This window comes from Grampus griseus (genome assembly GCF_964374135.1).
Source record: "Grampus griseus genome assembly, chromosome: 9".
Classification (NCBI taxonomy): Eukaryota; Metazoa; Chordata; class Mammalia; order Artiodactyla; family Delphinidae; genus Grampus; species Grampus griseus.
This window is the reverse complement of record NC_139003.1, coordinates 92,169,899-92,314,077: the sequence shown is the minus strand read 5'-3', so window position 1 is coordinate 92,314,077 and position 144,179 is coordinate 92,169,899. Positions and strand designations below refer to the sequence as shown.

Sequence of the window (144,179 nt, the reverse complement as noted above, 5' to 3'; positions counted from 1 at the left end):
ATGACTGGGCTATTGTAAACAGTGCTGCTATGAACATTGGGGGGCATGTATCTTTTTGAATTATAGTTTTTTTCTGGATATATGCCCAGGAGGGGGATTGCTGGATCATATGGCCCAATTTTTAGTTTTTTGAGGAACCTCCATACTGGAGGTTTCCATAGTGGCTGCACCAATTTACATTCCACCAACAGTGTAGGAGGGTTCCCTTTTCCCCACACCCTCTCCAGGGTTTATTATTTGTAGACTTTTTAGTGATGGCCATTCTGACCAGTGTGAGGTGGTACCTCATTGTAGTTTTGATTTGCATTTCTCTAATAATTAGCAATGTTGAACATCTTTTCATGTGCCTATTGGCCATCTGTATGTCTTCTTTGGAGAAATGTCTATTTAGATCTTCTGCCCATTTTTGGATTGGGTTGTTTGTTTTTCTGTTATTGGGTTGTGTAAGCTATTTGCAACCCTTGTTGGTCACATCACTGGCAAATATTTTCTCCCTGTCCGTAGGTTGTCTTTTCATTTTGTTTATGGTTTCCTTTGCTGTGCAAAAGCTTATAAGTTTGATTAGGTCCCATTTGTTTGTTTTTGCTTTTAATTCTATTGCCTTGGGAGACTGACCTAAGTAAACATTGGTACGATTTATGTCAGAGACTGTTTTGCGTATGTTCTCTTCTAGGAGTTTTATGGTGTTATGTCTTACATTTAAGTCTTTAAGTCATTTTGAGTTTATTTTTGTGTATGGTGTGAGGGTGTGTTCTAACTTCATTGATTTGCTTGCGGCTGTCCAACTTTCCCAACAACACTTGCTGAAGAGACTGTCTTTTCTCCATTGTATATTCTTGCCTCCTTTGTCAAAGATTAATTGACCATAGGTGTGTGGGTTTACTTCTGGGCTCTCTGTTCTGTTCCATTGATCCATATGTCTATTTTTGTTCCAATACCATGCTGTTTTGATTACTATAGTTTTGTAGTATTGTCTGAAGTCTGAGAGGGTTATGAGGCAGGTAGTATTTTTATCACCATTTTATAGATGAGGAAACTGAGATTGACAACTGCACAGACCTGGGTAGCACAAGCCTGCCTACTCCACTTGGTCCTCATCCAGCTCCTTCAGCTGCTTTTGTTGTCTGGCTTAAGATCAGTCTCCCTGTCTGGGCCTCTTGGTGATGAGATCAGACCTGGCTTCCTGCCACCAGTCGAGATTGGTGATGCTGGGTTATCTGTAGTTGTCTAGAGCTGTCTTCACTGAGATTGCTGGCATCACTGCCAGTCAGATTGCCAGTCCCAGTGATGTGCCATCCAAGTGTGCCATCCATTGTCCCACCAAGGATGCTCCCACCAGTCTGCCAGGAGGGAACACTGATGATGCTCTGCTTCGATCTAACAGTGATTCTCAATTTTGGCTGCACACTGGAATCACTTGAGGAACTTTCAAGAATCTGTTGCCCAGGCCACACACTGGATCAACTGCATCCGAATTTCTGGGGCTGGGGCCCAGGCAACAGTATTTTTTAAGACTCCCAGGTGAGCTAAGATTGAGAACCACTGTTAGCTGTCTGTCACTGGAAAAGGGGAGGCCAGATCTCTATGGAAACAGTCTTCAAACTGAACTGTCAGCAAACCCAACACAAGGCTGTGATCTGGCTGCCCTTCTTTTCAATTTGTTTATTAAAAGTATAAAATTTCTAAATGGCCTGGGTTCCATTTTCTTGTTACAGAGAACAGAAAGATAAGCATTCTGCAATAAACATTTGGTGTGCATTATTCCCTCAAACTAGGAGGGCCAGAATACAATATTACACTGTCCGGTAGATAGTCATTACCAGAAAGAACAGTCACAGATTGACCATTTTTATATTAATGTAATTAATTAATTAATTTTATTTATTTTTGGCCATGCTTCATGGCTTTTGGGATCTTGGTTCCCCAAACCAAGGATCAAATCCGGGCCCACAGCAGTGAAAGTGCTGAGTCCGTCACTGGACATTGAAGGAATTCCCCATTTTTATCATGCTGGATACTGGGGAAGACAGACAAGCAGTTACAGTTCAGCATGACATGTATGATGGAGAAGAATTCTATGGAAACCATAGAAGGGACTCCTGTCAAAGACAGTGTGGACAAATAAGGAGACTGATTTTATTCAGTCCATTTCCTCAGGGAGAGCCCCACAGTTACAAAGATCAGAGTGTCTAGGCAGGGTGGTTTTGATTCAGACTTTTATAGGGAGGAATAGATAGGTTACAGGTGTGAGGAATTTACAGTTGGGATTGTTCTGCATCAGGGGAAGTCTCAGTCAGCTTAACAGAAAATGTTTATCTCTGTGTCTAGCTGGTTTCAAGGGGATGAGAGTTCTCATCTTAGTTAATCACTCATGAGACAAAGAACAGGACATTGGCCAGAGACACAAAAGTCGAAGGGTCTGTGTCTGACCTTGTCACTTCTAGCCAAGATTTTGTGTATGTGTATATGTGCTTTTCCTCTTTTTTTTTAAATGTTTTTATTTTATTTTATTTATTTTTATTTTTGGCTGTGCTGCACGGCATGTGAGATCTTAGTTCCCAGACCAGGGATCAAATCCATGCCCCCTGCAGTGGAAGTGTGGAGTCTCAACCACTGGACCACCAAGGAAGTCCCTCCTCTTCTGTTTTTTAACTGGTAAAATTTCAAGTATATGCAAAGGTAGAGAGAATAGTATAATGAATCCTCATATAACAGTTCTCCAACTTCAATAAATATAAAAATTTGGCCACCCTTGATAACCAACCTTCCTTCCTTCCTTTCTCTTTCTTTTTCTTTCTTTCTTTCTTTTTCTTTCTTTCATTCGTTCTTTCTCTCTTCCCTCCTTCCTCCCCTCCTTCCTTTCTTCCTTCCTTCCCTTCTTTCTTTCTTCTTTCCTTCCTTCCCTCCTTCCTTCCTTCCTCTCTTTTTTCTCTCTTTCTTTCTTGTATTTTAAACAAATCTTACACATTTTGTCACTGCATTCCTATATCCTTTGATATGCACCTGTGAATAATATTCAACCAATTTTTGAGGTTCAGGAAGCCTTCCTAGAGGATGTGACGTCTAAGCTGAGGTCAGAAAGATGGGTAGCAGCAAATAGCCTGGTGAAAATTCAGGTGGCAGTGCTGGAACAAGGAGCAGGGCAAGTTCGAGGCAGGAGGAAGCTCTCGTGCAAAGACTTCAAGGTACATTTTGAGGAGAAAGGGATCCATGAGAGATGAGTGTGATGACATAAACTGTGGCCCTTTCATGAAAGGTTTTGTGAGCCTTGGGTTCCAGAAGGCCTAAATTAACTAGAGGAGTGAGAAAGGAGAAAACAGCATATGGAAAGATTTCTGTGTTCTACATGGACCACTCTTGGACCAAGCCTTCACTGCTCTGGGGTCTACTTTCAGTTCTTCCCTGGGGTGGGGAACAGAGTCTAGTGGGTCTCAATTCATCATCAGAACAAGCAAAATGGGGCTTCGCTGGTGGCACAGTGGTTGAGAATCCGCCTGCCAATGCAGGGGACACGGACGGGTTCGAGCCCTGGTCCAGGAAGATCCCACATGCCACGGAGCAACCACGGAGCGAGCCACTACTACTGAAGCCTGTGCACCTAGAGCCCGTGCTCCGCAACAAGAGAAGCCACTGCAATGAGAAGCCCGTGCACTGCAACGAAGAGTAGCCCCCGCTCACTGCAACTAGAGAAAGCCTGCGTGCAGCAACGAAGACCCAATGCAGCCAAAAATAAATATATTAAAAAAAAGAACAAGCAAAATGTGTATTTCAGGGGACTTGGTTCTCTCACAGGGCATGGCCTCATTCCTGTTGGCAGAGGTAGGCTGGTTCCTGTCTGGTCCATCCCTCTGCAGGCTGTTAGATCAGAAGTGGGGACAGGTCTTTCACTGGCCTATTCCTCTGGAGACCTACCCAGAGAAGTGGAGAGATCCATGTTCTTGAATGAAAGAATGAGGACGTTATACAATGCACAGCTGAGTCCATAGGTCAGGAGAATCTGAGCTGGCAACAGAGATTTGGGGACTATTTGCAGAGATGGCACTTGAGGTGAGAAGTGAGCTTGGGTCAGTACCCAGAGGGATGCTACTATTTAAGTACCTGGCAGAGGAGTCATGTTACATCTTGGTATCATTTCCCTGAGCTTCATAATTGCCCCTGGTTCCTTACTTTTCCTGTCCCCAACTGTGTTCCTATAGTAAAAACTACATAATCCCTAATTATAGCAAAGTTGTGTGGCCTTGCCTTTGGGCATAGTGAGGACAGGAAGAGATAGGGTTTTATTCGACTCTACAGCAGGTTGGAGTACAGATCTCAAGGAGGGGATTGTAAAGTGACCAGGATGAGAGAGAAGCAAGCTGAGTCCCTGGGAATTACAGAAATGGGGGCGGGGGTGGGGGAGGACAAGAGCGGGAGAAGCCAGACTAGCCAAAGGGGAAAAGAGATTTAACAGAATAAATGTGGGAACGCAACAGTGAATACATATTTAATGAGACTGCATTTTCGTTATTAAAAATTAATTAAATCCATTATAATGAGCTTTTATTAAGTACCTTGTGCTTGGCACTTACTCTACGTATTTTTCACATAATTATAGGGACACCCCAGGGAAGAGGGGTTCACAGTCCTCAGTCTACAAATGAGGAAACTGAGGCTCTGAAAGATCACTCAGTGTCTTGCTGTTTAGAAGAGCTGGAAATGACTCAGTCACTTCATAACTGTGGGACCTGGGCCAGGTGCCTTCATCTTGAACCCCTCCAAGACACCTGGCCATTGAGAGCGATCCCAGGCTTACAGCCACAGTCCTGAAAGGGCTCTAGTACCCCTCCACCCCCTCTCCCATGTTCCAAATCGCAACATTCATATTTTACAGATGAGAAAACTGAGGCCAGAGGCAAGGCCGGGTTAGGAATGCAGGCTCCTGGTTAAGAACCTCTCATTTTGACGCGGAGCTGCTCGCGGATCAGGGCGGACAGTGCCTTTTCTCCGATTCTACATAAGAAACACATGCCCAGAGGAGAGACTAATCCAAGGCCATGATGCGAAAAACAAATCTAGAGGCCACCAGACTCTAGTGCTGCTGGAGGCTGGGCGCTCGCCTCACTCGACGCGCCTCCTTTCAGCGCTGTGCTAGGGGTCCCGTCGGGAGGAGGGCGAATCCGGTTTCCGGTTTCCAGGCACAGCGGATGTAGCAGCCTCTGCCCTGGGGGAATCTCGTCCAGTAGAGCGGATTGGGGGAGGCCCACGTGGGCGCTTCGTATGGAGCCAGTTTGCAATCACCACGGAACCCCCCCCCCCCGCCACTTCCCTGACCCCCAGGGACCATGGCTCGCCCTCCTTCCCACGCACGGGCGGGGAGAGGAAATGTCGACCAATGAGATAGCGGAACCCCGTGACGTCAACGGTATCTGGGCAGGAGTGGAGGAGTTGGAGGTGAGCGGACCCGGACGCTGGGGTAGCTAGCCAGGGGTTGAGAAGAACGGTGCCGGGCGAGGAGTAAGATAGCGTCTGAGAGACGCAGCTTGCTCTCCGCCTGGGTGTCCCACAGGCACCTACTCTCGCGTGGTCCCCCAATTCACCTCTTCTTTACCCCCAGATGCTCCGCCTTCTGAATTCAGTTTTCAGTGCCGGCACCGCCGCTGTTCCAGGAGTCGTGGCCGTGGGTGGGGCAGGATGGAGGAGAAGGCCTCGCTGAGGAATCCATCTCTGACTTGATTCTGCCTGGGAAGGCTGAGGGAGGTTCAGGCAGCGATGGGAGGGCGGAGGCGGGAAATACCACCCTGGGAATCGAATGTCAGCTCCACAAACTGAGGTGTACATGGCGGGGGGTGGGGGTGGGGGAGTTGGCTAGAGCCAAGCTGTAGGGGGCCGGGATGCCAGCTGTGTCCCCTTGGTCCTGCTCCACGAGTTCATCAGATAGTGAAAAATGTGGGTCTGTAGCCACGGAGGCCAGGCTGGATATTCCTGGAGTGCAGGCATCTACTCGCTGGTATTTGCATGTGTGGGTGGGGTGAGGGATGGTATCTTTTGGACCCAAAAGGCCAGGGGGCTATTCCTCACATGGCCATAGAACCTGGTTCAGCCCAGCTTGGGGAGTGTCCCTGGAAGGAGGTCAGTCCTCCTCCTTTCCTTTGTTCAGTGTGTATTAAGGGCCATCTTTGAGCCAAGCCCTGTTCCAAGGACTGGGGATACAGTAATGAATAAGACAAGGTTCCAACCCTCCAGGAGTTTGGATTCTCAGATGCGTTAGAACCTCAGTTCTAGACTCTATACCTCAGCCTCTGCTCTGAAGGTGATCATTTGTGCTGAACTCAGTGAATGTCCAGATGTAGCCCTATACCTCAGTTTTATTGAGGTATAATTGACATAAAGTTGTAAGCTTTTTAAAAGTGTACATCATGGTGACTTGCTACATGTGAAATTATATGTTTGCATTGTGAAATGATTCCCCCCATTGGGTTAATTAAAACATCCATCACTTTAAACATTTGTCTTTTTTGGTGAGAACATTTCAGTTCTATTCTCTTAGCAAATTTCAGTTATACAATTGTGTTTTCAACTATAGTAACCAAGTTTTAAGTTAGATCCTCAGACTGTAATAGGGAAGAACCTTTGTATTCTATATATTACAAGTTAATCACTGAAAGGATGTTGCCTATAAGCTTAAAGTATAGGCCCATCTCTGGGACCCCTGCCTCCCAGGTAATGAACATTAAGCCAAAATAGCCTTGATTAGTTCGCAGTAAACATCCTGATCAGGCCCACCTGCGAATGGCTGCAGGCAGGAAGAAATTAACACAGCCCCTACGGAGGCTGACGGGAACCAGGAAGTGTTCGACGTTACTCCCTCCCCTTTTAGTATAAGAGAAGCCTGCATTCTGACTTGGAAAGTGAGTTCACCGTCTTCTCAGTCTGCTGGCTTTCCAGGTAAGGTTACTGTTCTTTGTCCCAACAACTTGCCTCTCAATTTATTGGCCTGTTGTGCGGCAAGCAATATGAGCTTGAGGTAGGTAACAAATTTTGGGGATCCAGCCAAGAGCCTCGATGGTCGTGGCTAGCTAGCCCAGTTGGGGAATTTTCAGTTAAGGCCCTAGCAGCTGCCAGGACCACTTGTCCTGAGGATCTTCCCTTCAGAATTCCCCGAAGTGGCACTTGCTGGCCCAGCGCTTGGCAGTTGGAGCAAGAAACATTTGGAAGCTGGTGGGCTCCATGCAGTAGGGTAAGTCACTTTGCTTTGTACAGCCAGGAACTTTATTTCCTCTCTGTTCGGGGCTTTTTCTCTGGAGTAAGCCAATTTGTTTGGGGTACCCTGTTGGAGAGAGGAAATAGTTGTTGGTCTTTTATCCGATTTGGGAACCAGTTAGTTTGTTTCTTTGGATGCTAGCATTTGTGTGTGAAGTTTGTGTTTTGTTTGTCTTGAATTTCTGTCTTTAAAAGTGGGAAATGTTTCAACTATCCCTAAAGAAAGTCCTCTGAGGCTCAATTTGGATATGGGACCTGATTACAGCTATGAACCATGGGTGAGAGGAAGATGGTATTTTATTGTAACAATGTGTGGCCACAGTACCTGTTAGGATCTCCACAAGGGCTTTATGCAGGGTTATCTTGGGATCCTGTGCGCCACGGACTGCTACCCTTAACTGTGTTAATTATGCAATTTATGGTCTCCTGTGTTGTTGGTATATGTAAAACCCCAAGACCAAACTTGAGCGTTTATTTAGGATTTTCTGTTTGTCCTTTGGGTTTTTCATTTCATTTTGTTTGGTACTGTTTGTCCATTTACAGCCAAAAGCAGTTTTGTGATTTTAAAACTTTTACTGATATCAAATGGAGGAAAGGAACAGGAAAACAGACAAACAAAAACAAAAAAAGTGTCTGCTCTTGTCTAAGAGTGGGACATTCTCAGGAAGAAAAGGTTGCACTTTGTTCCTAAAATCACCAAAAGCTACAAATAGAAGTGTCTTTTCCATAAATGTTAGTAAAAAGTGTTTAGTCATCCCGACAGGTGATCTTGATTTGTCCCATCTGCCAGAAACCCAATTTGAATCCAATCTCTTTTGTAACTAATGGGTTTTACCTTGTACCTGATTCATGGCTGAAATTTTGGAATGGGAACTGTGAGGTCCCTGTGTTTGTATTTGTACTTGTGTTATAGATGTGTGGCATTGCCGAAATTAATTTGTAGAAGAGCTCTATTTAACTGGCTTAAAGGAAATTAAGTGCTTATATAAATACTTAAATATAAAAACAACTGGCCAGAATGGATTTCGGGTTCAGGAAATATTCAGTATTGAATTAATATCTGGTATTAAAGTTACATTAAGCTTGTTGGTTTGATTAATACTTTAAAGTCATCAACATTAAGTATAATACTTTTATTGTACCAAGGTTTACTAGAAATCAAATAAGACCTTATTCCTGTTAACAAAGTTTGTCAGCAAGAAAAATAACAATATGACAAAGCTTTTAATTAAATAAAATAGGCAAATGAGGTAAGAGTTTTAGGTGAACTCTATAGGAATAATTATGTTTTGGGAACAACTATCTAAAATAACCTCTAGATTTTCGTAACTGGAAGCTAAGTTATAAAGGAAGAGAATTCATTAACTATCTGGGTCATTTCAAATAGGATAAAATATTAGAATATTAATTGCTGGGCAGGTCTAAGTTTACTTACCTTTGCCTTCTTAGGAGAGGAAGACTAAAGCATACGTTTGTCAATCAAAAAATGCTAGTATGGGGCTTCCCTGGTGGCTCAGTGGTTGAGAGTCCGCCTGCCGATGCACGGGACGCGGGTTCGTGCCCCAATCTGGGAGGATCCCGCGTGCCGCGGAGCGGCTGGGCCCGTGAGCCATGGCCGCTGGGCCTGCGCGTCCGGAGCCTGTGCTCTGCAACGGGAGAGACCACAGCAGTGAGAGGCCTGCGTACCGCAAAAAAAAAAAAAAAAATGCTAGTATGCCAGTGAATTACTTTGCTTATTGGTTTTCACTAGAGATTAAGGTTTTAAGTTTAAAAATTAAAAGTGAAAGATTTCAGTATGCAAAGATGTAAGATGTGTGTTTTCAGCAAAGAAAGTATGAGAAATGAAAATGCATTTTGTTAAAGGGAAAAAGGTGGTTTTGTCCTATAGCTGATTGTTTCTGAATGGAAAAGATAGTGAGAGACTGATATGGATACAAAAAGTTGTGGAAGGTTTGTGGAGGAGGAACGCTGAAAGAGTTTTGTGCATGGTCAGGATTGGCTAAGGTAAGATGGAACTTATTTAAGAAAATGAATGTTAAAGGTAAAAGGGTACAAAACCTGAATTTGATTCTCTAAGAGGGCAAAGTTTTCTTCAAATACTGACCTGATTTTGGTAATTGTGAGTTTCTTTGTTTAAATGAACTGTATTTGCCCTTGAGATCTTTTATTATCACTGATTAAAACTTTTTGGTATGTTTGACAAAATTCCAAAGATCAAATACTAACTGAATTCATTTCACCTCTAGCTAACTTTGAGGTTTTCTAAAGGGTCCCTGGAACACCTCAAATTATTTGTTTTCTCTCCATCTCAGAGGAATATTTAACTAATTAGGTTTATTTGGTATGTTAAATTACATGGGAAACATTGTCAAATAAGTGACAATAAAACTTCTTAGATTGTATCATATAAGTAAATGTTACTAATATACATGTTCTAGAAATTATATGGAACTCCTAAAATTCTGGTATATTCTGGTAAATGATATCAGTCACAATTTTAATCTTAATTGTATGTCACAGCAGTAACCAATTTCTTCTCAATTGCATTGTAATCCCGATCGGTTGACGCTAAAACAAAAAGGCAACCTTAACGGTTAGAGATGATCAATTGCTATTTACGGTTTTACAGTGGCTTTTGAATGACTCTGTAGCTATTTTGTGAAGAAGTGGGAAAGACTGATGGAATCCTTTATGTGCAAGCATTTGTGTTATTACATCAGGGAAAATAAAAGGAAGGGAATCAGAATGAGGATATGTTGCTTCAAACCTTAACTCCTCCAGCTGAGCTAGCTGCCCCAGCCACTCTGGCTGTTATGCCAATATATCCACCCCTTCCACCACCTTCCTTTCCTTTCCAACCCCAATTCCTGACACTGGGGCTCAGGACTTCCCCTCCTTCTAGGGATCAATTAGAAAATCCTGTGTTAGTTTCTGGGGCACAGGGACTTGGTCTGGTATCACCATCTAAGGCCCAACAGGGCAGCCATTTTGAGTCAAGAGCCACTCCCAGGGCAGGGCAATTGCCACTGCTGTTATTGTATATAGGGGGCTAAATGCAAATGACCAGCCAGCTGGATTTCTCAGACTTGTTTAAGTGCAACGATCGATCACAACCCTCCTTTATAGCGAGGATCCTTTACACCTGAAGCCCACTTGGCAGGACCCACAGCTGGACCAAATTGGGACCCCAGAGAGGGAGGAATGCCCTTGTTAGAGCACTACTTATTAGTGCATCTTGGCAGGGCTTTGAAAAGGGGAACCAAAGTAGCAAAAACAAATGAAGACCTCTCAATTTTTGGGAAGGATTTATCAGGCCTACAGACATCATCTTTTTTTTTTTTTTTTTTTTTTTTTGCGGTACGCGGGCCTCTCCCGTTGCGGAGCACAGGCTACGGTCGCGCAGGCTCAGCGGCCATGGCTCACGGGCCCAGCCGCTCCGCGGCATGCTGGATCCTCCCGGACCGGGGCACAAACCTGTGTCCCCTGCATCGGCAGGCGGACTCTCAACCACTGCGCCACCAGGAAAGCCCTAGACATCATCTTAATGCAGATCTTGAGGCCCCTGAGAATATTAGAATGGTAAATTTGACCTTTTTGAGGGGGCAAAGTGCCTCAGATATCAGGAGAAAGTTGCAAAAATTAGATGGTACATTTGGAATAAACCCTTCTTGATTGGTAGATGTTGCTTTTAAAGTGTTCGACAGGGAACAACAACAGAAGAAAGAAGCTGCAAAAATGAAACGAAATGCCACTTGTTGGCAGTGGCATTGGATCCCCAGAAGGTGCATAACCCGAAGAGAGGTAAGCCACCATTGGGGAAGAACAATGTGCTTACTGTAATGAGGAAGAACGTTGGAAACCAGGTGGCCGTAGGCGAGAACAGAAGAAAAACAAGATGAGAGCCTCTCCTATGGCACACTCTGATGAATGAGGAGGCCCAGGGGCTCCCTTGGACTTGAGGTGCTTAATTCCCCACAAGAGCCCCAGGTAAAACTGGTAGTGGGGAATGAGCTGATTAACTTGCTGAGAGACCTCACCCTGAAGATTTTCACCAGGACAGCTTGACATCGGAGTCGCTCCAGAACATGCTTTAAGCCTACAGATGGCACCCCAGGGAAGGCCTAAAACACATGGCCAGTACGAATCCCATTAAAAAGGGATGATGGAGGGCTTCCCTGGTGGCGCAGTGGTTGAGAGTCCGCCTGCCGATGCAGGGGACACGGGTTCGTGCCCCGGTCCGGGAAGATCCCACATGCCGCGGAGCGGCTGGGCCCGTGAGCCATGGCCGCTGAGCCTGCGTGTCCGGAGCCTGTGCTCCGCAATGGGAGAGGCCACGACAGTGAGAGGCCCGCATACCGCAAAAAAAAAAGTCGTGAAGAACCTAGGGGTAAGACAGGAATAAAGACACAGACCTACTAGAGAATGGACTTGAGGATATGGGGAGGGGGAAGGGGAAGCTGTGACAAAGCGAGAGAGAGGCATGGACATATATACACTACCAAAGGTAAGGTAGATCGCTAGTGGGAAGCAGCCGCATAGCACAGGGAGATCAGCTCAGTGCTTTGTGACCGCCTGGAGGGTTGGGATAGGGAGGTTGGGAGGGAGGGAGACGTAAGAGGGAAGAGATATGGGAACGTATGTATATGTATAACTGATTTACTTTGTTATAAAGCAGAAACTAACAAAAAAACAAACAAAAAAAAGGGGATGATGGGACACCTAATCTAAAACAATATTCTCTGAGGCAAGAGCATCACTTCTCCCATAGATTGACCTGTCAGAATACAAGCCAGTGTATTCAGAAAAGGACAGAGTGGGGTTTCACTTGGATCACACCTAACCTGGCTGGAAATGCAGTGCACAGTTGTTTCGATCCCTGAGGTACTCTGGACCCTGTGTTGCAGCACATTCACGATAGTACCCATTACAGGAGATTTGCCACCTTACAAGGGATTCAAAAATATATATAGGGGGGCCTAACCTACAAAAAGCCATCCAGCAAGTCACTCAGAATTGCATGATTTGTGCTAAAAGTAACCCAAAGACTGCTGTCAGACCTTCCCAGATGGGGACTCAACACAGGAACCTACCCCATCGAGGACCGGAAAACAGACTTTACTCAAATGCCTTGAGCTGCAAGAAATTTCAGATAACCTGCTAGTGTCTGGACACTTTTTCAGGATGGGTGGAAGCATATCCCACCTGCACAGAAAGTCTCAGAAATGGTTAAAGCCCTCCTTAGGGAAATGATACCCTGATTTGGATTAAGCCATTGAAACTACATTCCTCCTAGAGACCACAATCAACAGGGTAAACCAAGAAAATGAGTCGTACATTAAAAAGAACATTGTTTATGTGAAGAGGTTAATTTAACTTGGGATGAGGCCTTGCCAGTTGCCCTGCTACCGATCGGTGGCTCCTAGAAGCAGGCTCAAATTTAGCCCCATTGAGAATATTGTATGGTACGCCATTCCAGGTGTCTGCTCAGGCAGGAGGATCTGTAAATGCTCTAAGACCTAACAGTTGCCAATGATGTTAAAAGTTTGGGCTCTGTACTAACTTCTGTTCATGACTTTGCCTCCAGCAAGTCTGCCTCTGCAACTGAAGGAGATGGGAATTTCGTTGCAGCTGGAGAAGGGTCAGCCAATTTGTTTCCAAGTAAATAGCACAGGAATTGAGTATATGTATTGGGACCTGGAACCAAAACCCCAAGTTCAGTTACAAATTGGACCACACAGTGCTAAGGGGTTCCATCAGGTTCAAGTAGTTGCAGATAAAACAGGACTGACTAAAGGTTTTAAGGATACTTGTCTCCAGAAGTAGCCAGAGCGGTCTTCCTCCCTTTTCCCATAAGACTGTGGAATGGACCTTGACAGTGGGGAACTGTAATAGGGAAGAACCTTTGTATTCTATTACAAGTTAGTCACTGAAGGGGTGTTGCCCGTAAGCTTAAATTACACATAATGGCCTGTCTTTGGGAACCTTGCCTCCCAGGTAATGAGCATTAAGCTGAAATACCTTCATTTAGCTCACAGGAAAAATCCTAAGCAAGCCCACCTGTGAATGACCGCAGGCAGGAAGCAATGAATGATCCCCTGTGGGGGATGACCGGAACCAGGAAATGTCTGACTTTCCTCCCTCCCATTTTAGTATAAGAGAAGCCTGAGTCCTAACTTGGGACATGAATCCACCACCTTCTCTCTCTGCTGGTTTTCCAAATGAAGTAGCTACTCCTTGCCCCAACACCTCCTCTCTCGATTTATCGGCCTCTCATGCAGCGAGCAGTACAAGCCTGGACTTGGCAACAAGACTTTATTCACCTTACAGCTGGAAGTTTGTTCCCTTTTACCAGCCCCGCCCTCTTTCCCCCACACCCCAGCCCCTAGCAACCACTTTTCTACACTGTTTCTATGAGTTTGACTTTTTAAAAGATTCCACATAAAAGTGATTCATTGATTCCATGTGGTATTAGTCTTTCTCTGTCTGGCTTATTTCACGAAGAAGGTATCCTTTGTTGATGCATCCTGAAAACAGCCCCTCGGGGCTGTGCAGGGGCTGCCTTTCCAGGCCCCTGGGTGGTATCCATCCCATACCCTCTCCTCAGTATGTTCTGTTCCCTCTGGTCTCAGACCAAAGGATTCATCCAGGAAGACTGGGTTCAAGGAGCCGTCCTAAGCCGCAGTCCCTGGAAGCAGTCAGTGGGGCAAGGCCCTGGGACACGATGATGAGATTCAAGGGACTTGGGGGCTGATCAAGGGAAAAAAATAGGACCACGAGGGAAGCAGTTGTGCTGGAACAGGTGTGCACATGTGGAGAAGTTCATTACAATATAGACCATGAGAGGCTTTTGGTGAGTGGGCCACCCTCCAGAAGTGGAAGAGAACAAGGGAAGTCCCAGGGATTTGGGACTGGGAGAGAGGGGTCGTACGTGGCTCAGAGCATGGTGAGGAGTGTCCGGGTCAGAGAACTCCAAAGGTCACTTGGGGGCTTATAACTACCAGGTTCTATCTTATCTACAGCTGGCAGTCGTGAAGGAGCCACGTCTCGCAGGGTATGCAAAGTAGGCAGCCTCTAAATGGCTAGACATCTGCTGGTTTGGGATCTGTTTAAAATAACTGGACTTGTAAAAGTTTGAGTTTCTCCCTGGTAGGCTTTGGGCAGTTCTCAGTCTGCAGTGAAGAAATATACCTCGCGACCCAATACACAGGCTGTCTTTGGCCCATTTATGTAACACATGAACTGAAGGAGGAGAGAAAGGTTTTTCCTGATGGCCTTGCCTTCAGGCACAACCTTGACACAGACTCCTCTCAGATAGTAAATGAGGGCATCTCATTAGGTAATTTCCACCCTCGGAGGACTACTAAGCCTGCCGTTCAAGGTCCTTCATGGTCTGGCCTCTGCTGGCTCTTAAACGGGCTGCTGAGTGTTTAACGGCTCACTGGGTAGACAGTCCCCTTAAAATACAAATTTCCTCCTGCTGTTATCCCACTTGAAAACCTTAATGCCCCCTATTGCCCACTTTGTCCTACAAACTGGGTGGCTTAAAACAACAGAAATGTATCGTCTTACAGTTCTGTAGGCTAGAAGTCCAAAATCAAGGTGTCACAAGACTGCTCTCTGTCTGCGGACTCAGGGAGGAATCCTTCCTTGCCTCTTCTGCCTTCTGATTTTTGCCGACAATCCTTGGGTTCCTTGGCTTGTGTAGGCATCACTTCAGTCTCTGCCTCTCTCACCACATGGCTGACCTCTCCCTGTGTGTGTCTGGGTCTCTTCCCTTCGTACAGGGCACCAGTCACATCAGATCAGGGTCCACCCTTACTGACTTCGTCTTAACCTGATTACATCCGCAAAGGAAGTCACATTCACAGGTACGGCGGGGGTTAGGACTTCCACCTATACTTTTGAGGAGCTCAACTCAACCCATAATACCAAGTGGCTAACTTCTGGTTAAACATATGTGGTAGAAATATACAGGAGCTTCCGTAGACCTTTCTTAGGAAAGAGCAGGTGGGTTCCTTTGCTCTTTCTCTGTCCCCTCCTCCATCCTGCTGCCCAGGACTTGGACTCGGATGTTGAGGCCACACAAGGCGAAGCAACAACACAGAGGGGCTTGGGTTTTTCATGGTGTGGAGCATGTTTCTGGCCCTAGACAGTCAACCCGGACTTTAAAGAGAAATCAGGGATTTCCCTGGCGGTTCAGTGGTTAGGACTCCGAGCTTCCACTGCTGGGGGCCCGGGTTCGGTCCCTGGTTGGGGAACTAAGATCCCATGAGCCATGGGGCATGGCCAAAAAGAAAGAGAAATCAATGCCTCAGTCTATTGAGGGTTTCTATCCCTTGCGGCGAACACAGTTCTGATCAACACACTTGGTGCTGTCCTGGACTTGTGGCTTCTCCATGAGGTTTGGTTTCCCCTTGGAGTTACCAAGGGGAAGTGAGCAGGGGTCCTTCTGCTTTTACATCTTCAAACTAACTTGGGGATTCTATCACATGCTACCTTTCTCAGGGACACTCACCTGCACCTGATCTCTCTCTCTCTCCTTTTTTTTCTCCTTTCCTCAATCAGAGGGTCTTAATCTCTCCTACGTCAGGAAAAAAGTATTCTCTTACATTCATCCAAATCTATGATTTCTGCCAGAAACTGCCTGCACTGAGTCCCCTGGGGCTTTGACTTTTGAGATTCAAAACCGTTATTTCATTATGTTGTCTCAAAGATGTAGCTTAAAAGTCAGAAATCTAAAAGACACTTTTGTGTTGCTGTAGCCCTCAGTTTCTGGGGCTGTGAGCCCAGAATGCTGAAGCTGAGGCCCCATTAGGGGAAGGATCACAAGGGACCAGGGATGTCCAGGAATGAAGACACGTTTTCGAATTTATCAGCTATGACCCAGCCATGTGAGCATTTACCTAGATAAGGTGCCAATACTGGAAAAAGTCTTAAAAGAATCTCCCCCCAAAGAAGAGTTCTATGTTCAAAAAGTTTGAGAAATACTCAGAACTTTTTTTTCAATTGAAGTATAGTTAATTTACAATGTTGTGTTAGTTTCAAGTGTACAGCAAAGTGATCGAGCTGTGTGTGTGTATATATATTCTTATATTTTCCATTATAGGTTATTACAAGATATTGAGTATAGTTCCCTGTGCTATACAGTAGGTCCTTGTTGTTTATCTATTTTACATATAGTAGTCTGTATGTGTTAATCCCAAACTCCTAATTGTCCCTCCCCCTTTCCCCTTTGGTAACCATAAGTTTGTTATCTATGTCTGTGCATCTGTTTCTGTTTTGTAAATAAGTTCATTTGTATTATTTTTTTAGATTCTACATATAAGTGATGTCATATGGTATTTGCCTTTCTCTGTTTGACTTCACTTAGGATGCCAATCTCTAGGTCCATCCATGTTGCTGCAAATATCATTTTTCATTCTTTTTAATGGCTGAGTAATATGCCACTGTGTATTTATATACCACGTCTTCCATCTGTTGATGGACATTTAGGTTGCTTCCATGTTTTGGCTAATGTAAATAGTGCTGCTGTGAACATTAGGGTATATATATCTTTTCAAATTAGGGTTTTCATCTTTTCTGGATATGTGCCTAGGAGTGGGATTGCTGGATCATATGACAACTCTAGCTTTAGTTTTTTAAGGAACCTCCATACTGTTCTCCATAGTGGCTGTACCAATTTACATTCCTGCCAACAGAGTAGGAGGGTTCCTTTTTCTCCACACCCTCTCCAGCATTTATTGTTTGTAGAGTTTTTGATGACGGCCATTCTGACCAGTGTGAGGTGATACCTCATTGTGGTTTTGATTTCCATTTCTCTAATGATTAGTGATGTTGAGCATCTTTTCATGTGCTTTTTGGCCATCTGTATGTCTTCTTTGGAGAAATGTCTATTTAGATCTTCTGCCCATTTTTTTGAGTGGGTTGTTTGGTTTTTTGATATTGAGCTGCATAAGCTGCTTGTATACTTTGGAGATTAATCCCTTGTCGGTTGCTCCGTTTGCAAATATTTTCTCCCATCCTGAGGGTTGTCTTTTCATTTTGTGTATGGTTTCCTTTGCTGTGCAAAAGCTTTGAAGTTTCATTAGGTCCCATTTGTTTATTTTTGTTTTTATTTTCATTACTCAAGGAGGTGGGTCAGAAAAGATCTTGCTGCGATTTATGCCAAAGAGTGTTCTGTGTTTTCCTCTAAGAGTTTGATAGTGTCTGGCCCTACATTTAGGTCTTTAATCCATTTTGAGTTTATTTTTGTGTGTGGTGCTTTTACATGTAGCTGTCCAGTTTTCGCAGCACCGCTTATTGATGGCCATTCTGACCAGTGTGAGGTGGTACCTCATTGTAGTTTTGATTTGCGTTTCTGTAATAATTAGTGATATTGAGCCTCTTTTCATGTGCCTATCGGCCATCTGTACATCTTCTTTGGAGAAATGTCTGTTTAGGTCTTCTGCCCATTTTTTGATTGGGTTATTTGGTTTTTTGATGTTGAGCTGCATGAGCTGTTTGTATGTTTTGGACATTAATCCCATGTCAGTTGCTTCATTTGCAAATATTTTCTCCCATTCTGAGGGTTGGCTTTTCATTTTGTTTATGGTTTTCTTTTCTGTGCAAAAGCTTTTAAGTTTGATTAAGTCCAGTTTGTTTATTTTTTTTTTTATTTCCATTACTCTAGGAGACAGATGCAAAAAAATATTGCTGTGTACCCCCAGAACCTTTAATATGCACTGTGCAGTAGATAGGGTGCAGTATCTGCTAAACGAATCTTGTACCTTTCTCCCCAGAACCCTTTACAAACACATTGAAGCACACGAGGGTCTGTCTTCTAAAACGCATCTCTACATGAGTATATGCGTGTGTGTTGCCGCAGAGTGTTCAGGAGGAAACATCAGCTGATACAAATGGTGGCCTCTGGGGAGCCAGGGTGGGAATTAGACTTTCTTTTCACGGGACAGCTTTTGGTGTTCTAGGCTTATGTTTACTATGTGCTTGTGTTAAGATAGATACAATAAATTTGTGGAGGCTTAGATGAGCCCAAAGCTGGATGTGCAGTTGACATCATATTTAACTGAATCTTTCTTAGGAATGACAGCTGCCACCCTCCCCTTGAGAGCCAGAGTAGGAAATAGCCCTCAGAAACTCATCATCCAGCCTGACATAAGAGTAACATTGAGGACGCTATAAAATAGAAAAGCAAAAGCAAAAACGAACACCCAAAACTGATTTAACTGCTCTAGTGTGGAACTGGATCTGCCACATTTTTAAAAGCTCTGATGTGCACCCAGAGTTGAGACCCACGGGGACTGAGTGATATTTTTATTTTTATTTATTTATTTATTTTTTTACGCGGGCCTGTCACTGTTGTGGCCTCTCCCGTTGCGGAGCACAGGCTCCGGACGCGCAGGCTCAGCGGCCATGACTCACGGGCCCAGCCGCTCCTTGGCATGTGGGATCTTCCCGGACCAGGGCACGAACCCATGTCCCCTGCATCGGCAGGCGGACTCTCAACCACTGCGCCACCAGGGAAGCCCTGAGTGATATTTAAGACGTGCTCCTTTGCGAACCATTCCCCTGCGTTGGGCAAGGCACTTGACACGGGGAATCCAAAAGTGAGTGAGACTCTGTCTCTAACTTCAAGTGGCTCCTGGAGCTGGAAGTTGCTTTTGATCTTAGGGAAGAATTTTCCAGAAACAGCCTCCTCCCAATCCCCTTAGCTTCACTGCTTGTACTGGGGCTGGGTTTGCCCAGAGAGAGCTGAGCTGAGTGTATCAAGTCAGCATCGGAAGATAAAGAGCCTTGGGTCACCTGGAACCCTGAGGGCAGCCGGGCCTGTCCAGGCACTTCTGAGAGCCTCTGCATTCTAGATCCCATTCTCAGGCCTAAGAACTAAAGGGGACGCCCTGGCTTGTATAGCAGTCAGATCCAGATTTGGCTGTAGAAAAAAGTCTTTCCAATTGCCACCCCTCTACAGTTTTTAGCATCCCAGATGCAGATTCACCCAGTCCTTTTAAATTTTTAAAATTAATTTAATGTAATTTAATTTTTTTATTGAAGTACAGTTGATTTACAATGTTGTGTTAGTTTCTGATGTACAGCAAAGAATCTATGTATTCTTTTTTGTATTCTTTTTCATTATGGTTTATTACAGGGTATTGAATATAGTTCCCTGTGCTATACAGTAGGACCTTGTTTTTATCTATTTTATATGTAGTGGTCTGTATCTGTGAATCCCAAATTCCTAATTTATCCCTCCCCCAGCCCCTTTCCCATTTGGTAACCATAAGTTTCTTTTCTATGTCTATAAGTCTGTTTTTCTTTTGTAAATAACTTCATTTGTATCATATTTTAGATTCTTCATTATAAGTGGTATCACATGGTGTTTATTTTTCTCTAACTGACTTACTTCACTTAGTATGATAATCTCTAGGTCCATCCATATTGCTGCAAATGGCATTATTTCATTCTTTTATTTTACATCTTTATTGGAGTATAATCGCCCCACAATGGTGTGTTAGTTTCCGCTCTACAACAAAGGGAATCAGCCATACACATACACATGTTCCCACATCTCCTCCCTCCCGTGTCTCCCTCCCTCCCACCCTCCCTATCCCACCCCTCCAGGCGGCCACAAAGCACCAAGCCGACCTCCCTGCGCCACGCGGCCGCCTCCCATCAAGTATCCACTTCACTCCTGGTAGTATATATATATGTCCATACCACCCTCCCACCCCGTCACAGCCTACCCCTCCCCCTCCCCACATCCCCAAGTCCATCCTCTAGTAGGTCTGCATCCCTATTCCTGTCTTACCCCTAGGTTCTTCATGACATTTTTTTCCCTTAAATTCCATATATATGTGTTAGCATACGGTATTTGTCTTTCTCTTTCTGACTTACTTCACTCTGTATGACAGACTCTAGGTCCATCCACCTCATTACAAATAGCTCAATTTCATTCTTTTTTATGGCTGAGTAGTATTCCATTGTAGCAATATACCACATCCTCTTTATCCATTCATCTGTCAATGGATAATTTAGGTTGTTTCCGTGTCTTGGCTATTGTTAATAGTGCTTCTGTGAATATTAAGGTGCATGTATGTTTTTGAATTATGGTTTTGTCCAGATATATGCCCAAGAGTAGGATTGCTAGATCATATGACAACTCTATTTTTTGTTTTTTAGGGAATCTCCATACTGTTCTCCATAATGGTTGTACCAATTCTCATACCCACCAACAGTGTAGGAGGGTTCCCTTTTCTCCATACCCTCTCTAGCATATTTTAATTGTAAATTTTTAAATACTACCCAGTCTTTTTTTAAACTCTGGCAATGGAAAAATCATTTCATGGGTGAGATCATTCCAGTTTTGGACAACTCTAATTCTATCTTAAGATGTTTATCTTGCAATAATTGCAGGCTTGTAGGAAACTGCAAAACTAGTCCAAAGAGCCTCCTGTACCCTTCACCTATCTTCCCCCCGTAGTGACATCTTATATGGGTGTAGTATAGTATCAAAGCCAGGTTACCATTCTGGACTACAGGTCTTATTCAGTTTTTATCACTTAAAACACAAAACCAAACCAAACACTGCATTCATTTGTGTGTGTGTATTTTCTCTGCAGCTTGATCACCTGTAGAAACTCCCATCACCATCACCACAATTAAGATACAAAACTGTTCCGTTGCTGAAAAAAACTCCCTCCTGCTGCCTTTTTGTATTCACGCCCATCCCTCCCCCTCCCCTTCCTGGAAACCACTAATCCATTCTCCATCTCTAGATGGAGAATGTTATATAAATGGAATCATACAGTATGCAATCTTTATTTTAAAGATAACACGTTTATTGACATATAATTCACATACCATGCAACTCATCCATTTACAGTGTTCAGTTCAATGGTTTTTAATACATTAAAAGAGTTGCACAGCCATCACCACAGGTCAAGTTTAGAAACTTTTCATCACACCCAAAAGAAACCTTATACACATTAGCAGTCACTCCCTATTTTTCCCAACCCCCCAGCCCCCCCCAACCACTAATCTACTTTCTGTCTCTATAGATTTGCTTATTTGGGACATTTCATATAAATGGAATCATATAACGTGTGGTCTTTTGCGACTGACTTCTTAGCATAATAGTTTCAAGGTTCATCCATGTTGTAGCCACTGCAGGACAAGCTTAAACTGGTCCCACTCTGTCAGTAACAAGATACTGAGTTGTCTTTCAGACCACAGAGCAAAACCATAAATCACGCAAAGCATGCACAGAAAAAATTTTGACCTCAACACCTGGAACCAAAGTCCTCCCCCCCACCCCCCAGAACTCAACTGTGGGGACATGATTGGAACTTGAACACTGGAACCCCTTCGGAAATGAAGGGTCCATTGCCCAAGAAGGTCCAGTGCCAAAGCCTCCTACCATATCTTCCCATAAATGCCAAGTTCCAAAGCCCTCCAGTCGAAACCTGCCCTGCCAGCGTTTCTGCTTACCAATCCATCCTCCCCTAACTTATAAGAGTTTGACTGAATCCCAGATTGAGGAGATAAATTTGAACCATGGCTCCTGTCTCCTTGCAGGTTGATGTTGCAATAAAGCCTTTTCTTTCCTCAAAAGCCACTGCCACACTATGGGCCTCTATGCACATCCCACAGCAAGCCTTTGGCTCAGTAACACTGTAGCATGTACTTCATTCCTTTTTATTGCTGAATAATATTCCCTGTATGGATATAGCACTTTGTTTATCCATCACTTGATGGACATTGGGTTGTTCCCACTTTTTGGCTGTGATGAATAATGCTGCTGTGAACATTTAGGTACAAGTTTTTGCATGGATATATGTTTCCAGTACTCTTGGGTATACACCTAAGAGTGAAATTGTTGGATCATATGATCGCTGCATGTTTGACCTTTTCAAGAACTGCCAAACTGTCTTCCAAAGCAGCTATACTATTTTACATTTTCACTAGCAGTGTCTGAAGATTCTAATTTTTCCACATCCTCACCAATACTTATTATCTGTCGTTTGGATTATAGCCATCCTAGTGGGTGTGAAGTAGAATCTCACTGTAGTTTTGATTTGAATTTCCCTAATGACTAAATATATTGAGCATTCTTTCTTGTTTTTTTGGCTTTTATAAAGTCTTTAATTTTATTTCCATCAGAAGTATATGAGACTTGTAGATTTGATATAACCTTGCCAAGCCTGCATATTATATATGCATATATATGTATATGTATATATATATATATTTTAGTATAGTTGATTTACAGTGTTGTTAGTTTCTGGTGTACAGCAAAGTGATCCAGTTATATAATTTTATTCCAGGATATTGAATATATTTCCCTGTGCTATACAATAGGACCCTGTTGTTCATCCATACTATATATATAATAGTTTGCATCTGCTAATCCCAAACTCCCAATCCATCCCTACCCCACCTGACCTGTTGGCAACCACAAGTGTGTTGTCTACGTCTGTGAGTCTGTTTCTGTTTCGTAGATGTTTATTTATTTATTTATTTGCTTGCTTGCTCCTTGCTGCACTGGTGGCTTGTAGGATCTTAGTTCCCTGACCAGGGATCGAACCTCAGCCCATGGCAGTGGAAGCGTGGAGTCTTAACCACTGGACCACCAGGAAGTTTTGTATCATATTTTATTTATTTATTTATTTTTTTTTGGGGGGTTTGAGAGTTTAATATACCTTTGGGTTCACACAGTGCAATGGGGTGTAGACATGATGCACAGGGCTCCCGGGCCGCCGCCCAGCAGAAAAGGGAGGTGTTGCTGGCTGCTGCACCTGCCGCGTGTTCCTGGTGTGGGTGACATATTTTATTTTTTAATTTAATTTTATTTTCTAATGATTATTTTCTGATAAGTCATCCATTTTTTCATCTTTATTGGAGTATAATGACTTTACAATGGTGTGTTAGTTTCTGCTTTATAACAAAGTGAATCAGTTATACATACATATATGTCCCCATATCTCTTCCTTCTTGTGTCTCCCTCCCTCCCACCCTCCCTATCCCACCCTTCCAGGCGGTCACAAAGCACCGAGCTGATCTCCCTGTGCTGTGCGGCTGCTTCCCACTAGCTGTCTACCTTACGTTTGGTAGTGTATATATGTCCATGCCTCTGTCTCGCTTTGTCACAGCTTCCCCTTCCCCCTCCCCATATCCTCAAGTCCGTTCTCTAGTAGGTCTGTGTCTTTATTCCTGTCTTACCCCTAGGTTCTTCATGACATTTTTTTTCTTAAATTCCATATATATGTGTTGGCATAAGGTGTTTGTCTTTCTCTTTCTGACTTACTTCACTCTGTATGACAGACTCTAGGTCTATCCACCTCATTACAAATAGCTCCATTTCGTTTCTTTTTATGGCTGAGTAATATTCCATTGTATGTATGTGCCACATCTTCTTTATCCATTCATCTGGTGATGGACACTTAGGTTGTTTCCATCTCTGGGCTATTGTAAATAGAGCTGCAATGAACATTTTGGTACATGACCCTTTTTTTTTTTTTAACATCTTTATTGGAGTATATTTGCTTTACAATATTGTGTTAGTTTCTGCTATATAACAAAGTGAATCAGCTATATGTATACATATATCCCATATCCCCTCCCTCTTGCATCTCCCTCCCACCCTCTTTAGCCCACCCCTCTAGGTGGTCACAAAGCACTGAACTGATCACCTTGTGCTATGCGGCTGCTTCCCACTAGCTAGCTATTTTACATTTGGTAGTGTATATATGTCAATGACACTCTCTCACTTTGTCCCATCTTACCTATCACCCTCCCCATCTCCTCAAGTCCATTCTGTACGTCTACATCTTTATTCCTGTCTTGCCCCTAGGTTCGTCAGAACCTTTTTTTTTTTTTTTTTTTTAAGATTCCGTATATATGTGTTAGCATATGGTATTTGTTTTTCTCCTTCTGACTTACTTCACTCTGAATGACAGACTCTAGGTCCATCCACCTCACTGCAAATAACTCAATTTCATTTCTTTTTATGGCTAATATTCCATGGTATATATGTGCCACATCTTCTCTATCCATTCATCTGTCAATGGACACTTAGGTTGCTTCCATGTCCTAGCTATTGTAAATAGTGCTGCAATGAATATTGTGGTACATGACTCTTTGAATTACGGTTTTCTCAGGGTATATGCCCAATAGTGGGATTGCTGGGGCATATGGTAGTTCTATTTTTAGTTTTTAAAGGAACCTCCATACTGTTCTCCATAGTGGCTGTATCAGTTTACATTCCCACCAACAGTGCAACAGGGTTCCCTTTTCTCCACACCCTCTCAAGCATTTATTGTTTGTAGATTTTTTAATAAGGGCCTTTCTGAATGGTGTGAGGTGATACCTCATTGCAGTTTTGATTTGCATTTCCCTAATGATTTGTGATGCTGAGCATCCTTTCATGTTTGTGGGCAATCTGTATATGTTCTTTGGAGAAATGTCTATTTAGGTTCTCTGCCCATTTTTGGATTGGGTTTTTTGGTTTTTTGATATTGAGCTGCATGAGCTGCTTATATATTTTGGAGATTAATCCTTTGTCAGTTGCTTCATTTGCAAATATTTTCTCCCATTCTGAGGGTTGTCTTTTCATCTTGTTTATGGTTTCCTTTGCTTTGCAAAAGCTTTTAAGTTTCATTAGGTCCCATTTGTTTATTCTTGTTTTTATTTCCATTTCTGTAAGAGGTGGGTCAAAAAGGATCTTGCTGTGATTTATGTCATAGTGTTCTGCCTATGTTTTCCTTGAAGAGTTTTATGGTGTCTTGCCTTACATTTAGGTTTTTAATCCATTTTGAGTTTATTTTTGTGTATGGTGTTAGGGAGTGTTCTAATTTTATTCTTTTACATGGAGCTGTCCAGTTTTCCCAGCACCACTTATTGAAGAGGCTGTCTTTTCTCCATTGTATATTCTCGCCTCCTTTATCAAAAATAAGGTGGTCATATGGTGCATGGGTTTATCTCTGGGCATTCTATCCTGTACCATTGATCTATATTTCTGTTTTTGTGCAAGTACCATACTCTTTTGATTACTGTAGCTGTGTAATATAGTCTGAAGTCAGCGAGCCTGATTCCTCCAGCTCCATTTTACTTTCTCAAGATTGCTTTGGCTATTTGGGGTCCTTTGTGTTTCGATACAAATTATGAAACTTTTTGTTCTAATTCTGTGAAAAATGCCATTGGTAGTTTGATAGGGATTACATTGAATTTGTAGATTGCTTTGAGTAGTATAGTGATTTTCACAATGTTGATTCTTCCAATCCAAGAACATGGTATATCTCTCCATCTGTTTGTATTGTCTTAATTTCTTTCATCAGTGTCTTATAGTTTTCTACAAGTCTTTTGTCTCCTTTGGTAGGTTTATTCCTAAGTATTTTATTCTTTTTGTTGCAGTGGTAAATGGGAGTGTTTCCTTAATTCCTCTTTCAGGTATTTCATCTTTAGTGTATAGGAATGCAAGAGATTTCTGTGCATTAATATTGTATCCTGCTACATTACCAAATTCATTGATTAGCTCTACAAATTTTCTGGCAGCATCTTTAGGACTCTCTATGGATAGTATCAGGTCATCTGCAAACAGTGACTGTTTTACGTCCTCTTTTCCAATTTGGATTCTTTGTTTTTCTTTTTCTTCTCTGATTTCAGTGGCTAAAACTTCCAAAACTATGTTGAATAAGCGTGGTGAGAGTGGGCAACCTAGTCTTGTTCCTGATCTTAGAGAAATTGTTTCAGTTTTTCACCACTGAGAACGATGTTCTCTGTGGGTTTGTCATATATGGCCTTTATTATGTTGAGGTAGGTTCCCTCTATGCCTACTTTCTGGAGGGTTTTTCTCATAAATAGGTGTTGAATTCTGTCAAAAGCTTTTTCTGCATCTATTGAGATTATCATATGATTTTTATTCTTCAATTTGTTAATATGGTGTATCACATTGATTGATTTGCCTATATTGAAGAATCCTTGCATACCTGGGATAAACCCCACTTGATCATGGTGTATGATCCTTTTAATGTGCTGTTGGATTCTCTTTGCTAGTATTTTGTTGAGGATTTTTGCATCTATGTTCATCAGTGATACTGGCCTGTAGTTTTCTTTCTTTGTGACATCCTTGTCTGGTTTTGGTATCAGGGTGATGGTGGCCTCGTAAAACGAGTTTGGGAGTGTTCCTCCCTCTGCTATATTTTGGAAGAGTTTGAGAAGGATCGGTGATAGCTCTTCTCTAAATGTTTGATACAATTCGCCTGTGAAGCCATCTGGTCCTGGGCTCTTGCTTGTTGGAAGATTTTTAATCACAGTTTCAATTTCAGTGCTTGTGATTGGTCTGTTCATATTTTCTATTTCTTCCTGATTCAGTCTTGGCAGGTTGTGCCTTTCTAAGAATTTGTCCATTTATTCCAGGTTGTCCATTTTATTGGCATAGAGTTGCTTGTAGTAATCTCTCATGATCATTTGTATTTCTGCAGTGTCAGTTGTTACTTCTCCTTTTTCATTTCTAATTCTATTGAGTGTTCTCCCTTTTTTTCTTGATGAGTCTGGCTAATGGTTTATCAATTTTGTTTATCTTCTCAAAGAACCAGCTTTTAGTTTTATTGATCTTTGCTATTGTTTCCTTCATTTCTTTTTCATTTATTTCTGATCTGATTTTTATGATTTCTTTCCTTCTGCTAACTTTGGGTTTTTTTTGTTTTTCTTTCTCTAATTGCTTTAGGTGCAAGGTTAGGTTGTTTATTCGAGATGTTTCCTGTTTCTTAAGGAAGGATTGTATTGCTGTAAACTTCCCTCTTAGAACTGCTTTTGCTGCATCCCGTAGATTTTGAATTGTCGTGTCTCCATTGTCATTTGTTTCTAGGTATTTTTTGATTTCCTCTTTGGTTTCTTCAGTGATCACTTCGTTATTAAGTAGTGTATTGTTTAGCCTCCATGTGTTTGTATTTTTTACAGATCTTTTCCTGTAATTGATGTCTGGTCTCATAGCATTGTGGTCGGAAAAGATACTTGATACAATTTCAATTTTCTTAAATTTACCAAGGCTTGATTTGTGACCCAAGATATGATCTATCCTGGAGAATGTTCCATGAGCACTTGAGAAAAATGTGTATTCTGTTGTTTTTGGATGGAATGTCCTATAAATGTCAATTAAGTCCGTCTTGTTTAATGTATCATTTAAAGCTTGTGTTTCCTTATTTATTTTCATTTTAGATGATCTGTCCATTGGTGAAAGTGGGGTGTCAAAGTCCCCTACTATGAATGTGTTACTGTCGATTTCCCCTTTTATGGCTGTTAGTATTTGACTTATGTATTGAGGTGCTCCTGTGTTGGGTGCATAAATATTTACAATTGTTATATCTTCTTCTTGGATCGATCCCTTGATCATTATGTAGTGTCCTTCTTTGTCTCTTCTAATAGTCTTTATTTTAAAGTCTATTTTGTCTGATATGAGAATTGCTACTCCAGCTTTCTTTTGGTTTCCGTTTGCATGGAATATCTTTTTCCATCCCCTTACTTTCAGTCTGTATGTGTCTCTAGGTCTGAAGTGGGTCTCTTGTAGACAGCAAATATATGGGTCTTGTTTTTGTATCCATTCAGCCACTCTGTGTCTTTTGGTGGGAGCATTTAGTCCACTTACATTTTGGGTTCGTTATTGTAGGTCTTTTCCTTCTTTTGTGTTTCTTGCCTAGAGAAGTTCCTTTAGCAGTTGTTGTAGAGCTGGTTTGGTGGTGCTGAACTCTCTCAGCTTTTGCTTGTCTGTAAAGGTTTTAATTTCTCCATCAAATCTGAATTAGATCCTTGCTGGGTAGAGTAATCTTGGTTGCAGGTTTTTCTCCTTCAACACTGTCAATATGTCCTGCCAGTCCCTTCTGGCTTGCAGAGTTTCTGCTGAAAGATCAGCTGTTAACCTTATGGGGATTCCCTTGTGTGTTATTTGTTGTTTTTCCCTTGCTGCTTTTAATATGTTTTCTTTGTATTTAATTTTTGACAGTTTGATTAATATGTGTCTTGGCGTATTTCTCCTTGGATTTATCCTGTATGGGACTCTCTGTGCTTCCTGGACTTGATTAACTATTTCCTTTCCCATATTAGGGAAGTTTTCAACTATAATCTCTTCAGATATTTTCTCAGTCCCTTTCTTTTTCTCTTCTTCTTCTGGAACCCCTATAATTTGAATGTTGGTGCGTTTAATGTTGTCCCAGAGGTCTCTGAGACTGTCCTCTGTTCTTTTCATTCTTTCTTCTTTATTCTGCTCTGCAGTAGTTATTTCCACTATTTTATCTTCCAGGTCACTTATCCATTCTTCTGCCTCAGTTATTCTGCTATTGATCCCATCTAGAGTATTTTTCATTTCATTTATTGTGGTGTTCATCATTGTTTGTTTCATCTTTAGTTCTTCTAGGTCCTTGTTAACTGATTCTTGCATTTTGTCTATTCTATTTCCAAGATTTTGGATCATCTTTACTATCATTATTCTGAATTCTTTTTCAGGTAGACTGGCTATTTCCTCTTCTTTGTTAGGTCTGGTGGGTTTTTTATCTTGCTCCTTCATCTGCTGTGTGTTTTTCTGTCTTTTCATTTTGCTTATCTTACTGTGTTTGGGGTCTCCTTTTTGCAGGCTGAAGGTTCGTAGTTCCCGTTGTTTTTGGTGTCTGTCCCCAGTGGCTAAGGTTTGTTCGGTGGGTTGTGTAGGCTTCCTGGTGGAGGGGACTAGTGCCTGTGTTCTGGTGGATGAGGCTGGAGCTTGTCTTTCTGGTGGGCAGGTCCACGTGTGGTGGTGTGTTTTGGGGTGTCTGTAGACTTATTATGATTTGGGGCAGCCTCTCTGCTAATGGGTGGGGTTGTGTTCCTGTCTTGCTAGTTGTTTGACATAGGATGTCCAGCACTGTAGCTTGCTGGTCGTTGAGTGAAGCTGGGTGCTGGTGTTGAGATGGAGATCTCTGGGAGATTTTCGCCGTTTGATATTATGTGGAGCTGGGAGGTCTCTTGTGGACCAGTGTCTTGAAGTTCGCTCTCCCACCTCAGAGGCACAGCACTAACTCCTGGCTGCAGCACCAAGAGCCTTTCATTCACACGGCTCCTTAATTTGGGATGATTCGTTGTCTATTCATGTATTCCACAGATGCAGGGTACATCAAGTTGATTGTGGAGCTTTAATCCGCTGCTTCTGAGGCTGCTGGGAGAGATTTCCCTTTCTCTTCTTTGTTCTCACAGCTCCCAGGGGCTCAGCTTTGGATTTGGCCCCGCCTGTGCGTGTAGGTCGCCGGAGGGCGTCTGTTCTTTGCTCAGACAGGACGGGGTTAAAGGAGCCGCTGATTCGGAGGCTCTGGCTCACTCAGGCCGGGGGCGTAGGGAGGGTCACGGAGTGCGGGGCGGGCCTGTGGCCGCGCCGTGCGTTCTTCCGGGGGAGTTGTCCCTGGATCCTGGGACCCTGGCAGTGGCGGGCTGCACAGGCTCCCCGGAAGGGGGTGTGGATAGTGACCTGTGTTCACACACAGGCTTCTTGGTGGCGGCAGCAGCGGCCTTAGCGTCTCATGTCTGTCTCTGGGGTCCGCATTTTTAGCCGCGGCTCACGCCCTGGAGCTCCTTTGAGAGGTGCTCTTAATCCCCTCTCCTTGCGCACCAGGAAACAAAGAGGGAAGAAAAAGTCTCTTGCCTCTTCAGCAGGTCCAGACTTTTCCCCAGACTCCCTCTCGGCTAGCCGCGGTGCACTAACACCCTGCAGGCTGTGTTCACGCCGCCAACCCCAGTCCTCTCCAAGCGCTCCGACAGAAGCCGGAGCCTCGGCTCCCAGCCCCGCCCGCCCCGGTGGGTGAGCAGACAAGCCTCTCGGCTGGTGAGTGCCGGTCGGCCCCGATCCTCTGTGCGGGAGTCTCTCCGCTTTGCCCTCCGCACCCCTGTTGCTGTGCTCTCCTCCGCGGCTCCAAAGCTCCCCCCTCCGCCACCCGCAGTCTCTGCCCGCGAAGGGGCTTCTGGTGTGTGGACACTTTTCCTCCTTCACAGCTCCCTTCCGCTGATGCAGGACCCGTCCCTATCCTTTTGTCTCTGTTTATTTTTTTCTTTTGCCCTAACCAGGTACGTGGGGAGTTCCTTGCCTTTTGGGAGGTCTGAGGTTTTCTGCCAGCCTTCAGTAGGTGTTCTGTAGGAGTTGTTCCACGTGTAGATGTATTTCTGGTGTATCTGTGGGGAGGAAGGTGATCTCCGCGTCTTACTCTTCCGCCATCTTCCCGGAAGTCCCCCATGACCCTTTTTGAATTATGGTTTTCTCAGGGTATATGCCCAGTAGTGGGATTGCTGGGTCATATGGTATTTCTCTTTGTAGTTTTTTAAGGAACCTCCATACTGTTCTCCATAGTGGCTGTGTCAATTCACATTCCCACCAGCAGTGCAAGAGTGTTCCCTTTTCTCCACACCCTCTCCAGCATTTATTGTTTCTAGATTTTTTGATAATGGCCATTCTGACTGGTGTGAGATGATATCTCATTGTAGTTTTGATTTGCATTTCTCTAATTATTAATGATGTTGAGCATTCTATCATGTGTTTGTTGGCAGTCTGTATATCTTCTTTGGAGAAATGTCTGTTTAGGTCTTCTGCCCATTTCTGGATTGGGTTGTTTGTTTTTTTGTTATTGAGCTGCATGAGCTGCTTATAAATTTTGGAGATTAATCCTTTGTCAGTTGCTTAATTTGCAAATATTTTCTCCCATTCTGAGGGTTGTCTTTTGGTCTTGTTTATGGTTTCTTTTGCTGTGCAGAAGCTTTTAAGTTTCATTAGGTCCCATGTGTTTATTTTTGTTTTTATTTCCATTTCTCTAGGGGGTGGGTCAAAAAGGATCTTGCTGTGATTTATGTCATAGAGTGTTCTGCCTATGTTTTCCTCTAAGGGTTTGATAGTTTCTGGCCTTACATTTAGGTCTTTAACCCATTTTAAGCGTATTTTTGTGTTTGGTGTTAGGGAATGATCTAATGTCATACTTTTACATGTAGCTGTCCAGTTTTCCCAGCACCACTTATTGAAGAGGCTGTCCTTTTCTCCACTGTACATTCCTGCCTCCTTTATCAAAGATAAGGTGACCATATGTGCGTGGGTTCATCTCTGGGCTTTCTATCCTGTTCCATTGATCTGTCTTTCTGTTTTTTTGCCAGTACCATACTGTCTTGATTACTGTAGCTTTGTAGTATAGTATGAAGACAGGGAACCTGATTCCTCCAGCTCCGTTTTTCGTTCTCAAGATGGCTTTGACTGTTCGGGGTCTTTTGTGTTTCCATACAAATTGTGAAATTTTTTGTTCTAGTTCGGTGAAAAATGCCAGTGGTAGTTTGATAGGGATTGCATTGAATCTGTAGATTGCTTTGGGTAGTAGTAGTCATTTTCACAATGTTGATTCTTCCAATCCAAGAACATGGTATATATCTCTCCATCTCTTTGTATCATCTTTAATTTCTTTCATCAGTGTCTTATAATTTTCTGCATACAGGTCTTTTGTCTCCTTAGGTAGGTTTATTCCTAGATATTTTATTCTTTTTGTTGCAGTGGTAAATGGGAGTATTTTCTTGATTTCCCTTTCAGATTTTTCATCATTAGTGTATAGGAATGCCAGAGATTTCTGTGCATTAATTTTGTATCCTGCTACTTTACCAAATTCATTGATTAGCTCTAGTAGTTTTCTGGTAGCATCTTTAGGATTCTCTATGTGTAGTATCATGTCATCTGCAAACAGTGACAGCTTTACTTCTTTTCCGATTTGGATTCCTTTTATTTCCTTTTCTCCTCTGATTGCTGTGGCTGCAACTTCCAAGACTATGTTGAATAAGAGGGTGAGAGTGGGCAACCTTGTCTTGTTCCTGATCTTAGTGGAAATGCTTTCAGTGTTTCACCATTGAGGATGATGTTGACTGTGGGTTTGTCGTATATGGCCTTTATTATGGTGAGGAAAGTTCCCTCTATGCCTACTCTCTGGAGGGTTTTTATCATAAATGGGTGTTGAATTTTGTCAAAAGCTTTCTCTGCATCTATTGAGATGATCATATGGTTTTTCTCCTTCAATTTGTTAATATGGTGTATCACATTGATTTGCGTATATTGAAGAATCGTTGCATTCCTGGAATAAACCCCACTTGATCACGGTGTATGATCCTTTTAATGTGTTGTTGGGGTCTGTTTGCTAGTATTTTGTTGAGGATTTTTGCATCTATATTCATCAGTGATAGTGGTGTGTAATTTTCTTTTTTTGTAGTGTCTTTGGTTTTGGTATCAAGGTGATGGTGGCCTCATAGAATGAATTTGGGAGTGTTCTTTCCTCTGCAGTTTGTTGGAAGAGTTTGAGAAGGATGGGTGTAAGCTTTTCTCTAAATGTTTCATAGAATTCACCTGTGAAGCCATCTGATTCTGGACTTCTGTTTGTTGGAAGATTTTTAATCACAGTTTCAATTTCAGTGCTTGTGATTGGTCTGTTCATATTTTCTATTTCTTCCTGGTTTAGTCTTGGAAGGTTATACCTTTTAAGAATTTGTCCATTTCTTCCAGGTTTTCCATTTTATTGGCATAGAGTTGCTTGTAGTAGTCTCTCAGGATGCTTTGTATTTCTTCGGTGTCTGTTGTAACTTCTCCTTTTTGTTTCTAATTTTATTGCTTTGACTCCTCTCCCTCTTTCTCTTGATGAGTCTGGCTAATGGTTTATCAATTTTGTTTATCTTCTCAAAGATCCAGATTTTAGTTTTATTGATCTTTGCTGTTGTTTTCTTTGTTTCTATTTCTCCTCTGATATTTATGATTTCTTTCCTTCTGCTGCCTTTGGGTTTTGTTTGTTCTTCTTTCTCTAGTTCCTTTAGGTGTATGTTTCGAATGTTTATTTGAGATGTTTCTTGTTTCTTGAGGTAGGCTTGTATAGCTATAAACGTTCCTCTTAGAACTGCTTTTGATGTATCCTATACGTTTTAGATCGTCGTGTTTTCATTGTCATTTGTCTCTAGGTATTTTTTGATTTCCTCTTTGATTTCTTTAGTGATCTCTTGGTTATTTAGTAACGTATTGTGTAGCCACCATGTGTTTGTGTTTTTTACGTTTATTTCCCTGTAATTGATTTCCAATCTCATAGCATTGTGGTCAGAAAAGATGCTTGATACGATTTCAGTTTTCTTAAATTTACGGAGGCTTGATTTGTGACCCAAGATGTGATGTATCCTGGAGAATGTTCCGTGCGCGCTTGAGAGGAAAGTGTAATCTGCTTTTTTTTGGATGGAATGTCCTATAAATATCAATTAAATCTATCTGGTGTATTGTGTCATTTAAAGCTTGTGTTTCTTTATTAATTTTCTGTTTGGATGATCTGTACATTGGTTTAAATAAGGTGTTAATGTCCCCCACTATTATTTTGTTCCTGTTGATTTCCTCTTTTAGGGCTGTTAGCAGTTCCCTTATGTATTGAGGTGCTCCTATGTTGGGTGCATATGTATTTATAATTGTTATATCTTCTTCTTGGATTGATCCCTTTATCATTACTTAGTGTCCTTCCTTGTCTCTTGTAACATTCTTTATTTTAAAGTCTATTGTATCTAAGTATTGCTACTCCAGCTTTCTTTTGATTTCTGTTTGCATGGAATATCTTTTTCCATCCCCTTACTTTCAGTCTCTATGTGTCCCAAGGTCTGAAGTGGGTTTCTTGTAGACAGCGTATATATGGGTCTTGTCTTATATCCATGCAGCAAGCCTGTATTTTTTGGTTGGAGCATTTAATCCATTCACATTTAAGGTAATTATTGATATGTATGTTCCTGTTACCATTTTCTTAATTGTCTTGGGTTTGTTTTTGTAGGTCCCTTTCTTCTCTTGTGTTTCACAGAGAAGTTGCTTTGTTGTAGAGCTGGTTTGGTGGTGCTGAATTCTCTTAGCTTTTGTTTGTCTGTAAAGCTTTTGATTTCTCCATGGAATCTGAATGAGATCCTTGCTGGGTAGGGTAATGTTGGTTGTAGGTTCTTCCCTTTCGTGACTTTAAGTATATCATGCCACTCCCTCTGGCTTTTGAATTTCTGCTGAGAAATCAGCTGTTAACCTTATGGGAGTTCCCTTGTATGTTATTTGTCGTTTTTCCCTTGCTGCTTTCAATACTTTTTCATTGTTTTAGATTTTTACCAATTTGATTACTTTGTGTCTCGGCATGTTTCTCGTTGGGTTTATCCTGTATGGGACTCGCTGTGCTTCCTGGTCTCGGGTGGCTATTTCCTTTCTCATGTTAGGGAAGTTTTTAAGTATAATCTCTTCAAATATTTTCTCTCTTCTTTTTCTGGGACCCCTGTAATGCAAATGTTGTTGCGTTTAATGTTTACCCAGAGGTCTCTTAGGCTGTCTTCATTTCTTTTAATTATTTTTTCTTTATTCTGTTCTGTGGCAGTGAATTCCTCCATTCTGTCTTCCAGGTCACTTATCCATTCTTCTGCCTCAGTTAATCTGCTATTGATTCCTTCTAGTGTATCTTTCATTTCAGTTATTGTATTGTTCATCTGTTTGTTTCTTCTTTAATTCTTCTAGGTCTTTGTTAAACATTTTTTGCATCTTCTTGATCTTTGTCTGCATTCTTTTTCCGAGGTCCTGGATCATCTTCACTATCATTATTCTGGATTCTTTTTCTGGAAGGTTGCCTATCTCCACTTCATGTAGTTGTTTTTCAGGGGATTTATCTTCTTCTTTCATCTGGTACATAGTCCTCTGCCTTTTCATCTTGTCTGTCTTTCTGTGAATGTGTGGTTTGTTCCACAGGCTGCAGGATTGTAGTTCTTCTTGCTTCTGCTGTCTGCCGTCTGGTAGATGAGGCTATCTAAGAGGCTTGTGGAAGTTTCCTGATGGGAGGGACTGGTGGAGGGTAGAGCTGGCTGTTGCTCTGGTGGGCAGAGCTCAGTAAAACTTTAATCCAGTTGTCTGCTGATGGGTGGGGCTGGGTTCCCTCCCTGTTGGTTGTTTGGCCTGAGGCAACCCAACACTGGAGCCTACCTGGGCTCTTTGGTGGGGCTAATGGCGGACTCTGGGAGGGCTCACGCTCAGGAGTACTTCCCAGAACTTCTGCTGCCACAGAACTTCCTTGTCCCTTGGTGAGCCACAGCTTCCCCTGACCTCTGCAGGAGACCCTCCAACCCTAACAGGTAGGTCTGGTTCAGTCTCCTTTGGGGTCACTGCTCCTTCCCCTGGTTCCTGATGAGCACACTACTTTGAGCATGCCCTCCAAGAGTGGAGTCTCTGTTTCCCCCAGTGCTGCTGAAGTCCTGCAATCAATTCCCACTAGGCTTCAAAATCTGATTTTCTAGGAATTCATCCTCCCGTTGGCCGGACCCGCAGGTTGGGAAGCCTGACGTGGGGCTCAGAACCTTCACTCCAGTGGGTGGACTTCTGTGGTATAAGTGTTCTCCAGTTTGTGAGTCACCCACCCAGCAGTTATGGGATTTGATTTTATTGTGATAGCGCCCCTCCTACCGTCTCACTGCGGCTTCTCCTTTGTCTTTGCGTGTGGGGTATCTTTTTTTGGTGAGTTCCGGTGTCTTCCTGTCGATGATCAGCTGTTAGTTGTGATTCCGGTGTTCTTCAAAGAGGGAGTGAGAGCATGTCCTTCTACTCCGCTATCTTGAACCAATCTCTGTGTGTGTCATATTTTCGATTGCACATATGAGTGATATCACATGTATTTGTCTTTCTCATTCTGACTTCACTTAGTATGATAATCTTCAGGTCCATCCATGTTGCTTCAAATGGCATTATTTCATTCTTTTTTCTGGCTGAGTAATACTCCATTGTATATACATATACCACATCTTCTTTACCATTCATCTGTCCAGGGACATTTAGGTTGTTTCCATGTCTTGGCTATTGTAAATAGTGCTGCTATGAACGTTGGGGGGCATGTATCTTTTTGAATTATAGTTTTGTCTGGAGATATGCTCAGGGGTGGGATTGCTGGATCATATGGCAACTCTATTTTTAGTTTTCTTGAGGACCCTCTGTCCTGTTTTCCACAGTGGCTGCACCGATTTACATTCCCACCAACAGTGTAGGAGGGTTCCCTTTTCTCCACACCCTCTCCAGCATTTGTTGTTTGTAGACTTTTTAATGATGGGCATTCTGACTGTTGTGAAGTGGTACCTCATTGTAGTTTTGATTTGCATTTCTCTGTTAATTTGTGATGTTGAACATCTTTTCATGTGACTATTAGGCCATCTGTTGTCGTCTTCGGAGAAATGTCTGTTTAGGTCTTCTGCCTTTTGTTTTGTTTGTTTTTTTGATTGGGTTAGTTGTTTTTTTAGTATTGAGCTGCATGAGCTATTTGTATATTTTGGAGATTAATCCCCTGTTGGTTGCTTCATTTGCAAATATTTTCTCCCTGTCTGTAGGCTGTCTTTTCATTTTCTTTATGGTTTCCTTTGGTGTGCAAAAGCTTATAAGTTTAAGTCCCATTTGTTTATTTTTGCTTTTTAAAAAAATCTTTATTTTATATTGGAGTATAGTTGATTTATAATGTGTTAGTTTCAGATGCACAGCAAATTGATTCAGCCGTACATATACATATGTATACATATACATATACACTTAGATTGAAAGAGAGGAGATGGAAAAAGGTATTTCATGCAGATGGAAATGACAAAGTGGGGGTAGCAATACTCATATCAGACAAAATAGACTTTAAAACATAGACCACTAAGAAAGATAAAGAAGGACAATGAAACAGAGAAGGAGTCCCTTATAGGCAGCATACTGTAGGCTCTTGTTTTTCATCCAATCTGCCACTCTGTCTTTTGACTGGAGCATGTAGTCCATTGACATTTAAGGTAATTATTGATAGATACGTATTTATTGCCATTTTAAACCTGTTTTCCAGTTGATTTTGTATTTCTTCTTCTTTTTCATTTTGTTTCTCCTGTTGCGGCTTGATAGTTTTCTTTTGTATTATGCTTGTGTTCTTTTTGATTTTTGTGAATCTATTGTATGTTTTTGAGTTGTGGTTACCGTGTTTCTCAAGTATGTTAATCCCTTCCTATGGCTACTTGCTTTAGACTGATTGTCATATAGGCTCAAACACATTCTAAAAAAACAAAATCTACATTTTCTTACTCTCCTCCCCAGTGTTTTATGATTTTGATGTCCTCTTTTACATCTTCATGTTTATCCTTTTGCTGTTCATTGTGGTTATCATTGCTTTCACAAAAATATTTTTATTTTTATTTTTATTTTTTCAATTTGTGTACTGTCTTATTTGAGTGATTTAGTTTCCAATTGTGATTTTCTCTTTCCCATAGATTCTTGCTTCTTTTCTATTTAGAGAAGACCTTTCAATATTTCTTTTAGGGTAGGTTTAGTACTGCTGTATTTCTTTAGTTTTTGCTTGTCTGAGAAATTCTTTCTCTCTCCTATTCTAAATTATATTCTTGCTGTGTAGAGTATCCTAGGTTGCATATTTTTCCCTTTTAGGACTTTGAATATGTCTTACCACTCCCTTCTGGCCTGCGACGTTTCTGTAAAGAAATCAGCTCATGTCCTTATGAGGGTTCCCTTGTAATTAACTCTTCTTCTCTTGCTGCCTTTAGAATCCTCTCTTAAACTTTTGCCATTTTAATTACAGTGTGCCTTGGTGTAGGTCTGTTTGGGTTCATCTTGTTTGGAACCCTCTGTCCTTCCTGTGCTTGGACATCTGTTTCTTTCTTTAGGTTAGGGAAGTTTTCAGCCATAATTTCTTCAAATACCTTTTTGATCCCCTTTTCTCTTCTCCTTCTGGGCCCCCTATTATACGTAGATTGACATGCTTTATATTATCCCATAGGACTCCTATTGCTTTCATTTTTATTCATCTTTCTTTCTGCTGTTCTGATTGGTTTATTTCCATTATTTTATCTTCCAGATCACTTATTTATTCTGCATTATTCAGTCTTCTGTTCATTGCCTTTAGCATAGCTTTTGTCTTGGCAAACGAGTTCTCTAATTTTTCTTCGCTGTTCTTTATATTTTCTAGTTCCTACAGTAATCTGCATTTCTACTGGGAACCTTTCTTAATTCAGTATTTTCATTATCTCCTTTTTGAACTCAGTATGTATTAGACTGAATAGTTCTGTTTCATTGTTCTTTCAGGAGAATTCTCTTGATCTTTTAGTTGGGAGTGGTTCCTCTGCTTCTTCATTTTACTTATATTTCTCTTACTCTATGAATTTAGGAGAAACAGTGATCTACTGTGGTCTTAAAGTGCTGCTTATATGTGGGAGTGTCCCTGTGTGGCCTCTGTGCATCTAATATTTTTGTTGTGAGGGCTGTTTTTAGTAGGGGTGTCTGCTGCATCTTTCCTCAGTGTGTGCTAGCCATTATCCCCTTGATAGGGATTTGACTGGTGTTCTGATGACCACAGCCTGCACTGGCTGTTGAGCAAGGCCGCCTCTTTGCTCTGTGGTTGTCACAGCCCTGTCAGGGGCAGGATCTGCTTCCCAGCTGTTGGAGTAGAAGCCTCCACATCTGTTTCTGAGCTTTGGTTTGAGGCAGGAAGGACTGGAGTGGTCCTGCTGGGACAGGAGCCCCAAGGATTCCTCCGCTGGAGATTTGCACACAGGAGTATTTTCTGTGCTGTCACCTGACACCTGTTGTGTGGACTTACACAGGACACTGTTGTTCGCACTGCCCTCGGCCTCACCTCTACTGTGGGGATGCAGGCAGTTGGCCTGGGTGTCCCTCGGGTGCTGTGTTCCCAAAGCCACCAGCGCTGATCTGTAGGCGCAGATCCACTGAAGTCCGGTATCGGGACCACAGGAGTCACGCACCTGGATTTGCTGTGGGAGCTGTGGAAACAGCCCAGCCCCCAGCCCAGCCTCCAAGTGTGTGTACCCACAGAGCCCACAGCTGCTAAGGCCAGACCCGTCCCAGCCGAGGGAGCACCTGTAGTCCACTTGAATGCCCCACAGGCACTGAGCTTACAAAGCTGCTGGTGGTGGCATAAATCCATGGATGGCATGCTGTGGGGAGAGGGCTCAGATTTCAGCCCTGCTTCCTAAGTCATGCGGCCCCTCAGCTCTGATTTCAGCCCCACCTCCACGTGTGGGCCAGCCCCTGGTGCTTGAGTGATCCCAAAGCTCATAGAGGTGGCACCACGCCAGCTGAGAGCACGCTGAGACATAGGCTGCTGTGGAGGGCCCTGCCCCTCCCTTCGTGTGCCCCTTAGCAACGGTGCTTCGCTTCTGCCGTGGGCCTGGTCGTCTTCCACCTAAACCACCAGTTGCGGCCTGTGCCATGCTCTGGCCCCTTCAGGCTGCTTCCATGCAGTCAACCCTGTCCTCTCCCTGGGTCTGTCCTCTGAAGCCAGAGTTTCAGCATCCTGCCCCTGTATGCACCAGCTGATGTGAGTCTCAGGCTGGGGAGTGCAGAGAGGTGTCACGGGCCCTCTGTGCAGGTCTTGCTCTCCTCTGCCTGCCTCAAACCGGCTGTTGCACTCTCTTCCCAGCCTCAGAAGCTCCCTTTCTGTCCTGGCTGATTTCCCTTCCAGTGAAGGGCCTTCCCAGGGTGCAGGAGCATTTCCTCTTTCACACTTCCTCCCAAGGGTGCAGATCCTGTCCTGATTCCTTTTCTTTTCTTTTTCTTTCATTCCACCCCTTATTGTGGAGATTGCTTGCACTTTTGGGTGTCTGAGATATGTTGCCAGTGTTAAACAGCTGTTCTATGAGAATTGTTCCACATGTAGATGTGTTGGTTTTTTTCTAATTTTTTTAACTTTTAAAAATATTTTTATTTTTGGCTGCATTGGGTCTTCATTGCTGCACACGGGCTTTTCTGTAGTTGCAGTGAGCAGGGGCTACTCTTCGTAGCCCTTCTCATTGCAGTGGCTTCTCTGGTTGTGGAGCACAGGCTCTAGGTGCACAGGCTTCAGTAGTTGTGGCTCGTGGGCTCTAGAGACAGTAGTTGTGGCTCATGGGCTCTAGAGAGCAGGGTCAGTAGTTGTGGTGCACGGGCTTAGTTGCTTCATGGCATGTGGGGTCATCCCGGACCAGGGCTCGAACCTGTGTCCCCTGCACTGGCAGCTGGATTCTTAACCACTGCGCCATCTACAGGGAAGTCCCTGTAGATGTGTTTTTGATGTATTTGTGGGAGGAGGTGAGCTCCACGTCCTTCTAGTCCACCATCTTGATTCTGTCTGTGAGCATCTTTTCATGTGCTTATTGGCTATTTACATTTTTTTTTTAGGAAAAAAATGTTTTTGGATCTTCTGTCCATTTTAAATTGGGTTATTTGCCTTTTATTGTTGAGTTTTTAAATATATAGCCTAGATGCAAGTTCCTTATCAGATATATTATTTGCAAATATTTTCTTCCATTCTGTGGGTTGTATTTATGTTTTCTTGGTGGTATTCTTTGAAGCACAAAAGTTTTAAATTTTGATGGTTCAATTTTGTTTTTTTTGGTGTGTGTGTTATAGTGTAGAAGGCTTTGCCTAATCTAAGGTTAAAGATTTACTTCTTTTATTCTAAGAATTTTGTAGTTTAGTTCTCACATTTTAGGTCAGTGATCCATTTTGGGTTAATTTTTGTGTATGGTATGAAGAAGGAATACAATTTCTTTCTCTTATTTGTGGCTGTCCTGTTGTCCCAGAACCATTTTGTTGAAAAACTATTCTTTCCCATTGAATTGTCTTGGCACCCTTGTTCAAGAGGGATTGACTATAATGTGAGGATTTGTTTTTGGACTCTCAATTCTATTGTTATCTATTTGTCTGTTCTTATGCCAGTACCACAGACTTGATTACTCTAGCTTTGTAGTAAGTTTTGAAATCAGGACTTTTTTTTTCAAGACTGTTTTGGCTATTCTGAATCCCTTGAATTTATATATAAATTGTTAAATTTTTCTTTATTTTTTTGGCTGCGTCAGGTCTTCGTTGCTGTGCACAACCTCCTCTCTATTGGTGGTGTGTGGGCTCTCTCTCTAGTTGTGGTGCACAGGCTCCAGGGCACGTGGGCTCTGTAGTTGCAGCGCACGGGCTCCAGGGCACGTGGGCTCTATAGTTGTGGTGCACGGGCTCCAGGGCACGTGGGCTCTGTAGTTGTGGCGCACGGGCTCCAGGGCACGTGGGCTCTGTAGTTGCGGCGTACGGGCTCCAGGGCACGTGGGCTCTGTAGTTTGCGGCACATGGGCTCTCTCATTGAGGCATGCGAGTTCAGTAGTTGTGGCGCGCCAGCTTAGTTGCCCTGCGGCATGTGGGATCTTATTTCTCCGACCAGGGATCGAACCTGCGTCCCCTGCATTGGAAGGCGGATTGTTTACCACTGGACCACCAGAGAAGTCCCTGTCATCTGTTAATCTTTTTTCGTGAAGTGTCTGTTAGGGTCTTTGGCCCAGTTTTAAAATTGGCTTATTTTCTTATTGTTGAGATTGCAGAGTTCTCTGCATATTTTGGATAACAGTCCTCTAACAGGTGTGTCTTTTGCAAATATTTTCTCTTGGTGGGCGATTTGTCTTCTAACTCTGTTGATAGTGTATTTAACTTGCATTTCCCTAATGGCTAATGATGATGAACATCTTTTCATGTGTTTATTTGCCATTTAATAAAATACCTGTTTATGTTTTTTGTCCATTTTCTAATTGTTTAATGTTGAGTTTTGAGACTTCTCTATATATTCTAGTTATATGGCCTTTTTTGGCTACATGTAATCATATATTTAAGAAAATTTCAGTTATATGCATAATACATGATTGCATTCTTCATTTAAAAACGAAGATAAAGTTTAAACCCTCAAATCCTTTCCCTTTTCACCATCCTCTCATGGGTAACCATTATTACGTATTTCAGGTATACCCATCTAGATTAAAAATAGCTTTCTCAAGATAAACTCAGAGCATGTACATGGTGTTGTTTGTGTATGGGTTTTGCCAAAAACTTGTAATGTTTGTATTGTGGTGCAAGATGCATTTTTGACCCAAAAATATTGTAGAGATCTCTCTGTGCTGATAAATATCTCTAGTCTGTTCCTTTGAACTGCTGTATAGCATTGATTGTCTGACTATGTTAGGTTTATTTAGCCATCCCTCAGTTCCTAGACATTTAGGTAGTTCTCAGTGTTCCTTAGTAAATAATGCTACAGTGAACCACCTTGTGCATGACTCTGGGCACATGTGCAATTGTTTCCTTAGAGAGAAAGACAAAAAGGGAATTTTGTGAATATTGAGGTATGTGCTTTTTATATTTGAGTAGATCCTGCCATATTGCCCCCCCCGAATGTGTTTTTCCCCCCACCTTGGCCAACAACCACATATCTTTTGACTATAAGACCCACCCACTACTTTGTATCCCAACTGTCTACCAACTGCAAAGAGGAGGGATATCTGAGGTGGGCCTTGAACAGGAGTGGGATTTAGACATGTTGCTGGTGAGAGTCACATTTATTGAGTGCCTTCTATGTCACAGGGTGTGTACCCAACACACTTTCGGTCCATCTCTACTTATTAGGAATTGTCACGGACAGGAGGGGACTAAGGAGGCATGGAGACTAAGTTCAAAGCGAATTCTAAGGTCCCCTCTAAGCCGACTTCTAGGGTCCAGGAAAACTATCTAAGCTTTCCACCGAATTGGCGTCCTTCACAAAGATCAGTCCATAAACAAACAGATTTGGCATGTGACGGTGCAACACTCAGGGCGACAGCCTGCAATTCCTTGCGCTTCCTCCGTAGAGAAGCCCTCTCCCAGCAAAGGTCCAGAAGTTAGCTCTCATACCTGCTCCTTTCTCTTCTAATTCAACAAGGCTTGACTCTTACTTTTTGGCTGTTGTGAACATTTTGCCCTTAGGAGCATTTCCTAACTGCTAGGAGCTTGTGAGCACCTAAACGCTTCAGCTGTTTGCTTTCCTTGGGGCTTTTGACAGAAGTGATCTTGTTTTTCTATCAGATTACTTGTGCAAGTTATCACAGGTCTCAGGGCCTCTCTTCAACAGATTGTTTTTGGCCGCGTGGCTGTTGGGATCTTAGTTCCCCGACCAGGGATCGAACCCATGCCCTCAGCAGTGAAGTGTGGAGTCCTAACCACTGGACTGTCATGGCTTCTCTTAAACAGACGTTAGATGCTCTCTGGGCCCCTCTCTCTCCCCATAAATGGTGCTTCTGTAAGGACTGAGAATACAGACGGCTGAATGTCCCTCCCCGCCCACCTCCTGTCTATAGGCAGTTGTCCACAACAGCTGCACTCAGGGCTGCTTGAGCAAAGGACTGGGAAATTATTTTGTCGTTAAAGAAATACGGGATGAAGGTTTCTGGCCTGCCAAAGAATGCTGCCTCTTTACTGATGTTATGGAAAAAGCACTGTAAGTCTGACTCCAGAGCTGAGCTCTGCACAAGGTTTTCCTTCCCACACTTGATCTTTCTCTTAGCAACCAGGCTGTAAGCGCAAGAGGCCTCTTCTGTTCATAGCAACCTCTGCAAACTCTCTGAAGGCAATCATTGACTAGGTGGCTGCAGCCTTGGGGGAATCCTGGATGTTTCCCACAATAGTGCGGGCCACTGAATAATTAATTCTAGTCTCCACTCTACTCCTCTGTGCGGTGATTCAGAGCATGGACTCGGGAGCCAGACTTCTTTGCTTCCAATCCCAGTTAATAATTTTACCAGCTTTGTGGTCCTGGGCAAGTTATTCAACAGCTCTATGCCTCAGTTTTTCCCTCTGCAAAATAGGGGCTAAGGACAGCACCTACCTCACAGGGTTGATATTAGGTTAAAAAATACAGGGAATTCCCTGGCAGTCCAGTGGTTAGGGCTGTGTGCTTCCACTACAGGGGACCCAGGTTTGATCCCTGGTCAGGGAACTAAGATCCTGCAGGCCGTGCACGGCGCATACAGAATACACTGTGTTTGCTATTATATGAATTTACAAACATAACAAATAGGGGGTCTAGCCCCACGTAAGGAGACCTAGACTTAATCTCTTATTCTTTAAAAACTTCTTTTCCTTTCCTTATGCATGGAACACATAGGTACTTTCTTCAGTGTGAATGTCTGTCCTTCCATCTGTTGTATTCCCAGCAGTGCCCACAGTAGGTGGTCCATAAAAACCTATCAAAAACAAAGGTCATGAAGGAAGACCTCCATTGACCTGCCACTCTTCACTTCCAAAGTCATTTGCTAAAGGGGACTTTGGTTCTCCATTGGCTTCAGGTGCAATTCAGACTCCTTAGCCCGTGCCAACCCTTAGGACTTCATGAGCTATCTTCCCCTCCTGTGTGGGCAGCCAGGTGAATCTACTCTAACACTGGATTAAATAGGATTACTTTGAAAAGTTTAGAGGAAGTTTTGGTAAATAGTTTTACTCTTAGGGCAGTTAGATGAGGCTGCCGAATTTTTTTACATCCTTGTCACAGAATTTTGAAAATGACATTCCGATTCACTTTGAGACAATTTAATCTAAGCTTTGTTTGGAACCTAACATCTAACATCATGCCCATTATTGGTGTTAAAAATGGGTCCACACAGTGAGATTTAAAATGATGCCATTTATAACTTAAATGTGTTCGTTCTGGCACTGCTTATGAGTTAAGTAGGAAATTAAAATGAATTGGATTTTGAGGGGTTGTGTTCAGTATTGGGCCAGATCGTTTCTAACCCATAGGCTGTGTGATTAATAGGCCACAGTTGCCCAGCAGACATCAAATGAGAGAATGGCCTGAAGTGTGATGAACTGGTAAGGGGGTGGTTCCTCCTGCCACAATTTGGAAATTCAAGCATCCCTGGCGCTCATTCTGATTTAGAAAATGAAAATAAAGCTGCCACCTACCCACTCCAGCGTGGAGTAGTATTCTAAAAGCAGTGTAGACATTTGTGACTTTCAAGACAGCAGAAGAGTGTCTTCCGTGCAATTCTGCACATGGGGCTCCTCCATTTCTGAGCCTTGATTAAACCTAAGCAATGATGATCCTGACTGAGGAAATCTGGCACAGAATTCTTCTCACACAGAAGTCCCTAAACTAATGGCTCAAAAGATTGAGTTGTAGTCAAGTCTCTGGTAAGGATGCCCAGGTTGATAAATCTGAATTGTAAACATCAAGTAACACCACAAACATTTAAAAAAAGAAAGTTTATTGGTCTTTAAATGGCTCAAATTGCAAATAAACCGATCGGGTAGTGGCATCAGCCTAAGACATGTGATGCATCTTTGTCGTTTGGCTTCATAGCACCTCAGTACCCAGGAGAGGAAAGGTCTCAAAGCAAAGTCACAATGTTAGTGGTTAGGACCCCTGGTTAAATGAGACTGCAACAAGTACACACGGAGATCGCTGGGCCCACGAGGCCGCGCTGACATTGGTAACTTTAATTCTGCACATGGCACAGCCTATGAAAAATATGAAAGATGTACATCTCAAACCCTTTAAGGACAAATATTTAATATGACAAGCCGGACGTAATATCTAAAGAGTTCAGTTCCTAAATAGCCTGTTTTTGTTAACTTTACGTACACATCTGTCACCTGGAATGCCTGAACACATCTTTGACTTGCTGAAATTAGGACTGAGCAAAAAGAAACAAAAACTTTGTTGAATCAAACTGTCCTAGTCCCATTACAAAGAAAAGAAAAATCTGACAGTGGTAAATCTCCCATTGAAATCATGGCCCTCCAGTGGGCACGCCATACAGTGGGGACACAGCCTACTGTTTGGTGCCAGACATGTTTTCTGCACTATCCTTGGGTTTGGTTTTCGATGTTAACTTTAGGAAAACGTAGAGACAGTGTTATTCATTATGAACACAGCCTACAAATAATCCCAGTAACTCCCTTACAAACTGTAACCTCGGGAATACAAATTTAGAAGTTACCAGATGGCGAGCACGACTCTTCTGAAATGTTCTAGTGCAAAACGCATTAGCACTGTCCACGCTTTTCCTGTGCTCTACACTCCAAGGAGATCAGAATCTTAACACATGCTCACCACTTGCAGAAAGGGATTTCCAGGGACCAGCATCTTAAAGAAAGAGGGTTCACTGAGACATAACTGGTACTGAATGCTCATAGTCTAAAATTATCTTACAAGTAGACGCTGGGCCTTCATTTTAAACTACCTTACACTTAGTTAAAAGCAATCAAGAAGCCCTGGAACCTTACTTTCAGGAACCAGAGTATGGCACACAGTTTAAATTTGGACAGACTCCTACCAGTAATTTCTCGAGAATCCTCCACACAAACGTTGTCCTCCATCCTGACATATATTCTCTCACCAGGACACATGGGCAGTGGGCCCACGGCACAGTGAGGACACACCCAGAATGATGTAAGTGGGTATCTTTAGGTTTCTAAATTAAGGCATATTAAAAAATTTCCATGTACAAGTTTACACCACTTTTCTAAGTTAATCACCAGGTAATTAATGCAGATTCACAGATGAATTACTCTCAATTGAACTATATGCAACAATCATGCCAGTAACTTTTTCTTCTATATTTTGCATAACAATGGTTAAAAAAAGTGGTACAGTTTAACTATCATGTTCACAATTGTCATCTGTCAAGGCAGTAGAAGACCAAGACATTTTAAAATGATATAAAATTTAAGCTTTATAATAAACCAGAGGAAGTAGCCTTTCCTCCCATTGCCCACCCCCATCTCACCTCTTGAATAGTTCAAGAAAGACTGCCAGCAAAACACAGGTGCCCACGCTACATTCAGGACTGTGATACATGTAGGCAATTACGAAATAAGTTGAACTTTGCTTCTTGGTGAAGCCACATTAATTTCTTTTTTAAGTGAATTTGACTCTCAGTGCAGTTCCAATTCATGCTTTTAGAGACACATAACAATTTCCAAAATGTTAAAGTAATTTCAGTCAATTGAGCCTTCAGTGGCAAAGCTTATAAATTATATTTCTTAGTATGGTCAAGATAAGAAAGGAGTTTGGGCTTTGATTATAAAATGCAGCATCTTTCTCTTATTCTCTTGGCTAAACTTTTCCTCTTCTTTTTCCCATTCTTTTCTTTGCTGTCTTCCATCTTTCTGGCTCGAATTTCCCTCATTAAATCAAAAAATACCTAGAAAGAAGAAAATAGGATAAATAAACCAAATAGATCATATGTGCCTGGAATTTCTCTGATTCACAACAGTAAACCTTGGGAATATTATAGGAATATTTAGGAGCTCTTGTTTGGGGAGTACAGAGAGAGGAAAGCACCCAACTAAAGCCTGCTTCTCCAAGTATACTGAGAAATGGGAAAAATGAATTTGGTAAAATGTGTTTACATACTATAACCTAATCTTTCTGTCTGAATTTTCAAGATAAAAATGAAAAAAGCACTACAAGTGAGGCTAGCTCCAAAGATATAAAACTCAATGGGTTACATTTGAGTAATTTATAATTAGTAAATGTATTTTATCAATTAAATTTTAAAGTAATTTGTGTTTAATAAAATTTACATTTAATAACCTGGTTTTCTTCAGCCCTGTTTTAAAAAACAGCTGTGGAAAATGACTGCTTCCTTTATAGTTCTGATACCAGGCACTAGAAAACAATTTTGTTTGTTGCACTATATTTGAGGATTTATCAATTCTTGTTTGATGTCTAGAAACTGGCAAATAATGGGAGATATTAGCCTAATAATTTAAAAATTACTACTGTAACCTTAAGAAGTTCAATGTCAATAACAAATGTCTGAGTACACACTGAAGGGCCTAGAATAGTGATGAGTGGATGAATAACTTCTATGCATCACACTTTTGCATTCTGGATTAAAAAAATGATTACTTCTAGAATAAAACTTGGTAAGACTAAAAAATTCAAGAAAACTGAAATCATATCAAGCATCTTTTCTGACCACAATGCTTAGAAATCAAGTACAAGAAAACTATAAAATAACAGAAACACGTGGAGGCTAAACAATATGCTACTAAAACAACCAATGGATCACTGAAGAAATCAGAGGAAAGCAAAAAATACCTAAAGACAAATAAACGAAAGCATGACAATCCAAAATGGACACAGCAAAAGCAGTTCTAAGAGGGAAGTTTATCGCTTATATCTTGTATACAAAATACAGAAAAATCTCAAACAACCTAATCTTACACTTAAAGCAACTAGAGAAAGAAAAACAAACAAAACCCAGTTAGTAGAAGGAAAGAAATACAGATCAGAGCAGAAATAAATGAAATAGAAACAAAAACCAGAAAAGATCAATGAAACTAAAAGCTGGTTCTTTGAAAAGATAAACAAAATTGATAAACCTTTAGCCAGACTCATCAAGAAAAAGAGAGAGTTCAAATCAATAAAATTAAAGATGAAAAAGGAGAAGTTACAACTGATACCACAGAAATACAAAGGATTGTAAGAGACTACTACAAGCAACATATGCTGGTAAAATGGACAACCTAGAAAAAATGGACAAATGCCTAGAAAGGTACAATCTCCCAAGACTGAAGCAGGAAGAAGCAGAAAATATGAACACAAGTACTGAAATTGAAACTGTGATGAAAAAACTCCCAACAAAAAAGTACAGGACCAGATGGCTTCACAGGCAAATTCTATCAAACATTTCGAGAAGAGTTAACTCCTATCCTTCTGAAAGCATTCCAAAAAATTGCAGAGGAAGGAATACTCCCAAACTCATTCTATGAGGCCACCATCACCCTGATATCAAAACCAGACAAAGATATCACCAAAAAAATTACAGACCAATATCACTGATGAACACAGATGAAAAAATCCTCAACAAAATACTCTGCAAACTAAATCCAACAATACCTTAAAAAGGATCATATACTATATAATCAAGTGGGATTTATCCCAGGGATGCAACGATTCTCCAGTATCTGCAAATCAATCAGTGTGATACACCATATTAACAAACTAAAGAATAAAAACCATATAATCATCTCAATAGATGAATCTGATCAAAAGCTTTGTCTGCAACACCAATTTGTGATAAAAACTCCAGAAAATGGGCCTAGAGGGAACATACCTCAACATAATAAAGGTGGTACATGACAAACCCACAGCTAACATACTCAATGGTGAAAAGCTGAAAGCATTTCCTCTAAGACCAGGAATGAGACAAGGATACCCACTCTTGCCATTTTTATTCAACATAGTTTTGGAAGTCCTAGTCACAGCAATCAGAGAAGAAAAAGAAAGGGAATCCAAATTGGAAAAGAAGTATCACTGTTTGTTTGCAGATGACATAATACTACACATAGAAAATCCTACCAGAAAATTACTAGAGCTCATCAGTGTTCAGTAAAGTTGCAGGATACAAAATTAATACAGAAATCTGCATTTCTATACACTAACAATGAAAGATCAGAAAGAGAAATTAAAGAAACCCATTTACCATCACATCAAAATACCTAGGAATAAACCTAACTAAGGAGGCAAAAGACCACAACTGTAAGAGGCTGATGAACGTAATCAAAGAGGACACAAACAGATGGAAAGATATCATTTTTCTTGGACTGGAAGCATCAATATAAACTCAAAATGGATTAAAGACCTAAATGCAAGACCGGATACTATACAACTCCTAGAGGAAAACCTAGGCAGAACACCCTGACATAAATCGCAGCTTTATCTTTTCCATCCATCTCCTAGAGTAATAGAAATAAAAACAAAAATAAAATGGGGCCTGATTAAACTTAAAAGCTTTTGCACAGTGAAAGAAACCATAAACAAAATGAAAAGACAACCCACAGAATGGGAGAAAATAATTGCAAACCATGTGACCAACAGGATTAATCTCTAAAATTTAAAAACAGCTCATGTGACTCAATATCAAAACAAACAGCCCAACGAAAAAACGGGCAGAAGACCTAAATAGACATTTCTCCAAAGAAGACATATAGATGGCTAAAAAGCACATGAAAAGATGCTCAACATTGCTAATTATTAGAGAAATGGAAATCAAAACTACAATGAGGTATCACCTCACATCAGTCAGAATGGCCATCATCAAAAAATCTACAAACAACAAATGCTAGAGAGGGGTGTGGAGATAGGGAACTCTCCTACACTGTTGGTGGGAATGTAAATTGGTGCAGCCACTATGGAGAACAGTATGGTTGTTCCTTAAGAAACTACAAATAGAGGTACCATATGATCCAGCAATCCCACTCTTGGGCATATACCCTGAGAAAACCATGGTTCACGCACCCCAATGTTCATTGCAGCACTGTTTACAATACCCAAGACATGGAAGCAACCTAAATGTCCATCAACAGATGAATGGATAAAGATTTGGTACATATATACAATGGAATATTACTCAGCCATTAAGAAGAATGAAATAGTGTCATTTGCAGCAACATGCATGGACCTGGAGATTATTATACTAAGTCAGACAGACAAAGACAAATATCACATAATTTCGCTTAATGTGGAATCTAAAAAAAATGATACAAATGAACTTATTTGCAAAAGAAACAGACTCACAGACTTAGAGGATGAACTTATGGTTACCAGTGGGGAAGGGTGGGGGGAGGGATAGATAGGGAGTTTGGATTGACATGTACACACTGCTACATTTAAAACAGGTGAACAACAAGGACCTCTGTATAGCACAAGGAACTCTGCTCAATACTCTACGATAAGCTAAATGGGAAAGGAATTGGAAAAAGAAGAGATGCATGCGTATGTGTAACTAAATCACTTTGCTGTACACCTGACACACAACACAGGTAATCAACTATACTCCAATATAAAATAAAAATTAAAAAAGAAAACAAGGACTATCAGACGAATGGGTTGAGTTAAATGACACAGGACCAACAGAAAAGGACATGGATAATTAAAGAAGGGGAAGACTGAGCATAAAAGCTCAGAAAGAATGCAATGTACTGAAACACGGAGGTGACAGTTCAAACCCCATGAATTCTTGCCCCACTTGCTGCAGCTTGACGGCCTGGAGACTGGGGATTTTGCAACACCTCTGCTTCAAGTCCACAGCTGACCAGCCAGGGCAGGAAGCCTCCAAACTAACTACGTGTGATTAGCAGAAAACTCCCAGTACTGCTTTCTGATGTGAATACATCACTGCAGAATGGATATTAGAAGATGTGATTTCTAATTTTAGATGAGTATCTGCAATAAACTGCAAACGAATCCCTACTGGAAACCACCAAGGTCATCTTAACTAGCAAACCCAATGGAAAACTCTTAAACTTTACATCAGCTAACTTAATGAATTAAGGTAAAGGATGCCTTGTTTCAACTGCCAAGTGGAAGGAAATAAGTAATTTGGAGTAAGAATGAAGAATTGGTTTTGATAAACTTAGACAAATGATAATCCCGAAAGTACAGAGCTTCTTCCCAACTTTTAAAAAAATTTCTGCTCGCCCTCATTTCCTCCCACCCTCTTTCCTCCTGTCCCCTTCTTTCCCTTCCCCCCATTTCCCCCCTGGTATGTACAGAATTTGACTCTTCTAATTCCAGAGTAGAGATCACAGGAAATCCCTGTTCTCACGTAAATGAAAGTGAAACGAAACTAGACACAGACTCAAAATGCTTAGCTCAGAATACTTACAGTTGAAAAAACATAAAAATTATTAGAAATGACAAACATCTCTCTTAAAGCATCATAGACCGTTAGCTTTAAATGTAAACCTTTGCCTTCACCAGTTTCTTCATTTTAAATACTTAACAGCCCCTAGTTCACAACACAGACAATACTAAATTTTCAAAAGGATTAAACATCTATAAAGGCCAACACAAAAAGGAAGCAACGTTAAGTGTTTTTCTTTTTAATTTTTGGCTGCGTTGGGTCTTCGTTGCTTGCGCAGGCTTTCTCTAGTTGCAGCGAGCGGGGGCTACTCTTTGTTGCGGAGCGCAGGCTTCTCATTGCGGAGCACGGGCTCTAGGTGTGCGAGCTTCAATAGTTGTGGCACGCGGGCTCAGTAGTTGTGGCTCAAAGTCTCTAGAGCACAGGGTCAGTAGTTGTGGTGCACAGGCTTAGCTGCTCCGTGGCATGTGGGGTCTTCCCGGGCCAGGGCTTGAACCTGTGTCCCCTGCATTGGCAGGTGGATTCTTAACTACTGTGCCACCAGGGAAGCCCTAGGTAAGTGCTTTTTAAGTTTAGGATGGGAGAGCTTTTCTAATGAAGCCACAGAATCCAGAAGTCTCAAAGGAAAAACAAATTTGACAACATAATCTTTAATGTTTTTTCCATGGCAAAAGGTAAAAATCAGCAAAGTTAAAAGACATGGTATGGGGACTTGCCTGGTGGCACAGTGGTTAAGAATCTGCCTGACAATGCAGGGGACACGGGTTTGAGCCCTGGTCCAGGAAGATCCCACATGCCGTGGGGCAGCTAAGCCTGCGCTCTAGAGCCTGTGCACCACAACTACTGAGCCCACACTCTGCAACGAGAAGCCACCGCAGTGAGAAGCCTGCGTACCACAACGAACAGTGGCCCCCACTTGCCGCAACTAGAGAAAGCCCAGGTGCAGCAACAAAGACCCAACGCAGCCTAAATAAATAAATAAGACATGGTATGGAGCAAATCAATCAGTTTGCTATACCACATCAACAAATTGAAGAATAAAAACCATATGACCATCTCAATAGATGCAGAAAAAACTTTTGATAAAATTCAGCACCCAAACTTATGATAAAAACTCTCCAGGAACTGGGCACAGAGGGAACATACCTCAACATAATAAAGGCTGTATATGACAAACCCACAGCTAACATCATACTCAATGGTGAAAAGCTGAAAGCATTTTCTCTAAGATCAGGAAAAAGACAAGGATGTCCCCTCTCACCACTTTTATGTTTTGGAAGACCTAGCCATGGCAATCAGACAAGAAAGAGAAAAGGGATCCAAATAGGAAAAGAAGAATTAAAACAACTGTCATTGTTTGCAGATGACATGATACTATACATAGAAAATCCTGAAGATGTTACCAGAAAACTACAAGAGCTCATCAATGAATTCGGTAAAGTTGCAGCATACAAAATTAATACACAGAAATCTGTTGCATTTCTATACACTAACAACGAAAGATCAGACAGAGAAATTAAAGAAACAATCCCATTTACCATCACATCAAAAAGAATAAAATACCTAGGAATACAACTACCTAAGGAGGCAAAAGACCTGTACTCCAAAAACTAAGATGCTGATAAAAGAAACTGAAGACAACACAAACAGATGTAAAGATATAACGTGTTTTTGGCTCAGAAGAATCAATATTGTCAAAATGACTACACTACCCAGGGCAATCTACAGATTCAGTGCAATCTCTATCAAATTACCAATGGCATTTTTCACGGAACTAGAACAAAAAATTTTTTAATTTGTATGGAAACACAAAAGACCCTGATAGTCAAAGCAACCTTGAGGAAGAAAAATGGAACTGGAGGAATCAGACTTCCTGACTTCAGACTATACTACAAAACTTCAGTAATCAAAACAGAAATATAGATCAATGAAACAGGATAGAAAGCCCAGAGATAAATTGACCATAGGTGTGTGGGTTTATCTACAACAAAGGAGGCAAGACTATACAATGGAGAAAAGACAGTCTCTTCAATATGTGGTGCTGGGAAAACTGGGACAGCTACATGTAAAAGAATGAAATTAGAACACTCCCTAACACCATACACAAAAATAAACTCAAAACTGATTAAAGATCTAAATGTAAGACTGGATACTATACAACTCCTAGAGGAAACCTAGACAGAACACTCTTTGACATAAATTGCAGCAATATCTTTTTGGATCTGTCTCCTAGAGTAATGGAAATAAAAATAAAAATAAACAAATGAGACCTAATTAAACTCAAAAACTTTTGCACAGCAAAGGAAACCATAAGCAAAATGAAAAGACAACCCACAGAATGGGAGAAAAATAACTGCAAACCATGTGACCAACGGGATTAATCTCTAAAATTTACAAACAGCTCATGTGACTCAGTATCAAAACAAACCCAATGAAAAAATGGGCAGAAGATCTAAATACACATTTCTTCAAAGAAGACATACAGACGGCCAATGGGCACATGAAAAGATGCTCAACACCGCTAATTATTAGAGAAATGCAAATCAAAACTACAATGAGGTATCACCTCACACCAGTCAGAATGGCCATCATCAAAAAGTCTACAAACAATAAATGCTGGAGAGGGTGTGGAGAAAAGGGAACACTCTTGCACTGTTGGTGGGAATGTAAGTTGGTGCAGCTACTATGGAGAACAGTATGGAGGTTCCTTAAACTAAAAAGAGTTACCATATGATCCTGTAATCCTACTCCTGGGTATATACCTGGAAAAAACCATAATTCAAAAAGATACGTGCACCCCAATGTTCATCGCAGCACTATTTACAATAGCCAAGTCATGGAAGCAACCTAAATGTTCATTGACAGAGGAGTGGATAAAGAAGATGTGATATATATGTGTATACACACACAGAGGAATGTTACTCAGCCATAAAGAAGAATGAAAGAATGCCATGTGCAGCAACATGGATAGACCTAGAGATTATCATACTAAATGAAGTATAAGCCAGAGAAACATAAATATCATACAATATCGCTTATATGTGGAATCTAAAAAAAAAAAAGATACAAATGAACTTATTTCCAAAAAAGAAAGAGACTCACAGACACAGAAAACAAACTTATGGTTACCAAAGGGGAAGGGGTGAGAGACAGCTAAATTAGGAGATTGGGATTAACATATACACACTACTATATATAAAATAGATAACCGGGAACAGTGCTTAGAGCCTTCTGAGATGCTCTATGCAGTTATAATCCTCAAATTTGGCTTGAATAAAAATTTCTATTTCTTTTGTAGGAAAAAAAAAAGGACAACTAACAAGGACCTACTGGAGAGCACAGGGAACTATACTCAATATTTTGTAACAACCTATAAGGGAGAAGAATCTGGAAAATAATATACATAGTATAACTGAATCGTTGCCGCTGTACACCTGAAACTAACATGATATTGTAAATCAACTATACATTCAAAAAAAAAAAAAGATAAAAACAGATAATGGTATGCATTAGGAGACACTGTCCCAAACGGATATAGTGGACAAAGCGTTAATGTCCTTAATATAAAGCAGGCTTATGAATCAAAAAGATAAACCCCCCATTAGATCAATGTAATTTCAGCGTTCACAGAAGATCTACAAACGGCCAATGAATCAACTACAAGCTGCCCAGCCTCAGTAGTAATCAGGAAACACACAAGAAATGATTTCCCCATCTTGTTGGCGACTTTAAAGGCTCCTTTAATTGACACTGGCAAGTAGTGGGGAAAGGGTTTCCTCACACTGTTGGTGGGAGTGTAGGGCAGCCTCTCTGGAGGGTGACTTGTCATTAAAATTAAATGCACCCTTGCTTTTGGTCTTGTGTGGGTGCATGTTCACACAGTTCACTGTGTTATGTTTGTAATAGCACTGCAGACAACCTAAATGTCACTGGTAGACTTTTTTCATAATTCAGCCATTTTCCTAACTATGGAACATTTTGTAGATTTTAAAAAGAATGTGGTACGTCTATATGCAACGACATGGAAAGAACTACAGGATCTATTTACTGTGAAATTTAAAAAGCAAACCACAGAAATACACTATACATACACAGATACACACACACAAATCCTATTTATACAGGTGGAAAACAAGCAAATACAACCTTTCCCTAAGGTTCTTTTTTTTTTTCTCCCTTAGATTCTGTATGCCTGTCTTTAAAGGCAGGTAAAGTCTGGAAAGATACACACGTGTTAGCAGTGGTTACCTACAGGTAAAGGAGGTGAGTGGAATCTGGGTGGAGTGACAGACTCATCACTTTTCCTCCTTATACTTTTTCCTCTATATCATGAATTTTTCTTTATACAATGAGCATATGTTCATGTATTACTTGTATAAAGAAAAAAATTAAAAACATTTTCAAAAACAAGACTACATTTCTAACAAAATTCTTTCCCCAACATAAAATTGGCTCTCTTGACATAATAAATCATACTTTCATTTTGACGTCTACTTGCCTAATTTCTTTCCATTTCCCCCAAGATGTTCCTTAAAATTAAGAGCAACCTTGGAGTTGCGATTTAAAGAGCCAGAGCATTTAGCTAGAAGGGTACTACAAGGTCAGCAGATGACCTGGCACCCAGGGAGGACCCAAGCAGGTTTCCCAGATGGTCCTCTAGCCTCTGAGTGATTCCTCTGAGACAGGCCAGGCCTCAGCTCAACAATTCTGATGGTCATGAAGCTTTTTCACAGGGTAGTTTTAAAAATCTGCTTCTCTGAAACTTCTACCCAGTGGTCTATTTGGAATCCTCGTAAGGATAAGGCATGGGCGTTTAAAGTCTGGCGGGAGCTAGTATTTGTTTTCTGTGACAAGACACCTCTCAATTTAATAGAAGGAGACACTGTTAACACTTAATCCTACAAAATCTGATCAGACTCCTGGGAGTGGATGACACACAACATGGGAGATGCCACAGGTATTCCAACCATTGTTTTAAGTAAAATAGGGCAGAACATTGGCTCCAGAGCTGGCCACACCCAGAGACAGCAGATGCCACTAGGACATGGTGACCTTGAGCCAGGTATGTAATCTCTCCGCACCTCAATTTCCTCACCTAGAAAGGCGTCATGAGAGGAGTATCTATGCTTCATAGGGTTAAAGATGAAACAGTGAGTGCTGGCCACAGCGCCTGGCTCTTCAAGCGCTAAAGAGTATTATTAGCTCTCATAACTGTATTACATCATTGCCTCAGCAAACAAACCCAAAAAACAAATATAATCCCAACGTAACCAACTTTAAGAAACTGAAGAGTTGCTGCAAGTTACTTTTCCTTAGCCACTGAGGTACGTTATCTGGTAGCCACTCTTCAGGACGCAGCAGTGAAACATGCACGTCTGTGACTTAGCTCTCTGGTGGCAACCACAGGTACTAGAATCTTACATATTCCCGATCTATACATACATGTGCACCTGTGTGTGTATGAGTATGTTTCAAACACAGATGGCAGCAAACTAGACGCTGTTCTGTACTTTGCTTTTTCATTTACTGATGTTGAAGATCATTCCATATCAGCACATTAAGCTCTACCTTCATTTCTTTTCAACAGCTGTACAGTATTCCATTATATGGACGTACCATCTGTTACTGGACACTTGGATATTTCCTGTCTTTTGCTTCTACAAATAATGCTTCAAGGACTACTGCTGAACATACACTTATGCATGGATGTATAATTTTATCTGTATAATAAAGTTTTAGAACTTGAATTGTTGGGGTCATAATTTTTGATAGATAATTGCCAGACTGCCCTTCCAAGAACATATGAGAGTTCCTTTTTTTCCCACACTCCTGTCAACAGTATTATTATCAACCTTCTTGCCCTTTTCCAATTGACAGGTAAAAAAAATATGTCATTATATTTTAAAATTTCACTTCCCTTTTTATAAGTAAGACTCATAAGCCTCTTTGCAAGTTTAAACACGATTTGCATTTCTTTTCTGTGACAGGGCTATCTGTTTTTCGACCATTTTCCCATTGGGTTGTTGGTCTTTTTCTTACTGTCTGGTGAGATCTCTGATAATGCACACTACCGTATTTTCCCAGGGCCTCTGATGCCAGCAGGTGACACTACAGGACTGCTTCAAGCCTCAGAGCTTGAACAGTTATTGCTCCCCACTTCCCTTAGATCACGATGGTTTGTTCTACCACCTGCTCAAGACATCAAACAGGAGGAAACAAAGTATACATATGCTATGACAATCCTCATTGGTGCCTTTCAAAACCCCAAACGTGCTGAACCTCAAACTGTATTTCATCAGTACTTTAAATTTGCCATAACTTTAGAGGAAACTGGTCTACTCAGTAGAAATCTTACAGCAATTTGTACAGATGTCTTGGACTTAAAGGAATCTGACCGTGTGACTAAAAAAAAAAAATTAATCAGTTTAAGACAGTAATAACACTGTCTTAAAACCTACAGTAAACAGGCAGAAAGAATCTCTAAATTGTTAACATCATGATTTCTGGACCAGGGCTGCGAATCTACAGCCACAGCAGACGAGCTCACAAGCACCTGCGGCCACCTAGGGCAGTTACTCCAAGTGTGCCGCACCGCCCGTTTGCACATCCAGGAGCTAGCTAGATAGGCAAATTCTCAGGTCTCACCCCAGACCAAGCGAATCAAAACCTCTGGCGAAGACCCAGGAATCTGTGTTTATCAGGCTCTATAGGCAATCCTCCTGCACGTTAGTTTTTGAGAGGCACTCAGTAGAGCCTAGAAACGCGGGGGCTGAAAAGGCCCCGCCTGGAGGGCTCTCAGAACCTGTGTTGCCCCAGCGCAACCGGCAGGCTTCCTAAATACTGATGATGGCGTCCCACGGCAGGATGAAAAGCACCTGGGAAGGCTTCCAGAAACGAGGTAAGGGTGTTCTGCACCTGGTCTCCAGGAAGGGCCAATCTGAACACAGTGTGAAGATGAGGGGAGAGGACACAGGAGCTCCCCTTCCACTTGGGGGAGAACAGAGGCTGAGGGTAGGGAAAGCAGCTGTGATGACAGAGATTTCAAAATCCTCTCCCCCGGGGTCTGGGAGAACTTAAGTGAGGCTGGGCAGGTGTCAGCTCAGAGGACTTACATTGTTCCTTCTAGATTCTCCAGCCAATCAGGATAAGGAAAAAAAAAAAAAGGCAGGGATTCAGGTCAGAAATCTTTCAGTGCTTTAAAAAAAAAAAAGGTACATCTAGCTGCAGTGTCGCATGTTTTAACGCCTCTCGGGAACCTATAAGGACAAAGTGAAGTAAATTCCTAACACGCTGTACTTGAGCATTCAGGGCCATAGAAAATCAACACGTATTAAACCTCTATTTGAAAGTCTCACAGAATCTCTAGACTAAACAGAGCCGAGTTAAAGCACATCAACCTATTTTTAACATGACGTAGCAGTAGAGCCACCTTTTTACCTTGTCAACATTAGCTCGTGTTTTAGCAGATGTTTCCACATAGTTAACATTCCACTGATCGGCTCTGGTTTTTGCCTCTTCTACAGAAACCTGCCTTTTATCTTCCAAATCTGATTTGTTTCCAACGAGCAGAAATGGAACATTCTCATCTTCTTTTACTCTTAAAATCTGCTCCCTGGATAAGAGAAAATGAGCAAGAAATATTAATGTTATCTCTACATGTTAAAATAACAAAACATGCAATTAGCAGTTATTTATGTTTCTAGACAATAACAAACAGCTCACTTATTACCCAGTAGGAAACAAGCAGCACTTCTTCCTTTTTCTACTATCAATGATTTGAGCTCCACATTCACTTCATTCGGAAAAATACACAGAAGAAGAGTATAAATATGGCAGTAGGCGTATGAAGTGAATATCAAATGCAACTTCCTCCGAAATGCTTTTTTGAAAATAATCTTTTTATATTAGAATGATTTCAGATTTACAGAGAAGTTGTGAAGACAGGACAGAGTTCCCATATACCCCACATCCAGTTTCCCCTACTGTTAACATTAATGTGGTACGTTTATCACGGTTGATAAAAGTATACCTTGTTTACTGCAATCTGCTTTACTGTGCTTTGTAGATACTTTTTTTTTTTTCTTAACAGACTGAAGGTTTGTAGTCACCCTGCATCAAGCAAGTCTATCAGCGCTATTTTTCCAACAGCATTTGCTCACTTTGTGTCTCTGTGTCACATTCTGGTAATTCTTGCAACATTTCAAACTTTTCTATTATTATTATATTTGTTATGGTGATCTGTGATCAGTGGTTTCTGATGTGACGATTGTAATCGTTATTGGCATTTTTGCTTAAAGTGATGCTCCCTTTAAATAGAGTTTGAGAGGCTACTACAGAATTTTATAATAGGAAAGCACCTTTACAAACTGGTCCAACTTCATTCTTATCAGAAGGAAAGTGAGAATGAAAAAACGTAACAGAGCTTTCTAATGTTTCTATCAAACACTTAATAAGCACTACAAGTTATAGGCCAGCAACTGTGCCAAACAGGGGTACTAGAGACACTGAAATGGATAAGAAGAGTTTTTACCATATCAGGAAAAACACATATAAATCAATCTCATGTAAGAGTGCGGCGAGTGTGCTGCTGCAGCTGTGGTAAGCATACCGCACACACACATGAGGAAACGACGGATCCTGCCTGGGTGACGGGAGGCCCAGGAAGGCTAAAGGGAGGAGCTGACAATCGGAGAAATGCAAATCAAAACTGCAATGAGGTACCACCTCTCACTGCTCAGAATGGCCATCATTAAAAAGTCTATAACAAATGCTGGAGAAGGCGTGGAGAAAAAGGACCCCTCCTACACTGTTGGTGGGAGTGTAAGTTGGTACAGCCACTGTGGAGAACAGTGTGGAGGTTCCTTAGAAAACTAAAAAGAGAACTACCATACGACCCAGCAATCCCACTCCTGGGCATATATCTGGACAAAATTCTAATTCAAAAAGATACATGCACCCCTACGTTCACAGCAGCACTATTCACAATAGCCAAGACACAGAAGCAACCTAAGTGTCCATCGACAGATGAATGGATGAAGATGTGGTATACAGAGAGACATGTATAGATATATATACACACAATGGAATACTACTCAGCCATAAAAAAGAATGAAATAATGCCATTTGTAGCAACATGGATACAACCAGAGATTATCATACTAAGTGAAGTCAGAAACAGATAAATACCATATGATATCACTTATATGTGGAATCTAAAATACGACACAAATGAACTTATCTATGAAACAGACCCACAGACATAGAGAACAGACTTGTGGTTGCCAAGGAGGAGGGGGTTGGGATTGGCAGATGTAAGCTTTTATATATAGAACAGATAAACAACAAGGTCCCACTGAATAGCACAGAGATGTATACTCAATATCCTGTGATAAACCATAATGGAAAAGAATATGAAAAAATAATGTATATATATGTATAATTGAATCTACAGCAGAAATTAACACAAAGTTGTACATCAACTATACTTCAATAAAAAGAAATTAAAAAGAGAGGAGCTGACATTGTGCTATACTTTGCAGGTCAGACCCTGTGGAGTGCCTACTATAACCATTCAGACGATCTCAAAAATGCCTTTCCTATTGCTGGTCAGTTAGTAGGAACAGTTTTTATTTATGGGAGGGGCAACACACTGGAGGTACAACAGACGAGTAATGAATGATTCACTTATTTTCTGTAACAGCAACAGCCCAAGATTCTTTCTCTTGGCATAAAAATACCTCACTCCCTTGAGATACCACTTTGGCTTTGGAGGCTATGGTGACAAAATGTATTCCATTACTTAGTACAGAACCTGCTACATAATAAGCACTCAAAATATTTTTTTGAATGAATGAATAATCACTGACACTTACATAACTTTCAACATGTCTCCCAGGATTACAAAACTCCCTTTGCACTTTATCACATACAAAACTCCTTCCTTATAGAAGCCAACAAACTTAATGTTACAAATAAATTTATATTTTTAAAGTTTCTCAATGACATGCTTTTTTGCAAAGGAGGTGCTTTTAGAATCTTTTAAGTTCTTGAGAGTTCCACGTATACATAAAAAGGAATGCTTTGTGTAACCCTTGCTTCAGTTTCTTGCTCAACCACCAGGAATGACCTCTTTCCTCATCTGTGGAAATCCTTCTTATCCTTCAGGGTTATCTATCTCTTGAAGGCCTCCCAGCTCCTCTCCTCTCCTGGATCCTCTGTAACCATCACTGGCCACATCTCCTACTTTGTCGCTAACTTCCACTTGGTTTCATGACTTATTCAACTCAGCTGCGTGAACCTTGAACAAACTCAGGCTCCAGTGCAGCTGGCACTGGCAGAGCTGGCTGTGGGATTACGCAGGTTGCGCCGAGGATGTGAGTACAAGCATGCAGCGGACAGAGTCACACTGATGTCACAGAGGGAATAAACACGACTAGACGCAGAGGGAAAGGCGATCAGGTAAGAGCCTCTAGTGGTCTGCTTGTTTCTGGGGAGCAAGCTGTTCTGCGGTGTAACGGCACGACTCCCTGACATACCTGAAGTCGGCTGTCGCCGCGAAAGACTCCATTTCCGTAATGGAGAAGACACAGAGGAAGCCCTCGCCGCTCCGGAAGTAGTTGTCCCTGATGGCGGCGTAGTCCTCCTGCCCGGCTGTGTCCAAGATGTCGATCTGCACTTCCTCTCCATCCAGCACCACCTTCTTCCGGTAGCTGTCGGCCTTGGTAGGCTCGTAGTCCTCCACAAACTGCAAGAGGTGAAAGCGCATCCCCTTAAGGATTATCCTTACTTTTCAGAGCCTCTTATTTTGAAATATAGATCCACATGAAGTTGCCAAAATAGCACTGAGAGGTCACATGTAGCCGTCATTCAGTTTTCCCCAATGGTAAACACTACATTCATTTAAATTTCCATTTCAGGCAATTTGGTGGTGGGGACTGAACAGCTCTAGGCCGCTGACGGCTTGAAAACCGTGCCTTTTTTCTTACTTAGAACACTACACCTGCAGAAACTACTACACAGATATTTTATCAAATGTTTAAGAACCCTTTCTGACTCTAAATATAAATTTTCATGTCAGAATTGTGGAAATAACTTGAAAGTAAGTTAATATTTAGGTAAGCATTGAAAGCACAGTTAAATCTTTTCTTTCTCCAAAATGAACCATGTCAAGAAAGTGGCTTATACTACCCTGTAAAATGCCAAATCTTGAACTTTGAAATTTCTCCCCAAACTTCCAATTTCTTAAAATAGTACAGTTAAACAACTTTACAGTTGTACTTCTATCTTTTACCCCCTAAATCTCACCTCAATATTTTTGATCAGTGTATCATTGTTGGCATATGGGTATATATACACACATACTTCAGTGGGTTTTTTATTAGTTCCTGTAAATATTTTCATTATTTGATATTTTCTTATTTATATGCTCAATGTCTAAATCCCCCTATTAGAATTTAACCCCTGGGGGCAGGGACCTTGATTAGTCTACTCATCACTGTATCTCCAAAGCCTGGAATATGCCTGGTACATGGAAGACACTCAACAAATAATTATTAAAAAATCAAGCACAGTGTATTTGTAACTGTAAAAGCTATAGAACATTCTATGACAATTACATGCTAATATTTTACAAATATTAAATATTTATAAATATTTATGAATAATAGAAATATTCAGATAGCATATCTGATAATATTATGAATATTAAATATTTATAAATATTAAATGAAAGTGTAACCATTCCTCAAATGTCATACATGAACATTCTTACTTTTGACCTCCTATTGTCAAGAAGGGAACTGATTTGAGGATTAGTTTAAAGAAAAGCAGCTATTAAGGTGAACAGCATGAAAAACAGAACTGAACAGATAAATTAGCAATTTCAGTGAAAGTACCATTTCAATTTCCCCCTCTCTAAATTGTTTATCATAAGCAATACAACTGATGGATTTAAGAGTTGTGTGTGTGTGAAAGAAATGCTGATGAGCAGGCAATGAAAAGAGACCTTAGGTGGTAAAAGTCCACAGGATCTTTTTCTTAGAAGACTAGGTTTAATACTTAGTTACTCATCAGAGATCACTCTTCTTGGGCAGGTTGGGAAACCTCTCTGAGGTTCTGTTTCCTCATCTGTAAGATGGGGAAACCACTGCCTACCACACAGGATTTTTTTGAGGATTAAGAAAGAGTAACCATAAATCTTTGCTTCTATTTGGGAGGAAGAAGACTTGAGGATCAATGCCTAAATTTGATTACCAACTCTTAAATCATTTAGCCTTATTAACAGTCCTCTAGGGAAAGAATGTATTGCTGTATATAGGCTGAGACCTTACCTCTGGGACAATAAAGTCTGATATAAATACATGCACAGAAATCTGTAACCTGTCTAGTAATTTTATTTTAGGGACAAAGCCTTTTCCTGCTTAGTGTTGAGTGTGGTGCCATGCCAGTACACAATAACTGACTTTTTCACTGAAGTTATTAAAGGACAACTTATATATATTAACGTCAAGTTTCAATTAGGTACTATATCCACCAGTTCTATTAATTCAAGGTGGGACTCACCATTAAAAACACTAAAAATAAAAAAGCCAGTTAGATTGCTCAAAAATAGGTACTGTTTCCAGGGTTTTTTAAAAAAATTAATTTTTGGCTGCATTGGGTCTTTGCTGCTGCACACGGACTTTCTCTAGTTGCGGCAAGCGAGGGCTCCTCTTCATTGTGATGCACGGGCTTCTCACTGCGGTGGCTTCTCTTGTTACAGAGCACGGGCTCTGGGTGTGCGGGCTTCAGTACTTGTGGCACGTGGGCTCAGCAGTTGTGGCTCACGGGCTCTAGAGCGCAGGCTCAGTAGTTGTGGTGCGCGGGCCCAGTTGCTCCGTGGCATGTGGGATCTTCCTGGACCAGGGCTCGAACCTGCGTCCCCTGCACTGGCAGGCAGATTCTTAACCACTGCGCCACCAGGGAAGTCCCTGTTTTGTTTTTTAAAAGCATAAGAATTTTAAGGACCTTGGGTTCTTGACTTGTTAAATCAAGCTGTAACAAATGTTGACTCTGAACAGGAAAAAAATGATCAGTAGCTTTCAAGAATTCAAGGAATCCATCCAAAACAGCACCAAAACGAAGCTAGAGAAATATCCTCTGAAAGCCCCAACTTTGATATCCATGATAAAATCGGCACTTACCTCATCGTACATGAACTGCAGGGTCAGAGCAGACTTGCCCACACCACCACTGCCTACCATGATGACTTTGTGTAAGGCCAAAGAATTCTGACCCTTCGGCTTATTTGCAGCCATGTTGTGTCACCGAGTTTTCACCAAAGGATTAAGAAGAATCTGAAAAGAATGAAAGAACGAGTAATGCTCAATACATTCTTCTGCAGAATTCCAGTGTAGGAAAGAGAGATGATGTCCTTAGGCGTCAAGGTATTAGTTTTCATTCTGCGGTGATTTTAAACAGATGGCAAATGAAGTATGCTTATTTGGGGGAAGAACCACTTATCAGAGAACACCGTGGCAATAAGACAAGTATATGACTCAAGGGCATTTCTCTTATAGTAGTTTTCAGTAATGAGCTTGCTGACCGAAAGTGAAAATTTCCCAGTGCAACCACATGCTGACAATAATGGAGTATTAGTTGTATTAAAATATGGTCACACAGATTACAAAGCAGGGTGAACAATCACTTTGTTTTCATATTAACCTCTTGGCAATAATTAAAGAGATGTTTCTTCTAATTTCAGTAAGAAACAACTGATGAAAGAAAGAAAGAAAGTGGGGGGGAGAGGAAGAGAAGAGAAGAGAAGACGGAGGGAAGAAGGAAAGGAAGGACGGAAGGAAGGAAGGAAAAACCCATCCCAACTACTTGCTGGTCTTAGAAATATAAATAGAACCGAATACCATATACCCCAACTCCCAAGTATAGTAGTACTGGAACATCTGTTCCATATTTTGGGGTGGATGGCTAATCTAACTTAAACACCTGAATCTAGTGTGCCCTCACTTTCGTTTACTACATTTATGTGCTCAGCGTGGAAAGACCAGGTTGTAGTGGTGATGCACACTAATGGCACCCAGTTACCTTTGGCCATGGTACCAGGCATTAGAAAAAGAGGCGGGAGGTCATAGCAAACACTGCGTCTGTGTGGAGGCCCAGGAGAGGAGACTTTGTTTTTAGAGGCTCAAGGGGGCTGCACCTTCCTTCTCAGCATCTCTGACCTGTCGCAGTCACAGCATACCTTTCTCAAGCTGCAACTTACAGAACACCCCCGCCCTGCCTACTTCTGTATCTCAGGCCATCTCTCCCAGCCTGGCCGCATCAGCCCACACTGGTCTCCTTCGACTTTTCATACGCTCTTCTCTGCCTCTTGGCCTTTCCCATGCAGTTTCCTCCATTTGGCATATTCTTAATTTGGCTAACTCCTCTCAGTGTTGGGGTTTCAGCCTTACCTGAAACACTCAACCTAAATTAGGCTCTCCCCTGCCTTGTGCTCACATAGTACATGATACTTTTCTTTCATAACCATTATCACAAGTCGGAATTGCCTGAGAGTGTTAGTTGTTTAATATGGGTCTTCTTCCTAATATACCAGAAGCAACTTGAGTACAGGCGCCATATCTATTGGTTTACTTCATGCTTAATGTAACTAATATGTCTTGGCAAAAATCAGCCATTCAGTACGTGTGTGTGGAATGAACGAGTCTGACTTAACCTTGGGAGTGCTTTCGAGTGTACTGGTATAAAGCAGCTATTGCTACTAGAGGGTCCATCACAAGCTTATTAGGCAAGGACAGTCTGCCGTGGGCTTGTGCACCACACACTGGCTATGCAGGGCACCCAAGAGCTCAGGCCGCCCCAGAAGTCATGCCCATAAGCCTATTTGCCCAATACAGAAAAGTCGTAAGAAAAAAAAAAATCCCATAATCTTGCTATCCATTTAACAACACGAATACATTATACTTTGTTTGAGACAGCTTCAGTCTGCATGGAGCATAACTGAGATCACACCATGTATGTGACTTTTGATCCTGTTATTCTTGCATTATGTCAAACACTGTGGTAGAGGCAGCTTAAACTGTGCAGCATATGGTAAAGAATCCACACTTGGAGGCTAGATGTTCAGTGTAATTCAATAAACAAGGACGGAGCCCCTCTTTTTCCTGGATACCAAGGAGATGATCATTGGATTCTGATGATTACCACTGCTGAGGAAAGTAATAGTGTACTTCAGATAAGTAACTAAAAGTCGAAAAGATACCTCATCTACGCGTTTATGGAGCATGCTGTTGCTGGCGTCCCTAAGTAAGGCAGGAAATGACTTCTTTCTCACCATTATGACCCTTACTTGTTGGCAGCTGTAATCACTTCACAGCTACCCAACTACTGTTATATGTATACATACATACATACATATATATATATATATATATATATTTTTTTTTTTTTTCTTTTCTTTTCTGCAGTACGCGGGCCTCTCACTGTTGTGGCCTCTCCCATTGTGAAGCAACAGGCTCTGGACACGCAGGCTCAGCGGCCACGGCTCACGGGCCCAGCCGCTCCGTGGCATGTGGGATCCTCCCGGACCAGGGCACGAACCCGTGTCCCCTGCCTCGGCAGGCGGACTCTCAACCACTGCGCCACCAGGGAAGCCCTACTGTTATATTTTTAAAACAGTTAATACCACAGGAGCTCAGGGTGTTAACAGGAGCTCAGGGTGTTAATACTCTAAGAGTTCAATGTATGCGTTTTTAAAGTAAAACATTTAGCAGTTACACCAACTGGGTTAAAACACTTTCCCTTCCAGAACAATTTACAATATAGTCTGTGACTTAGAAAAGGCAGAGATTCCCAGAGACATTTTTCCAAAGTGCAGACTTTCTTCAATAACTATTAGCTGCACATCCCATACTTTCAAGAGGCTATCCAGGAAAAGAAGCTCCCGCCAAGGAGACACGCACTCCTCTGCCCCATTGCAAAAACTTGGCTTTCCATAACTTAGGTCCCAATTCCTAGTCTAGATGTTGGAACTTAAGACAACATACATGTAAATAAGAAAATTCCATTAGTGCTAAGCGCAATGAAGAAACTAAGGGGCACCGGGATAAAGAGGGGGGAGGGGCTACTTCAACCAGATGGTCAAGGGCGACTCCTTTGAAGAGGCAGCATTTGAGCTGACACCTGAATTTTATAAAGGAAGCAGCCAGCTCTGAGGGAAGAACGTTCTAGACACAGGGAAGAGCAAGTGCAGAGGCCTAAGATGGTAGACGGTTTGCCACGTTCTAGGGGCCAGAGGAAGGCCAGAGTGGATGGAGGCTACGAGTCTGATCAGGGAGTGTTAACAGGAGGTGAGACTGAGAAGCAGGAGAGGCCAAATCATAAAAAGCCTTGAAGGCTGTGGAAAGGTGTTCGAGTTTTATTATCATTGTACTGGGAAGCCTCTGGAGAGTGTGTAAGCAGGACTGTGACATAATTTCATTTATGTTTTTAAAAAGATTACCATGGCCAGTGTGTGTAGAATGAATGGTAGAGGTGCAAGAGCTGAAAGCAAAGGAGTCCATCCCATAGTCCATGACTAGGATTGGCAGATGGAGGCTGCCAGTGACCTTGGGAAGAGTCACCTCACCAACGAGGCAGGAACCATAGCCTGAATGGGGTGGGTTGAGGAGAAAACAGAATGTGTAGAAATGGACTTGACTCTGAAGACGAATGGAGAAATGGGGCCATAGATGGACACGGGTTTTTGTTTGGGTCGCTTTTTAATTATTCTTAAGGGATGTTTACATGATAATCATCTAAAAGAGGCAGAAATTAATGATGAAGAAGAGAAGGTGCCTCTAGGAGTAGACCAGGGAAGAAGAGACCCAGGGCACACAGGGGCAGGGACAGCTCTTTCTTTGTAATAGGAGGTGAGGTAAAGCAAAGCACAAGGTACAGGTGCAGGCTGCAGACAGATCTGGCTATTTCTTTATTTAACTGCATCTATAATTTCCTCCATGAAATATGATTCACACAGCAGTTTAGTGAGGAGTTGGAATTCAAAAGCACGCCTGTCTAGATAGAGCAATGGAACAGGATATACAGAAATAGATCCAAATACATACTATAGTTTAGTGTGTAATAAACGTGGCATTTCAAATGGAGGGTCGGGGAGGGAAGCATAGAGGATATTTCAGTAAATGGTTCTAGGACAACTGGTGAGCTATCTGGGAAAAAATTAAGTTGGACCCATTCTCCTCACACCACTACAAATTGTAAATTTATAAAATAAATTTATATAAATCTTTGAAAGTGGATCAAAGATTTAAATGATAAAATGAAATCACAAAAGCACCAGAAAAAAAAAAACCCACAAAATTTTTGTTTTATAATCTTAGAATGGGAAAGGCATAAAGTACTATCTAAAACTCAAGGCATAAAATAACTTTGATAAATTTTACTACTCAAAACAATTTCTACATGGCAAAATCTTCTATAAGCAAAATAAAAAGATAAAACTGAGGAAAATATTTGTGATTCATTTCCAAGAGAAGAGGTAATTTCCCTATATGAAAAGTTACTATAAATAAAATCAACAACTCTAAGAAAATGGGCAGGGCTTCCCTGGTGGCGCAGTGGTTGAGAGTCCACCTGCCGATGCAGGGGACACGGGTTCATGCCCCGGTCCGGGAAGATCCCACATGCCGTGGAGCGGCTGGGCCTGTGAGCCATGGCTGCTGAGCCTGCGCGTCGGGAGCCTGTGCTCCGCAACGGGAGAGGCCACAACAGTGAGAGGCCCGCGTACCGCAAAAAAAAACAAAAGAAAAGAAAGAAAAATACAAATAGTCACAGAAAAGGAAATACAAAGGGCTCTAATACGCTCAACCTTGCTGATAAGAGCAATACAAATAATATTGGATTGGCTCTCAATTGTTTTACCCAGAGGACCAGTAAACTATAGCCCCCTTGGCCTGCTTTTTATATGGCCTGTGGCTAGGAACGGTTTTGTGTTTTTGAAGGGTTGTAAACAAAACAAAACAAAATAAAACCAAGAATAAGATGCAACAGAGAACGTTCATGGCCCACAAGTCTAAATAATGTTTTCTTTCCACCCTCTACAGAAAAAGCTTGTCCCTCCCTGGTAGACAAACAGGCACATTCCTTCACTGCAGTGGAAGTGTAAACTGGAAACATGGACTAATTAGCAACCATTTTTTAAAAAAAGATGTTCTTTACCCATTGATATGGAGGGAGCTAAAACATATTGTTTTTTAAAATTAATTAATTAATTGGCTGCATTGGGTCTTCGTTGCTGCATGCGGGCTTTCTCTACTTGTGGTGAGCGGGGGCTACTCTTCGTTGAGGTGCAAGAGCTTCTCATTGTGGTGGCTTCTCTTGCTGCAGAGCATGGGCTCTAGGCACGCGGGCTTCAGTAGTTGTGGCACACGGGCTCAGTAGTTGTGGCTCACGGGCTCTAGAGCACAGGCTCAGTAGTTGTGGTGCACGGGCTTAGTTGCTCCGTGGCATGTGGGATCTTCCCAGACCAGGGCTCGAACCCGTGTCCCCTGCATTGGCAGACGGATTCCTAACCACTGCGCCACCACATATTGTTAAAGTGAAAAAAGTAAACTATAGAGCAATATAACTTGTATGTTATGAACTGCATAAAAAGATGAGAAAAACGGGATTTCGAGGTTTATTTGTTTATATATCGGAAACGATGTAAAAAATGGTAACACAGGGTTGCCTGTGAGGATGGAAACTAAGTCACTGGTGGACAGAAGCGGGATGATGGCTTTTTGCTAACTACCAGTTTGATTTTTGTATAATGTGAACATATAACTTGTTTTTAAAATTAAAATTAGTCATAAAATAAATAACATTACCCTGTTTATTTCCTGCACTCACTTGGTAAAAATACAATTAACTACTTTCCTGGCACCTTATACAACCTAGGAACTGGAGGACTGAACCTGAATTTTAATTGAAATACTTCTCTATGTATGTGTATGCATTTGTGTTTTCCTCCTTCAAGTAATGAGATAGGGATCCTTGAACTTCAAATTGTTTGGTTTGTAGGGTTCCTCAGTTATTTTCTATCTTCTGCTGTTCAAACAAATATTTTTTAATTACACAATGGCCTCCTCCCCCCTCCCTCCCCCCACCTTTTGGGTAACATTACATCCCTGTGACTTACTTATTTTATAGCTGGAAGTGTGTGTGACCCCCTTCACCCATTTTGCTGCCTCACCCCCAACCTGGCAACCACCAGTCTGTCCTCTGTATCTATAAGCTTGGTTTTCTTTCCTTTTTTTTTAGATTGTACACATAAGTGAAATCATATGGTATTTATCGTTCTCTGTCTGACTTATTTCTCTTAGGATAATGCCCTCAAGGTCCATCCACGTCACAAAGGGCAAGACTTCATTTTTTTTAATGGCTGAATAATATTCCATTGTACAATATGCCACATTTTCTTCAACCATTAACATGCTGACGGACACTTAGGTTGTCTCCATATCTTGGCCACTATAAATAATGCTACAATGACATGGGGGTACATATATCATTTTGAGTTAGTGTGGATCATATGGGAGTTCTATTTTTAAAAAGCGATGTCCTAGAACAATACTATAAAATCTATTTGGTCATGGGTGGGCTTCAAGTTTTCAACCTTACTGTTTTCCTCTGCTTCACTCAGAAGCTAGACACCTACACCATGCTCACCATGTTGATTAAGTTATGAATTACCTGATATTTCCTCCCTCTCTCCCTCCCATCCTCCATTAACAAATATACTGTGCCTTATTATGTAAGGCACAGTTCTAGGCACTGGGATATGGAGTTGAATTCCATAGGCCTAGGTCCCTGCCCTCATATGTTTAGTTAACAGGTACCCATACTGTATTGTTTCCTGTTGCCGCTATAACAAACACTATAAATTTACAGGGGCTTAAAACAACACAAAATTTATCATCCTGTTGTCAGAAGTCCAAAATGAATCTTAAGAGGCTAAAGTCAAGATGTCAGCAGGGTGGGTTCCTTCTGGACACTCCAGAGGAGAATCTGTTCCCTACCTGTCCCACTTCTAGAGACTGGCTTTCCTTGGCCCCTGGCTGCAACACTATCATCTCTGCTTCCGTAGTCAGACCTCTCTCTGCCTCCCTCTTATAAGGAGACTTGTGATGAGGAAACTTGTGATTACATTTAAGGCCCACAAGGATAATCCAGAAAATCACCCCCCAATCCTTAACTTAATCACACCTGCACAGTCCCTTTTGCAAAAGGAAGTAACATTCAAAGTTATGGGCATGAGGACATGGTTATCTTGTCGTCGGGGCGTTAATCGGCCAACCACACACGGAAGGAAGTGGGCCAAGGAGCTTCAGACCACAAATCTCCAACCCAAACTCTCGGCTCTCTATTTTAAACTTTATGAAAATTTCTAAGAAGTGATCAGTCTAGTTCTCCAGTACTTAATAAGGAATACTCTACCAAGTAAGATCTCAAACACTCCCTGTCCACTAAAAACAATAAACCCAATGATCTTTATATTTCCAGAGTTCATTATTACCTTTTTTAGACTTTCATAATAAAGACACTTACTATTAGGCTGTAGTTTAATAAAACTAATAGCTGGCAGAAGTTCCCACTGAGAGATTCCTTGTTAATAAAGAGATAAAATGGAGCATGCCTCTCCCCTCCAATTTGAATAGCGTATTAAAGGCTATGATCACTGAAGTTCAGTTCCTATCAAAGCATTATAAACCACTACTAAGCACAAGCAGGGAGAGGCCACAGTAGTGACTCATCCTTCAAAATGAAAAACAGTTCATACGGACAACTCTCAAATGACACTCCCTATCTGCATGAAGAATACCTGCTCAATAAAGGAATTTAGTATAAAATGAACAATTTTAGAAGAGTCAGAATATACCTGACCAAGAAAGCAAGATACACAATTCTATTCTGAAAGGGATTTGAGACTATTTCAGTTTACTACTAGGCACAGATACAGATAATATCACTGGCGTATTTTTCCAACCATTTAAAGAACAGGTATTATTAATACTATTTAATGTTTTGCAACATAGAGAAAGCCTCCAAATTCTTTTTTGAGAGCTAGCTTAACATTGATGCAAAGTTCCTAACAAAGAGAGACTACAGGAAAAACAGACTGACTGACCTATCATGTAAATATGGTGCAAAAATTCTAAATAAAAAATGTTAGAATCCAGCACACTAAAAGAATACACCAAAGTGACCAGGTGGGATTCAACCAGATATGCAAGAATGTCTTTATATTTTAGGAAGTCAATGTAATTCTTCATATTAATAGAAGAGAAAAGTCATAGATTACATGATCTGGAATGATAGTTGATAAAATTCAAAGTCCACTGCTTATACCAATAATGATTTCATACTTAGGCCAAAGGAATCAACTGAAAAATTACTATAAACAAGAGATTTCAAAGATAATGGTTATATAATCAACATATTATGTAAAAAATAAATTTCTTTTCAAATAACCAGTTAGAATATATAATGGAAGGAAAGACTCAATTTACAACAAGACTCACAAAGAATACATAATTAAGAATAAAATTAACACAAACTGTAAGATATTCATGAAGACAATTCAATAATGATATTTACGTAACAGAAAGGGTGACTTTATGAAGATAAATGAAGGTAGATCCTGTTCTTGGGACAAGAAGGTTGTATACTGGTAAAGGCACAAAACTCTGATAATAAGAAAGACTATTAATTTCTAACATATAAAAATCTCCTCACAATAAAAAAAATTTTTGACCACTGAGTCAAAAGACAAAGGACTTGACTTTGGACTCATCTGATCTATCGCCTAGTTTTCTTTATCCTTAAATTTGTGAAGATAATTTCTGATGTTGAAAACTGGCTTTAACTTTTTCTTTAAAAGCAGGTTGATTTATATACAATAAAATCACCCTTTTAATGAGACTTTATAAAGGTATACAGTCATATAACACCACCACAATCAAGACACAGAATAGTTCCATCACCCCCAAAGGCTTCCCCTTATTCTTTGCAGTCAATCTCTTCCATCACCCCACCCCATGGCAGCCACTGATCTGATTTCAGTTCCTATTGTTTTGCCTTTTCCAGAATGTTATATAAATGGATCATATTGTACATAGCCTTTGTGCCTGTTTCTTTTCACCTAGCTAAGGCTTTTGAGATATATTCATACAGTTACATGTATCAGTGGCACGTGCTTTTTTTTTTTTACTGTTCAATAGTATTCCGTTGTCTGGAAATAGCATAATTTGTTTATCCATTCACATTTATTTGGGGTGTTTCCATTTTTATAATTTTATAAATAAAGAAGCTATAAAGAGTCGTGTACCGGTCTTTGTGTGTGTGTGTGTGTGTGTATATATATATATATATATGTTTTCATTTCTCTTGGATAAATACCTAGGAGTGAGACTGCTAAACTGTACAATAAGTGTGTGTTGAAATGTCTTTCAAAGTGGCTATACCTTTCTGTATTTCCACAATGAATGAGATTACCAGTCGCTCCACATCCTGGTACAGTCACAGCCACAGTCTTTTCATGCTAAGCGGCCTATTGGATGTGTAGTGGTATTACACTGTGGGTTTAATTTGCATTTTCCTAATGACTAATCACGTTGGGCATCTTTTAGCGTGGTTATTTACCATCTATGTGTCTTGGAGTTCAAATCTTTTACCCATTTTTAAAAATTGGGTTTTTAAAAGTGAGTTTTAAGAGTTCTTTAGGTATCCTGGAATCAAATCCTTTATCAGAGATATATCTTGAAAATATTTTCCCCCAGTCTGTGGCTTATCTGTCCATTTTCTTAACAAGTTTTGTGAAGAGTAGAAGCTTTTGATTTTGATGAAGTGCAATTTATCAATTTTCTTTTAATTTTTCAATGCTTTTGGGGTCTTAATCTTTGACAAATTTTAAATGACGAAGAAGCTACTGTAATTTGAATATTTATAAACAAAACCTTACTATTTAGTTATTATTAAAAATAGAAAATGGAAGGAAGTCCAGGTGAAACATAACTTGTAACTGACATCCTGAACTCTTAGAAGGTCCTTCTTTATTTCAAGATATACAATCAGCTCAAAAGGATCAACAGTCAAAGCCAGAAGGTCCCCGAGGCAATGCTTTACTTCTAAAATGTAATAACTTAATATTTTCCAATTACCCAGACTTCACTGAATAAGGACAACACAAAATTATAACTAAGACTGAGCTAAAGAAAATAATGTTCTGTTTTAAGGGTACAATAGTTGAAAGCTGCTTAAAGATGGCTTAACAATTTGCCTGGTCTGCATAATAAAATTTATTTATATGACTTGCCAGACATGTTGTCAGACATCAAAGCACAGACTTTTAAAATCATGGGAAGGCTCAAATTACTTTACCTCTTTGGGTCTCGGCTTGTTTGTAAAACTAAGTTTAAGATGAATAATTTAGCACATGGAAGATGTCTAAATACACATAGTAAGTACGGGTAATGTAAACATTCAGGCATCTTTTTAGAAGACCCTACCTTTATATGCAGCGTACATGCAGTCCCCAGTCAGTGCAAAATTACTGATATTACCAGCAGTACAAAAGTAAAGCCCTCACCAGTTAAAACTAGCAAAACATTTCTAGAACTCCGGAGGAAGTCATGACTAAACTGAGACTTGAAAGACAAAGCATTTTAACAGACCAGGTGAACCTGGGGGTGTTGGTGAGAGATGAAGGAAGAAGTAAAAAGTAAAAAGGGCCAGAAACAGGCGTTTACATGCCAGCAATTGAGATTTTTTTTATTCTTAGAGCAAAGAGAATTACCAGGATTTTTTAAGTGAGAGATTATGACTCAGAAGGCAGGAAGAGCAGCCACAGGCTACAGGGCAATGGTGACTAGGGAGAAGATGGGGATGGATTTGAGACATTAAGAAAAAAGCATCAACCAAATCTGGGGACAGATTAGATATGAGGGGTTGAAGGGACAATTCAAGCCAAAGTACCCAACTTCCTGGCTTGAGTGGATACAGGTTAGGAAAGGAAGAGGAACAAGCAGCATTTTTAGGAGGGGTGGTGGTGAAAAGAGTTGGTGCAAGGAAATGATGGAAATCTACACCGATTTTTTAATGGATCAAAATATTTTAAAGGAAGAATCTAAGTACAGCCTAAGTATAAGCAGTTTTCTTACCCCAGTCACAGAGGTTCTGCTACCACACTATGACTTGATTTCAGCAGTGTTGAGAAATAAGCAACAGGGCGGAACCTGAAAGGTGGAAGATAAAAAGACTGATAAACTACTATTTATAGCTATTTTAACATTTTTCTTTGAACCCCTAAATGTGCTTTTAAAATAAGATTATGTAGAAAAATATTTAATAATTATTAATTATAAAGAATATACATTTTGCTCCTGTATTCCTATGCTAACTATGGCAAGACACATAACAATAATCTTTTGAATTTTGAACCATGTGAGTCTTTTACCTATTTGAAAATTCAATACGTGTTATTTACTGAACATACCAGCTACAAAATTGGATGAAGAAGTAATATCAAGCCTGAATTTAACAGAACTACTAAAAAAGTATGACTTATGTAATTTATACCTGCTTTAGAGTCTACTGCATCCAAGCTATAAATTAGGTGTATAAATACTGTTATTTTGAGTTTCTCTTATTGATATATTTATAAATCTGATATTGCCTGTGAAAACTCTCCTGATTTAAGAAGGAGAACCAGAAAAAAATAATTGAATTAACCATGCCTGGGGCTTCCTTGGTGGCGCAGTGGTTAAGAATCCGCCTGCCAATGCAGGGGACACAGGTTCGAGCCCTGGTCTGGGAAGATCCCACATGCCGCGGAGCAACTAAGCCCATGCGCCACAACTACTGAGCCCACGTGCCTAGACCCCGTGCTCCGCAACAAGAGAAGCCACTGCAACGAAAAGCCCACGCACCGCAATGAAGACCCAACACAGCCAAAAATAAATAAATAAAATAAATAAAAATGAAAAAAAAACCATGCCTGAATGATCCAACTTAAAAATGAACAGGGCATTTCATTAACTGCATAAGACATATCAAACTACATATTAGAAGAAATACTGACAAAAAGTTTAACAGTAAACAGTCATTAGCAAATGAAATATTTTAAAAGAATCTAAGTATGGCCTCTGGTTTACATGAAGACATCTGTTAAATCCCACTTTGGGATGCACGTTTCATTTAAGTTAGCTCTCTCTTTGTATAGTGGCTTCCCTGATCTTTTGGTCTGCTTTTGGATTTCCTTTCTGTTTGTTTCTTATGCCCATATTCTGAGTCAACATATATTTATTAAGAGTCAGATACTGTGCTAGGCATTGGGGGGGGGACGGGGAGGGGAAGGGGGGTACACAGATGAGCAAGTCAAAATCCCTGACTTTGAGATCTTACAACAAAGTAACAGAGATGTGGGGGAGGACAGTATTAAGTTGTAACACGCAAGTCTGCCTCCTGCATCCCTTTCCACTTAAGTCACACTTGCTTTTTCTATGTTGTTTTGTTGACTTCATAGCTTCAATTTTTATTTTTTAATTTAATTTTAATTTAATCATCCTGTAGATGTAGAGCAGTCTATTTACCAACTCTTATAATAGAAGACATCATAGCTGTTTGGAGTTCTTCTAAATTCTAAATGGATAACCATCTGTTTCTATATTTAAAATGCTTTTCATGAGGTAGATTTTAAGGAATTGTAATGAATGAACGGATCGTTTAAGGTTTATTAGACATATTGTCCAATGCTTTTCAAAAGTGCTATACAACTGTTCACGACATTCCTATTAGCAATGGGCATTCTTTTAAAAAATCTAATTATATATTGGGAAAAAGATCTCATTTTTTTCTAACTACGTCTTTGATTACATGATGAGGGTGACCATTTTTTCCATGTATTTATTTATTTTGTGAATTGTTAATTCACATCCTTTACTAATCTGGCAATAGTATCTCATATTATACTTTTTATACTTTCATGTCACCATTGGCGAGGCTTTCTTTCCTCTTGCTTTCCCAGTCCACTATAACAGGTTTCTTCTGTTGCTGGGTAGATCTACTTCCCATGACAGATCTGGAGAGGTAACAGACTATGTTCACTGGCATTTTAGTGGATGGGCTTTACTTCAGGGTTCATGGGCAAGGAACAGGTTGACAGGGTAGGATCTTTCTCCAAATATCAAAATAAGGAGCGTACTCGCTGGAACACTAACTCTTGCATTAGGACACCTAGTCCTCCTCAGGCTGAGAGTTTAAAAACAAGGTTGTTTTGAAAGTAGATTTCCAAAATTAGCATGGTAACCAACGTTGTGTAATCTTTGTATGGGCTGAGTGAGTGGGCAGCATATCCAATGAGCTCTTGATATGTCCTCCTTTAATTACTACCATGTCCTATCATCTCTTCTGCTCTCTGTTCCTACTGACTCAAGCTTAGAGTCTCTTCAGGACTCTAAGGGGAAAAATAGATGCCACGTGCAGTTTCCCTCATGGGTATGCTGGGCTGGGGCTTTCTCCACCCTGGTTCAGCCATCAACGCCATCTGTTTTCTGTCTTCTGGAACCTGGAAGTGTCTGCTTTGCTGATGGTCACCCCATCTGTTCCCATTCTCAGTTATGGATTTACAAATTTCCGCCTCTAAGTTTTTTTCCTCTCTGTCATTTCACAGGGAGTCGGGGCTACAGAGGAGTAGGACACATTAATTTAGTCTATTGGCTTTCCCTGTAGACGAGTTAAAATCCAGAGCTGACTTGATTTGGAATGCCAAAATATTTCAGACTTAGAAACTATGAAAATCTCTATTAAACAGATCTAATTTTAAAATTAGCCTCAGCTTTTTTGCACAGCAAAGGAAACCATTGACAAAATTAAAAGAGAACCTTCTGAATAGCAGAAAATATTTGCAAATGATATGACCGATAAGGGATTAATATCCAATAGATATAAATAGCTCATACAACTCAATATAAACAGCTCATACAACTCAACATCAAAAAAAGCAAACAACCCAATTGAAAAAATGAGAAGAACTGAAGAGACATTTTCCCAAAGATGAAATGCAGATGGCCAGGCACAGGCACATGAACAGATGCTTCACATTGCTAATCATCAAGGAAATACAAATCAAAACCATAATGACATCACCTCACACCTGTTAGAATGGCCATCATCAAAAAGACAACAAATAGAGGGACGAGAGGAAGACGGCTGAAGAGTAAGACGTGGAGATCCCCCTCCTCCCCACAGATATACCAGAAATACATCTACATGTGGAACAACTCCTACAGAACACCTACTGAACGCTGGCAGAAGACCTCAGACCTCCCAAAAGGCAAGAAACTCCCCACGTACCTGGGTAGGGCAAAAGAAAAAAGAAAAAACAGAGACAAAAGGATAGGGATGGGACCCGCACCAGTGGGAGGGAGCTGTGAAGGAGGAAAGGTTTCCACACACTAGGAAGCCCCTTCGCGGGCGTTGACTGCGGGTGGCGGAGCGGGGAGCTTCGGAGCTGCGGAGGAGAGCAAAGCAACAGGGGTGCGGAGGGCAAAGCGGAGAGATTCCTGCACAGAGGATCAGGGCCAACCAGCACCCACCAGCCCGAAAGGCTTGTCTGCTCACCCACCGGGGTGGGCGGGGCTGGGAGCTGAGGCTCAGGCTTCGGTCGGAGCGCTGGGAGAGGACTGGGGTTGACGGCGTGAACACTGCCTGCAGGGGGTTGGTGCGCCACGGCTAGCCGGGAGGGAGTCCGGGGAAAAGTTTGGACCTCCGAAGAGGCAAGAGACTTTTTCTTCCCTCTTTGTTTCCTGGTGCGCGAGGAGTGGGGATGAAGAGCGCTGCTTAAAGGAGCTGCAGAGACGGGTGTGAGCCGCGGCTAACAGCGTGGACACCAGAGACGAGCATGGGACGCTAAGGCTGCTGCTGCCGCCACCAAGAAGCCTGTGTGCGAGCACAGGTCACTATCCACACCTGCCCTCCTGGGAGCCTGTGCAGCCCGCCACTGCTAGGGTCCCGGCATCCAGGGACAACTTCCCCGGAACAATGCACGGCGCGCCTCAGGCTGGTGCAACGTCACGCAGGCCTCTGCCGCCGCAGGCCCGCCCCGCACTCTGTGCCCCTCCCTTCCCCCGGCCTGAGTGAGCCAGAGCCCCCGAATCAGCGGCTCCTTTAACCCCGTCCTGTCTGAGTGAAGAACTGACGCCGTCTGGCGACCTACACGCAGAGGTGGGGCCAAATCCAAAGCTGAGCCCCGGCAGCTGTGAGAACAAAGAAGAGAAACGGAAATCTCTCCCAGCTGCCTCAGACGCGGCGGATTAAAGCTCCACAATCAACTTGATGTACCTGCATGTGTGGAATACCTGAATAGACAACCAATCATCCCAAATTGAGGAGGTGGACTTTGAGAGCAAGATTTATGATTTTTTCCCCTTTTCCTCTTTTTGTGAGTGTGTATGTGTATGCTTCTGTGTGAGATTTTGTCTGTATAGCTTTGCTTCCACCATTTGTCCTAGGGTTCTATCCGTACGTTTTTGTTTTTTTAAAAATTATTTTTTCTTAATAATTAATTTTAATTATTTTATTTTACTTTACCTTCTTTCGTTTTTTCCTTCCTTCCTTCCTTCCTTCTTCTATTCATTCTACTTTTTCTCCCTTTTATTCTGAGCCGTGTGGATGAAAGGCTCTTGGTGCTGCAGCCAGGAGTCAGTGCTGTGCCCCTGAGGTGGGAGAGCCAACTTCAGGACACTGGTCCACAAGAGACCTCCCAGCTCCACGTAATATCAAACGGCGAAAATCTCCCAAAGATCTCCATCTCAACACCAGCACCCAGCTTCACTCAACGACCAGAAAGCTACAGTGCCGGACACCCTATGCCAAACAACTAGCAAGACAGGAACACAACCCCACCCATTAGCAGAGAGGCTGCCTAAAATCATAATAAGTCCACAGACACCTCAAAACACACCACCAGACGTGGACCGGCCCACCAGAAAGACAAGATCCAGCCTCACCCACCAGAACACAGGCACTAGTCCCCTCCACCAGGAAGCCTACACAACCCACCGAACAAACCTTAGCCACTGGGGACAGACACCAAAAACAACGGGAACTATAAACCTGCAGCCTGCAAAGAGGAGACCCCAAACACAGTAAGATAAGCAAAATGAGAAGACAGAAAAACACACAGCAGATGAAGCAGCAAGATAAAAACCCACCAGAACTAACAAATGAAGAGGAAATAGGCAGCCTACCTGAAAAAGAATTCAGAATAATGATAGTAAAGATGATCCAAAATCTTGGAAATAGAACAGAAAAAATGCAAGAAACATTTAACAAGGACCTAGAAGAACTAAAGATGAAACAAACAATGATGAACAACACAATAAATGAAATGAAAAATACTCTAGATGGGATCAATAGTAGAATAACTGAGGCAGAAGAACGGATAAGTGACCTGGAAGATAAAATAGTGGAAATAACTACTGCAGAGCAGAATAAAGAAAGAATGAAAAGAACTGAGGACAGTCTCAGAGACCTCTGGGACAACATTAAATGCACCAACGTTCAAATTATAGGGGTTCCAGAAGAAGAAGAGAAAAAGAAAGGGACTGAGAAAATATCTGAAGAGATTATAGTTGAAAACTTCCCTAATATGGGAAAGGAAATAGTTAATCAAGTCCAGGAAGAACAGAGAGTCCCATACAGGATAAATCCAAGGAGAAATACGCCAAGACACATATTAATCAAACTGTCAAAAATTAAATACAAAGAAAACATATTAAAAGCAGCAAGGGAAAAACAACAAATAACACACAAGGGAATCCCCATAAGGGTAACAGCTGATCTTTCAGCAGAAACTCTGCAAGACAGAAGGGACTGGCAGGACATATTTAAAGTGATGAAGGAGAAAAACCTGCAACCAAGATTACTCTACCCAGCAAGGATCTAATTCAGATTTGATGGAGAAATTAAAACCTTTACAGACAAGCAAAAGCTGAGAGAGTTCAGCACCACCAAACCAGCTTTACAACAAATGCTGAAGGAACTTCTCTAGGCAAGAAACACAAGAGAAGGAAAAGACCTACAATAACAAACCCAAAACAATTAAGAAAATGGGAATAGGAACATACATATCGATAATTACCTTAAATGTGAATGGACTAAATGCTCCCACCAAAAGACACAGATTGGTTGAATGGATACAAAAACAAGACCCATATATATGCTGTCTACAAGAGACCCACTTCAGACCTAGAGACACACACAGACTGAAAGTAAGGGGATGGAAAAAGATATTCCATGCAAATGGAAATCAAAAGAAAGCTGGAGTAGCAATTCTCATATCAGACAAAATAGACTTTAAAATAAAGACTATTAGAAGAGACAAAGAAGGACACTACATAATGATCCAGGGATCGATCCAAGAAGAAGATATAACAATTGTAAATATTTATGCACCCAACACAGGAGCACCTCAATACATAAGTCAAATACTAACAGCCATAAAAGGGGAAATCGACAGTAACACATTCATAGTAGGGGACTTTAACACCCCACTTTCACCAATGGACAGATCATCTAAAATGAAAATAAATAAGGAAACACAAGCTTTAAATGATACATTAAACAAGATTACTTAATTGATATTTATAGGACATTCCATCCAAAAACAACAAAATACACATTTTTCTCAAGTGCTCATGGAATATTCTCCAGGATAGATCATACCTTGGGTCACAAATCAAGCCTTGGTAAATTTAAGAAAATTGAAATTTTATCAAGTATCTTTTCCAACCACAACGCTATGAGACTAGATATCAATTACAGGAAAAGATCTGTAAAAAATACAAACACATGGAGGCTAAACAATACACTACTTAATAATGAAGTGATCACTGAAGAAATCAAAGAATACCTAGAAACAAATGACAATGGAGCCACGATGGCCCAAAACCTATGGGATGCAGCAAAAGCAGTTCTAAGAGGGAAGTTTATAGCAATACAATCCTACCTTTAGAAACAGGAAACATCTCGAATAAACAACCTAAACTTGCACCTAAAGCAATTAGAGAAAGAAGAACAAAAAAACCCCAAAGTTAGCAGAAGGAAAGAAATCATAAACATGAGATCAAAAATAAATGGAAAAGAAATGAAGGAAACAATAGCAAGTATCAATACAACTAAAAGCTGGTTCTTTGAGAAGATAAACAAAATTGATAAACCACTAGCCAGACTCATCAACAAAAAGAGGGAGAAGACTCAAATCAATAGAATTAGAAATGAAAAAGGAGAATAACAACTGACACTGCAGAAATACAAAAGATCATGAGAGATTACTACAAGCAACCCTATGCCAATAAAATGGACAACCTAAAGAAATGGACAAATTCTTAGAAATGCACAACCTGCCAAGACTGAATCAGAAAGAAATAGAAAATATGAACAGACCAATCACAAGCACTGAAATTGAGATTAAAAATCTTCCAACAAACAAAAGCCCAGGACTAGATGGCTTCACAGGCGAATTCTATCAAACATTTAGAGAAGAGCTAACACCATCCTTCTCAAACTCTTCCAAAATATAGCAGAGGAAGGAACACTACCAAACTCATTCTACAAGGCCACCATCACCCTGACACCAAAAGCAGACAAAGATGTCACAAAGAAAAACTACAGGCCAATATCACTAATGAACATAGATGCAAAATTCCTGAACAAAATACTAGCAAACAGAATCCAACAGCACATTAAAAGGATCATACACCATGATCAAGTGGGGTTTATTCCGGGAATGCAAGAATTCTTCAATATATGCAAATCAATCAATGTGATACACCATATTAACAAATTGAAGGAGAAAAACCATATGATCATCTCAATAGAGGCAGAGAAAGCTTTCGACAACATTCAACACCGATTTATGATAAAAACCCTGCAGAAAGTAGGCGTAGAGGGAACTTTCCTCAACCTAATAAAGGCCATATATGACAAACCCACAGCCAACATCGTCCTCAATGGTGAAAAACTGAAAGCATTTCCACTAAGATCAGGACCAAGACAAAGTTGCCCACTCTTATTCAACATAGTTTTCAACACAGCAATCAGAGAAGAAAAGGAAATAAAAGGAATCCAAATCGCAAAAGAAGAAGTAAAGCTGTCACTGTTTGCAGATGACATGATACTATACATAGAGAATCCTAAAGATGCTACCAGAAAACTACTAGAGCTAATCAATGAATTTGGTAAAGTAGCAGGATACAAAATTAATGCACAGAAATCTCTGGCATTCCTATACACTAATGATGAAAAATCTGAAAGTGAAATCAAGAAAACACTCCCATATACCATTGCAACAAAAAGAATAAAATATCTAGGGATAAACCTACCTAAGGAGACAAAAGACCTGTATGCAGAAAATTATAAGACACTGATGAAAGAAATTAAAGATGATACAAATAGATGGAGAGATACACCATGTTCTTGGATTGGAAGAATCAACATTGTGAAAATGACTCTACTACCCAAAGCAATCTACAGATTCAATGCAATCCCTATCAAACTACCACTGGCATTTTTCACAGAACTAGAACAAAAAATTTCACAATTTGTATGGAAACACAAAAGACCCCGAATAGTCAAAGCAATCTTGAGAACGAAAAACGGAGCTGGAGGAATCAGGTTCCCTGTCTTCATATTATACTACAAAGCTACAGTAATCAAGACAGTATGGTACTGGCAAAAAAAACAGAAAGACAGATCAATGGAACAGGATAGAAAGCCCAGAGATGAAGCCACGCACATATGGTCACCTTATCTTTGATAAAGGAGGCAGGAATGTACAGTGGAGAAAGGACAGCCTCTTCAATAAGTGGTGCTGGGAAACCTGCACAGGTACATGTAAAAGTATGAGATTAGATCACTCCCTAACACCATACACAAAAATAAGCTCAAAATGGATTAAAGACCTAAATGTAAGGCCAGACACTATCAAACTCTTAGAGGAAAACATAGGCAGAACACTCTATGACATAAATCACAGCAAGATCCTTTTTGACCCATCTCCTAGAGAAATGGTAATAAAAACAAAAATAAACAAATGGAACCTAATGAAACTTCAAAGCTTTTGCACAGCAAACGAAACCATAAACAAGACCAAAAGACAACCCTCAGAATAGGAGAAAATATTTGCAAATGAAGCAACTGACAAAGGATTAATCTCCAAAATTTATAAGCAGCTCATACAGCTCAAAAACAAAAAAACAAACAACCCAATCCAAAAATGGGCAGAAGACCTAAATAGACATTTCTCCAAAGAAGATATACAGACTGCCAACAAACACAGGATAGAATGCTCAACATCATTAATAATTAGAGAAATGCAAATCAAAACTACAATGAGATATCATATCACACCAGTCAGAATGGCCATCATCAAAAAATCTAGAAACAATAAATGCTGGAGAGGGTGTGGAAAAAAGGGAACCCTCTTGCACTGCTGGTGGGAATGTGAATTGGTACAGCCACTGTGGAGAACAGTATGGAGGTTCCTTAAAAAACTACAAAGAGAAATACCATATGACCCAGCAATCCCACTACTGGGCATATACCCTGAGAAAACCATAATTCAAAAAGAGTCATGTACCAAAATGTTCATTGCAGCTCTATTTACAATAGCCTGGAGATGGAAACAACCTAAGTGTCCATCATCGGATGAATGGATAAAGAAGATGTGGCACATATATACAATGGAATATTACTCAGCCATAAAAAGAAACGAAATTGAGCTATTTGTAATGAGGTAGATGAACCTAGAGTGAAGTAAGTCAGAAAGAGAAATACCATATGCTAACACATATATATGGAATTTAAGAAAAAAAATGTGTCATGAAGAACCTAGGGGTAAGACAAGAATAAAGACACAGACCTACTAGAGAATGGACTTGAGGATATGGGGAGGGGGAAGGGGAAGCTGTGACAAATCGAGACAGAGGCATGGACATATATACACTACGAAATGTAAGGTAGATAGCTAGTGGGAAGCAGCCGCATAGCACAGGGAGATCAGCTCAGTGCTTTGTGACAGCCTGTAGGGGTGGGATAGGGAGGGTGGGAGAGAGGGAGATGCAAGAGGGAAGAGATATGGGAACATATGTATATGTATAACTGATTCACTTTGTTATAAAGCAGAAACTAACACACCATTGTAAAGCAATTATACTCCAATAAAGATGTAAAAAAAAAAGACAACATATAAATGTTAGTGAGGATGTGGAGAAAAGGAAACCCTTGTACCCTGTTGGTGAGTATGTAAACTGGTGCAGCTACTATGGAAAACAGTACAAAGGTTTCTTAAAAAAACTAAAAATGGAACTACCATATGACCAAACAATTCCACTCCTGGGTATATATCCAAATAAAAACAAAACACTAATTTGAAAAGATACATGCACCCCAATATTCATAGCAACATTATTTACAATCACCAAGATACAGAAGCAACCTACACACACATTGGAATATTACTCAACCATAAAAAAGAATGAAATCTTGCCATTGCAGCAACATGGATGGACGTGGGGAGCATTATGCTAAGTGAAGTCAGACAGAGAAAGATAAATACTGTAAAAAAAAAAAAAAAAAAAAAACAACGAACTAGTGAATATAACAAAAAGAAGCAGACTCACAGATACAGAGCACAAACTAGTGGTTACCAGTGGGGAGAGAGAAGGGGGAGGGGTAATATAGGGGTAGGGGAATAAGAGATAAAACTATTAGGTATAAAGTAAGCTATAAGGACATATTGTAGAACACAGGGAATATAGTCAGTATTTTAGAATAACTATAAATGGAGTATGACCTTTAAAAATTGTGAATCACTACATTGTATACTTGTAACTTATTTAATACTGTACAGCAATTATACTTCAATTTAAAAAACAGCCTGAGTTTTAAAGAATACAATTTATTCAATACTAGTTATGAGAATAAATCCATTTCCTGATGTCAACCGAAGGAAAATGCACAACCTTAAAGTTGCATGTTATGTTTTATTTGGGGACCTTCCTGAGAATGACAGCCCAGGAGACAGCCTCTTAGATAGCTCTGAGGAACTGTTCCAAAGAGGCAAGGGAGGATATACAGGAGTTTTTGCTGGGGGGAAAAAAACAACAACAACTGCTAATCACAAAAACCAGACATCTCAAGTTAATGATTTTGGTGCTTTTCTATGTATGGGAAGATGCAAGAGTCTGGGCTCACTGAAATTATTCCTTAGACATGCACCTTAGCTATCTAGGGCCAGTATCGTGTTTTTCTCCACCCTGAATTCCTCTCAGGGCACACCGTCGGGGTGGCCACAGTGGCTGACAGCTTGATGGCGGGCAAAAGTCACTGTCTACCAGGATGGCAATCTTTGTTTACTGAAATGACAGGCAACTTTTTTCTGTCCCCACCGATACGGGTGACCAAAGAATCACAAAGAAGGAAGCAGCTAGGACTAGGCAATATCTGGCATAAAAAGGAGTTAAGAGTGAGGCACAAGTGGGAGAGAAGAGAAAGGAGAGCCAGTAGTGCTCGTTGCTATAGAGAAGGGTTGAAATGATTTATCTTTAATGTTTTCTTTACAGCATTGGGACTGGTTAGCTAAAACTCAATTTATAAGGGAACATATTGATCAGTCATGGCCCTGCAAATTAAGCACTGAAACCATTTTAACAAACCAGGAATTTAAGGCTAAAGTTTAACTCCACAGCAACAAAGAAAAATTCCCTTTGTACCAATTAAGCTTTACTACAGCTCTTTCATAGACGACCTGCTGAGTTTCTACTTTGTGGAATTGTGGCTGAACAGCCAATTCTTTTTTTTTTTTAACATCTTTATTGGGGTATAATTGCTTTACAATGGTGTGTTAGTTTCTGCTTTATAACAAAGTAAATCAGTTATACATATACATATGTTCCCATATCTCTTCCCTCTTGCATCTCCCTCCCTCCCACCCTCCCTATCCCACCCCTCCAGGCGGTCACAAACCACCGAGCTGATCTCCCTGTGCTATGCGGCTGCTTCCCACTAGCTATCTACCTTATGTTTGGTAGCCAATTCTTTTTAAAGGAATAACAAGGAGCTCCTAAAAAACCAGAAAGAAAATATAAACCAGTAACCTTTGAAATTGTGACTTGCTATGCATGGCACCCCGTACCACTCCAGTCAGGTTAACCTGTTATGTACTGTAAGATGCTCACTGTTCAGTATGGCATAGCAGATATACAGAAAATATCATTTTAAATTAAAAACCTCCTCTGACAATGAATATATTATCTGAACTTACATTTAATGACAACTTGAATATTATCAATTAAATTCTCCATTGCAAACTTGTTTACCAAGGGTTCACTTCCAAGGGCTATGCTGAATGCTGCTGAATAGTCCTAATCTTACGGTTAGTGTTGATCACCACGCCATGCACGCATGCAGCATACATGCACGCATGCATGGGACTTGAGCTCCCTCCCCCCTCAACAATTTTTCATGATCCTAAAAGTAACATGTGCTCATCGTATATAATGTGGAGAGTAAGGAGAAAAGGGGAAAAGTCACCTGTGTCGTCCTATCATCCACTGTTAATATTTTTGAATTTTTATCTTCTTCTAGGACTAACTTATACAAAGCATTCAACCAGTCATATGGTTCAAGAAACTGGAGAAAAATTCTGAGGAGAGCAGAAAAGGAGAGAAAAAAGGAGATTTAAAAAATCATAATACCTGGAGATGGGACAACAACATTGGAGGAAAATAAATAATATTTTCATTTATTGAGATACTTTTTCAACTATTGATTATCTCATGAAACTCTCAAGGCTTCTTTATAACTATTATCCACATTTTACAGGTGAAAAAATTGAGACACACAGAGCTTTTTAAAAGGTGCCCCAAATCACACTGCTGACGTGGAGCCAGGATTTAAAAAAATCCAGATCCTAAGTGTTTACCACCTAAACTTTACTACCACTACGGAAGAAAATGGTTAAGAATGAGCTTTTTTACAAGGCTTAGGGCACAGATGGCTTTAGACGCAATTTCTTTTAAACATAAAAAGATAATTTTCAAGGGTGGCACAGAAAGGCTACACAAATCATTTTATTTAAGTAATAACACCCTAAGTGGGAAAAGAATTTGAAAAAAGAATAAGAAAAAACAATTTGAAAAAAGAATAGATACATGTATATGTATAACTGAATCACCTGAAACTAACACCCTAAATGGGAAAAGAATTTGAAAAAAGAATAAGAAAAAACAATTTGAAAAAAGAATAGATACATGTATGTGTATAACTGAATCACCTGAAACTAACACAACATTGTTAATCAACAATACTCCAATATAAAATAAAAAGTTAAAAAAACAGTCAGTGGTACTGAAAGAGCAATAATCATACCAAAAGAAGCCATATTATAATTGCATTTATGAACACAGAAATTTCATAAAATACAAACACCTGAATCTTACTTCTTAATAAAAGAATAATTCATTAGAGTTAAATGTGTTTTATCCCAGGAATACAGTAATAACTTAATATTAAGAATGCTATAAAATAGGGCTTCCCTGGTAGTGCAGTGGTTGAGAGTCTCCCTGCCGATTCAGGGGACACGGGTTCGTGCCCTGGTCCGGGAAGATCCCACATGCCGCGGAATGGCTGGGCCCATGAGCCATGGCCGCTGAGCCTGCGCGTCCGGAGCCTGTGCTCCACAACAGGAGAGGCCACAGCAGTGAGAGGCCCGCATACCGCAAAAAAAAAAAAAAAGAATGCTATAAAATAATACAATCACATGATTAGGCCCAATGAGAAAAGCCATATAATCAACAAAAGAGAAAAGAAAAAGGCATCAGAAAAATTCAATACTCCCTCCTGATAAAAATCTAAGTTAGACACCAGAGGCTGCCTGCTGTTCGTGTATATACGTACTTCTAATGAAATGCTTCACACAGATTTGAGAGCCATTCTTGTACAGGAGCCACACTAAACTTCTCTGTGTTTTAAAAAAGTATATATGCCACTAAAGCAAGCACATTTCATGTGTAGGGAATGCAAATTAGAGAGACGGTGATAGCGGGAGGAAGAAAAATAGCTCTGAATTCTCTTTTCTGGGTTTTAATATTCTTGTCTATGGCTGCCAATGAATGAAGCGAAAAATTCTGCTCATAATTTTGGGCTTACCTAGCACCTACTTACCCAGAGATTTCAAAACACTGGTTAATAATAAAAGCACAACACACAAGTTAACATCAGCAAAGGGAGATAGCTACTGTTCAAAGAAACTGCTCCCATTTTCTCTCGGCTACATTAAAATTATGAATCATGTAGGTAAGCTGCATTGTTAGTCATGTGAGTCAGGGTAAGTTAATACTGAACTGTAGCCAGCTTACTACTGTTCATTCTCTTCTTCATGAAAAGGCAAAAGTGTATTTAAAAAGTACAAAATTCTAAGTTTAAGTTATGTGAAAGATAATGTGAAGTTACAAACTAGGAGAGGAAAAAGACTTTGGAATTCCGTAAAAATCATGAAAACATCTTGTAGCACCTAGATTTTTCTTCCCAAGATTGAGTACTGATAAATCTTAATTTGAGATTTGATCATATCTTAAAGTTAAAAATGACAGTAATCTGTAGAGTCATAAAACTAAAGTTTCAGTTCATGACCAGACAACGGACTATACAGAAAACATACAAGTCTGTATTAAAAACAAAACAAAACAAAACTTCTACGGTAAAAGAAAAATGACCTGAAGGGAAGATCCTCTGCACAGGTGGTTTTAAGCAGGAATTCCGATTCACTGGTCTAAGACGGGGACAGTGTCTATGTATTTTGTAAAAAGCTGCCTAGATAATCCTAATTGCATCCTGGTTAGGAATCATCACTCTGTATGTATATCTATAAAGTTGAACCATATCAAACTGCCAACATGAGATTTCCTTTTTTACATACAAAAAAAGCAATTTCATGTGATTCACCTAATAGAAAGTGGCCAAGGATTAAAAACAGCGAACACTTACTGAATGCTGTATGACTTTGTACCAGGCACTAAGTTCTTCATACCTGTTGTTGAAAGTCTGATAACACCAGGCAACAGGTGGGCAGAAATAAGCCTAGACTCTGTATGGGGAGCTGAGGGGGACAGAGAGGCAGCTGAGAAAGAGGAGGAGCTGAATCAGGGGTGATGCCATAGGGCAAATTATTGTTATGCTTGGGATAAAGACCACTGGGGGTCACAGATGGATTGATGGTGGCAGGAGAAGAGATTGGAGAACGTTAATTTAAAACAAGTTCCGCATTTAGCAATTTATGCGGTCAAGGAAGGGACCACCCTTCTGAGTAATTTCCAACAAGTCTTTAACTGCAGGAAAACGGATTAGAACGCAAGTCCTATTCCTCTGAGTGGGGGGGAGGTGTTGGGGGTGGGGGTGGAGAGAAAGGGAGTGCGCTCTCCCTTTAAGGAATTTTTTGAGTACAGTCATGGCTCATCAGGCATGGTCAGGAATCGCAGGCTGGGCAGCAGCCCCATGCACGAGGAAACCTCCAATCTTCTCAAACTGTATCACTAAACACCCAATCATACATCTAAAATTAAAACATTAAACATGCGCACCTAAATTCAAACCAGTGGTTAGAAGCACAGTTGTAATATCTCAATATCATTTAAGGTTACAGGCTTCAGCTAATATAGAGGACAACTTCATGATCGAAGAGAGAACATTTGGAAGGTCCAGGCCCCAGAGAAAGTGAGATTTTCCTGGAGACCTCATCCAATACAATATCCTTTGGTATACTAGTCTATTTCTTCCAATTTTACATGTGATATGATTTTAACAAGTTACTTTCATTTTTACCTAAAAGTTTTACCGCAAGATATTTTTTAAAGTCAGGTAAATATAATGCAACTGAAGAACCACAGAAGAAGTCTTAATAATAACCCAGCCCTCTTATTTTTCAGATGAGGAAACAAGGGCTTGAGAAGAGTTAAGTCATTTGCCAGAAATTCAACAGAAACTTGTGGTAGAGTTAAAACTGGAACTGACCCAGGATGGTATGATCCAGCAGATTCTACGTATCTGTGCCAGTGTAGTTAGACCAGATGTGAAATCACAGTGTACTAGCAAATGACTTTTGAAGCAAATACCCCTTACCCACTCTGTTTTGCTCTATCCCCAAATCCGGGGTTCAGTTCAAGGGATGGGCTGAGCATGTTTGCTCTCCTTAGTAACTGGTACCCACTTGTCGGTCTCCACACCCACCAACCCACCATACTGGAGGGCCGTTCAACTAATGGAGTCAGTTTAACTTCAATGTGATCAAGTAGTTTTATGTTACGCCAGGTGTTCAAAAATGTGGTCTTGGTTACGCAGTGACAGGTGCTGAATGAAGACAAAGAGACCTGTTACAACAGACTCTCTGTAACAACAAAGCATTCATAAATCACCTTCTTTCCTTTTTGGGTTCTTGCTGTCATCAAGAATCAGTAGTGGCCTCACAGAGGTTATATATACAGTTATGGTTATAACTAACCAAATTAGTGAACCTTAACTCTAAAGGTTTGAAAGGAAAAAAAAAATTAAAGCTCTTACATGCTATTTTATAAGATTTCTTATTGAGAAACAGCCAGCATGAACAGATGAGGCCTGTATTTGTTTAATTCCAGCAGACTAAATTCTTAGGCCTAAATATAGTTGTCATTCTCATAAAGCCAAGAAATACAGGCAAGAAAATTCAAGTAGTTCTGAACTATGAATTGCTAGTTATATTTTGGTTGACAGGATGCAGCTATAATGTACAAAGCATGAGAACAAATTTAAGATGTCAGAATAGAGGTTTTGATCTTGCCATACCCCCCCAAAGCTATATACACACGAACTAAAATACCAAAGGGACTGACATGAATCCCCTTATTATTAACATTGCCTGCCTTTTATATAAGCACCACCTATCACAATAAAAAGTAAAATCAGTTTGACATGGCTTACTTAAAATTCTTCAGACTCCATATTGCTCTTGGGTTAAAATTTAAATTCCTTAATACTGTCTACCTGTGTTATCTGCCCCTTTACTACGCTTGTCCCTTAAAACTTATATACCTCAATCCTGATGCATTTTTCAAATTCTACGAACGAAATATGTGTAGACTATTTGGGGAAGTTTGGATTAAATGATAACAGGTAAAGTGGATTTGTAGGTAGTTGAACAACGTGGTACCAAGGAAGGTTAATAGACTCTATAGGAACTGGCATGACATATTAATGACTTGAATATAGAAATAAAAGGTATGGCTGAAATGAGTTTAGTCATCACAACATTTTCTGGATGCTACGTTCAGACCCACACATCTTTTTTCAAATAGGAATAATAAACTGCAATTACAGCATGAAGAAAAGATTAAGGAATGGGAAAAGAAAAACTCTGGCTATCAAAAGTTTATCTAACTACTGTGTTAGTCTATATACTTTTTAGAATTTTATTTGTAACAGCTTTGAGGTATAACATAATAAACCGCACGTATTCAAAAGTTTGCCCCATTATAATCCCCTCTCTTCCACTCCCTCGCCAATACATCAATCTGCTTTCTGTAACTATAAATAACTTAGCATTTTCTAGAGTTTCTAGAATTATGTAATACGTACTCTATCTGGCTTCCTTCTCAGCATAATTTCGAGATGCATCCCTGTTGCTGCTGTATCAAGAGCTCATTTCTTGCACTGTTGCACAGTATTCCATTGTATGGATACACTACACTCTGTTTGTCCATTCACCTGCTGATGGACATGTGAATTTAGTTTTTGACATCTGTTGACAAAGGTGCAAAAGGCAATGCAGAAAAGAAAGAAGTGTCTATCAACAATGATACTGGGACAACTAGATATCCATATGCCAAAAAAACGAACTTAGATCCATATCTTCCACCATATACGAAAATTAAGTCAAAATGGACCATTCCTATAAATAAAACCTAAAACTACAAAACTTCAAGAAGAAAGCATAGAGTTAGGCATATGATCTTGAGTTAGACAATTTTCTTAGATATAATACCAGAAGTAAAATCCAGAAGAACTGGTACTAAATTGAACTGCATCAAGTACTAGTTTTTTTGTTTTTTTTTCTGTGTGGGTAATTTGGATCAGTACCAGTTTAGTTCTGTTGTTTAAATTTGTTTTCTTGTATGTTTAAAAGCAAGGCATGCTTGTGATGACTGTAACAGACTAATTTGGATTGCTGAAGCTGGTTCTGCTCTGGAGAGGAGTGGGGTTTTTCTTCTTTTTCTTGATTTTGGGGGGAGGGAGGAGTATGGGGTTTGTTTTTAGTCTTTTTTTTTTTTTTTTTTTTAAACCGATTGGACAGCCTTTAAGAGGAGGACAGATAGATTCCACATTCCACATCCTAGATCTAGTTTAGAAAACGTGTTCTCCACCTGGTGCTCTTAGGAAGAAGTATAGGAAACGTTGTATGTAACACTGTCCTTTTTTTTTTTTTTTTTTTTTTTTGCGGTACGCGGGCCTCTCACTGTTGGGGCCTCTCCCGTTGCGGAGCACAGGCTCCGGAAGCGCAGGTTCAGCAGCCATGGCTCACGGGCCCAGCCGCTCCACGGCATGTGGGATCTTCCCGAACCGGGGCATGAACCCGTGTCCCCTGTGTCGGCAGGCGGACTCTCAACCACTGCGCCACCAGGGAAGCCCACACTGTCCTTTTTGAAAGTTGCCTCTTCTCCCCACCCTCGAGTAGGTCCAATATTTCATGAAACTCATGAAAATTGGTGAAACTTGACTAGCCTCTTTTCTAGGATGCATTCTCTATGTGACTTTCAAAAATATCTGTCTGCCATTTGATGATTTTTTTAAGTTAATTTCTAACTTCTTCCACCAATAAATGAAGAAAAGTATTGCGCCTTCTGAAATACATCAAATGGATTAAGTTAATAATTTTAAAAATTTTCCTTGTCAAAAAGAAAATGGAAGGTAAGCCACAGACTGGGAGAAAATTTTTAGAATTTAAGACTAAAATTACTGAGGAAAAGAGAAAGACGATTTTGGCTCACTGGCAGGATCTCAAAAATGAAATGAACTGTCTGCAAGCTCCCATCAAACAACTGAAACAGAGAAAGAAAGGGAGGTGGTGGAGACTGAGCTGATTAAATTTAAATTCCTTCTTAATCTATAAATACACATTTTAGCTATTTCTAGGATGACCGATTTAATCATATTTGATATCATATTAAATCAATGGTGAAAGAAGTTCTTGATCCATACAACTCAATAAAAACGTCTTCAGTTAAAACATTTTGGCTTACTAGGGTGACGTAAACGTGTAAGGAAAGAATGCTACCTAAACAGAACCTTTCTTTTTTTTGGGGGGGGGGCACACCACTCTGCATGTTCCACTGACCAGGGATCAAACCTGCGTCCCCTGCATTGGAAGCACAGTCTTAACCACTGGACCGCCAGGGAAGTCCCTAAACAGAACCTCTTCTGTGTAGCATTCCCAGCCTTCCGACTGCTATCCAGGCCTGGGTAGGTAACTCCTCGTTGGTTCCAGAGCATTTTGGACAAAACTTCTTCCAGTGCTTCTCATCACATTAATTATTGGGAGCTTTTCAGTAGCGAAGAGCCTCCCCCCTCCCCCAATTCTATAATCCCACCATTTAGCACAGGATCTAGCAGATAACTAGTATATACATACACATTTGAAAAAGAAATTAAACTCTTCAAAATGACTTTGGAGAACAGGTAATCAGTATTGATAAAATTCTGAGGCATTCCTGGAGGAAGAATAGGAACCCCAGTTAAGAATTGTTGACTGGGCTTCCCTGGTGGTGCAGTGGTTGAGAGTCTGCCTGCCAATGCAGGGGACACGGGTTCGTGCCCCGGTCTGGGAGGATCCCACATGCCGCGGAGCGGCTGGGCCGGTGAGCCACGGCCGCTGAGCCTGCGTCCGGAGCCTGAGGCCACAACGGTGAGAGGCCCGCATATCACAAAAAAAAAAAAAAAAAAAAAAGAATTGTTGATTGAGGGGATGGGCAGGGAAAGGAGAGACAGCAAAGGAGACAGGCAGACTGCTCCCATATCTGATAACGCTTTGTTGTATTACCTGGAATTACAATGTATTATGCATTATGGACAAATTGAACACTGGTCTCAGAGGCTAAGTTAACTTTTACGAGACTAATGTTGAAAAAGAAATCCTGAAAAAAATAAAATGGAGTTGTCAGAGATAATTCTGCTGAGCTGAGCTGATACTTCATGCAATTTTCTTAATAAATTAATACGACCATGTCAATGTTATATAACATTTGACTACAAAGAAATTTAATCTTCTGATAATAAGGTCATTTACTAAAATCACTATAGCAAGTTGCAAATCTCTACAAAACTTTTTGCTTCTTACCGTATGTATGTATTAAAAGGTTATATATGTATTAGACATGCTCTGTTCTTATACCCAGCCCAGTAGGTTTATTTATGTAAGCTATGTTTATAGTGACTGAACTATTCTCACAAATTAACCAAGGACATAAATATCCCAGTCCACTTCGAGAACCCGATAAAGTCCATGGACCCTCAGTACAGAAGCCCCACCATGGTTCTAGTTAAAAACTAATATAAATGCTATAAAGCTGTACCTACAGTTATTGCTTTTGCTGGGTTTTTTTTTTGTGAATTATTAGTAAAAACCGATATTTGTTTTAAAAAATGGTTAACATAACCATGGTTGTCACAGAGAATTAATGACAAGGATATTTACTGTCACATCCATAATAATAAAAAATGAAGGATTAAATTATGAATAACCATATAATGGAATTACAAAGCAATCATTAAAAAGTGACACTGAGTACTGAATGACACTGAAAAATGTTCACAAAATATGCGAAGTAGCTTACACACAGTATTTATGTATGAACTTTTTAAACAGATATGTATTAGTACAAAGAGGAAAAACATTAGATAGCAATATAATTGAATAAGAGTAATCTAAACAGGGGAACATGAAAAATTAATTTCCAGGGCTTTTCATTTATCTCTATTCGTAGTATTTTATTATGAAGATTACTCTTGTAATCAGAAATGAAAAGCTTAGTAAAAAATAAAAACTATTTAAAACAGTGTGGATGGGCTTTAATAGAATCAAACTGTTGAAAATTGCTGTGGGATATCAGGAAGACACTGGTCACACCCAGCCAAGTTGGAAGTACACAGCATAATGCGCAGGATTCTGTAGACACTCAAGTGGGTCTGTGGTAGTCAGCCTCCAGGCTGAGTCCCAACAGCCCCCTCCCCCCATATTCACACCCCCGTGTTGTCTTCCTGTATTGTACCAGCCTTGATCTGTGTGATCAATGTAATCAGCAGAAATGAAGGCCTGTTCCTTCCTAGAAAAGGTAATGAAAGATGGAGAACTGCACCCTGGACAGACGCTCTCATTACTGTCTAAATGGAAAACCATGCCGTGAGCAGTCCTATGTGAGAAGCCCACGTGGCAAGGAACTGAAGCCACCTACCAACAACCATGTAAGCAGGATAAGGAAGCTGACCCTCTAGCCCTAGACAAGCCTCAGGTGCCCGCAGTCCTGGCTGACACCTTGATTTCAGCCTCATGACAGACTGAGTCAGAACCACCCAGCTAAGCTACTTCTGATTCCTGTCCCACAGAAACTGTGAGATAATAAATGTTTGTTGTTTTAAGGTTGCAGTGATTTGTAACGCAGCAATAGCTGACTATGTACAGCTTACAGCTTTGGAGACTAGAGCCCTTTTAAGAACCTACCTTAGGGAAAAAGCACCTAGGCTATAACTCATTTTGCTCAAATTCAAGATTCTGATTTCCTTCTTGGTCTGACCCAAATGAGAAAAGATATTTGAATACCTTTGCAAAATGTTCAGTTCCTTAGATGTGCCTTCTACTTCTTCCCCCCTCCCACTCATATTTCATCCCATCTTCTCTTTCAGTCATTGTAAAGCTAGGGTCAGCAAACTCCTGTAAAGAGCCAGATAGTAAATATTCTAGGCTTCTCTGGAGCAACTACTCAACCCTGCTGCTGCAGTTTGAAAGCAGCCATAGACAATATCTAAATAATTGGGCATGGCTGTGTTCCAATAAAACTTTATTTCAAAAACAGGCAGTAGACTGAATTTGGCTCCAAAACTGTGGCTTGCCAACCCCTGCTATAAATGAAACTGATCAAGACCCTAGAAAGCTCGTGCAGTATATCCCATTCCCTCTAGCTGACTCAACAGATACTGTTCCAGAAATCCCCCACCCTTCCATGCATCAATTTGTCCCTCTCTACTGGATGCAAACATGTTATTCTCCTATCTTAAAAAGCAAAACAAAAATTCTCAACCCTGCCTCCATTTCTCGAGCTCTCTGTTTCGAGCTCTGCTTCTTTCCTCTCCTAAGCCTGCTCTTATCAGGCTTTTGTTAAGGTCACCAATCATCTTCAAATCACTAAATTTAACCATCAATTCTCAATCTTCATTATACTTCACTTAGCAGCAGCAGTTGACCCAGATGATCACTCCCTCTTTCTTAAAATAATTTTTTTTTTTTGACTTCCAAGATACCTTGATCACTTTTGGTTTTTTTTTTTTTCTCTTTATCAGTAAATGGCAACCCATTCTTCGAGTTGCTCAGGCCAAAACCATTGGAATCATTCGACTCCTCTTTCACAGGCCACATCTGATCTGCTGGCAAGTTTGTAGGCTCTACCCTCAAAATATATCCACTCCTGAGAATACTCCCCATGTTACTCGGAATAAAATTCTTACAATGGTCGATAAGGTCCTAAATTATCTCGCTATTCCTTCTACTAGAAGATAAACACATGGCTCACTCCCTCATATCCATTAGGACTCCCCTCTGTAGAATATAAGATCCATGAGGACAGGGAATTTTTCTTTGTTTACTGTTACATCTCCATTAACTTAGTACTTGACACATAGTAAGTCCTTAAGACATATTTGTTGAATGAATGAGTTAACTGTGAAAAGAGACCAAAAACAAAAAGAAACCCCCCCCCAAAACAAACAAACAAAAACCCCCAAACCAAGAAACAAACCATTTTCAAAGTTGACGGGAAACTTATTAGCAAAACAAATTGTGTATATTAACTTTTTCCTCAATTTCCATTTTCATAGTGTTTGTAAAACATAATCAAAGCCCCTGATAACTTACAGCAGAAAGACTGGAATACGAGTCAATACACCTGGATTTTGCCACATACTAGCCTCTAGAGACTTTAGTTTTGTTTTTTTTAGACTTTAGTTTTTCTAACACTTACTAACCTCTGACGACCATGGTTTTCAGATCTGTAAAATGACGACTGAACCAGGAGTCTTGGACCCCTTTAAAATCTACAAACTTCCAAAATTTTACATATAATTTCAGAGGCTTATGAGATGACAGATGCTCCCCAAACCCACAGGGATCTGACCACAGCTTCCATAAAGGTGTGTTGATAGGGAAGTACAAGTTTGACTTCCTGGAAAAAATCACGCTTTATAGAAGTGTCATACCAGCTGATAAGCTGGTGACACAGAAGTGAAACAAACACTTATTTAAGGGCTTAAAATGTCCAAGGTGTTATGTTAGATATGGAAAAAGTTATCTTCTGGTCTCCAACAATGGAAAGTAAGTAGGAATTTTCATATTTTCAGATTTTTGTAGACCATGTAAATGAGTCCCTAAAAGTTATGTAACATGTATAAGGTCACACAGCTAATAAATGGCTGAGCAAGAATTCAAATATACGTCTATGAAACCCCAAACCTACACTATTTCCAATGTACCATATACCACAAGTTTTAGTTCAAGGACACAACATCTGAGACTGCCACAGAAACTGAAGGAATCTTGATTAGACAGACAACTAGCTGTACTCTACCTCTAGTACAGTTATAAAAAATCATCTTAATAGCTGAGTCATAGGTCATTATGAAGGATATTTCCAGAATTCACAGGTAAGTCCCATAAGGGCAGAGGCTATGTAGATTTCCTACTAGAAAGAATCTTTTCATAAGCTAATAGGAATACTCAGTTATATTTCTGAATATAAACTAATAGCTATTCCTGCATATTTTTTAAAGGAAAAGATGCTAAAATTTGTGGATGAATGCCTACTGTATTCTAATATTTTATGGTATTTATCAAAGTGATTCTATAAGGCAGGCATCAGATAGATTAAAAAAAACAAGACTCGGGCTTCCCTGGTGGCACAGTGGTTGGGAGTCCGCCTGCCGATGCGGGGGACACGGGTTCGTGCCTGGGTCCGGGAAGATCCCACATGCCACGGAGCGGCTGGGCCCGTGAGCCATGGCCGCTGAGCCTGTGCGTCCGGAGCCTGTGCTCCGCAACGGGAGAGGCCACAACAGTGAGAGGCCCGCGTACCGCAAAAAAAAAAAAAAAAAAAAAACAAGACTCAAGACTGAGCAAGGCGTTATGCATCTTGAATATTAACCAGCTGAGTAGAGATGTGAATAGAGCCCATCTGCTTCCAACTGCTGCTGCTCATATCCACTTGGATATTCAAAGAGAACCCAAACTCAAAATGATTAAAATAACCTGTTCTTTCTCCTATGTTCCTCATTTCAGTGAATGGCATCATCATCCACTTGGGCTCAAGAATAACTGATTAACTTCATACCTATTAGGATGGCTGCTACTACAATCCCCCCCTCCCCCAAAACGAAAAAACAAAAACAGAAAATAACAAGTGTTGGTGAGGATGTGGAGAGACTGGAACCCTGTGCACTCTTCTTGGGAATGTAAAATGGCACAGCTACTATGGAAAACAGTATGGTGGTTCCTAAAAGAATTAAAGATAGAATTAGCATATGATCCAGCAATGCTACTTGTGGGTATATATACCCCAAAGAATTGAAAGCAGGGTCTTACTCCCTGCCACCTCTGCCAAAAAAAAAGAAAAAAAAATAAGAAAAAAAGAAAGCAGGGTCTCAAAGAGGTATCTGTACACCCATGTTCATAGCAGCATTGTTCATAATAGCTAAAGCATGGAAGGAACCCAAGTGTTTATCAACGGATGAACGGATAAGCAAAATGTGGTATATACATACAATGGAATAATATTCAACATGAAAAGCAAGGAAATTCTGCAGTCTGTTACAACATGGATGAACCTTGAGGACACTGGGCTAAGTGAAATAAGCTAGTCACAAAAAGACAAATACTGTACGATTCTACTTGTATGAGATACTTAGAATAGTCAAAATCATAAAGACAGAAGGTAGAATGGTTGTTACCAGGGGCTAGGGGGAGGGGAGAATGGAGAGTTATTGTTTAAGGAATACACACTTTCAGTTTTACAAGATGAAAAGAGTTATAAGGATGGATAGTTCGTGGTGATGGTTGCACAACAATGTGAATGTATTTAATACCACTAAACTGTACACTTAAAGATGGTCAAGATGGTAAATGTTATGTTAGTGTATTTTACCTCAAAAATAGTGGAAACAAACAAAACAATTACATAGAATTTAAAAATTAAAAAACAATGTACATATCTATACTAGTTATCTATTGCTCCATAAAAATTACTCTAAAACTTAGTGGCTTAAAATAACAAACCTTCCTTATCTTAGAGTTTGAGCAGCTTAGCTTAGCTAGGTGGTGCTAGCTCAGGGACTCTCATGAGGTTGCAGTCAGGATGCTGGCAGACTGCAGTTATCTGAAGGCTTAAACAGAGCTGGAGGCTCTGCTCCCAAGAGGGCTCACTCACGAGGCTGTTGGCGGGAGGCCTCGGAGCTCCTCACCAGCTGGGCCTCTTCACTGGGCTGCTTGAATGTCCTCATAATATGATAGCTGGCTTCCTCCAGATGGATGACCCCAAGACAGCAAGGCTGAAGCTGCAGTGTCTTTTATGATCTAGTCTTGGAAGTCACACACTGTCATTTGGTCAGCCTTATTCAATGTGAAAGAGAACCATATACAAAGGGTGTGTGTGAATACCAAGAGGCAAAAATCTCTGCTGGGCATTTTAGAGGATGACAACCACAAAGAACTCTACATAGAAAACTACAAAACATTGCTAAGAAAATTTAAAGAAGACCTAAATACTGCTTTAGGTCATGTTTATGCACTGGAACTCTCATTACTGCAAGAATGTCAATCCTCCCCAAATTTATCTATAGAGTCAATGCAATTCCAATAAAAATCCAAGCAGGGTTTTTTGTGGAAACTGATAAACTTATTTTAAAATTTGTATGGAAACAGGCACACCAAGAACATACAAAACAGCATCAAAGTATGCAGGAGCTTGTCAAACTAGATTGCCTGTTTTTTTTTTTTTTTCTGGAACAAATCTATTTTATTTACTTTTAATGATATATATATATATTTTAAAATGTCGAAACAGTCTCAAATTTATAGAAAAGTTACAAGTTCAATACAAAAACATTTTTTCCCTGAGCCATTTGAGAGTAAGCTGCTGATAGTGATACTCAGTCTCACCTGAACACCTTTGCATTTATTTCCAACAAACAAGGACAATCTCCTACAAACCATAATGTAGCCATCAACATTGGGAAATAAGCATTAACACATTTCTACCAAAGAATCCTCAGACTCTATCCAAGATTCTGCATTGGGTTAAAATCACGTGTTGCATTTAGTTGTCACATCTCTTTGGTCACCTTCAGTTTAGAACAATTCCTCAGACTTTCTTTGACTTTCATGAACTTGACAGTTTTGAAGATTACTGGCCAATTATTTCGTACGTCCCTTAATTGAGTTGCCTGATGATTAGATTCAGGTTACACATCTTCAGCAGGAAGAACAAAAAAGTGATGCTGTTTCTTCTGCCTTTGTTTCTTTTTAATAGACTTTATTTTTTTAGAGCAGTTTAGGTTCACAGCAAAATGCCTCTTTTTGTAAATAAAGTTTTACTGGGACATAGTCATTCCAAATTATTTATGTATTGTCTATAGCTGCTTTCTATTTACAATAGCTGAGGTGCGTAGTTGTAACAGACCATTTGGCCTGCAAAGCCTGTAACATTTAATGTTTGGCCCTTTAAGAAAATGTTTGTTGACTCCTACTCAACTGACTAGGAAGACTTATTAGAGAGCTACAGTAATTAAGACAGTGTGGTATTAGTGAATGGATACACAAGGAGTTGGCAAGCTTTTAACTGTTATAAATGTAAATGTGCCCACTTTAAAAAGATAATCCCACCTGAACACCAATTTGAAAATTAATTCCTAACCTGTTTAAAACTGCAGTTTCACTGGATTTTGAAAACATTTATTAAAAATACACACACAAGGGCTTCCCTGGTGGCGCAGTGGTTGAGAATTTGCCTGCTAATGCAGGGGACACGGGTTCGAGCTCTGGTCTGGGAGGATCCCACATGCCGCGGAACAGCTAGGCCCGTGAGCCACAACTACGGAGCCTGTGCGTCTGGAGCCTGTGCTCCGCAACAAGAGAGGCCGCGATAGTGAGAGGCCTGCGCACCGCGATGAACAGTGGCCCCCCCGCTTGCCGCAACTAGAGAAAGCCCTCGCACAGAAACGAAGACCCAACACAGCAAAAAAAGATTAATTAATTAATAAAACTCCTACCCCCAACATCTTCTAAAAAAAAACACACACACACAAAAAGGGAAGACATTTTGATGAGTTTCAAGAACTGACATCAGGGAAAAAGAAAATTAGCAAGACGTATTTCATAAAAAATCTGTTTTAATTAACTGTTGGATAAAATTGAAAACTGAGGACAATTATTAAGAAAACACAACCAACAACATAATTCTCCCATTTTGATCTATATACTTTATAAGGCATTTATTTCAACTATGACAGCCATTAAAACAAATATAAAACAAACTCAACCCTAAAACCAGGCCTTTGAATCCCCATATCACAGAGTGTTAACCTACGCTAGAAAGAAGACTCCATGTGTGCAGGGATTTTTGTATATATTATGGTCTGGCAGCATCTGGAAGAAGGCCTAGATAATTTATTCTTTATTTAATTTTTCCAGTTTTATTGAAGTATAATTGACAAATAGAAATTGTATGTAGTTAAAATATTATATATATGATGATTTAATATACTAATTATTTGTTTTACTGAATGAACCAAGAAAAGCTGTAACGAAGCATATTCAACTACACTGCTCTCACTAAACAATATTTTGGTACAAAGTATATTTTTACTAGTAAAAATAAAAATTTTAATTTAAAAATAGCTTATAAAATCTCTTTGTATCTTTGTATTTATTTACAGTGTACAGTGCATATCATATAATTGCACAGTAGTACATTATATGATTTAAAAGTAAATACACACACGGGAGTTTCTAGAATTCTGTACTGATGGGGTACATGATCAAACATAGATTACTTCTCTGCAGGAGAGGCGCTCAAAGCATAATTAGTTCATGAATAGGAAAGAAAAAATTTGAGAGTATACATTTAGAAACTTATAGAGGAACTTGACAGTAATTTTATGCTTGTTCAATTTAGTTTTTAAAATGGGCTTGTTTTCTCTTTTTAAATTTTCATTTTTCTAGTAATTTATTTTATTTTATTTTTTGGCGGTACGCAGGCCTCCCACTGTTGCAGCCTCTCCCGTTGCGGAGCACAGGCTCAGCGGCCATAGCTCACGGGCCCAGCCGCTCCGCGGCATGTAGGACCTTCCCGGACCAGGGCACGAACCCGTGTCCCCTGCATCGGCAGGCAGACTCTCAACCACTGCGCCACCAGGGAAGCTCGGACGTGTTAAGTTTTATCACAACTTGACTAGCACATTCTGGTTCACTTCCCCTGCCATCAGTTGTTAAGTATTTAAAGAATGTTGTTATTAGGCTAAGTGAAACATAGTTTAAATTTTCATATAAAAATGTATGTGAGGGCTTTACTTCCTTATTCTTAATGGGTAGCCGTAAGTTTCCTCATCTTCTACCTCATAGGGTTGTGTTTGGATGATTAAATGGAAATAATGAATCAAATTGCTTGGGTCAGGGCCTGGCCACGGAAGGAAATCTACAGATTCTAGTCGTTTCCTCCTCCCTCTTTAAGTGCATTTCATATTTCAAGCTGTAAAATTTGACCTCCAAATAAGTGAATGTTACTGTATTATTTTTAGAAGCTTGTGACCAAGATGGTTAGGGAACTAACTAAAGACATGAAGGACGTGTCTGAACAGGCAGACACTGGGGAAGCTGGCAAGGGAGTTGTCTGACTGCCATCTTCAATTATTTGAAGAAAGGTATATGTAAAAATGACTATTCTTAATTCTGTCAACAGATGCACTGTTTAACAAGGGCTCAAAAACATATTTGTGCTTGCATAAGTGCTTCTCCAGAGAAAATAGGAATAAAGAGAAGTCACAGGATAATAGACTTCAGTTCAAAAGAAGGATGGAATTTTAATTTAAAACATCCAAAAATAACACAGATTTCCACACTATCACTACAAGTTTTTAAGCAACGGCTAGTGGCCAGGTAGTTTTGAGGGGATTTTTGTGAAAGGTGGAAGAATATATTAGCTGCCCTTTGAAGGCCCGTTCTAACTCTATATGAGACGATACATTTTATACAGATAGTCCAAAACCAGAAGTTCTTGTTTCTGCATTTAATTTTCACACTAAAAAATAAATCCTGAAGAATACTGGAAGAGTATGGAAGCAACCCAAGAGCCACGCAGTATCCAAAGTTCTTTGTTCAACTTAATTATACAATAGTACTTACATATCGGTTGTATCTGTCTACGAAGAGTTTAGATTAGAAACACTCCAGGTGATTAATAAAAGTATTTTCTTTTTTGTGCAGGAAAATCACAACTACATCAATAGCATCGTCACCATCACCATACACACTTGATGTCATGAAAAGGAACTGGGAACTAGCCTTACTTTTTAAAAAAATCACTTCAAAGATGAATCATATAACATATGGACACTGACAGAGCTTGAGAATCCAAGTAAATGAAAGAAGAGAGGAAGGAAACTAGTTATAAAAATGGGTTTCAGCAATCTGCAGGGATGTAGGAACTCGAAGACAGTTGGCTATGACCCCCCACTCACAGAGCTAAAGAAAACTACATAAAAGAAAGCTCAAGAGGAGTACAGAAAAATCGGCCAAATTACCAAGTTGTTACCATTGTTAATGTAGGTCCTCCCCTCACTTGCATGGGAGGTAGGAAGAGGTACGTGGAACGTTTTAGCTTAAACCAAATATCACCTGAGTTTGTTTAGGTAAGAAAAGTGCTACTAGCCTTTAGGCTAATTTAGAGTTAAAATTAATCATAAAACAAATGTGATCTCCCCCTCAAAACTCCAGATATTAATCTATTACTTTTGGTTTAATTTCATAAAAGTGGGCAAAAAATGACCCAGTGCCCCTAAAGAGGCATACATATGATATGTCTGCCAAACTTCTTCTTCTAGTGGGAACCACCCTCTCCTACTGCATTACAACAGGACTATAAATCAGGGCCCGACTATAAAGCAGGACAAGAGACCCAGGCTGGCCAGAGTACTCTATTCCTTAAACTAGTGGGGAAGATTGGCTCTGATGAATCTGGAGATGAAAGTGGCCACCACACAAACAGTCTGCCACTTTAAAAAAAAGCAGCAGAGCTGGGGAAGGAGAGAAAGCCAGCACGTTTCTGTTTCACTTAAGGTAGCCTCGACTGGATTTCTGACTCCTATAATTGAAAGAACCCTAATACCTATAGGTTCTCTATTTGCTTGTTGTGGTTCAGAAAGGAAGAGCTTCTCACTGCTTAACTGCAGAATGAAGATGAAGGTGACTACACGGTCTTTAATTAATTAGTCTTTAATTAATCTAGTACTTCAGTACTAGACATGTGAAAGAATTACCAACAGAAGATTTAGCTTTTATTCCAACCCTCCAAAAAAGCCCCATAGGGCAAATTAGAGAAATTAAGCAAAGCTCATGGTTAACATCACTACCAAAAATATAGCACTCTGAGAGAAAATCTCTGCAAATCACACATCTCATTGACTTGTATCCAGAACACACAAAGAACTCTTATGACTCAATGAGAAGAAAAATAACCCAATTTTTAAAAGATGGGCAAAAGATTTCAGTAGACATTTCACCAGAGAAAACAAGTCAAAGACTTATTAATAAGCACATGAAAAGGTGCTCAACACTATTATTCATTAGAGAAATACAAATTAAAACCACGAGATACTTATTTATATCCACCAGAATGGATATAAATTTTTTTTTAAAAGACTCTAACAACTGCTGGTAAAGATGCAGAGAAATGAAAATCCCCAAACACTGCCATTGGGAATGCAAAATAACGTACAGCCACTTAGGAAAACAGTTTGACAGTTTCTTAAAAGACTACACATAAATCTACCATAAAACCTGGAGCTTTCACTCCATGATACTCATGAGAAATGAAAACATGCGTCCATGCAAAGACTTGCACATGAATGTTCATAACAGGATTATTCATAATAACCAAAAAGGGGAAGCAATCCAGATGTCCATCAATTGTAAAAGGAGAAGCAAAATGTGGTATACCCATAGAATGGAATATGGGGCTACTGTCCATCCATAGAAAGGAAAGAACTACTGACACATGCCACAACACGATAACCAAAAAATATTATGCTAAGTAAAAGAAACTCAAAAGGAATACATATTGTATATTTCTATTTATACACAATGTCCAGAAAAGGGAAATCTATAGAGACAGAATATAAACTAACGGCTGCCTGGGGATGGGAATGGGAATTAACTAAGAAGGGGAATAAGAGATTTTATACTGAAGTGATGAAAATGTTTTAAAACTGGATTATGGTAATGATTTACACAAGTCAGTAAAGTTACTAAAAATCACTGTAAACCTAAAATGGGTGAATTTTATGATATGTAAATTATGCCTCAAAAAAGCTAATTAGAAAAAGTGAAATAAAAGAGACTAGAGAAGACATAATAAGCAAGCAGAAATTATGAACCTTGATTGGATCCTGGATTGGGGGAAAAAACAGCTATTAAAGACAACAGGCGACAACTAATGAAATCTGAATTTGGACTAGATATTAAATGATATTATGAAACTATTGCTGATTTTCTTAGGTGTTACAATAGTATTATGGTTATACAGGAGAATGTCTTCATTCTCAGAAGATGTCAGCTCAGCTACACAGAGGTGAAGTTTCATGTCTCCAACCTTCTTTCAAATAACTCAGAGAAATAAAAGCATCTGTACTTAGAAAGTTAAAGCAGGGACTTCCCTGGTGGTCCATGGTTAAGAGTCCACCTTCCAATGCAGGGGAGGTGGGTTTCATCCCTGGTCTGGGAACTAAGATCCCACATGCTGCGGGGAGCCCCGCGCGCTGCAACTAGAGAGCCTGCACGCCGCAACGAAGACCTGACGCAGCCAAAAATAAGTAATAAACAATAAAAAAAAAAAGAAAGATAAAGCAAACATGGCAAAACAATAATTGGTAATTGGTTAATTTAGGGTGATTAGTAACTACCGGCATTCGATATAATACTCTTTTTAAGTTTTTTGTAGGTTTGAAACATTTCAAGGCAACAAGGACATACTATATAGCAGAGGAAACTATAGTCAATGTCCTGGGATAAACCATAATGGAAAAAAATATATATAAAAGAATATATATATGTATAACTGAGTCACTTTGCTGTACAGCAGAAATTAAAACAACATTGTAAATCAACTATACTTCAATTTTTAAAAAATGTTTCAAAACACAAAGTTACGGGGAAAAGAGCACTCCTTTTATTGTCTCAAAAATGTTTTAATTGAGGTAAATATTGGTTTACAACATAAGTTTCATGTGTACAACTTTATATTCCTACTTCTGTACCTACAATATGCTCACCAAAAATTTACTTTTTATCTGTCACCATACAGTTGAGCCCCTTTATCCATTTTGCCCTCCCCTCTGCCCCTTCCCCTCTGATAACTACTACTCTGTTCTCTGTATCTATGTATTGTTTGGTTTCTTCATTTTTTCTTTCTATATTCCACATGAGTAAAATCAAAAGGTATTTATCTTTCTCTGACTTAATTTCACTTAGCATTAATACCCTCAAGGTCCATGTTGTCACAAATGGCAAGATTTCATCTTTTTTATGGCTGAGTAGTATTCTGTTGTGTGTGTGTGTGTGCGCGCGCGCGCGCGTGTGTGTGTGTGTGTATACCACATCTTCTTTACCCATTCATCTGCTGATGGGCACTAAGGCTGTTTCCAAATCTTGACTCTCATAAATAAGGCTGTGATGAACACAGGGGTGCGTATGTGTTTTCAAATCAGTGTTTTCACTTTCTTTGGATAAATACCCTGAAGTGCAATGGCTAGATCATAGGGTAGTTCTATTCTAGACTTTTTAAGAAGCCTCCATACCGTTTCTCCACAGCGGCTGCACCAACTTACATTCCCACCCACAGTGCAGGAGCGCCCCTTTCTCTACACCTCGACAACACTTGTTGTTTCTTTGCCTTTTTGATAACAGCCATTCTAACGGGTGTGTGAGGTGATACCTAATTGCAGTTTTGATTTGCATTTCCCTAAAAATTGGTGACGTTGAACATCTTTACATGGCGCACACTCATTTTAAAGTGTAACCAAATGTAAAAGGACTCATCAATGTAGTTCTCAGGACATTTCAGAAAGAGGCACACAATTGGAATTTAAAGACTGTCATGTCTTTGGTCTATGACTGTTAATACACAGCAAATAATGGAGGGAAGAAACGAAAACTCAAAGTATGAAATAATTGTGCACAGACTCAGCAAACTAGAGCTTTCTAGAAATGTTACTGCCAACTAATACTTTTTGAAGTAGTCATTTAAGACAAAGCAACATAGTTATTAGTTGGTGCAGAAATCTTTAGTTATATAGCAGTGCCTGAGAAAGCATTTTTGAATGAAGGTCAATAAATTTTCCCACCTGAAAGAGCACCCATTCCCACCTATATCTCTTGGCTGATATAAAGATCAAATGAAACCATATACACAAAAGTGCTAAATTTTGATTTAAAAAAATTTATTCATTTATGGGCTTCCCTGGTGGCGCAGTGGTTGAGAGTCCGCCTGCCGACACAGGGGACACGGGTTTGTGCCCCGGTCTGGGAAGATCCCACATGCCGCGGAGCGGCTGGGCCCGTGAGCCATGGCCTCTGAGCCTGTGCATCCGGAGCCTGTGCTCCACAAGGGGAGAGGCCACAACAGTGAGAGGCCCGCGTACCACAAAAAAAAAAAAAAAAAAAAAAAAATTATTCATTTATATTTTGTAACTTCCTAGTAAGAATAGGAATAAAACAAAGATTAAACCTAGCATCATATTTGGTTACTCTTGTCTATAATTGGATTTCCTCAATTTTGTAGTCAACACTGCACTAACAATTCTTCAAAGCATTGTCAGTGTTCATTATGAATAATTCTCTTTCACTACTCTAACTTGGGCACTTTGTCTTACTACTTAACTATGCCATAATTTGTTAACAGTGTACTTTTGCTGCTGGTGGTGGGTTTTTTTGTTTTTGTTTTTACATATACATGTATCTATTCTTTTTCAAATTCTTTTCCCATTTAGGTTGTTACATAATATTGAGCAGAGTTCCCTGTGCTATACAGTAGGTTCTCGTTGGTTATCCATTTTAAATATAGCAGTGTGCACATGTCAATCCCAAACTGCCCAACTATCCCTTTCCCCCAGCTAACTCTAACAGTGTACTTTTGTAGTTGTTGTTTTTGGCCGTGATCCTAGTTCCCCAACCAAGGATCGAACCCGTGCCCCCTGCAGTGGGAGTGTGGAGTCAACCACTGGACTACCAGGGAAATCCCTTTAATAGTGTACTTTTTAAAAAAATAAATTTATTTATTTTATTTTTGGCTGCGTTGGGTCTTCACTGCTGTGTGCAGGCCTTCTCTAGTTGCGTCGAACGGGGGCTACTCTTCATTGCAGTGCGCAGGCTTCTCATTGCGGTGGCTTCTCTTGTTGCAGAGCGTGGGCTCTAGGTACACGGGCTTCAGTTGTGGCATGTGGGCTCAGTAGTTGTGGCTCCCAGGTTCTAGAGCGCAGGCTCAGTAGTTGTGCCACACGGGCTTAAGTTGCTCCACTGTATGTGGGATCTTCCTGGACCAGGGCTCGAACCCATGTCCCCTTCATTGGCAAGTGGATTCTTAACCACTGCGCCACCAGCGAAGCCCAACAAGTGTACTTTGAGCAATTTATAGTTTTAACAGCTTAAACTCATCAGACACACTAATGTAAAACAGGAATCTTGTTATGAATCAAAAGGAATGTTCACGTGGAAGTTCAAACAAAACGTCACATTTATAGTTTTTACAATAAAGAAAACATTCTTGGAATTGGACCTTGAAATAAAATATCTAAGAAGAAAAAAAGATATGCTAAGATGTACATAGGACAGCTTAGACAAAGTACTCTAGCAGATGGCAGAAGACAGAAATTGTACCCACTATGATAGCTATAATCAAAAACAGGGACAATAACATACACTGGTGAGGGTGTGGAGAAACTGTAAACTGACCGTGGGGATGTAAAATGGCACAAGTACCTCAGAAAACAGTTTGGCAGTTAATCAAAATGTTAAACATGGAGTTATGATGTGACCTAGTAATTTCACTCCTAGATATATACCCAAGAGGAATGAAAACACATGTCCATGCAAAAACATGTACATCAACGTTTATGGCAGCATTATCCAATATAAGCCAAAAAGTAGAAACATCCAAATGTCCATCAACTGACGAAAGGATAAACAAAATGTGATATATCCACTGAATGGAACATTATTCAGCCATGAGAAGGAATGAAGAACTGACATATTCTAGAACATGGATGAACCTTGAAGCATTATGTTAAATGAAAGAAGCCAGAAACAGAAGACCACATATTGTATGATCTGTTTGTGGTATCCAGGAATGACCAGAATGGGCAAATCTCCACAGATGGGAAGTAGATTTATAGCTGTCTGGGGCTGGGGGGTGGAGGGAATCAGGAGTGATGGTTAATGAGCATGGGTTTCTTTTGGGGGTAATGAAAACGTTCTCAAACTAGATAGAGGTGATGGTTGCACAACTCTGCGACTATACTAAGAACCACTGAATTAATACACTTTAAAAGTAAATTTTATGGTATGTGAATTATATCTCAACAAATCTGTCATTTCAAAAAAAAATCCAGAGGGGCTTCCCTGGTGGTGCAGTGGTTGAGAGTCCGCCTGCCAATGCAGGGGACACGGGTTCGTGCCCCGGTCCGGGAAGATCCCACATGCCGCGGAGCGGCTGGGCCCATGAGCCATGGCCGCTAAGCCTGCGCGTCCGGAGCCTGTGCTCCGCAACGGGAGAGGCCACAACAGTGAGAGGCCCGCGTACGGCAAAAAAAAAAAAAGAAAATCCAGCCTCCTCACCACCCCACAAATAAGCAAAGGACATAAAAAGACAACTCACAGAATAAAAAATATAAATGACTAATGAATCTACAAAAAGTTCAAATAGTTGCAACCAAAAAAACATAAACTTTAACAAAACAAAACACAAAAACGAGAATGGGTTAATGATCTGGGCCAAAGCAAGGACAAGAAGAGATAGGCAGAGCAAATGATCAAGTTTTATTTTATTCTGAGGGATCAAGAAAGCTACTAAAAGCCACAATCAGCAAATAAGAATCAATGAAGTAACAGACATAGAGAATTATCTTAGGTGTAGTGTACAGCCATATGAAATAGGGAGATCTTAGAGATTAAAAGGGTAGTGGGAAAGTTACCGATAATCCAAGCACTAAGAGACTATGGTTGGTGTCTAGAAACTTAAGACCTCGGGGGATAGGGATTTTCTGTCACAGACAAAATGTCTTAGGGATAAAGATGAAGGAAGACAAAACGTCCTCAGACTAAATAGGGGTAGGAGAAGTAAGGCAAAAAAGAGGCAACAGAAAAGATCAGCCTCCTGCAAGCCCAGACATCAGGGTGGCAGCATGTAGCAGAGGGTGAGACCTGAGGATCTTCAAGGAAGGAGAGTCCCCAACTACCACCCGCCAAAGACTGAACTGTGGGCCAAGACCCAGTTAGAAAGAGGTAACACGGGGGCTTCCCTGGTGGCGCAGTGGTTGAGAATCCGCCTGCCGATGCAGGGGACACGGGTTCGTGCCCCGGTCCGGGAAGATCCCACATGCCGCGGAGCGGCTGGGCCCGTGAGCCATGGCCGCTGAGCCTGCGCATCCGGAGCCTGTGCTCCGCAACGGGAGAGGCCGCGGCGGTGAGAGGCCCGCGTACCGCCAAAAAAAAAAAAAAAAAAAAAAAAAAAGGCAACATGGGTCCCAGGAAAAGTGGAGATGAACAACTGGCCACAGACCAAGAGTACTACCTGGTGAGTGAGAGTTCCTCAACCTAGAGACCTACCAGCATTCACGGGACAATGAAGAGGGACTATAGTTATAGACTGGGAGTTGTAGGACTTCTGAGGAGGAGCTCCTTGGCATAAGGGACAAGAAATTAATACATATCATACCACCCAGCACTCCTGGGAAAGGAAATATTTAGAATGAATGAGACAGAAAACGGGATGTGGACTAGGAATTTACAAAATGGACCTAGATAACCTTGAAATTATAAGAATCTACAGAAAATATGCTACTTGAACTTTCTGGGTGAATTAGATGGCAGTGAAATGAAAATACTCTGCAGAACATGGGAGACTGAGCACAGGTGAGTGTGTGTAATTGCCGTGTGGAGGGAATGTGTGCAGGATGCTGGGCTACAGGTGATTTCACACCAACATATACCACCAGCCAGAGGACTAAATCTTCATAAATGAATTCTGGAGAAAGAACTGCCTCAAGGCCAGATGGACCGAGGCCCTACAAACTTGTCTAGAACTATCCCATAACTGTGTACCACGGGCCACCCCATCGATAAACTCATCTAATTACAAGCCTGACTTGCTATGTGACCTACAGACACAAGGACTCAAGCCATGATCGCATCAATACAAGGTGAGCCTAATTCATCTGCAAAGCACAGAAACCACTTAAAGACTATGAAAGCCTAGAAGGAAATAGATTTTCATAGACCTATGGCTGCTTTAGCCTAGAGAAGAAATGGAGGTCACCCCGAGGCACCCACGTCTGGCTGAGTAAAGATTATAGTGAAGTTTGGGAGAGGCAGGAACAAAATTCAGGAATGGTTGTATGAACTGGGAAACTACAGATCAATACCCTATCTTGATTATCATTATATCAATACTTTGCTGCTGCCCACTAGGAAATTCAACCTTCCTGCCGCTTACCATATCTATCTCTTACAGAAATAGTGAAGGACTTCAGTCTTTTTTTTTTTTTTTTTTTGCGGTACGCGGGCCTCTCACTGTTGTGGCCTCTCCCGTTGCGGAGCACAGGCCCGGACGCGCAGGCTCAGCGGCCATGGCTCATGGGCCCAGCCGCTCCGCGGCATGTGGGATCTTCCCGGACCGGGGCACGAACCCGTGTCCCCTGCATTGACAGGCGGACTCTCAACCACTGCGCCACCAGGGAAGCCCGGACTTCAGTCTTTGAAAGGTATTTCCCCAGTTAAATTAATATCTAGTACAATGTATATCCACAGAGAAGATAATACAATAAAACAATCAGCATCTCTATTAAAGATACTGTTATATTACTATTTAACATTGTTCTGGAGATAGTAATCCATGCAATTAGATAAGACAAACAGATGTAAAAACACTGGAAAAGAAGACGATAAAATCTCTATTTACAGGTGACATAACTGTATATCTGGGCCACAGAGAAGCAATGATAAAAGTACTGAAATAATAAAAGTACTTAAACAATAACAATAATTCAGCAAGGGGGACATCCCTGGTGGCGCAGTGGTTAAGAGTCCACCTACCAATGCAGGGGACATGGGTTCGAGCCCTGGTCCGGGAAGATCTCACATGCCGCAGGGCAACTAAGCCCATGCACCACAACTACTGAGCCTGCTCTCTAGAGCCCGCGAGCCACAACTACTGAGCTCATGCACCACAACTACTGAAGCCCGCATGCCTAGAGCTCTGCAACAAGAGAAGCCACCTCAGTGAGAAACTCGCACACTGCAATGAAGAGTAGCCCCTGCTCAACACCACCACTAGAGAAAGCCCATGCACAGCAAAGAAGACTCAATGCAGCCAAAAATAAATAAATAAATAAATATTTTTTAAAAAACATGCAGAAATTAGCAATGTTCATATACATGAATAATCAGTTGGTAAATATAACTAATAAGAAAATTCTATTTATAATAGTAACAACAAAAGATAAAACACAAAATACATAGGAATAAACAAGAAATGTTCAAAACTTATATGAAGTAAATATAAACCATTCTGCAGAGACAAAGTAGATTTAAGAAAATGAAAAGACATCGCTTGTTCTAGATTAAGATGTTCTAACACCATCAAGAGATCAGTTCTAGGTTATACAGTAAGTTTAATGTGACCTCAATAAAAATAATAGTGAGCTTTCTAATGGACTTGGACAAACTGATGCTAGAGTTCATACGGAAAAATGAAACACGCAAGACTAGTACGGAAAACACTGAAGAACAGGAGCAATAATGGGGAACTAGCTCTACCAGATATTAAATCATATACAAAGTCTCTATGATTAGAACAGTGTAGTACTGGTACATGAATAGTCAGACCATCCAAAAGTATAAAACATACCCAACTACATATAGAAATCTAGTATATGATAAAGGGGGCCAAGATTTTTTTTTAATTGAATGGTATCAGGACAACTGGACAGCCACGTGGAAAACATAAAATTAGCCCCATTCACACCATATATAGAAATGTACTCCAAATGGATCAGAGGACTGAATGTGCTCTATATTATAAATGAAACTGTATTAGTACTAGAAGAAAGCATGGCTGAATTCCTCTATAACCTGTGGGAAGTGAAAGGCTCTCTATGACTAAAAATCCAGATGCAATAAACTTAAGATTAATATACTTGACTACACAGAAACAAACTTTCGCAAGTCAAAAAAACACACACCACAATCAATGCCAAAAGATAACTGGGCAAAGTATTTGCAATATATATCAAAGTTAAATGATTAATATTCTTAAATATAAAGAACTTTTAAACTCTGAGAGGAAAAGACCAAAATTTATTTAGAAAGTGAGCAAATAACATGAACACTTTAAAAAATGTAAAAAATGGCCCTGAAACATATGAAAAAAATGTTCAATTCACTTGTGATAAGAGAAATACAAATTAAAACTAGGCTGAGATACAATTTCTCACCTATTAGATTAGCAGAAATTCAGCAGCTTGGCAACATGCTCTGCTGCTGAAGCTGCAGCACTCATACACCACTGGTGGGAATTCAAAATAGTACAGCCCCACAGGAAGAGAAATTTGGCAAATCTAACAAATCTTATATATACGTTTATCCTGAAGGTATACTTCCAACAATACAAAGAAACAAAGATTTGCATTACAACACCACTTGTAATTGAAAAATACTGGGTATTACTTAAGTGTCCAAATACAGGAGAAATGGTTGAATAAACCGTGGAGTACTATGTAGTTAAAAATTAAAGTTACTCAATTTGTGTATTACTTTTTTCAAATAGTTACTAAATTGTCAGTACATAAATACTTATTAAGTTGTTTGGACCTAAACTAATAAATTAAACCATCAGATGTTTCTCCTAACCTAGGGATGCTGTGAAAAAATTACTGATATAATAAGGATGTAATGAACTGAGAAAGTTTGGGAACTTCTGATAAAGTCCTGTGAAGACTTTTAAGAGGGCATGTATACCTGGAGATACACGGTTACTACAGACTGTGGTCAACAAAATTTACAATAGGCTAATGAAGTAACTGTCCATAGTAGTAAGTGCTATCACAGATTTTATGGCAGCTCGCAAGGGGAGCAACTAGCTCAGTTTTTTTTTTTTAATTTATTTTATTTATTTATTTTTGGCTGCGTTGGGTCTTCGTTGCTGCACGCGGGCTTTCTCTAGCTGCAGCGAGCGGGGACTACTCTTCATTGGGGTGCACGGGCTTCTCATTGTAGAGGCTTCTCTTGTCGCGGAGCACGGGCTCTAGGCACATAGGCTCAGTAGTTGTGGCATGTGGGCTCAGTAGTTGTGGCTCACGGGCTCAGCAGTTGTGGCACACGGGCTCAGCAGTTGTGGCTCGGGGGCTCTAGACCGCAGGCTCAGTAGTTGTGGCACACAGGCTTAGCTGCTCCGTGGCATGTGGGATCTTCCTGGACCAGGGCTCGAACCCGTGTCCCCTGCACTGGCAGGCGGATTCTTAACCACTACACCACCAGGGAAACCCTAGCCCAGTCTTGAAAGTTGTTTTTTGTTGTTGTTGTTTTGTTTTGTTTTTTTGAAAGGATGGAGTTGAGAGAAAAAATCAAATCAAGATACAATTTTTGAAGAGTTATAAGCTAAAGTGAGTTCTGAAGGGCAAGTAGGGGTATATTAGGCTGGGGGAAGGAGGAGTGGTTAAAAAATCACAGGAAGAGGAAATGAGGGACTGAAAAAACGCTAGCATTCCAGAAGCCTGGATTGCTGGAACTGAAGACCCTGGAAAAAAAGAAATGAGGCTACAGAGTTAGGTAAGGAGCAGACCTTAAAAGTTTTTTTTATATATGAAATTAAGAATAAAAGGAATTTGGGGCTTCCCTGGTGGCGCAGTGGTTGAGAGTCCACCAGCCGATACAGGGGACACGGGTTCGTGCCCTGGTCTGGGAAGATCCCACATGCCGCAGAGCGGCTGGGCCCGTGAGCCATGGCCGCTGAGCCTGCGTGTCCGGAGCCTGTGCTCCGCAACGGGAGAGACCACAACAGTGAGAGGCCCGCGTACCGCAAAAAAAAATAAATAAATAAAATAAAATAAAATAAAATAAAATAAAAGGAATTTGGATTGTATTAATTAGCAAGAAGGAGCTGTGAAAGGGTTTTAAGCAGGGGAGTATCGTGAATACTCTAACCAAGTGTGGAAAAAAGATTGGGTGGGGGGGACCCAACCAGAGGCTAAAAAGCTGCTACAATAATCCAGAATAGATCTAGACAGGGCAGCTGAACTAAAGCGTCTGCAATTACTCAGTAGTGGGGCAACCTCATTTTCAATGGATTACTATGCTAGCTTCTCAACCGCAAAAGAAAGCAACAGATTCCGTGGCTTCGAAGACTACGGTCATGATCTTTGTGGAAACTGGGGATCTTTGCCCCACCTTCACAATGTGTCTGGGAGTAGAAGTCGTTTCATAATCTTGCTGTGTTTTATTCTCCAAGATGACATTAACAAACCCTGATATTTAGTTTCAATAAGTGAATTCTGCGATGAAATTAGATCCCAGACTTCAAGGAGATTATGTGTGTCAAGCGTTACGTCTGTCTTCTGAACCTAATACAGGCCTCTAGCTGTGAGGGCCTCTAAGAATACTAACATGTTTTCTGGAAGCTTGCTTCTTGGCTTGTACAGAATGCCCTCTTGATGTCGAGGAATAAGTTTTCACCTTCAGGTATAATTAAATCAAAGATGCAAATTCTCTTCTAAAATTTACTCAAACATCTTTTAAGAACTCACAGCGCTTTAACTGAATTTTTTCTATATTGTAACCAAATCGTTATGAGTGCAATAGGGTAGTAAGAAAGGTGTTTTAGAGCTAAAAAACAAACAAACAGAAAAACACAAAGAATAACTGTTACTAATAGGGGCTGGAGAATAAGCTATTTTTAACTTGAGCTCTACACTTCTTTTTTAAACCAAGAGATGAACACATCCTTAGAATTAGGCCCATTGAAAAGGGCATTTTTTTTTTTTAAAAAGTGCACAGCCTTGGGAAGAGTGAAGAGAATTCTACTGGCACCGAAGAGGAGTTAGACCCTTACAAGAATTCTGCCACCTTTAAGCCTCCATACTAAACCCAAAGAGAAAATAATATATGGTCTGAAATGGTAAAAACAGACCCATGTCTACACCTCTGCTTTTTTCCCACTCTCCCACAACCTCTCCCCCATGTCCTTCCGTCCAAGAAGAACTAAAAAAACAAGATTGCAGGAAAAGTCACTACAAACAGGTCTCCAACAGTCCTCTCAAATAGGGACTATTCAGGTACTTGAAAGGTAAAAAGTAATAATCAAACACCAAAGTTGAGTTCCTTATACTCTACTCTCCCAGGACACTTATATGAACAATGCCCATCCATTTTTTCATCGTGGCACACGCAGAAGGTTATAACATGTGGAAGGAAGGTCATAAACAGAAGACTGGCTGCTATCTGAGGCCACCTGGCCAGGGTCACTGGTTACCCCAGGCCCCATGTGATGGCCAAGAGTACTGATGAGATCAGTATCTTTGCTTTCTTAAAGCTCAGCTCAATCAGAATCGAATTCTTTTCTCAGTCTTTTAGGATTAATTGCAATAGCCAATGTTCTCAGAAATTGTTACTTTAAAATCCAGACCCTATTACGTACTAGTGGCCCAGCTTCCAGCAAATAACTTCCCTTAGCCTTAGTAAAGTATGGAAAAACTACCTATTTTGCAGCAGTAGTGTGGAGATTAAAAATTATAAACTCTTATCACAGTGCTTGGCAGGAAATCAATGTAGGAGGACTGTTATTACCAAGAGAGTTGTTGAAATAAGGGAAATCTGACCTCTGTATAGTGGTTACGTCACTGAGATAAGAAATTACAGGCTTTACTCTCCCTAGTGTCTAAAATTAAAACATTTTATAAAACAGTGAAAACCATGAACTGTCTCCCTACTTCCTCAAAATCATAATCTTTTTCCCCATTAATATTCACAGCCTCTTATTCCAGTATTTTAAAAGTGATTGTCTTCGCAACCCATGTACAAATGCATATTACACTGACACATACATACACAAGAAGTGATACTGGTACATAATTATCTATGTTCTGTAGAAGCTGAGCTTGGAAAACCAGTGTAGGACCAGACATTCGGAGACGAAAGAAGATATCAGCACTTTTTTATTTGAACCTCACTACAGTGAAAATAACCCAACCATCTATAGACAAAAATTATCTCCCCACACAAATGGTAGACAAGTTTCTTTCCTGTAATTAGCCCCTTTTCCCTGAAAAAGAGTTGTATGAAGAATTAACTGCAAAGAAAGTGTTGTATGAAGAAATTACTTCAAAATAATTGATACAGATGACTGCACACTCAGCAGACACACTGGAGAACAGCACCTGGATCTCTGGAAAAAAGTGTTAAAGTGGCTACTGGTAAATCGCGTCAAGGTCATAAGAGGATGTCAAAGGACTTCATGTACCCATGGAAAAAAATGAGCCACTATAAGCAATTCTGCAATGTACCACGTTATCTCAACAGTGGTAACTCCCAATTTCCTCTATTTGATTAAGATAGGGTATGGTTATCAACTCCAAACACAAACTTCCTATCACCAGGAAATCTCTTCTTGATAACCCTGGGCAAAAAAGCTCAAGTAGTAAACATTTAACACTGGAATATAAGTTATTATAATGCCCAATCACAATACCCCAAATATAATTTTAATCTTTCAGGGGAGTTTACTTTTGGAAGGATGGCAAAGGATTCTTCTTGATTTGTCCTTTGACCGTGCTAAAGAACAGAAAGACAAAGCAAAATCTGCATCCAAACTGAAACAAAAACACAAACAAAAAAACCTTAGCCCTCCCACCCCCCCCCCAAATAAATGACTACTGGAAGGCAACTGTGAGATCACCTACACATTCATTCATTCACTGAAGAGCTGTGTGAATAACTTCTATGTTCTGGCCACATCGCATGGAAACACAGGGATGAGTAAGACATGGCTCCTGCCCTGAAGAAATTTGTAATCTAAAAATAATGTTTTCAGAGTCACAGGAGTCATTTTATAATAATATTGCATTAATAGAGACAGAAACATAAGCGAATAAGACATATTTAAATACATTAGTAAACATAAGCTAAAAGGAATACCTTTGGTGAAAACTGAGTTCACTAACGACATTTAGTATATACTTTTTGAAGCATGATTAAACTTGTAATTTACTTCCAGGACAAGAATTAACTCATGACACATATTTTATAATGATCTCCCGCCCTGTCCCCCTCCCCGCGGCCCCCAAACACAATTCGTAAATTAGGTGCTTTTCAGCTTGACAGGCAGGGCGTGGCCCTGTAGTTCTCATACAACCTCAATGACACTTGGATGAGCTCTCGCAAGTCTGGACATTCAGGTTTCCGAGAAAAGGCCAGTCAACTCCCTAATTCTCCCTAAACCTTGAAACAACACTGCCACCTCTCTGCGCCGTCACCCCCGCCCACTTACACACATATCCCTTGCCTAAAGCACACAAATCACATCTTCCACTTCTGGAAAACCTTCAGGAACGAACCACGGAAGAAACACCTCCCTCACTCAAAATATCCATATTCTCGTCCGCGTTTCAGAGGCTTGATTCCCGATTATTGGCTAAATCTGTGCAAGAGCCCAGGGCCGGCTATTCAGTTCAGTGCGGACCATCTAATGACTTCCACCTGAAACAGCTATTCCTTTAACTGGCACAAAACCCTAACCGAGACGCTTAAAAAGCAACTGCTCGCACACAGACAAGGAGTAAAAGAAAGGAAAGGAGGGGAGAGGGGCGGAGTGAGGCGCGGGGACTGCGGCGACCGGTCCCCCCAGGTTGCGGGCACCGCCCAGGCGGGGACCTCGGCGCGGCGGGACAGAGATGCGGGGTGACCTTCCGACGAGGCCAGCTCGACGGGGTGCCGGGGTCGGGAGACCTCGCCGCAACTGTCCGCTCTCGGGAGTGCACTCGCTCGCACAGCGGCGAACCCGGCGCCCCGGATTCCAGCCCGGGCTCGTCCCGCAGCTGGTTCCCGGGGAGCACGCAGGAGGTGCAATTTCGGCGTCCGGGCCCGGCGCCTGGGCCTCGGCCCGCCGCCGCCCAGACACACCCCCGCCGCCGCCCCGGCGGCCCCAGCCCCTCCCCGGGCAGCCCGGGCGGGCATAGCTCACCTGCACCGCAAGCCGGTTCACCGCCCCGCGGGCTCCGGAAGCCGCGGCTGAGCTGGCTCCAGCTGGAGAGTGCTCGGCCCTTGTCGTCCAGGAGGCTCCGCGCCGGGAGCGGCAGAAGGAGGAGTCCGACAGGAGGCGGTGGAGTCTGGGCGGCAGGAGGAGGCGGAGGAGGGCTCGGGGCGCCCCGCTCTCTGGAGATCCACCCTCCTGCTGGCCGCTTTGCAGCAGCAGCCGCAGATCACTTCCGGGGCGCTGGGAGCGGGGCGGAGTCTGAGGGGAAGCAACTTCCTGTCCGCGGGCTGAGAGGAGGATGTGGGGGCCGGGGCTGGAGAACAATGGCCGGAGGGAGCGGGCCTGCTGGTGTCCACCCTCCGCGCGCTGAGGGCGGGCTGCATTGCCTCTCGGGCGACCCCACCCCCGGTCTCTGCGCCCGGCGAGGGGAAGTCACCTCCCCGGGGCCCGGGAGGGGCCGCGGGCCTCGCAGAGTTTCCCGGATCTCGGCGCCGGCGCCACGACGTCCTTGTCTCTCTTCTGGGGACCAGGAGGGGGTTCTTGGGGAAGGAGGGGTAGAGCGGAAGCCGCCATCTTGCTTCCAGGGGGCGGCCTCTTCTCCCGGGGCGTCCTAGGCCACTCCGTCCTGTGGCCGGGATTTTCCCGAGTGGAACCGGCGACGTGGCTCGTCGCGGGCTGAATCCCTGGAGACGGGTCAGTCGCCTGCCCTGGCTGGAGGGTCTCGGTGGCCGCCCTGGGCCTCCTGTCTAACAGCTGATCCCGGGAGGACTCGCATCCGCGGATAGTCGGGGATCCTTTTCTGAGGATTCTCGAACCCACTACGACACAGTGGGTCTGATGTCTGGTGTGGCACTGAGATCATCCCGCGGCCCCATCCTGTGATTTGGGAGCCTAAATTGGAAGTATTTCCACTAAATCGTTTGCTTTATTTAATCCTTCCATAGGTTCGAAATCGATCGTTAGACTAACATGCGTTAACAGCTCCCCTCTTAACTCTAGACATTTCTTCCCTTATCCTCTTCCCTCCCCACCTCGCACCTGAGTAGCAACACTCATTGCTTGACACAGTCCATTCAAGGGATGCCCAGAGTAATGGAAGCAAATAATTACGGTTGGAAGTATGGCATATCAAGGTATACAGAGAAAGGAATGGATGAGTTTACTAAAACTGTCAGATTTTCAAGATAAACAGGGGTTTTACAGCACCAAAAAGGGATTTTACAGCACATCGAGATCCTGACAAAAAGGACATGAAACAAAGGAACAAATAAAGACTATTGAGAAGTCTGAGTAGTAATTACAGGACTTAAAAGTTCAAGGCTGGGCAGCTGAAAAAGATGAAGCTGAAGAAGCAGTCAGGAGTCAAACATGAACTGTCTTTCATGCCGTGGTGAGGCCATGAATAGAGGAATGACCCTGGACAGACTGACAATTTAAGCTGTTGGTGGAGGACAGGTTAGTTGAGGGGAGGGGCAGGGTAAGCAGAGAGCTTGCAGACAAGGAGCCATTACAGAAATCAAGAGAAAGGATAACCATAATGTGAGTGGCAGTGAGTATCCGAAGAAGATTGATTCCTAAAATGTTCAGGATGCCAAGTCAACTAGTTATGATGATAGATTCTTGGGAAGCAGGTGCTTGCTGGATAAAAGAATGGAAGTGACAATACTGATGTTCTGCTTTTGGGGGAGGATAAAGGTGTATTTTACCAAATGAAATAAGGATTGGGATGGGGTTGGGGCAGAAAATGAGTGCCATTTTGGACCTGACGTGTTTTATGTACCGATGGTGGTGTCTAATGGCAGTTGCTGTGTGGGTCTACAGCTCTGGGTAGGATGGGATATGAAGTTACAAACACCACAGGCTTGTATTACCACACCCGAGCCAACTGCAGTCTCACTTTATTGAGCACAGATTCAAAGCCACTTCTCCTTTCTCCCTAATTTTTCTTGGGAAAAATGCTGAAATATTACATTGAAAAAAATCCCCATGTGGTGATATATGCATAATGGTCTTCTAAGGACTATATTTCTTCTAAGGGCCGTAAAGTTTAGGCTTACAAGAAACTGAATATGACAAAAGTATAACTAGTATAGCATCATAAAATCATTGTTACCTTAATTAAAATTTTTAAAATTTAATCATTGACAAGACAGGTTAGTTAAACTAGCCACAGATGGAGGATTGAGGATATACCTGTTGAATGGAGAGCTAGGAGGAGGATAGCTTTAAGAGTGAGCAAGGGGAACGCAATGAAAGACAACCTCAAGCTCGTTAGCCAGCCTGTCTCAGCTGATTCTTGTTTGTTCACAGCCATGCTAACCTAGCTTAAAGCAGTCAGAAATAGAATGGATCATTTTCGAGCAGAAGCTTCAGAAAGCCACATATAGCAAAAGCCCTATAAATAATAGGTACAGTGGCAAACCAAAGACTAATTATTAGTTGTTATTCTATATTCCTGTATAGCAGGATTTTTTGAACACAAAAAATGAGGAACTCTCACCTTTAGTTCTTAGATTATTCAAATACATTTATTCTCAATTTTCCTAGAATAAAATTACATTTAGGTGTATTGACCAACCATGTAATGGATAATATACTGAACTAGAAATGAGAGCAATGATCTTGAGTCCCAAAGTTCTTTTCACCATATGACCCAAGCAAAGTCATTTAACCTCTCTATGCCCTAGTTTCTTTGACTATAAAATAGAGATTATAATAACTTTCTACCAGCCTGCCTCTCAGAGATAAATAACAAATTAATGCTTTAAAAGCTCTTTGAGGTACTTGGATGAAAGGGCATAATTTTAAGTATATATTATTAATAATTAGCACTAGTATCCAGTAGAACTGATGAGCATTTCAAAATTTCCTGCCTGGGCACCTCAAAGAACATGAAAGGTTCTGGTTTAAAATATACTTAGATTTGGGAATTCACTGACAGTCCAGTGGTTAAAATACACTTTCACTGCTATGGACCCAGGTTAGATCGCTTGTTGGGGCACTAAGATCCCACGAGCTGTGTGTTGTTGCCAAAAAAATTTTTTTAATGATAATAATAAATACACACACACACACACACACACACACACACACTTAGGTTTCTTATTGACCTTATTGTTAATTATTATTTATAAACCAACCTTATGTACTAACATGGTATGAGTAAAAAGTAAGAGGAGAAGAGTTTTAGTAACTACAATTCTTATGTTTTCTGCTACTTATAGCTAATATATACATTGGGGAGACGTATGAGATAGGTATGCTTTTGTCAGAATCATGTTTTAGAATTAATGATTAGTCTACTACAGTCATTTAACTGGAATTTTGCATTAAAGCATTACTCACGTCCCCATAGAATAATAAGACTTAGCATGCAGTTACATGTTTGTCTGTAGCATGAAGGTGAGCATTCCTATAACTCTTCTGTCATTCTCATCATTGTTTAATCAGAAATACAAAATAAAATACATAGTCCTCTGAGGTTTTGTCCAGTGTCTATCCCTAAAGTAGATGAAATTTTGCCTCTTAGATTGGTTTCTTCAGTATTTCTCTTTTGAAAGGTGTATGCATATATAAACACATTTAAATATATTCATGGCTATATAATGTACACATTTATTTTTATATATGTGCTTATCATATACCAATTTATAAACATATCAGTGTACAAAAGCTACACATATAGTAGTAACTGGTAACAACAAAAGGCTCCTAGATGTATTGGGGGCCAGATGAGAAAGTAGTTGGTTATTAGCAATTTATCTCTAAACTACTTGAAATACATGTTTTATTACTAGTAGAGTTATAAGCATTGTCCGTAATACCCATGGTACATTAACATTTGTATTATTTGATTTTATTTTCACAACAACTTTATAAGACATGCATTGTTCAAAAAAATAGGTTCAGAGGGCTTAAAGACTTGCCTAAGGGCTGAAAAGTCTTGCTACAAATTGTCAAGTAGCAGAGTCAAACTCACATCTCTTATCCTGAAGCTCTCAAATTACTGTTCCTTCTAGTTCTTTATATGATGGTTACCAGCTTGATATGACAGTTATGCCAGAACATATTTATAATATGAGCATTTCTGGCTTATGATTGATTGCCTGTAGAATCTGTAAAATTCAGCCAAACTTAAGTTTTTAAAACTTAAACTGCTGTTCTTATGTTTATGGCTGTGTCTATCGCCTTGAAGACAGGCACTTACTTTTATTCATGTTCATGGTGTCAGGCATTAGTACTCAAAATATTTTAGGGATGAAAATAAAAAGTATATTGTGATGATTAGTTGAATACTTTAAGGGGGAAAAAAATCACCTTGGAAACTTTTAGGTGTGTGAATATGTGTGTGTGTGTGGCCATTTTCTGCACATCCAGGTAAAGATAATTTGTTTTGTTTTGTTTTATAATTGAAATCAGTGAGACCATTGCCTCCATTTCCTGCTTCATTTTATTGCCATCAGGCCTAAAGCGGTAGGTTTACATAGGTGCTGTAAGTGACAGTCACTTGTATGATACCATTCCTAATGTTTCTGTTTGGACTTAAATATTCTAGATGGCCCTTTTGTTGTGGCCACTGTAGTGAGAACGTGTAAAGAATGGAGTTCTGACATTTAGGCTTTACAATCCTGCCCTTCATGTCCACTCTTGTGAACCACATATTTCCATACTTTTTCTGTTGGGATTAAAGGATAAGACTACTAGATCAATGGTTCCCAAGTATTGCTGCTCACCAGAATTTGTACAGACAGTCCCTGACTTTACGATGGTATGAAAGCAATACTCGTTCAGTGGAAACCATGCTTCGAGTTTTGAATTTTGAACTTTTCCTGGGCTAGCCATATGGGCACGATTCTCCCTCTCTCTCTTTCTCTCTCTCTCTTTTTTTTTTTTTGAGTTTAAATGCATTTTATTTTTAGACAACCTACATGACACGTTTTTTTTTTTTCCTCAAAAACAATCCCTCCGCTCCAAACAAATCAACATCAAAACGAAGAACTCCAGATGACATCAGTCCCATTCATCTAAGTCCTGGTGTTGTGTGGATGAAAAGCAGCAGCCAGCCAGTTATGGCGAGCAGGTGATAGATCCAAACAGCCAAATTTGTTAACATTTTTCCATTTCTAGGCCATCCTTAAAGAAAATTATATATGGGGTCACACCATCCTCACGGTAATCCAGCAGAGCAACCATGCCATCTGGATTCATGTTTTCACCAATAAAGAACTGATAGTTTTTGAAATTAGCAAGGATATTCTTGATTCGTTCTGCAGCCCCTGTCATAAAAGGTTTTCCTCTTTCTGGTCTCTGTTCTTCAAGCTTCCCTTTGATTGACTTCATGTAATCTTTGATGTACTTCTTGTAGGCTTCTTTTGTGAAGCTGGTTTCCTGCAAGTGATGGTTCATGACAATATCCACACCAGTGATTACTGTGCTTTCGGCACCTTCGCCCTCGGGGCCTTCAGCGGAGACATTTCCACCAATGAGCTAGTCATCAATGTTACCCCCTGTCCTACTGACCATCTTCCCCTCCACCTCCAGACACAGCCCGTCCGCGACCTCCCGGATCTTGTAGATGTCAGAGAACATCTCATCATGGCTGATGAGATCCCGGTAGATGATCATGATGGCGACTGGAGGGAGACAACGGTGGCACTAGCTTAGGAGCATGGAGCTCAGAGCGAGCGCGGTGCAGCCGGAATGGCGCTCGGGGGAGGGGGGAGCGGGCGGAAAAGGCCGACTCTGCCGCTCCCCAACCTCATATAGAGGGCACCTCTCTTTCTCTCTTGATGAAATGCCAGCTCCCAGTCCAATACACTTCCAACCACGCTGCACCCAGACAACCATTCACTTGTGCCTTTGTAGAACAGTATTCACTAAATTACATGAGATAGTCAGTACTTTATTACAAAGCAGTTTTTTGTGTTAGATGATTTTGTCCATCTGTAGGCTAGTGTAAGTGTTCTGAGCACATTTAAAGTAGGCTTGGCTCGGCTGTGATGTTCAGTAGATTAGGAGTATTAAATGCATTTTTGACTTACAATATTTTCAATTTATGATGGATTTATTGAGACATAACCCCATCATAAGTTGAGGAAGATGTGTAAAGCTTTAAAGGAAATTCAGATTCTTGAGTCCCACTCTAAACAAAGTCAATTAGAAAGTCTTGGGTGAAGCCTTATATGTATATAAATTGAAAAATATAACAAATATAAAGAGTTATATTTGTAGCTATAACACCCTCCTTCAAATTCTGATCATCAGTTAGGTTTGGGAGGTTCTGGTTTCAGTAACTTATCCAATGCCACACAGAACCCTAAATAGAGCCAGAAATGAACTCAAATCTTGTAAGTCCAAGTTAAATGCTTTTCACTGGACTTTTGCTGTTCTTTTACTGATTACATATGATGGGGTAGGATGGAAAAGTGGAGAAAAAACAGCAATTTCAATTAAAACTTTTTACCATGTTCTGTTACATGGTTTTAAGATTAAAAGAGCTAATATCTTAGTGAACTTAGAATAATATCTGGCACATGGCAAGTACATGTAAGTGATAAATGTTAAATGAATAGGTTAAATGTTAAGTGAATGCTGTTGTCTAATTACAGCGTTCACTTTGCCCAGGGTTAAAGTGAAATTGAATTAGATATAAACATTTTCTATGTAGAAAAAAAACTGTATGTAAATAACAGTGGCATCCTCAGTATTTTTTTTTTTTTTTTTGTCTTGGAAACCCTGAATTTGTATAGCTGAAAATATTTCTATGTTGTTTCTTTTCATCTTTTTGACATTAAGAGAAGTGTTAATAATATACTTATTAAATGAAGTTTTGGATTTGCAGCTGTGTAGTATTCTTATATTATTTTATTTAAGATATAGTTAAGGTGCATGGGATGATGTATTTTACATTGTCCTTCTATCACTGAACTAGCTCCAAAATTGATTTTTACTGCTATGAAATCAAGTATTCATTTTTCAGAAGCCATTGTCTGCCTGGATTGATCATCCAAATGAAATATTTCCCTTGAATGAGGTAATAGATATGCTTGGTTCTATCTAATTTCCTTACCTCTCTACAGGTTTCTTCAGAGTCTTTCAACCTTGAATAAGTTTTTATACTTATTAACTATAAATAAAATTGTACATTTTCATCACCAGTAAATGAAGAAGCCACTTTGATATTTTAAAGGGCTGTTTGATACATTTTGATAAAGTCTGTGAAAATATGCCTTTGGTCAGAATCTATCATTGTGAAAATTGATATCCATTTCAGTTTTGTTCATTTTATAAGTTGTATTATTTTTCAGAGGAATCACCACATACCCAGCATCGATTTCTAGTGGCTCCTGATTTTTGCGTGTGTGTGTACACATACACAGAATACCTTCATACCTTCATGTAGAATACAAATTTAGTCTTTAATATACTTCATTAAAATGAATTACTCTATCATAAATGAATTGATTTGTCCTGGAAAAGTGTAGAGGTAGGGATAGACTAGAACAGAAGGTATTTATAAAGTCAGGAGGACTCTGGTAGGTAGCAAGGATTAGACCAGAAAGTACCAGATCTGAGAAACCAGAAGGAAGAATTAGATGCCATCAGTAGGGAAGCAGCTGACTATTTGAGTCCAGAGTCAGTCAAGGAAAGGGAATTAAATTAGCATTTATTAAATATTTACTATATTTCAAATGTCTCAAGCACCTTACAAAAGAAGGAATGTCTGGCTAGGTCCCATAAATCTAGATGTTTTGAGTCTTGGGGAGTTAGAGAAAATAGTATTAATAAGTAATTGTTAATTATATTATTGTCTAAATTTTATTATTTATTTATTTTAGATTATAAATCACATCTTTTTTTTTTTTTTTTTTTGCGGTACGCGGGCCTCTCACTGTTGTGGCCTCTCCCGTTGCAGAGCACAGGCTCCAGACGTGCAGGCTCAGTGGCCATGGCTCACGGGCCTAGCTGCTCCGCGGCACGTGGGATCCTCCCAGACCGGGGCATGATCCCGTGTCCCCTGCATCGGCAGGCGGACTCTCACCCACTGCGCCACCAGGGAAGCCCTAAATCACATCTTTTTATTAAATAATATTAGTACTTAAACTTAGGCTTTTAATTAATTGATTTTAATAGCAATACTTAGATAGTCCCTGATTATTCTCACTACCTTTGAAAAATCTTATTGTCTACATTTTAAAATACTTATACTGTGTTGTAATAATTAAAACTTATGTGAGAACTATATATTAGTTATTATAATCAAACCTATAACTTTTGAACTATGACCATCCCTTCCTTCATTCTTTTCACAACAGAAAGCCATCGTTCCGTCTGGATTCTGGATCTCAGCTCCTCCTGTCTACTTGAGGACCTTGCTCCATCAATTACTCTCTTTTTGTTGTGTCTTCAACCTCACTCTACTGGTTCCTTGCCATTAGCATTCTTATTTGTTTAAAGTGTCTCCCTCATACATATCCTCTCTCCCTCTGGCTTCTACCCAAATTCTCCTTCCTTTCACTAGAGAAAAATTTTCAAAGAATTTTCTGTGCTTGCTATCTCCACTTCCTCACCTCCAAGTTATTCCTCAGTCGTAGGTAGTCAGGCTTTCATTCCCAACACTGCTGTGAAATGACGCAATAAAGTCACCAATATCATCCCTATTATAAGATATCCCTTAGTTCTTAATGTTTCAACAGCATTTGAAGTTGTTGACTGTTCGTTCCTTTTTGAAACAATCTCTTCTCTCAGCTTCTGGAAAACCACACTTAATGTTTGTTTCCTTTCTGGCCACTCATAATGTCCTTTGGACACTGCTGTCTTTGCTTAAATACTGCCATTTCAAGGAACTCTAAGGCTCTATCACTCTAGTCTAGTCTACACATTCCTCTTGGATTATCTCATCTATGCCATGGTTTTATTTCTATAGGTTGATGACTTCTAGACATGAACTCACTCCTAAGCTTGAAACCTATGTATTCAATTCCCTAGTTGATACCTCTTGGATGTTTTTTAGGAAACTAACTCAAACACAGCATGTCCGAACTGAGCTGATGCAATCACCCACCCAAAGGCGGAAGCCAGAAATCTACATGTTTACTTTGAATTTTCTCTTTTCCTCAACATCCATTCCATCATCAGGCTCTGTTAAAACTTCCTCCTTAGCACATCTCAAATCATCCATTCCACTCCATTTCTTCTTCTTTTTTTTTATTTTGAAGTTGCCTTTTTAAAAAACTTTTTTATTGAAGTATAGTTGATTTACAATGTTGTGTTAGTTTCTGCTGTACAGTAAAGTGAATCAGTTATGCATATACATATATCCACTCTTTTTAAGATTCCTTTCCCATATAGGTCATTACAGAGTATTGAGTAGAGTTCCCTGTGCTATACAGTAGGTCCTTATTAGTTATCTATTTTATATATAGTAGTGTGTATGTGTCAATCCCAATCTCCCAATTTATCCCTTCCCCCCTGGTAACCATAACTTATTTAAAAACAGAAATAGAGTCACAGATGTAAAATAGTCTTTGAAGCCATTACATTTTGGGGTTTTGTTAGCAGCAGAACACCAGTATTCTTTATTGTTAGTTATAAAATGATTCCTATCTTCTCAATATCAGTTGAACAGGTGGCGGTATTGACACAACTGTGAAAATTTGCAAAAAAGAATTCTGTCTGGAGAAATGAACAGTTTTCTCACTTCTGTATAAAGGTAATGTGCCATGGGGAACTAGGGCCAGCTCACACTGGCTTATGAGGTACCCATTCCCAGTGTGTACATCTCTTCCCAACCAGCCAAGGTGGAAGTAATTACACCATGGAAATTGGCAAGCATTATAAATCAGGGCTATCCACACCCCCTCCGCCCCCACCCCAGAGAACTGGCTTACCAGCCCACCTCTGGGAATCCACTCCATTTCTACTGCCACTTCCCTAATCCAAGGCATTATTACCTGCTTATTATAATTGCAGTACAGATCAAACAGGTTCAGTCTCCACCCCACCCCACCCAAATCCATTCTTCCCATTGCAACCATCATGATCTTCTGAAGGCGAATATGTCATATAATTCCTCTGCCTAAACTCCTTCAACACTTCCATTAATCTCAGGATAGTCTGAATTCCTTTATGTGTCTTATGCAGCTTTATGCAATCTAATGTCTGCTTATCTCTGTAGTCTCATCTCTGATCACTTACTGTTTTCCCCTCACCGCCCCCCCACACACACACTCATGCACACAGCTCTAGCTCCAAGAATATAAGTAGCTGCCTGCTTTGCAAAAAAAAGTATGAATGTTAAATAAGCAAAAGTTAAGACATATTATACCAGGTTTTTAAGATTATAATATAAATAGTATAAAATTCCCAATATAAATTTTAGTTTTATAATATATAGATTTAGTATATAGATTACTATATATAGATTATATAAGTATACTATAGTATAGTAAATCCAGTATATAGATTTAGTTTTTAGTACATAGATTTTAGTTTTTAAACACCTGTCATATGTATATACTTAAAACATAGATTAAACATTAAATATGATTAATTTAACTCACATTCTAATTCTCTCACTCATTTGTGGTGACATTTGGTAGACAAAAGTTGGTTATATGTATTTGCAAGGTATTGATCATTTTTGCTAATGTCACAATCTTTGGAAAATTACTGAGAGAAATTTGAATTCTAGCTTTTCCTGATAACAGATTCTTTAGTAAGTTGCATTTGTATTCCCATTTATACCACATTCTTTCTGTGTTTGGATCATTGGAATACTTATGGATGGTAATTATCAATTCATAATTTTAACAGTCTCTCCATTTCCTTTGTCATTGTGGTTTATAATATGTTTTAGATACAGTGGTCGAGGATAAATTTCCAGTATTTCCTAAATGTGCTTTAATATAGTTTTTTTCCTTCACATTTGAACTCACAGGCAGTCAACTTCAAGTCCAATGAACATCTGAACTGGGCTAAAGGTTCACAACTTTAGGCAAATCTGATGGTTTTTTTTGTCTTTGTCTAAATTATACTGTTGTTAATAGCAGCACTCATTTTTTCATTAATTTTTATAAAATATTAAGTTCAAATGAAGTAAACTATTCAAATAATTTTATAAACACTGTTGTACAAAGATGGCATTGCTCTGAAGTTAAGCTGCTAGTGGGCAGTTAATGCTGTTATGTGATAACAGCTTCACATTTTTATCAGTGGATATACTGCAATCCCAGTTCAGCCTAGAAAAAGTGGATGATGGGGTGGGAGGGGATTAATGTGTAACATCCAATATCACCTCTCTCTGTGTTCTTATCCCTGTGTTTCTTCTGCCTGGGGAAAATCTCTCCATGCCTCCCCCTCAACCTCCAACTTCCCCTTTGTTCATCTCTCACATCACATCAGACTTTCACATAGCAACTGCCCATCACTACTTCTTACTCTTTTGTCACGTCATAACTTTGATGTCCCTTTATCCAGCAAGCCTTTGCACACCTTCCCTGACTACTGTAGGTGACTCTTTTTCCAAATCTGGTCTCTGTTTCTGTAGGTTGGTTTCACGCTCTTCCAGTACAGAATGACTGACTGTTCATATGGCCACTGACGTCTTCCAATCCTCACATCACACCAGAGAGGGCCAAATATGTTCTTTTTTCTAGTTTCCTTAGTAAGTCTTAGGCAAGACCTCTGAATGGTCTAGTGGGAATGGTGTGTCCACCCTTGAACCAGCCAGCCATCTGTAAGTAAGGGTCAGAACAAACATGGTGCGTGCTACCCACCTCTTAAGAGCTGGGGGCTCTGATCGTTAATTTTATGTGTTAACCTGGCTACACTATAGTATTTAATTATTTAATTAAACTCTATTCTAGGTGTCGCTGTGAAGGCATTTTGTAGATGTAGTTAACATCTGCAATCAGTTGATTTTAAGTAAAAGAGATTACTCTTGATAATGTGGGTGGGCTTCATCCAATCAGTTGAAGGCCTTAAGAGCAAACCAGGTTTCCTGGCAAAGAGGAAATTCTGTCTCAAGTCTGCAGTGTCACCTCCTGCTGAGTTTACAGCCTGCCCGATGGATCTGTGGATCTGGGGCTTGCCAGCCCCACAATCATGTGAGCCAATTCATTAAAATAAATCTCTCTATATAAGATTGGTTCTGTTTCTCTGGAGAACGCTGACTGATACAGGGACCTTCTAGGATATGATAGAATCACTGGACCGGGAGCCAGGCAGCTATCCCAACAGTGCATCAGTAACAGGAAGAAAAGATACACAGAGAAATGGGGAAAAAAAAAAAGGGGGAGGAAGGGGAATGAAAAGTACACAGGATAAAGAGTATTAGAATATGGCTAAGCACTGACTCATGTATAGCTATTCTTAAGTTACCTAACCCTGTCCTAATGATAATAAGGAGACATAAGTACATGAAATTATCATCCCTTTCTAACTCAGATTGATTTATTCCTTCAGTTTGAACTACCTTTGTCAATAGACGGTAAGTTTTCTATAATTCATGTCTTACCATGTTTTACTTTTTCTTATTTAACATTCTTAGACCTTATTGTCTAAGTAACTGTATTCGTTTCCTATTGCTGCCGTAACAACTTACTAGAAATTTAGTGGCTTAAACCAAAAGTAAATACATTATTTTACAGTTCTGGAGGTCATAAGTCTAACATGGTTTGGCAGCACTGTGTTCCTTCTGGAGGCTCTAGGGGAGAATCCTATTCTTCGCCTTTTCCAGCTCACATTCCTGGGCTCATGGCCCTCTTGTCTTCAGTCAGCAATCGCAGCACTTCAGCCTCTGCTTCATATCTCCTCTCTGACTCTGCCCCTCCTGCCTCCTCCCTCTTATAAGAACCAGTATCACTTCCTGATCTTAAGAGCCCTGAATTAATCATATCTGTCAGTTTTTTTCTTTTTTCTTTTTTGGCTATGTGAAGTAACATATTCACAGGTTCCAAGGATTTAGGACATGAGCATCTTTGGGTCGAGGCATTATTCAGCCTATCATAATAAATAATTACCAAACTGATACACATAAATAAAAATCAAATAATATTGAAAGTCTCCATCGTCTCTGCTATAGGTGTGGGCAGTGTGTGTACATATGTGTATTTGTATATATCACCCAGCAGTGTGACTGCTGCCGTCGGGGCAAAGCGACAGTACAATAAAAGTAGGCTCCAAAACAAAACAAAACAAAAATATTCAAAGTCTCTCTCTCCCAGGCTAGAATTTTTAGCTTTTATATCTGTTTCTTCTAGTATTTATCTTTATCTTTCTCAATAATGGGCCTTCACTGTCATTTCTTACTTTTTCAATTGTAGGCGTTAACTGTTGACTTACAATTTAATAGATAAAGATTTGGCTCTACTGTAAACACCTCTTCAACTTTCTCAATCCTCGCAATGGGGTAACATCATTATTTTTGATAAACCAATAATGAATGTTGATATCATTATGATGTCATAAATATTATTTACTATAGATCCAAATAGAGAAGTATGATTGCATTTTCTTTTCTAAACACTTATTTGTCTCTGGGTATTTGCCTGGTTGTTTCACTTATATAATTTGCTATCCATATATTCTTAATGCTTTCAAAATGTTTCATCATATTATCTATCAGGTTTCCTTTTTCCTGGAGCCCTTTCTCCTGGGCCTTCTGTCCTCTTGATCTCTGGCCTGGCTATTCTCTAGGTCTGTGGCAGAGCTCTCATCCTGTGATTTCTATTCATTGCCTTCTTGGATAATTTGCATTGAAAAACCAGTGGAGAGGGAGCAGAAAAGGTGACAACTTTTCTGAAAGTTCTATTTCTGATATGTTGGACTATTTTCTATATGTTCTACTGCGATGAGAAGAATTTTTAAATCAGACTTAATCACTAGGATCATACATCAGGCTTGACTTGGGTATAAAATGAATCCTGACTCAGTATTTCTGACAACCAAGTAATACTCAGAATGAGTACTGGTTGTTTTTGTCCCAGCTTTATTGAAATATGATTGTTACATAACACTGTGTAAGTTTAAGGTAGACACCTAGTGATTTGATATATGTATGACAGTATTACAAAATGATTACTACAGTAAGATTAGTTAACACATTCATCACCTCACATAGTTTAGTTTTTGTATGTGTGGTGAGAACTTCTAAGGTCTACTCTGTTAGCAACTTTCAAATATACAACACAGTATTGTTAACTGAGGTCACCATGTTGCACATTACATCCTCAGAACTTATTCATCTTATAACTGAAAGGTTGTACCCTTTGATTGCTTCACCCATCAGCCTCCTTCCCCCACCAGCAACCACCAGTCTGCCCTCTGTTTCTGAGTTTGTTTGTTTTAGATTTCCCATATGTGAGATCATACAGTACTTGTCTCTGTCTGACGTATTTCGCTCAGCATAATGCCCTCAAGGTTCATCCACGCTGTGACAAATGGTAGGATTTACTTCTTTTTCAATGGCTGAATAATTTTCCTTTGTGTGTGTGTGTGTGTGTGTGTGTGTGTGTGTGTGTGTGTGTATCACATTTTCTTCACCCATTCGTCCTTAGATGGACATTTAGGTTGTTGCCATGTTTGGCTATTTTAGATAATGCTGCAATGAATATGTGGGCACAGATCTCTCTTCAAGATAATGATTTCATTTCCTTTAGATATATACCCAGAAGTGAAATTGCTGGATCATATGGTGACTCTATTTTTTCTTCAGTTCCAAGCCCCAAGTCTTTTATATAATGAATGAAAGAATTGTTGAAAAACATTTGTTTACATTCGAAATCCGATTGCTTTCTGAAGAGTAGATAGATCCCTTATCAGTAATACTGAGAATTAATTATGGCACAATTATTAAAATCCTGTAATGTAGAATGAAATTCCAGAAAATGTAAAATTTTAATTAGACCTCACTCATGTCTAATATGTATGCTGAATAACATAAGCCTCTTTCCTGGCTTTCCGCTGAGAAGGAATCACAGCACACAAGTCAGTCCTGTAAAGTTTTGTTGGGTACTTAATACAGTCAAGATCCAAGTGTCCTGAGAGTTCTTATTTTTGCCACATTCTCCTCTCTCAGTCTTCTTTCTCTTTTTCTCCATTCTAAAAGTCACCCATCGAACTTCCTCTACCTCCCATTCCATCTACCTTTCACTTCCTGTCTCTCCATCTCTACCTCTTCTCTCAGCTGTCATTTTTGCTCAACACAGGTGCCTTCTGTGCTCAACACAGGTGCCTTCTTTGCTCAACACAGGTGCCACCTGTGCTCAACACAGGTGCCAAAATTCCCAGGGATTTTGCCATATGTATCATCCTGATTTTTAACTTATCTAGAGTGCTGTGCTGAATATTTTATAGGCATTCAAGTTATTATTGGATATTGAAAGATTTTAGAACTATAGGCAAATGGTATTTCACTTATATCCTTGCATCTAAGTCAACTTTAAAAAACTGCATATCTTTATACCCTTATAACAATAGGCATCTTCACTGACTTCAGGATTATTCCGTAGTTTCATTAATTAATTTTCTGACAGAAAGAGAAATCAGGGAGGATGAATAGATACTGTGATCTTTGGATTTGGCCTGAAGGTTATTAAGGATTTCAATGGAGATGGAATCCGTGCAGAGGAAAGGCCAAAAACAAAACAAAACAGATGTCTTAGTTTTCTAATGCTGTTGTGACAAGTTATCACAAACGTAATCTCTTAAAACAACACAAACTTATTTCGTTTTTCTTTTTTGGCCACGTTGCACCCCATGTAGGATCTTAGTTCCCCGACCAGGGATCGACCCGTACCCGCTGCAGTGGAAGCCCAGAGTCTTGACCACTGGACCCCTGGGGAAGTCCCAAAACAACACAGACTTATTATCTTACAGTTCTGCAGATCAGAAGTCCTACCCAGCTTTCAGTGAACTAAGGTCAAATTGTCAGCCAGGTGCATTCTAGAAGCTGCCTGCTTTCCATGACTAGTGGCCTCCTTCCTTTACCTTCAAAGCCAGCAGCATAATGCTGTCTGCCATCTCTATGCTTCTCACAATTCTCTCTTCCACTTCTAAGGACTCTGGTGATTACATTGAGCCCATGTGGATAATTAAGGGTAGCTTCCCTATCTTAAAATCAGCTGACTAGCTGATTAATTCCTTCTGCAACCTTAATTTCTCTTTGCTACGTAACCTAACACATTCAGAGGTTCCAGAGATTAGGATGTAGACATCTTTGGGGAGATGGGTATTATTATTTTTTATGTATGTATATATTTATTTTAATTGAAGTATAGTTGACTTACAGAGAGGGGTATTATTCTATCTGCCACAATGAACAAACAAAGGAGAGGACCCAGGCAGTCCTAAAACAGGAACAAATTATGGCATTAAGTAAACACCATAATTTGGAGGAGTAGATGGTAACAAAGAAGCGCTGAAGACAGGATAGTTCATGATGTTGGGAATACTTAACATTTTCATAGGCTGGAGAGAACTTGGATATGTCATGTAACTGTTGATAGAAAATAAAACACCAAAGTCAATTTGAACTGGCCAAAAAAAATTTTAAATTTCAGAAAAGAATAAAAAGTATACCACTTATCTCTTGAAAGACTCAAACTTAAAATAATGACAGTAGGCAACTTAATGCAAAACGCTCTGAAACAAGAAAGCCTATTTCTCTCAAGTTCAATAAAAATTACAAAAGGCTTATACTCCACAATTGCACAATTTGATGAACTTTGGATTGTAAATTGCTAAACAATTTTATATGACTTCTCATGACTGCTATATAATTCTTTCCTGGAGTTTGATTTTTTTAGTGGTATGTTGGTATTATGTCTGGGATCTTCTAATTTGCTTCTAAACCTAGAGAGAAAATCCTGGGCATATCTTCATGTGTGCACAAACACAGCAACTGGGGTGTTCTCTGTTTCCCACCATTCTACCTCCATGCTCAGAAAAAGCCACAAGGGTGGAGTAGATTTATGCAGCATGGAATAACAGTTTCACTTTTTCCTGCCGTTCTCACTGTGAGCCACAAACTAATCATTGTCAAAGAGAGTGAGATTAAAAGTCTCTGTTCCTTTTCAATTTGCCTGAGGTTTTCTAATGTTAAAAAAAAAGCTTCACTACAGGTGGAATTTAATACACTAGCATTCTCTTAGTTGCTAAAATTTTATTAAATGAAAAACAAAGTCTAAAACCTAAATTGCTGTGGGTTTTTTTTTTTTTTTTTTTCGCGGTACGCGGGCATCTCACTGTTGTGGCCTCTCCTGCTGCGGAGCACAGGCTTCTGACGCGCAGGCTCAGCGGCCATGGCTCACAGGCCCAGCCGCTCCACGGCATGTGGGATCTTCCCGGACCGGGGCACGAACCCATGTCGCCTGCATCACCAGGCAGACTCTCAACCACTGTGCCACCAGGGAAGCCCATAAATTTCTGTGTATTTTTGAAATGGCTATTTAAAAAATACAATCTATAGCTCTCTTCTCTCTCTTCTGCTTCTGAGTCATTGTGCTTACATTTTCTCTTTTCTGAGCACAAAAAAGCAAATCTAGACATCCCAAAGAAATAAATATGGAAGCATTAGATTAATATAATAATGGAATTTTAAAGTTGTAGGAGACTTTGGAAGTAGTCTAGACCAGAGAATTTCTCAAAAATTCTTTTACTATGATCCCTGAAGGAAGGGCAAAAGATCCTGAAGCCCACCTATTTCCATTTTCTAATGAAAACAGATAGTGATGGTGAATGGATCCATAGAAGTTGAAGTAGAACCAGAATTCTAGTCGAATTCAGCAATATATAAAAAGGATAATCTACAGAATATGAATCACTCACCTGTAAGAACTGAAGAAAGGACTTGCTTCTGGGGACCCACAGGAGCTAATGGTGTAGTCCAAAGGCCTGAGTACCAGCAGAGCTAATGATGCAAGTTCAGTCTGAAAGCCCGCAGAGTAAATACTCAAGAAGAGCCAACCTACCAGTTTGACTCTGAAGGCAGGAAAAAAGCTGATGTCCCAGTTCAAAGGCAGTCAGGCAGGAGGAGTTCCCTCTTACTCGCAGGAGGGTCAGCCTTTTTATTCTATTCAGGTCTTCATCTGATTGGATGAGGGCCGCCTACATCAGGGAGGGCAATCTGCTTTACTCAGTCTATTGATTGAAAGGTTAATCTCATTCAAAAACACTCTCACAGACACACTCAGAATGCTGTTTGACCAAGTATCTGGGGACCTTGTGGTCCAGTCAAGGTGACACATAAAATTAACGATCACAGCCCATAAGGTAGGGTGACATCTCACAATAGGTTGCAGACTATGCCTATAAAGTTACTTTCACCTGGTCTGATTTCCCACCAAAGCAATCTCTCAACAAAATTGCTGCTGCAGGGCCATGTTACATTGACCTGAAGAGTGTCTCACTGTAAATTTCAATTTGTCCTACTTCTAACCTGTGGAACTACTCAGAATATATCTATACTTTATTCCACATACTAGCCTTTCAAATAAATTAAGACCCCTGTTATATTCTCCCTAGTGTTTTTTTCCCAAGTTAAATATTCCCAGTCTATTCCTCTAATCCTCACAGAATATGATTTCTTTGATGCACTGCAGTTTTGTCAGTTTTCATAAAATATGATGCCTTAAACTGAACATATTCTAAATGCGTTCTAACTCCTTTATGCTGAAAAATAACAACTTTCAGTCTCCATTTATGTTCTTCCCATAAAACAAAAGGAACTTTTGTTGAGAGAACTGCTGAAACCATTATTTGTGACTATAATACCAATAATGAAACTAGCCTTAATATAAGTTGTCCAAGTACTTTACATAAATGATCCTCATATATATATATATATATATATATATGAGTCTATTGATTGAAATATATACAATCTCACATTTCCTGCAATGTATCATTTTCCTTGAGACTCGAAGTAAGTGGAGGTCACACTGAATACCTAACCATCCTGATTTTCTTTTTTTTTTTGAGTTATGCGGGCCTCTCACCGTTGTGGAGCACAGGCTCCGGACGCGCAGAGGCCATGGCTCACGGGCCTAGCTGCTCCGCGGCATGAGGGATCTTCCCGGACCAGGGCATGAACCCGTGTCCCCTGCATCGGCAGGCGGACTCTCAACCACTGTGCCACCAGGGAAGCCCCCTGATTTTCTTAGGTATATATCCATCCCTCTTGTGACTCAGGTGAAGGTGACTCATCCCCAGCCCAGGAGTAAATCCTGATTTGCTCTAAGCCAATTAGGGTGTTTCCAAATGGGAGCAATCCCCCTTTCAATATTGGTTTAATGGCAGGCATGTGATACATTTCTGGCCAATTAGATATGTAGAAAAGTCTGCTGAAGTTGCTTCTTGGAAAGATTTCCTCATTCATAAACAGGAGATCCCAAGAAATGGCCTCTTTCCTGCCTCTGGATGTTATAACTGGATGTATTGCCTGGAACTGCTATAGCCATTTTGCTATCAGCTGAAAATGTCAGAGTGAAGACATCGAAAGAACCTGAGACCTTGATACTACCCAACCCCTTCTCCAAGTTTTCTGCCCTTCCTCTGTAACTTCCTATTATACAAGATAAAGAAGTCCCTTATTATTTAAGTCAAACTGAACCAGGGTTTTCTGGTACTTGCAGCCAAAGTCATCTTAGTTGACAAATTCTGCCCCTGAACATTTCAAAGACTGAGTTAACCTTCAACTCACAATTGGTGGGAAATCCAATATCCTCCCAATATTTCTTTGAATTTCCTTGGGTTGATTGACATTCTCCAAATCCAACTTCTTGATTCTACTGAACTCTTGTTCTCTCATCTCATACCCTTTGGCGAAGTGTTTCCTTACGCAGCCATGGAGCATGACTTCTTTTCCTCAATATAAAAAAAATCCACTCGCATAAAACACACAGAGTTGTGTGTATGTGTGTGTGTGTGTGTGCGCACGTGTCAGACTTTATTGAAGGCTTAGGGTAAGGGAATAGAGTTTACATCACTCCAGTAAAACATCTTAAAGTGGATTATTAGACATTCTTGTTTTTAAACATCCTCAGCAATTCTACCTATTGGAATTTTTCACTGGTCGCCTTCCATAGTCACTAGTCTCTGGTTTCATTCCTCAGGCTAATCTCTTCAGGAAGAAGCACTTCATCACAATCCTCAGACCTTGTTTTCAAATCAGTTTAGTCTTCCACCTACTTAGGGGCTCCAGTTTACTTTTGCATATCAAAACTCAGTACATGCACTGCTAAGTTAAGAGCCATCTATCTACTCTGGGTCTTACTTTCGAGGCGCATGGAAAAATTGGCAGATACTTAAAAATTTCAGTCTCTCTGTTCTTCCTCTCCTACCAGACTTTGCAAAAGGAAGGAAACAACATAGTGAGTAATTTCCCCACTGATATGGATTCTGCCACCCCACCTTAGACGAAAGAAGCAGCTATAGTCACCCTGAGTTTTAAATAACATTTTCTTTCCTGTGATACACAAGAATGCTCATATAAGAGTAATTGTGCTAGAATATTTGCAAAGTGAACCCCCTTAGAAACTCTGGATTTTTTGTGTGTTGCCAAAGAGCTCTGCAACTTGGAAATTCCTCATTTCACTGGTTTTTACTTGTGGTAAAACTTTGAATAAAATCAAATTCTACTTTTAAAACATCTCAGAAATTTATTGTCTAATGAGCTATGGCAAGTCTCTTAGGTATCAAAGAAGCCAAACTGTGTCACTGTTTTTGCTTCAGTGGTCCATTGGCTGTATTGGGCTGGAGGGTGATGTCTTTCTGGTATCAGCAGACAGATGAATTTTCAGGGAGAGACTATAAAGACTTAGTCACTGCTAAATTTAATTGTGCATCTTTAACCAGATATTCTTTTAGTTTTCTTATGTCTTTTCTGACTGGCTGTCTCTTTGAGTCCCTCTAGTCTGCTCCCCAAAAGGATGGAGGTGGAAAACATGATCCCAGGACAATTACTACTCCATAAAAATTCCTATTAATTACTCCTCTGTGGTTCAGTTTTCAAAGGAAATCTGTTCTCTTCATCCATTCATTTTTTCCTTCATTCCTTCATTTAATATTTATTGAGTGTCTTCTATGTGTAGCTAGTTACTGGGTACTCTTCATCATTACTCTCCTTGAAGCTAGAATATTCATGAAAATACTTCAAACTCTTCTCATTTCATATCAATGTCAAATATAATGCTCCACCTAAGTGCCTGCTTAATTTAAATGAGATTCAATGCCACAAAGACCAGCTAAGTCAAGAAGTTGGACTGTTCTTTATAGTTTATTGTTACACTTACTGTCAGTTATCCTTGAGAATTCAAAAGAAATACTACTATAAGCAGAAGATTTGTTTACCAGTGTTCTTGGCCCTATAAACCTTTTATAGTGTTTTTGTAAAAATGTTAAAGGTGATTTCAGAACTCCAACCTAAGTAATATTAGACAATGAGAATTATTCTGTTGCTGATCTCAGCCTGCTTACTGCACTACCAACTTAGTCAGCTGTAATGTCAGAAATTAAACATGCTCCTGGCTTAGAAGTTAGTAATATGATGCTGTTTCCAAAAAATTGACTTACATAACTTTTCAGAACTATGCCTTCCCAAAAAGCTATTTCATTTCGCCCTTGATTATGTTTGGTTTGAATAGTGTTTGCTTATACAAAATAATACTAACTAAAGTCTCTTGTTCAGAATGGATTCAAACCATGAAAAACTCTACTTATAATATTAGTATATATGGTTATTTTCAAGATGATGATGCAACTAATTTATTGAATTGGTTTCCTGAGGCTACTGTAACAAAATACCATAAACTGAGTGGCTTAAACAATGTAAATTTGTTGTCTCATACTTTTGGAGGCTACAAGTCCAAGTTCAAGGTGCTGGCAGGGTTGGTTTTTCTGAGGGTCTGTGAGAAAGAATCTGTTCTAGGCCTCTCCCCTAGCTTCTGGTGGTTTGCTGGCAATCTCTGGCCTTCTTTGGCTTATAGATATATCACTCCAATACCTGCCTTCATCTTCACATGGTGTTCTCCCTGGTGTATGACTGTCCCCACATTTCCCTTTTTAATGAGGACACCAGTAATACTGGATTAGAGTCCTACCCTTCTCTGGTGTGACCTCATCTTTAAACGATTTATTTTTATTTTTTATTGAGGTATAGTTGATTTACAATGTTATGTTAGTTTCTGGTGTACAGCAAAATGATTTGGTTATCAATCTATCTATCTGTTATCTATTTATCTATCTATAGAGATAGATATAGTTAGATATTCTTTTTCAAATTCTTTTCCATTATGGCTTATTACTGGATACTGAATATAGTTTCCTGTGCTATACAGTAGGACCTTGTTGTTTATTTTATATATAGTAGTTTGTATCTGCTAATCCCAAACT

General features: G+C 40.4%; 1 protein-coding gene and 1 pseudogene across 3 annotated transcripts; both read right to left on the bottom strand.

Moving 5' to 3' along the window:
- Window positions 1-45,283: 45,283 nt before the first annotated feature.
- On the bottom strand, window positions 45,284-121,966 carry RALA (RAS like proto-oncogene A). Of its 2 annotated transcripts, XM_082662263.1 has the most exons (6): window positions 121,776-121,966; window positions 75,882-75,956; window positions 64,872-65,024; window positions 62,226-62,434; window positions 59,128-59,302; window positions 45,284-47,241 (listed from the first exon to the last, which is right to left on the bottom strand). In XM_082662263.1, exons 3-6 carry the CDS (start codon window positions 64,983-64,985, stop codon window positions 47,119-47,121), a joined length of 621 nt encoding a protein of 206 aa, XP_082518389.1. In that variant the 5' UTR covers window positions 64,986-65,024; window positions 75,882-75,956; window positions 121,776-121,966; the 3' UTR covers window positions 45,284-47,118. The 2 variants fall into 2 exon arrangements, with proteins under 2 accessions (XP_082518389.1, XP_082518390.1); XM_082662264.1 differs by lacking the exon at window positions 75,882-75,956.
- A 4,766-nt stretch (window positions 121,967-126,732) lies between these two features.
- LOC309827556 (translationally-controlled tumor protein-like) lies at window positions 126,733-127,571 on the bottom strand (annotated as a pseudogene). The gene has a single exon. The product of its transcript is annotated as a translationally-controlled tumor protein-like (transcript).
- Between the last annotated feature and the right edge of the window lie 16,608 nt (window positions 127,572-144,179).

Coding starts and splice junctions, on each gene's coding strand:
- RALA (XM_082662263.1), bottom strand. CDS start 64,985: ATGGCTGCAAATAAGCCGAAGGGTCAGAATTCTTTGGCCTTACACAAA. Junction 62,435..64,871: donor TGCAGTTCATGTACGATGAG/GTAAGTGCCGAT, acceptor CACCTCTTGCAG/TTTGTGGAGGACTACGAGCC. Junction 59,303..62,225: donor GCGGCGACAGCCGACTTCAG/GTATGTCAGGGA, acceptor TCTCTTATCCAG/GGAGCAGATTTTAAGAGTAA.